General features: G+C 43.0%; 10 protein-coding genes across 11 annotated transcripts; 4 read left to right on the top strand and 6 right to left on the bottom strand.

Moving 5' to 3' along the window:
- The first annotated feature begins 12,180 nt into the window (after positions 1-12,180).
- Positions 12,181-13,026, top strand: LOC131264109 (chondroadherin-like). Its single transcript, XM_058266397.1, has one exon. It carries the CDS (start codon positions 12,181-12,183, stop codon positions 13,024-13,026), a length of 846 nt encoding a protein of 281 aa, XP_058122380.1.
- Positions 13,027-21,708: 8,682 nt separating this feature from the next.
- On the bottom strand, positions 21,709-23,318 carry LOC131263237 (uncharacterized). The gene is made up of 3 exons (XM_058265402.1): positions 22,952-23,318; positions 22,072-22,866; positions 21,709-21,998 (listed from the first exon to the last, which is right to left on the bottom strand). The coding sequence occupies exons 1-3, from the start codon at positions 23,109-23,111 to the stop codon at positions 21,826-21,828; spliced, it is 1,128 nt and encodes a 375-aa protein (XP_058121385.1). The 5' UTR covers positions 23,112-23,318; the 3' UTR covers positions 21,709-21,825.
- Positions 23,319-24,109: 791 nt separating this feature from the next.
- Positions 24,110-27,163, bottom strand: LOC131262998 (enolase). Of its 2 annotated transcripts, none has more exons than XM_058265116.1 (3): positions 27,077-27,163; positions 25,328-25,601; positions 24,110-25,263 (listed from the first exon to the last, which is right to left on the bottom strand). In XM_058265116.1, exons 2-3 carry the CDS (start codon positions 25,592-25,594, stop codon positions 24,229-24,231), a joined length of 1,302 nt encoding a protein of 433 aa, XP_058121099.1. In that variant the 5' UTR covers positions 25,595-25,601; positions 27,077-27,163; the 3' UTR covers positions 24,110-24,228. The 2 variants fall into 2 exon arrangements, with proteins under 2 accessions (XP_058121099.1, XP_058121098.1); XM_058265115.1 differs by lacking the exon at positions 27,077-27,163 and adding an exon at positions 25,829-25,845.
- Positions 27,164-28,093: 930 nt separating this feature from the next.
- Positions 28,094-34,871, bottom strand: LOC131263501 (structural maintenance of chromosomes protein 4). The gene is made up of 4 exons (XM_058265706.1): positions 32,845-34,871; positions 31,703-32,780; positions 28,725-29,324; positions 28,094-28,644 (listed from the first exon to the last, which is right to left on the bottom strand). Exons 1-4 carry the CDS (start codon positions 34,869-34,871, stop codon positions 28,225-28,227), a joined length of 4,125 nt encoding a protein of 1,374 aa, XP_058121689.1. The 3' UTR covers positions 28,094-28,224.
- Positions 29,954-30,596, top strand: LOC131263507 (plasminogen receptor (KT)). The gene is made up of 3 exons (XM_058265713.1): positions 29,954-30,037; positions 30,124-30,364; positions 30,463-30,596. The coding sequence occupies exons 1-3, from the start codon at positions 29,954-29,956 to the stop codon at positions 30,594-30,596; spliced, it is 459 nt and encodes a 152-aa protein (XP_058121696.1).
- A 545-nt stretch (positions 34,872-35,416) lies between the features above and the next one.
- On the bottom strand, positions 35,417-38,060 carry LOC131263504 (probable ATP-dependent RNA helicase DDX23). The gene is made up of 2 exons (XM_058265710.1): positions 38,021-38,060; positions 35,417-37,955 (listed from the first exon to the last, which is right to left on the bottom strand). Exon 2 carries the CDS (start codon positions 37,908-37,910, stop codon positions 35,442-35,444), a length of 2,469 nt encoding a protein of 822 aa, XP_058121693.1. The 5' UTR covers positions 37,911-37,955; positions 38,021-38,060; the 3' UTR covers positions 35,417-35,441.
- Positions 38,061-48,388: 10,328 nt separating this feature from the next.
- On the top strand, positions 48,389-49,309 carry LOC131263506 (protein dimmed-like). The gene has a single exon (XM_058265712.1). It carries the CDS (start codon positions 48,389-48,391, stop codon positions 49,307-49,309), a length of 921 nt encoding a protein of 306 aa, XP_058121695.1.
- A 26,002-nt stretch (positions 49,310-75,311) lies between these two features.
- Positions 75,312-82,391, bottom strand: LOC131263502 (meiosis regulator and mRNA stability factor 1). Its single transcript, XM_058265707.1, has 11 exons — positions 81,814-82,391; positions 81,490-81,691; positions 80,727-81,413; positions 79,979-80,654; positions 79,080-79,795; positions 78,573-79,013; positions 78,188-78,341; positions 77,873-77,983; positions 76,874-77,784; positions 76,699-76,782; positions 75,312-76,634 (listed from the first exon to the last, which is right to left on the bottom strand). Exons 2-11 carry the CDS (start codon positions 81,640-81,642, stop codon positions 76,521-76,523), a joined length of 4,047 nt encoding a protein of 1,348 aa, XP_058121690.1. The 5' UTR covers positions 81,643-81,691; positions 81,814-82,391; the 3' UTR covers positions 75,312-76,520.
- Positions 82,392-91,700: 9,309 nt separating this feature from the next.
- On the top strand, positions 91,701-92,594 carry LOC131264108 (transcription factor ATOH1-like). Its single transcript, XM_058266396.1, has one exon. The coding sequence runs from the start codon at positions 91,701-91,703 to the stop codon at positions 92,592-92,594; it is 894 nt and encodes a 297-aa protein (XP_058122379.1).
- A 5,406-nt stretch (positions 92,595-98,000) lies between these two features.
- Positions 98,001-132,682, bottom strand: LOC131263508 (U8-agatoxin-Ao1a-like). Its single transcript, XM_058265714.1, has 3 exons — positions 132,550-132,682; positions 104,514-104,592; positions 98,001-101,088 (listed from the first exon to the last, which is right to left on the bottom strand). Exons 1-3 carry the CDS (start codon positions 132,680-132,682, stop codon positions 100,926-100,928), a joined length of 375 nt encoding a protein of 124 aa, XP_058121697.1. The 3' UTR covers positions 98,001-100,925.
- Between the last annotated feature and the right edge of the window lie 2,086 nt (positions 132,683-134,768).

The following is a 134,768-nucleotide window of genomic DNA, read 5'->3' as shown; positions in this document are numbered from 1 at the left end:
TAGTTCAAGGGTTCCTTGTAGCCTGCTTATGAAGCAAATTGACTTAGATCAAAATCAGATTCAAGTGCTTAATTTAGAGCTCTTTAGTGTATGCTCTCGGTTGCTAATTGCATCATTTAAGAAAAATGTAATCGAACTAGTGGTTGGGCGTTTTACTAGCTCTTCGCTATCGACTTTAATTTTGACAAAAAACTATCTCACTCGTTTAGACTTTTGCCAATGGAAAACACCTTTTCTGACGACTTTGATCACTGATTCAAACAGGTTATCAGATGTACCACGGTGTCTAGAAAATTTATCACAACTTGAAACCCTACAGATGCTTAGAAACCGTTTTACACACTTTCATATACGATCCGTGGCAAAGCTTAAGCATTTGACTGCGTTAAATATCGGACTTAATAATTTATCAAGCCTCAAGTTGAATGACAAAGAATTCCCTCCTAGTTTAGACAGGATATATCTTGCCTACAATCGTCTGGAGACCTTAGATCTCTCTTATGTTCCGGTTTCTTCTTTGGCAGTGTATGTAAAAAATAACCTTATCAAAGAGCTTGATATGGATAAGGTATCACAAAAAGTTGATGTTTTGTCCATGAAAAATAATCCAATTGATTGTACATGGTGGAGTAAAAAGGAAAGAATGTTTGTAAAATGCATTAAGAACCCCAACTTCGATCCAGCGGAAGCTTACAATGGCGATAGCTCAAAAGTGGTCGATAGCGTAACGTGATGGAGCTTCGGGTGACTTAAAGTGAATGTAATAAAACATTTCAAAAGAATCAAAGTCCATTATTCGAAACTAAATGATTTATTATACTCCACTTAACGCTTGAATGTTGTTACGGGTGTAAATTAGTTGCGTAGTTAATAACATCCGTGCCTAACGACTAGAAGCTCATTCTTTCATTTAGTTTCTATCTTTGTATTTGATCTATCTATGTTTTGTAAGTTTTGGCCAGATCGACCCACTGCGAGCCAGTGCCGCCACGACATTTTTGAAATACAAAATGGCTGACTTGGGCTACTGTAGGATTATTTTGACATTTCTGGTGAGCACAGCCGTCGCAGCGCCGTGTAGCCGCATAGTAACGCACTGAAAGGTGTTTCGGCCGACGACCCCTTTGAAACAATACTTTGAGTATTGGCTTCCCTTTAAGTGGCAAAAAAATCGTTGTAAATTTGGTTTCACGAACTGTAAATGTCATTCGAGGAAGAGTACAAAATCACCATTAAATTGTCTAATTTCTATAATAAAGCGATAATCAATATTTATCTGCATCACGCCGACATATTGTGGTGGACAAGCAAAAGGTTTTCCACCGATTTTCGAGACAAGCGAATTAATTGTGCTCATGTAAAAAAATTATGCGAATACAAGGTTAAGCATGGATAGCAGACTTTGTGTTTTTCGTAGATATCACCCAACTCTTTATTATACTTAACATTTCATTTCAAAGAAGTTATAAAATATGATTCAATAAAATGCATGCGAATGACCATTCTAAGTAAAATGAAATATATGGAGCAATTAGTAAGCTGTTTTATGTACTTTTCCTAATCTTTACTTCTTACCCAAAAGCACAATTGTGTTGAATTACAGCGTTTAGCTACGAGTCACGATACAATAGTAATTCTTTTTATTTATACTTTGAATTTCATTCAAACTAACACACTTATCTACATGCTTATTACAATGATGTGTAGTGTTCACTCGCAGTTTGCATGTAGGAGTGCCTTCAATTCAAAACTATTTGGAAAACGATTTCATGTCTTCGATCCGCATCCGTTCTTTTGGCTACCCGTTGTGAATGAATGAGAATATTGTCTTCAATCAATAATAATAATAGTCACAATAATAATAAATGATACAAATCTGAAAGAGAAGATTACATAAGCTGTAAATGTTACATACATTCTTCGAAAAACTTTTCTGAATTATGCAAATTTAATAATACTAACTGTAAATATTTTCTTATTTTTGAGTCTACAAAGATTTCTTAGGCGATATTTTTTACAAATGAGCCATAACTAAGTTCATGAATAAGTAACAATCATTGGAATTATGCATTAAAAGCGTGCAGTGTTCAAGACATAACACCAATCGCAGATGTGTTGGGAAAGAAAAACAATATCAATCATCAGGATCAATAATAATTATTTTATATTATTCATACCCTGAAGAACTATAAAGGAGACAAATTCAAATCAAAATAACATGTTTTAATCCTTCCGAGTTAAATTAAACACATTAACTTATAGAATATAGAATTTTATATAGAATTTTCACACTGTTGTTGCCACCATTTAGCCCGATGCCCACGGTCTTCTGTGTTTACGACGTACGTACTTAATCGGAGGCTGACGAACTATCGTAATGAAACGTATGCATTACAGCTCCTCACTTTGATCATCCAATTTTATATGAAGCTTTAGTTGACTTTAATTCTAGAAAATAAGAGTACGAAACAGGACGAGTTAAGGGATTATTTTATCACCCCGCCAAGGTGGTCTTTTTGATTCGCCCACGTCGTTTAAAGTATCCGTGCTGCGTAACAAGGACAAAGACACTTTTGCGAAAAAGAACCTTTCCTGGCGAAACTCGATGCTGTCTTATGTTTCCAAATCGGTTCAGCCTGGCATGTGTTTCCTGTGGTGGATTGCAAAGGCGTATATAACACTAGGTGAGAATAATTTCCATCCGCAGAAGACAAACATTTGAAAAGAAAGCTGAGGAATAGGTGGTTATGAACAATCATGATATCCCCAGCCAGGACTGGTTTTCTGTGAACCTACAAATAGACAGGTGAGCTATTAACAGATACTACAATGAATGCCCGAATACCTTAATGTTCCTACATGCTTGGCGAACTCAATAGCAGGAATAACAATAATTGTTGTGCAGAATCGGCCGTATGGATATGTATGCAATTGAATTTAAATTCAACCTGTTCGAATAATTTAGCCTTAAATTTTACAGACCCATTAAATTTCCAAAAGTTAATTAAGCGTAAAGAAAATAAAAATAAACGGAAAAAATTTACTGCGAATTTGAATTTGCAATATTTAAACCGAAAACCCCGTTTGCATTTAGCGCCAAAAATTCAATGCTAATTTTGGAATGGAGCGTTGCACGATGCGTCATTTGATGTAGTTGGGGCAATCATATTATAACCATCCTGTAACGGCACGAACGCGTTACCACGGAGTAATGTGTTGTGCGAAACTGTGATAGGTGATTACGACAAAGTACTGGTCAAAATTGTTATTTAATGGAGTAATCATATAGCAGAAACTTCAACGCTAATGAGTCAGTTTTGCTTATTTTATTGGATTAGCTTCGGAATAATGACTACTTCCTCCTGTCGAAGGGTTTCGAAAACTATTCTATGGAGCTTAACGTTTAATTTTGTATAGATATTCGACTCACCATGAACCATTCATTCATGGTCTTACAAAGGTTATATAGAAAAATCATATCATTTAAAGCATGTCCAGTTAAAAATACTTTTTTCATTACAGATGGCTCTCAGTAGTGTCTTACCTTAGCATCATCGTAGCTTTCCGAATGGAGTGTCAAAACGGGTGCGTAATCGAAAACCTGAAGCCTCAAAGGGATGGAATGTCGATGTTTCGACATTTGTCTACTTCTGATAGTTATTGGGTGACATTTGTAAACTTACGAACAACTGTCGTTACTAAAGAGTTCCTGATCGAAATTGGCCAGTTCGTGAACTTCATACGAATAGTAAACTCGCCAGTCGTGCAAAAAATAGTACTCCCCAAACAATGCAACCTGAAAAGTCTGGGAGTCTCGAATTCGCACCTAAGAATCATCGAAATTGAGGAAAATAATTGTTTAAACCAGCTGGGAATATATTCCAGTTTTCTAAAGGAAATACCATCATCATTTCGTTACTTACACGCTGCTACAAAGATCGATATATCCGAGAGTCCGATCGTAACGTTAGACTTGGCTCCGTTCTGTTCAACGCCTTTTCTGAGAATGTTAACGCTAAAGAAAAATAAGATTCGCTACATCATTAATAGTTCAAGGGTTCCTTGTATCCCGCTGATGGAAGGAATTCAGTTAGATGAAAATCAGATTCAAGTGCTTAATTTAGAGCTCTTTAGTGGACCTTCTCGGTTGCTAAATGCATCATTTAAGAAAAATGTAATCGAACTAGTGATTGGGTGTTTTACTAGCTCTTCACTATCGACTTTAATTTTGACAGGAAACTATCTCACTCGTTTAGACTTTTGCCAATGGAAAACACCTTTGCTGACGACTTTAAACATTGATTCTAACAGGTTATCAGATGTACCACGGTGCCTAGAAAATTTATCACAGCTTGAAACCCTACAGATGCAAAGAAACCGTCTTACACACTTTCATATACAATCCGTGGCGAAGCTTACGCATTTGGAAAGGTTAAATATCGGTCTAAATAATTTATCAAGCTTCAACATGAATGACAAAGAATTCCCTCCTAGTTTAAACAGTATATATCTTGGCTACAACCGTCTGGAGACCCTAGATCTCTCTTATGTTCCGGTTTCTTCTTTGGCAGTGTATGTTATCAATAACCTTATCAGTGAGCTTGATATGGATAAGGTATCAGAAAACGTAGAGGGTTTGGTGATGGAGAATAATCCGATTGATTGTACATGGTTTAGTAAAACGGAAAGAATGTTTGCGAAATGCATCAAAGCCACAAACTTCGATCTAGCGGAAGCTTACAACGGCGATGCCTCACAAATTCTCGATACGGTAGCGTAATAAATTAATGTGATTCGGATAACTTAATGTGAATGTAATAAAATATTTCAAAAGGATCAAAGCCAAATATTCGAAACTAAATGACTTACTAAACTCTACCTAACGTTTGAACGTAGTTACGGGTGTAAATTAGTTGCGTAGTTAATAACATCGCTTCCGTACCTAACGACCAGAAGCTCATTCTTTCATTTAGTTTTTATCTTTGTATTTGATCTATCTATGTTTTGTAAGTTTTGGCCAGATCGACCAACACTGCGAGCCAGAGCCGCCACGACATTTTTGAAATACATGATGCCCGACTTGGGCTACTGTATGATTATTTTGACATTTCTGGTGAGCACAAATAGTCGCAGCGCCGTGTAGACGCATAGTAACGCACTGAAAGGTGTTTCGGCCGACGACCCCTTTGAAACAATACTTGGAGTATTGGCTTCCCTTTAAGTGGCAAAAAATTCGTTGTAAATTTGGTTTCACGAACTGTAAATTTCATTCGAGGAAGAGTACTATACCATAAAGGAAAAAAATTTAAATCAAAAGTGCTTGTTTCAATACCTCCTCGTTAAATTAGACACATTAATTTATACAATTTTCATACTGTTTTGCCTCATTTATTGCGATGAGGCTCCCACGGCCTTTAGTGAATCGATCCAACTGCGATTGCCGTTGTATGAATCCATCCTAAGCATTAAGCACATGGTCGACCCTTTTAGGCTGACGGGGTCACGATAAAATCTTTGTATCTATAGAAATGAATGTTTTTTTGTTCGTGATGCTAAAACTCAAAACCGGCTGGAGTAATCTTGATGACGTCTTCGTATGATTTGTTCCTTTTTACCCAAAGAAGGTTTAGGAAAGAATAGGAAAATTCGGAAAAAGCGGCTTTTTTCCATATTAAAAAAAAACCCTCTCTGACGGAAACTAAAAAACGGTTGGACTTATCCCAACGAAGTCTTCTGATGATTTGTTTCTTTTGGCCCAATAAAAACAATGAAAGTTAGAAAATTTCCTAGGAAAAGCCAGAAATCCAAAAAACTCAATGAAGGATTTTTTCCATAAAATAATGAAACTTATAAAGATGAGTGTTTGTTTGTTTTTAACGCTAAAACTCAAAGTCGGCTGAGCCAATCTTGACGTTGTAATCGGATTATTTGTTCGTTTTTATTCATGAAAGGTTTAAAGAAAAGAAAATTTTAAAATTCCCTAAGGAAAAGCCGGAATCAAATATACGATTTATAACTAAAACTAAAAAAACGCCTGGCCAATCTTAACGAAATTGTGGGATGATGTTTTCCTCCTTACGCATAGCAATTAAAATTGTGACAAATCACGAGTTCGAATTCACAGATAATCGAACAATTTCATCTCGATTAATCAACAAGTGATCGCCTAGATCACGTATATTTGGTTCTGATAGGAGTTGAATGTATTTTTTTGGGTGGTAGAAAAGAGCTTTGTTGCTAAACACATATGAATGTTGATTATTTATGTTCAGGGAAATCTATCAAACAATTTTGCAAGTACGTCGCCGGAAGGGACATGCCGGTTTTTGTCATTGGAGGAGATGAGATAAGTATCAAATGAGCCGATACGTTGTTGTGCATTCCACAGTTTTTGTGGAAGAGGTGCGGTTGACGACATTTTTGGGAAATCAGAACCTGAAGATATTAAATCCTCGGCAGAACAACATAACGTACATCATTCGCACGGATTCGTCAGAGTGTCTGCAGTCCCTGCAAGAACTATTGCTCGGCTGGAACAAACTGAAACTTATCGTGTGGGATAAGTTTTCTCCTCTCTGCCAGCTTCAGATCATCGATCTCTCGAACAACGGAATAAAAGTGGTCACTGGTCGGTTCACCAACACCCGAATCTGTGCTATTTTACTCTGGCAAAATCGGCTCCAAACGCTTGACTTGTGCCAGTGGAACGTTCTGCCCTATATCTGGAAAAGCTGCCGAACGTGCAGTCGGTCAACTTTGCCCGCAACAATCTATCGAGCGTTTCGATAGCCAGGTTTTCTTTGCTAGATAATTTATACAGTCTCAATTTCATCGGCAACCCGATCAAATCCTTCACGATTGACGGAAAGGTTCCACCACTATTGGAGAGCGTACATTTTGACAGGTTAGCAAGAACAGGTTAGCTGAAAACCTACGCAACAACAGCTTGCCGGCTGGTACGAATAAATTAATCAAAATTGTGTAACTATATATTGTATTGTGACTATATGTGATATTGTGTGTGGCAGCATTTACTTGTTGGAAATAAAAATCTTATATACAAATTATTCAGTGAGGAGAAACGCATATTAAAATAATAAAATAAAGCAGCAAGAGGAATTTGAATATATTGAAAACAGTACTTTATCATTTCTGAAAATTCCAAAATATTTTGTGCTATTACAATTAGGAAATTGACAGTCGTAAAGGAATAGTAGTAAATGATAACTTAATTAAAAATTCTATTTCTGCAGATCATTTCTACCCTAATGCCTCCTCAATGTGTTAATTTGCGAAGTACCAATTGATAATAAAGACATTGTAGTCTGGAAACCTTCTCATTGAACACATGAAGCGATGTACAAAGAATTCATTATCCTGTAACAGCAGACGTTATCATAACTCAGGGTGTTGAACCCGTTTCAGGGCATCTCCAACTTTTTTATTTTTCTATATTGAACTTAAGATAAGATGCATCATTTGTTTGATAAATATATAAGTTCATATATCCACCTTTTGTGATCTGCACACACAGACCATTAAAGCCTTTACAATGACCGCCATGATAAAGAGCCTGCCTCGGAGTCTTTTTCCCAATATTTTTGTGCAAATCCAAGCAAATGCATTTTGATCATTTTTCGTATGTTGTTTGACATCTTCTTCTTCTTCTTCTTCACTGGTCCGCTCGCAGTTGAGCACGTCGTGCTGACATGGCCTGGTCACCAATCGTTTGCCAGGTTGCTCGGTCCATGGCTGCAGCCCTCCAACCCCGGTCGCATCCAATGTCTCGCAGGTTCTGCTCCACTTGGTCCATCCACCGAGCTCGCTGAGCTCTTCGTCGTCTCGAGCCGGGCGGGTCGCTGGTGAGCACCTTCTTGGTGGGGCATGAGTCCGGCATCCTCATGACATGCCCCAACCAGCGAATCCTGCCGGCCTTCGCCACCGTCAGGATGTCCGGCTCGCCATACAGCTCAGCTAACTCGTGGTTCATCCTTCTCCTCCACACGCCCTGCTCACACACGCCGCCAAAGATAGACCGGAGCACGCGTCGCTCGAGGACTGCGAGGGCGTTGGCATCCTCCGTGCGCAGAGTCCAAGATTCATGCCCATAAAGAACGACCGGTCTAATCAGCGTGCGGTATATGGCACACTTCGTGCGTGGGAGGAGCCATCTGGACCGCAGGAGTTTGTGGAGACCATAGTAGGCACGATTCCCCTGAACAATGCGCCTCCGGATTTCGCAGCTCACGTTATTGTCCGGAGTTACGACAGTGCCGAGGTAGCAAAACTCATCTACTACCTCGAGTTCGTCGCCGTCCATTGATACACTGCTCACCAGCCTGGCTCTGTCACTGTCAGAGCCTCCGACGAGCAGGTACTTTGTTTTCGTCGCATTGATCATCAATCCAATCCTTGCGGCCTCGCTTTTTAGTCGAGTGTACGCTAGTGATGGGTTCTCGGAACCGCACCCACCGTCCGGAACCGCTTCCGAGCATCTATAAACCGGCTCCGATTCCGGCTTAGTAAAACCCACGATTCCGTCCGGAACCGTCCGGAGCAGCTAGTCGGCAGCCGGAGCCGGCTCCGGGCGGCATGTTCGACAGCATGTTCGAAATCCTCACCTTACACTGTACCCCCTCCATTGTGGCCTTGAGGAAATTATACATTAACATAATAAGTTTAGCATAGCTTCATACCATCCAATTCCAATAGCGTAACAACCCCGTCTTCGATCATGCCTGTTCCATTGAGGGCTTACTAAGCTAGTTCCCGTTGTGTACGTGAATAGTCAGTCCTATTATAACCGTCCTGTAACCGGTCGAACACGATACCACGAAGTAATGTAATGTGCGAAGCTGTAATGGGCGATTACGACAAAATACTGGTCAAAATAGGTATTTAATGGCATGGAGCAATCATATAGCAGAAACTTCAACGCTAATTTTATTGGATTAGTTTCGTATTAATGACTACTTGCCCCTGTCAAAGGGACATTTAATTTTGTATAGATATTCGACTCACCATGAACCTTTCATTCATGGTTTTACAAAGGTTCTAAGGAAAACCGCATCATTTAAAGCATGTCCAGTTAAAAATACTTTTTTCATTACAGATGGCTGTCAGTAGTGTCTTACCTTAGCATCATCGTAGCTTTCCGAATGAAGTGTCGAAACGGGTGCGTAATCGAAAACCTGAAGCCTCAAAGGGATGGAATGTTGATGTTTCGACATTTGCCTGCATCTGGTATTAATTGGCTGGCATTTGAAAACTTACGAACAACTGTCGTTACTAAAGAGTTCCTGAGCGAAGTTGGTCAGTTCGCGGAATTCATACGAATAGAAAACTCGCCAGTCGTGCAAAAAATAGTACTCCCCAAACAATGCAACCTGAAAAGTCTGGGAGTCTCGAATTCGCGCCTAAGAATCATCGAAATTGAGGAAAATAATTGTTTAAACCAGCTGGGAATATATTCCAGTTTTCTAAAGGAAATACCATCATCATTTCGCTACTTACACGCTGCTACAAAGATCGATATATCCGAGAGTCCGATCGTAACGTTAGACTTGGCTCCATTCTGTTCAACGCCTTCTCTGGGAATGTTAAGATTAAAGAAAAATAAGATTCGCTACATCATTAATAGTTCAAGGGTTCCTTGTAAACTACTCATGGAGCAAATTCAGTTAGATAAAAATCAGATTCAAGTGCTTAATTTGGAGCTATTTAGTGTATGCTCTCGGTTGCGAGCAGCTTCATTCAGCAAAAATGTAATCGAACTAGTGGTTGGACGTTTTACTAGTTCTTTACTATCGGATTTAGTGCTGACAGGAAACTATCTCACTCGTTTAGACTTTTGCCAATGGAAAACGCCTTTGCTGACGACTTTGGACATTGATTCCAACAGGTTATCAGATGTACCACGGTGTCTAGAAAATGTATCACAACTTGAAATCCTACATATGCAAAGAAACCGTTTTACACACTTTCACATACGGTCCGTGGCGAAGCTTAAGCATTTGGAAGCGTTAAATATCGGTCTTAATAATTTATCCAGCTTCAACATGAATGACAAAGAATTCCCTCCTAGTTTAAACAGTATATATCTTGGTTACAATCGTCTGGAGACCCTAGATCTCTCTTATGTTCCGGTTTCTTCTTTGGCAGTGTATGCAATCAATAACCTCATCAGTGAGCTTGATATGGATAAGGTATCAGAAAACGTAGAGGGTTTGGTGATGGAGAATAATCCGATTGATTGTACATGGTTTAGTAAAACGGAAAGAATGTTTGCGAAATGCCTCAAAACCCCAAACTTCTATCTGGCGGAAGCTTACAACGGCGATGCCTCACAAATTCTCGATACGGTAGCGTAATAAATTAATGTGATTCGGATAACTTAATGTGAATGTAATAAAACATTTCAAAAGGATCAAAGCCAAACATTCAAAGCTAAATAATTAACTAAACTCTACCTAACGTTTGACCGTAGTTATGGGTGTAAATTACTTGCGTAGTTAATAGCATCGCTTTCGTGCGTAATGGATAGAAACTAATTCATTCATTTTATTTTCATTTTGAATATTGGCTTCCCTTTGAGTGTCAAAAAATTCATTGTAAATTTGGTTTCACGAACTGTAAATTTCATTCGAGGATGAGTACTAAATCACCGGTAATTTGATCAATTTCTATGATAAAGTGATATTCATATTGATCTTCATCACGCCGACAGATGGTCGAACGAACGAATCGTGCGAACTACAAGAATAATCATGGATTGCAGATTTTGTGTTTTTCGTAGATATCACCCAACTCTTTATTGTACTAAACATTTCATTTCAAGGAAGTTATAAAGTATGATTTGATAAAATGCATGCGAAAGAGTAAAATTATATGTATGGAGCAATTAGTTAGCTGTTTTGTGTTTCCTAATCTTTACTTCTTACCCAAAAGCACAATTGAGTTGATAATAATTATTTTATTTGTACTTTTAATTTAATTTAAACTAACACACTTATCTACATGCTTACTACCATGATGTGTAGTGTTCACTTGCAGTTTGCATGTAGGAGTGCCTTGCAGATAACTACATATTTAAATCTATTTAATATGATTTCGTTACAATTTGGAAAACGATTTTATGTCTTCGATGAGAATTTCGGGACAGCCGAGAGGTAGCGTCGGTGAGAAAATAGCGTCAGCCCTCCCCTGTACGAGAGGACTGACTATCTGCGTACTCAAAGGGAAAAAGTCTTGTAAGCCCTTCATGGGGCAGGCATGATCAATAAGGTCGTTGCGCAAAGAAGAAGAATTTATAGAATTTTCAACCAGTTTGGCCACTTTTTAGTGCAAAGTTCCCGGCCTACCCGTAACACGTTGTTGTCACATAAGTAAATGAAAATGCAACATAAAAATTATAGTTTTATTTAAAACTATTTTTTTGCGAAGCTAAGTCTTTGCTTAGCCTTAGAATACCGTCGGTTTTATACATTATATAAACAAATTTAATAAAAAAACTGTACTAAAAAAGTTTGCTGAAAACGCTTGGCAGTCAACGTGTTGAAATAAAATTGACCCATGACTACAATCCCCAAAGAACTGCGCCGTTTAGTGTCAATTGTAAGCTATTATCACAGCTGGTCTAAACACATGTTACGCACAATGAGTAACGCACGTTCTTTCATAAGCGTGTTAAAAAAAGATCAGCTAATACGCCAATCGTTTTATTACAAAGTCATTACTATTCGTTGTTCTATTTAGAGTTGAAGAAAGTTTGGTGTAGTTCGAAACTTGCGTGTGAGGAAGGTTCCCTTTTTTGGACGCTAACATGAATACTGAATCAATTCGCCTTGGAAGGTAATTTGTGTTATTTTATTGCCGAGTTTTCCACAAACCATCGTGAGTGCAATCGTAAAAAACCTAATCGTCATTGTTAGTCTTCTCATTTTGCTAGGAATGGCCCAGTGGCCACATTCGTCGATGTGTCCGGTTTTGACATTCGAATTCAACTGCCACGAAGAGAGTTCTCATGTTTGCACGTTGAAAAACTACGATCCCCATGGAGAAGGACGATATGTGTTTCGGCACGTGTCTCCGGCAATCCGCGGCATGCATTTTTTAGGTCTCCAAACGACGGTTTTGGACGACTACTTGCTGACAGCGCTTCCTCCTTCGATAACTGACGTAATGCTTACCGAGTCGGCTGCAATAAAGGCTATAATCGTACCGACAAATTTAGCCGTTGTCAGAATTGAAGTCATAGATTCAGGACTCCACGAGGCCGACTTTGAGGCGAACGGTTACATTGAAACATTGTCGATTGTGGCGAGTGATTTGCACCGTATTCCAGCTTCTGTTGCTAATTTAATGAACTTGGTTCAGTTGAAAATACAGTTTTCTCCTATTAAAGAGGTGCGGTTGACGACATTTTTGGGAAATCAGAACCTGAAGATATTAGATCTTCGGCATAACAACATAACGTACATCATTCGCACGGATTCGTCAGAGTGTCTGCAGTCCCTGCAAGAACTATTGCTCGGCTGGAACAAACTGAAACGTATCGTATGGGATGAGTTTTCTCCTCTCTGCCAGCTTCAGATCATCGATCTCTCGAACAACGGAATAGAAGTGGTCACTGGTCGGTTCACCAACACCCGAATCAGTGCTATTTTACTCTGGCAAAATCGGCTCCAAACGCTTGATTTGTGCCAGTGGAACGTTCTGCCCTATATCGATTCGATTATCTTGCTAGGAAACCAACTGGTGAACGCCCCGGAATGCCTGGAAAAGCTGCCGAACGTGCAGTCGGTTAACTTTGCCCGCAACAACCTATCGAGCGTTTCGATAGCCAGGTTTTCTTTGCTAGATTATTTAGACAGTCTCAATTTCATCGGCAACCCGATCAAATCCTTCACGATTGACGGAAAGGTTCCGCCACTGTTGGAGTCGATACATTTTGACAACAGTGTAGCTGAAAACCTACGCAACAACAGCTTGCCGGTCAGTATATATAAACTAATCAAAATTGTGTAACTGCTCCATTGAGCCTAATTCAATATTGTGTGTGGCAGAATTTACTTGCTGGAAATAAAAATCTTAAATACGAATTCTTTAGCTGGTAAAAATGCATATTAAATAATAAAATAAAGCATCAAGAGGAATTTGAATACATTGAAAATCGTACTTCATCACTTCTGAAAATTCCAGAATATTTTGTAATGATGATGAGTTCGCTTATCGCTCACCCCTACATAGGTTTGAGAGGAACGAAAGTATCTTGCGATATTAAATATACATCATCAAACGAGAGGGGGCATTGGGGCATTACTCTCCAGAACAATCGCATCCAACTCTGTTCCATTCATACAACGGTCGCCATCAATTGCACAAGGAGGTACATCTTAGATTTCCCAACTAGCAAAAGCGGACCACTTTCCGGAGTAGCGCAGGTATTTTCGCACAGTTTTGGTTAACACCGCCAGCTATCAATGATTGATAATGTGGTGAAACCCACCAGTACTACTTACGGGACCTGATCAGTCCCAACTACTATCCTTTCCTCCAAATACGTTGGAACCACGCCTTTCAAAATTTTGTACACAAATACTGCAATTTGGAACACTATCCGCTGCATGACCGACATCCATTGCGACGTCGAGCATAACAACCGAAAGAGTATACCAGCCGCAACACAAAATCATTCGCATGACTCTGTTTTGCAACCTTTGAAGTCTCTGTACCTGTGTTTGATTGCCGAGAAATAAAATTGATGCAAAGAAATCAAAGTGTCGTGATATTAACGATTTGTAGAGCCGAACTTTTCGGAAAAAAATCAGATTGTTGCCCAATCTACTAATCACACCACACTTTTTTGCCACTTTTGAGGTGACATTTTCCCAATTTCCTGATTTCATCTAAACCGACATTCAAAAGTTCCTTGGTCTGTTTTGAATCTTTCCGTAAGACAAACAAGACTGTACCGTCCGCGAAAAGATTGGTTCTACATGACTGTAAAACTTTTTTCATGTCGTTTATATTCATAATAAACAACACTGTACCAAGAACACTTCCTTGTGGAACTCCAAGGGTGTTTTCGATAGGGTTTCATAAAAACTGTTCGTTGCGTTCTTCCACTGAGATAAAATGCGAACCATTTTTTCATGCGAACTCCATCGCTACCGAACCGTTTGATTGTTTCTAATAACAAAGATAAGGTCGCGATATCGTTTCAAACGCCTGTTTCAAATCCAAAAACACTGCAACAATCGTTTGTTTTTGCTCCATTAACTCCACTGTGCTATTACAATTAGGAAATGGACAGTCGTAACAAAAATAGTAGTAAATGATAACTCAATTAAAATTTCTATTTCTGCGGAACATTTCTACCCTTAACTGTGCTAATGCCCCCTCAATGTGTTATTTTGCGAAATACCAATTGATAATTAACAGTCATTGTAGTCTGGAAACCTTCTCATCGAACACATGAAGCGATGTACAAATAATTCATTATACTGTAAAAGTAGACGTTATCGATAACTCAGGATGTTGAACCCGTTCAGGGCATCTAAAACTTTATTATTTTTCTAAATTGAACTTAAAGTAAGATGCATCATTTGTTTGACGAATACATAAGTTCATATATTCATCTTTTGTGATCTGCACACACGGACCATTAAAGCCTGTACAGTGACTTGCATGATAAAATGCCTGCCTCGAAGTTTTTTTCCTCAATATTTTTGTGCAAATCCAAGCAAATGCATTTTGATCATTTTTCGTATGTTTTTTAGCATATCTTTTGTAAGAATCACTTGTGACACAAACACACAGTTTCACATGATGATGCAAATAGGCATTGAAAAAATAGTGACGAGATAAAGTACTCACTTAAAAATATTGAGTTTGTACACTGTTTTCACTGAAAAGTCTCCTCATTATTTGTGTTTTGATAACAATCTTCTGGACCAATTGGGTATTCATAGTAGTGATATTGTTTGACTTATGATATGTTGAAACACTTTTTAGCATTAGGTATCTCATTACATACAAATGTTTTTTAATGTTCTGCCCCTGCAAAGGTAGAAAGCGCAAAACCTTTGCATGAATGGACACCAAGTCCATTACCAAAATAAAAATAAACGCGTAATTAACCATGGAGGTGCAAGATAGGTAGTGTTGACTGGGCAAAACGGCATCTGGGACAATCAAGGATATTTTGAAAACGCTTAAATTTCGTCATACGAACTTCAAGAATCACGAATGGTGAACTTTATGCATTTCATTATTATTAATACGGTTCTGTAGGTTTCAAACAATCAGTCACAACCGCATTCAGATGATCTCATTGCTTAACAGCCATCAATTATCAATTATTCCTGCGCGTGAACGCGATACCACGAAGTAATGTGTTGTGGGAAACTTTTAAGACAAAGTACTGGTCTAAATTCTTATTTAATGGAATGGAGTAATCATATAGCCGAAACTCCACCGCTAATGAGTCAGGGTTGCTAATTTTATTAGATTAGGAATAATGACTGCTTCCTCTAGCCAAAGGGTCGCGAAAACTATTCTACGGAGCTTAACGTTTAATTTTGTATAGATATTCGACTCACCATGAACCATTCAATCATGGTTCTACTAAGGTTCTGAAGAAAAAACCGCATCATTTGAAGCATGTCCAGTTAAAACTCTTCTTTTATTACAGATGGCTCCCGGTTGTGTCATATCTTAGCATCATCGTAGCTTTCCGAATGGAGTGTCGAAACACGTGCGTAGTCGAAAACCTGAAGCCTCAACGGGATGGAATGTTGATGTTTCGACATTTGTCTACATCGCATAGTTATTGGGTGACATTTGTAAACTTACAAACAACTGTCGTTACTAAAGAGTTTCTGAACGAAATTGGCCAGTTCGTGAAAATCTTAGTAGTAGCAAACTCGTCGGTCGTGCAGAAAATAGTACTCTCCAAACAATGCAATCTGCAAACTTTGGTAATCTCGAATTCACGCCTAAGAATCATCGAAATTGAGGAAAATAATCGTTTGGACAGCTTGCGAATATATTCCAGTCTTCTAAAGGAAATACCTTCATCATTTCGATACTTACACGCTGCTACAGATATCGATATATACGAGAGTCCGATCGTGACGTTGGACTTGGCTCCGTTCTGTTCAACACCGTCTCTGAAAGTGTTAACGCTAAAGAAAAATAAGATTCGCTACATCATAAACAGTTCAAGGGTTCCTTGTAATCCGCTGATGGAACGAATTGATTTGTCTAAAAATCAGATTCAAGTGCTTAATTTGGAGCTCTTTAGTGTGTGCTCTCGGTTGCGAGAGGCTGCATTTAGCAAAAATGTAATCGAACTAGTGGTTGGGCGTTTTACTAGCTCTTCACTATCGTCCTTAATCCTAACAGGAAACTATCTCATTCGTTTAGACTTTTGCCAATGGAAAACGACTTTGCTGAAAACTTTGAACATTGATTCCAACAGGTTATCAGATGTACCACGGTGTCTAGAAAATGTATCACAACTTGAAATCCTACATATGCAAAGAAACCGTTTTACACACTTTCACATACGATCCGTGGCGAAGCTTAAGCATTTGGCAGCGTTTAATATCGGTCTTAATAATTTATCCAGCTTCAACATGAATGACAAAGAATTCCCTCCTAGTTTAGACAGGATATATCTTGGCTACAATCGTCTGGAAACCTTAGATCTCTCCTATGTTCCGGTTTCTTCTTTGGCAGTGTATGTAAACAATAACCTCATCAGTGAGCTTGATATGGATACGGTATCACAAAACGTAGAGGGTTTGGTGATGGAGAATAATCCGATTGATTGTACATGGTGGAGTAAAACGGAAAGAATGTTTGCGAAATGCATCAAAACCCCAAACTTCGATCTAGCGGAAGCTTACAATGGCGATGCCTCACAAATTCCCTATACGGTAGCGTGACGAAGCTTCGGATAACTTAATGTGTGATGTTCCGTGCCTAATGATTAGAAACTAATTCATTCATTTTATTTGTATCTTTGAATATTGGCTTCCCTTTGAGTGTCAAAAAATTCGTTGTAAATTTGGTTTCACGAACTGTAAATTTCATTCGGGGAAGATTACTAAATCACCGATAATTTGATCAATTTCTATGATAAAGTTATTTTCAATATTGATCTTCATCACGCCGACAGATGGTCGAACGAACGAACCGTGCGAACTACAAGATTAATCATGGATAGCAGACTTTGTGTTTTTCGTAGATATATTCGCTTCGTTTTCATTTTCAATACAATTAATCAATTTATATGAGCGCAATGGTCCAGCTGGAGTCATCTTCTTCTCTATCTCTTTCTTTCTCTTTCTCTTTCTCTATATCTATAAAAATGAATGAATGTTTGTATGCTCGTGATGCTAAAACTCAAAATTGGCAGGACCCATCTTGATGACGCCTTCGTATGATTTGTTCCTTTTTACCCAAGGAAGGTTTAGGAATAAAGAGAATTTGAAAATTCCCAAAGAAAAGCTGGAAAATGAGAAAATTCGGCAAAAATGGCTTTTCCTTATCAAAAATAAAATTTACCTTCTCTAACGAAAACGGTTGGACTTATCCCAATAAAGTCTTCTGATGATTTGTTTCTTTTGACCCAATAAAAACAATGCAAGTAATGCTGAATCTGAAAAATCCTTAGGGAAAACCAGAAACCCAGAAAACTCGAAAAATACTTTTTTCCTTAAAAATTGAAACTTATAAAAATGAGTGTTTGTTTGTTTGACGCTAAAACCCAAATCGGCTGAGCCAATCTTGACGATGTAATCAGATTATTTGTTCGTTTTTATTAATGGAAGGTTTAAAGAAAAGACAACTTTAACATTCCCTAAGGAAAAGCCGGAAAATGGAAAGATTTGTAAAAATTGCAATTTATTTTTAACCATTCACCACAAATTAACCATTCTTCAAATAAACTGAACATTGAAATAAAAAACAAAACCTGTGGAATGCACAACAACGTATCGGCTCGTTTGATACTTATCTCACCTCCTTCAATGCCAAAAACCGGCAAATCCTTTCCGGCGACGTACTTGCAAAATTGTTTGATAGATTTCCCTGAACTTAACACTAGAATACATTGCTTTGGAAACTTGCCCGAATGCTTTTTAGGGGTCATTTTGACCCCTATTTTGAAAACGCTATAACTTCACTATTTTTGAAGATTTTTCAAATCCGTAAACTGTTACGTTTTAGTATATTTATTGACTATCTTTTGGCGTTTTTAATTTTTTTATATACCACTTCACCATTTCGCTAGCTCGGTGTATAGCAAAAAAGATCGTTATGAGTCGAATTTTAATCCTTTTCAACTTTTATTCTTTGAAAACGTATCATGTAAATTCCAAAAAAAAGTGTGCGCTATGATGTTGATATATTACGCCACCTTTGAAAAATAACTTCATATTTTTAACTTAACAAATAACGCCACAAATTGATCTTGAAGATGTGGATTTTAACATTTTCCATAGGAAGTTTCCGTTCTGCGCTTTGTTCTGTTATTCCGTACGCGAGCGTTTGGAAGCGTTATGCGCGATGCGTTACTATGGGAATTGGCGTTATTTTTAATCTTTGCGGCCAATTTATGGAGTCATTTGTAATGGCAAAAATACCAATTTATTTTTGAAATGTTGCTCAACATACTAGCTTTCTAGCGCACACTTTTTTTCTAGATTGACATCAAAGATTTTGAATGAATAAAAATTGAAAAAAACGCAATTTCGACCTTTTTTGCTATACACCGAGCTAGCGGAATTATGAAGAAATTCATCGTAAAAACAAAAACGTCAAATGATAGTTAACAAATATACTAAAAAGTACCAGTTTACGGATTTGAAAAATTTTCAAAAATAGTGAAGTTATAGCGTTTTACAAGTAGGGGTCAAAATGACCCCTAAAAAGCATTCTAGGTATAGTCACGTTGGTTCTCGGAACTGGTCGAACAGAAAAATCTGAAATTTTTGTTTTAGATATAACTTTGGATTTTAAGAAAAGCCTTATTTTTTTTGTAAAAATATTCAGCCGTTTTCGAGATATTAAAATCGAAAACCGCGTTGGGGTCAAAATGACCCCAGTTTGGATTCTAGTGTTAAATACTCAACATTCTAGTGATGAGAATAACAACTCTTTTTTTAGATTTGAATCAGAGTGAATAATCATAACGATGATTCGAATCTTTAAGTCACTCTTTTGTGATTTAAAACGTGAAAAATGATTTATTGACCTTCGAGGTGATTTGAAATCTTAACTGGGATTCGAATCCCAAAAGAATGAACGAATAGGTAAAAGAGTCACTAGTCGCCATTGCGATTCGAATCCCAAGTTGTGATTCGAATCCCAAATTTAGTTTAGTGTATGCTCTCGGTTGCGAGCAGCTTCATTCAGCAAAAATGTAATCGAACTAGTGGTTCAGCGTTTTACTAGCTCTTCACTATCGTCCTTAATCCTAACAGGAAACTATCTCATTCGTTTAGACTTTTGCCAATGGAAAACACCTTTGCTGACAACTTTGAACATTGATTCCAACAGGTTATCAGATGTACCACAGTGCCTAGAAAATTTATCACAACTTGAAACCCTACAGATGCAAAGAAACCGTCTTACACACTTTCACATACGATCCGTGGCGAAGCTTAAGCATTTGGAAGCGTTAAATATCGGTCTTAATAATTTATCCAGCTTCAACATGAATGACAAAGAATTCTCTCCTAGTTTAGACAGGATATATCTTGGCTACAATCGTCTGGGAACCTTAGATCTCTCCTATGTTCCGGTTTCTTCTTTGGGAGTGTATGTAAACAATAACCTCATCAGTGAGTTTGATATAGATAAGGTATCAGAAAACGTAGACGGTTTGGTGATGGTGAATAATCCAATTGATTGTACATGGTGGAGTAAAACGGAAAGAATGTTTGCGAAATGCATCAAAACCTCAAACTTCGATCTAGCGGAAGCTTACAATGGCGATGCCTCGAAAATTCCCTATACGGTAGCGTGACGAAGCTTCGGATAACTTAATGTGAATGTAATAAAATATTTCAGTAGTATCAAAATCAATTATTCAAAACTAAATTATTTACTAGACTCCACCTAACGCTTGAACGTAGTCACGGGCAGAAGCGGATCAATCCGTTCGGGGCCCCCAAGCGGTTGGATAAACGGGGCCCTCCAGACATTTCCATTGCTCTAAGTGTTTCTATACTTATGGCCAAAATTGGACTTATTATTTACAACAGTTAGCAATCCTTTATAGATATTTTTAGCAATCCTTTATACACATAAAGGACGCATATTTACTTATTTTATGAAATCAGACATTAGATCTTCATTATCTGAAAATAATCACTCTGAATTAAGCAATCTGAACAAGTTTATCGCAATCGCAATAGGGGTTTTTTAAATCGCTCTCAAATTATCAAATCTTTTTATCAATTTTAACAGCGATGACGAAAACATTTTAATTTTTTTTTTTTTGCTGGTAGACCGTAAATTGAGAGCATTTGAAGTCAAACGGACATTATTAGATGAGAAAGAAGATTCATGAAAACATATTCTGGCAAAGTTTTAGGTGAAAATTAACAATGGATAAGCAATATTAAAATACATCTGTACTAACTTTGATCAAAGTATGTGTACCGCTGAGAGAATAAATAAAATTGGTTGTTACTTTTGCGGTCTGGGGTTTTCATCACGGGGCCCCCTTAAGCTCGGGGCCCCCCGCGGCCGCTCAGTCCGCTCATAGGTAGATCCGCCTCTGGTCACGGGTGTAAATTTGTTGCGCAATTAACAACATCGCTTCCATGATCATCGCTAATGACCAGAAACTAATCCATTCATTTCGTTTTTTATTTTATTGTCAGAGTTGTGTGACTGACTGAAAAGACTCTCAAACTAAAAGAGATTCTTAAAACGAATTACTGGATTCTGACTCAACTTGGGTGGTGCCCATTTCGAAGCGGTAGCACGAGGGAACACGTGGCGTGGTGTTGGGATCGAATCTCGAGTTTGGCACAGTACGGTACAACGAACGGCTAACAACCCATCTATAATATTACGGTATTTCGATCATAGTAACTATCTTCGGAGAGAGGCCTTGCCGCACTAGGGTATGTCGTGCCACATAAAAAAATAACCATGAGGAACATATAATAATTTTAGTTTAAAAAAATCGTATTTTACTGTTATCACATTTTTGTAAAGTACAAGAAAGTAAACAATTGAAAAATAATGTTATCCCGGTATTTACTCCAAAGTGGCCATTGTGCATTGTGCAGTGGCAGCACCGGTGGTATTGTTGATGTTCGAAGTACTGCAACCCAAGTCAATCGGCAAACTCAATGCTGGCCTTTCCATGGTATATACAACCCCCAGCTAATGTTCACAACATGTGGATAAATAGGTCTTTCTAATGGTAGGTGCATAACCCATTGATGGAAACATCGGGTGCTTCACAGTTCCTTTGCTCGTTGGGCAGTGGATAACAGCCCTTGCAGAGTTAAGAAGCGCAAACCCGAGAACGCAAAATTAACCATCAAGGATATCTTGAAAACACTAACATTTCGGCTTACTAACTTCAAGAATCACGAATGGTGAACTTTTTGCGTTTCAATATTATTGATACGGTTCTGTAGGTTTCAAACAATCAGTCACAACCGCATTCAGATGATCTCATTGCTTAACAGCCATCATTTATTTATTATTCCTGCGCTTGAATTGCAAGCCACAAGCCTTAAGTACTATAACCGCATAAAACAGAAAAATCTAGCTAAATCATCTGGCTAAGTGTCACATCGGCAAACGGTTATATTTCGGCTGGCAGGTGCAGTGCTTGCGCATGAATTTGTAAAGGCCAAATGCAAGACACAGCCCTACCGTGATTACAAACGCAACCAAGTACGAGATCAGTTGATAGAATCGCCGTGTCGTCCACAACACAGTATACTTGAGCGTGGTACCATCTGTTGGCAGAGGAACGAAAATACGTTAGTACTATTATCCGGCTAGCTGGGACATGTTTAAGTAAATAAATACCAATAACCGCGTAACCATAGCCAATGTCCGGAACGCTCATTCGATAGGAACAGGTCGGAACGATGATTTCCAGCAGCTCCTGCGTGTCCTGATGGTAGCTCAGATCGAAAGAATGCACCTTGTAGGCCGTCCGCTTGTCCTGGCTCAGCGGCCGGTAGTTGACCATTTTCACCCGGCTCCGGTGTATGCGAGCGTACTGCGACACGTGCAAATGTGCCGAGAAGATTACGTTCGGTTTCAGGTTGCGAATGGCCGTAGATGTGAACGTCGAGGGTGTGTCGAGTACCGGCATGTGGCTAACGAAGATACGTAAGTATCGATCGGAAACGTCCGCACCCGTGCTGTCCACCATCCGTGGGTCCTTGAGCGTCATTTCCAGCGTGATACGGTTGATATTGTATATCGTCAGATTGTCATTGACGACCCACGCCGGGCGTTCGGAAAAGTATTGCCGAAAGCGACGCTTGGCCGACGGATTAAGCGGTTGCCTACCGTCCCCACCGATATCGTTGTCGCCGGGGATGTAGATCGTCCTTGCCGTAGGGTGCGTGGGAAAAATCGCCCCGAAGCGCGTGTAATATTCCTCGAAGTGCAACTCCGTCGAGTCGGTTCCTTCGTCCATTAGATCGCCAAGAAAAATGATTACGTCCGGTTGGACGTGCTCGACCGCCTGCTCGTAGTACCAAGCCAGGTAGCGATCGGAATCGTAGTTTGCAAGGCCGGCGTAGAATTGCCTGTTGTTCGTTTTACCGAGGATTTGTGGATCAGCTACGAGTAGTATTCGTACACAGCCAGCTGCAGAGATAGACACAATCGTACATGAAACGAAAGCGGTGAGAAAATAATTTGTGATCCTCACAACACAGCACCCCGTACTTACATTCTTTGCAGTAGATATTTGACCACTTGAACTTTTGCAACACATAAATCAACACCTCATTGTACAGCACCAGGAGCACGAGTAAAATTACGTACACACGCCACGCCGGATGAAGCCGAAGGAACTTTTTCTTCATCCGAGCAAGCCAATTTTTAGCCATCTTTCATCCGGGAGAACGGATTCCGAGAAACCGAAAGGTGTTGCGGACGTGCCGGTTTAATTCTTCGGTCTAAGTTGCTAATTACTTAACGTCAGCGGCAACATTGTTCCGTGGCAAAAACCGTACGATTGGTGCTAGGCAAATTTACAAAAAAAAAGTTTACGGGGTTACACTGCATAAATAAAATAGCTTGTCTTTACTTGCGGTTTACTGATATACCTTTTTGTGTACAAACAGACCGAGGACTACCATGCGCTGCCATCGTTCCTTTTCGCTCACACGTCAGCTGTGCCGGTGACAGTTATCGTTTTTTGAGCCTCGTCGAGGTCGCGTGGAGTACAATTCAGTTGACATTGCATTCAGCAACATAACGGCTGAGCACCAAGCAAATTTAAGAAAACCATTTTAAATTACTAAACCCGAGATCCTCCCCTTGTATGCGAGAGTTGACTTCCCCTTGTATGGCAGATTTTCTAGCCGGCATTACCACACACCAGACGGGAATCTCCTAAGCACTTTCAAAGCACGTAGAGGGAATCATTCTAGTAACCACAAAATCGATGAGCATCTCGCAAAGTAGTCTTATCAATTTTTCACAAGAAATCGGATATTGTTTTTCACCCAGCGACGAGCTTATTATTACTACCATTGTGTTGTGTATTGTATTATCGAATGATCATGTACTTTCAGTAATGCATTGACAAACATGGATGTCACACTTTCATTTAACAATTATAACATTCAATAAGTTTAAGCCTTATAATTTATACTTCTTTCAGTAGCGCATTGTGACGATAATTACCACGAGAGGTTAGGTTGGCTAAAGTGGGTGGTGGTTGGGAGTTGTTGAAGATTTCTTGTGCTGCCTTCCAGTCCACCTGCTCCTTATGGAGAGGGGGTAGAACAGCGAGCGCAACCCGGAGAGCGCCCGGTGGTCCGGTGATGAATTACTGCAAGTAAAACCGCACCTAACGAGAGCAGGACTTTTTGAGACTAGAATCGTCCCCTTCCCGTAGCGGCGTGGCTTTGATGTTCCGCTCGCTCGACGCTTCCTCCCATTGAGAGTTCCCATTTATCGCCAGCGAATGAAGGACGAGTCACCTCGAACCACCCCATCTTACTGCGGGTGGCGGAAGCTCTTGCCAGCGTACTTAGCGCCAGCGCCGAGCTCCTCCTCGATGCGCAGAATCTGGTTGTACTTGGCCAAACGCTCCGACCGGCACGGGGCTCCCGTCTTGATCTGGCCAGTGCTCAGACCGACGACGAGATCGGCGATGAACGTATCCTCCGTTTCGCCGGAACGATGCGACACCATGGTACCCCAGCCGTTCTTCTTCGCCAGCAGATGCGCATTGATCGATTCGGTAACCGAGCCAATCTGGTTGACCTTCAGCAGCAGGCAGTTGCAGGCCTTCTTCTCGACCGCAGTCGCGATGCGCTTCGGGTTGGTCACCGTCAGATCATCGCCGACGATCTGGATGGTCGTGTTGGCGGTGATCTTGCTCCACGCGTCCCAGTGGTCCTGGTCGAACGGATCCTCAATGCTCACGATCGGGAAGTCCTTGATGAAGCCCTGGTACAGCTGCTCGAGCGCGTCCGGGGTCAACCAGGCGCTCGCGTCTGACTTCGGGTTCTTGAAGTCCAGATCGTACTTGCCGTCCTTGTGGAACTCCGAAGCGGCGACGTCCATACCGATCTCAACCTTGCCGGTGTAGCCAGCCTTTGCGATGGCATCCTGGATCAGGTTCAGGGCCTCCTTGTTCTCCAGAATGTTCGGGGCGAAACCACCCTCATCACCGACGGCCGTCGCGTCCAGTCCGAACTTGGCCTTGATCACGTTCTTGAGATGATGGTACACCTCGCTGCCAATCTTCATCGCCTCGGTGAACGAGGTAGCACCGGTCGGCAGGATCATGAACTCCTGCATGGCCAGCTTGTTGCCGGCATGGCTACCACCGTTGATGACGTTGAAGGCCGGCACCGGCAGGATGATGTTGCTGTTTCCAGCCAGATCGGCAATGTGCTTGTACAGCGGCACTCCCTTCTTGGCTGCGCCAGCCTTGCAGATGGCCAGCGACACACCCAAAATGGCGTTAGCTCCAAGCTTCGACTTGTTCTCGGTTCCGTCAAGCTTCAGCATCAGTTCATCAAGCTGTCGTGTGCGAAAAAAACAAGCGTTACTAAAAAGCATTGCCACAATTTGTTCTCTCTCTTACCTCCTTCTGCTGGGTAACGCAGAGACCCGAAGCAAGAACGGCCGGTGCAATGGTCTTGTTGATGTTCTCAACCGCCTTCAGGACACCCTTGCCATGCCAGTTGGCCTTCTCGTTGTCGCGCAGCTCCAGCGCCTCGTGGACGCCAGTGGACGCACCGGACGGGACGGCGGCACGGAACAGGCCAAGATCGGTGACCAGATCGACCTCAACGGTTGGGTTACCGCGGGAGTCGAAAATTTGACGGGCCTTGATGCTCTGGAACGGCATTTTGCTTCTGAAAAAGATAAAATAAATAAACAATAACTATTTAATCTTTGGCTAATAGAAGGAATAACAGTAGTTTTTACGATTGATAATTTTTTTCTTACGGAATCTAAATTTCAAAACATTGTTCAAACCGCCTTAGTTATATGTCAGAGACTGCGCGAATTAGGCTCCTAATCAAGGGATCATAAAGACAGATACAGTATTCCGTCACCAAGGAGGCCCTGGCTGGCTTACATAATTCCTCGAATCATGCTGGCGTTGCTCTCGACGACGCTGGCACGATGATGGGATGGCGTGTTGGATGGGTGCCCGAAAAGGGAATAGTAGTTGTTGATATTTACGTGGTTGCAAACGCGCAAGGTTATCAATAGACACGACAAGGAAATGTTGATATGGGCTACTAAATATTAAAAAACGACCACTGACGGCGTGCTGCTTCGTAACGGTGAGGAACGAAAATAAAGCGTGCTATGATTATACATTAAAATCGATTTGCGCAAGCCCTTCAGGCCATTGATAGCTGAAGGTGAAAGTGAAGTGCACACGAGTTCATTTGTGTGCAAACGCAGGAATGTTTGCATTATCTTGTAACATTTATCAAATAAGACCTAGAAGGCTTTTAAATTTCATCATGTTTGTTCGTTTCCTTTGCAGAGCAATTAAATCGATGGAATTTTTAATTGTTTAACAATTGGATCAACAATGAGTAAGAATTTATAAAAATTAACATCACTTTGCATCATATTTTTGTACCAGCTTCACACGAATGGAAGAACGGTATGAGCAGTAGAAAGGGGAAAAGGAATTTAAGGTTGACCTCTAAAGTGGTTTAGAGGACATTCGCTCGCCGGTAAAATCGCAACAAAACTTTATCCTTTTTGTCGACTCGCTGTGTTACGAATTGATTTTGAAATTGTCTTTGCAACTGATCGGAAAATTACATATTTTTGTGAACCAAAGAGGATATATGAAATCTGGCCCTCCCGCCTTTCTGCTAATTTTTTTTTCAAATGGTTGCTTTGATCCATTAATTTTTCACAGAATTGTGACGAAAAGAATTTTATGAAGATGACCTTCTGATAAGGTCAACATGAGCTGCCACTGCCGGTGTTAAATATACAAAATCCAAGTCGGAGGCACAGTCATCCATTTTGCCGGATGCATCAATTAAAAGTTATCGCACAAGCACTCGCGATATTCTGTGCAATTGTTGTGCAATCGTACGACTTCACTTTTACCACATCCACGAGAAGGCGCGGGACGCTGGGGAAAAAAATGCTGGGCGGACAGCGGAAATGAAGTTGCAAAGATTGAAAACCTTACGCCACCGCGAAAAACTAGTAGTATTGTAATTATGCTACAAATCCTGCCTAGCATCAAGCTCTGATTTAGAGAAATTCACTTCATCTAACACACTGGAGTGGATGTTACTAATTTTTAGCCGGTCGGATGCGGCAACACTTGAAATAATTGAGAACTTACTTTGTCGCTTTTGCTTCTTCTTTGCAAAGACAGAAAAGACGGTATACGAGAGGATCTGGCTTGGGAAGTACGTTTACGCGGCACAAGTTCGTTGAACGGACTAAATCAAGCAGATTTTTCACCACTTCGGGATCTCGAAATCGGCGAATCGGATGACATCGACGACCTTGCGAAAGGTGAACTCACGGTGCATGTATGACTAGGTGGATTTCTTTCGTTCTATTTGTCCGCCATGTCATTGGAATACATGTGTCAAGATTCGGCCAAATAATTGATGGCTGCCCGGTTGACAAAAATTCAAATTTTTTGCAGCTGTCATGTAGTACCAGCAAGTTTTTCCATGGCAGATTGCTGGGACTCTTGCTGGAACTACATAGTACCAGCAACAATGTCAATTTCTGTCAACCGGGTGGTTAACAAAGGATACTGGAAAGTTTACTGGATAGTTGAGGCTATTACGATTGGAAGGACCCCTTCGTTTCGGCCCTTCAAATCATGATAACCTCAAATATTTGAGGATATCGCGGTTTTTCGACGTACCTGTCAGTTTTCTCGTCTTTCTGTCACATACAAAAGGTAAAAAACACTTTGGAAAAAATTGCCAGCCGCGTCGTTTTGTTTCCGCTATCGTCTCGACGCGTAAGCGACGTCGTTTTGGATCGTCGAGAAGATCTCGACATGGCCAGCCAATTTTTCGTTTTTTTTTTCAATGTGTTGTTTACCTTTAGCATGGGGCAGTGTCGAGAAAACTGACAGGTACCGTCGAGAAATCGCGATACCCTCAATTATGTTGCGGGTGATGTTCGCTAAAGATAGAAAAGCGTGAAAATGTCAACTGCCGCGTGCCAAGCCACTTCTTTGCTCACGACAAAAAGATCGGTTGGCAGGGGTCAAGGGTCGCCATGGATGTCTCGAAGAATGTCTCTGCAAAGGGGATGGCTTTTTCAAATAGCCATTTCAACAGCGGTTCAACAATTTTCTTCATCGAAAGGAACAAAGGTAAATGCCGTGTTTGGTGTTTCGTTCCATGTAAAACGATATTTTCTCATCTTATATATATTTCTTGACAAAATTCAATGTAAAATGGGATGGTCAGGTAGAAATACATAGTCAACTGGGACTCACAATCGCGCCTGCAAAGGCACAAACTACTGCACTCCTTCGTCAACCTCCATCGGTTCTGCCTGTCTAACATCGGGCGAACTCTCTTGCACGGCTGATTCTACGGTGTCATCGGAATTATTTCCAGCAACGGCTTCTTTTTCCACGTCCCCATTTAAAACAGATGGTGATTGGGCTCCTTCGGATGCTGCCGTGCTTTTCTCGGTATCCTCTACTGAAGCGGCCACGGATTCCTCATGAAGGTTTATGCTCTGGTCGTTGTAGCCAAATTGTTGCGTTGGCTGCTGTGATGCGCCGATGTGCGACTCAAATTTCGGAGGATCATTCCCGATCGTGACGGAATTGGTGCAATCGCTCACCTTATAAATGCCGACCAGATAGTCCGACAATTCGAACATATTCGAGCGCAGGGAGATAATGATAAATTGGGCATTTTTCGTACGTTCCTGACAGAGGCAAAAAAGAATAAAATAGTTAGAACATATTATGCTTTGGGTATTGGGAGGCACGGGACACAATTACCTACCTTTATATAATGTGCCACGATAGAGACATTCTTAAAATCGAGCGCCGCATCGATCTCGTCCATCACATACAGTGGCGAGGGTTTGTAGTAATGCAGGGCAAACACCAGTGCCAACGAGGACAACGTTTTCTCACCACCGGAAAGGTTCGAAATCATCTTCCATGACTTCTTCGGTGGGCGTACGCTAAACACGATGCCCTCGTTGAACGGATCCATCGAGTCCACCAGCTCAAGCTCGGCATCACCCCCGAGCGTAATCATCTGGTACATCTCCTTCAGCTTCTTGGTGATGATGTGGAATCCGAGCATGAACTCGTTGAACCGCTTCTTGCGCACGTCGTCGTGCAGCTGGCGCATCTCGTTACGTTTGGCCGTTATCTCCTCCAGCACCTTAACGCGGCTTAGGTACGCTTCCTGCTTCTTGAGGAACTCGTCGATCACGGACAGGTTCGGTTTGTTCGAGTTGAGCTTCTCCTCGAGGATGGATATTTGGTATTGTAGGTCGGGCAGTTTGTAGCTGCTTAACTCCTCCTCGCTGTACTCTTTCAATGGTTCTGGTGCAGATTCGCCCGGAATTTCATGTAATTTAAGTGGTTTCAGCTGAAAGAATTGAGAATGTTAGGCGTGATGATTTAAATTGACTGTATTGAAGATTTTTTAAAATATTTTGTTCCTTATTTTGTTCTGCACACCTTAACTGGGCTTGTTGAATCGTTGAAGTAGATGGATGAGTAAGAGTCGTGGCAATATTTAAATTCGATTTTAAACCAATTTCGAGTTAGACAGTTCGAAATCGCATTTAATCTCGTTGAAAAAAGGAACAAAATCATTACATTATTTTCCGGCCTTTGTGGAAATTCCCGAAGGTTTTGATTAACTTGCTTAAAGGCATCGATAAAGACAATTTGATTAAACATGAATATTCGAAAATTCTTTCAAACATTTCATTTTCCCCTCTTGCACACGTGGGCATCGCTCTACGAATGGGGCTTCATTCCGCATGCGCCGGGCCAGATCGAGGCCAATGTTCTTGACCGGAAGAAAAAGGGAAACATACTTGTCAATAGTTCTTCTGTTTACCTAATCGTAAGTTTGGTCGGTGCTGGAATCGTACAACATATTATCTTTAAAACAAATTAGTGCCCGAAGAAAAACTGCTCAAAAACGAAGGTTTCCGTTTCAGGTGTTCTATTTATTCTCTTTGACGAGGAATCTTTGCCATTTCAAGGATGGGAAGTTTCTTTTCGCATCCTTCCGGTGTGGAAGTGATTAAAAAGAACCAGGAATACATTTCCGAGATGAACAAAATAAAGGTACTACGGGAAGTCATTCACCGGTTATTGCATCTTTCACGTACCATTTTGTGTCTTTTTATTGATCAACTCTCACCCAACACAAGATGGAGCGCTGGATTCAAATGCACTATCAGATGAAGGAACGCGAAACAGCGATGGAAATATCGAAGGCACGCGAAATGTTCTACTGGCTGGCTTCGTTCTACGTTGTGTCGACCGTCGGGATGGTTGGGCGCTTTCGCACGACGAAGCGTCCGGGAACGCTGGCACCAATTGTTCCGCTTTCGTTTGTCGTCGCATACTACGCCGATCTGGCGTACGGTACTAAAATTCACCGAATACAAGGTACGGTAACGGGAAGCCTCTTTTAACGGACGCCGGAAGTGAAGGGCTTTTTTGTAATGAACATCAAACTGATTTGCATTCAACTCCTTCTCTCCCAGCGGAAGCCGAAATGATTATGCACAACGAACCGGAGCTGCTCGAGTGGCCGAGCGGGCTTCCGACGGTATCGGAAATCGATTCCGCAAGGTTGGAAATTGACGATAAAATACGACTACATCCTCACCAGCTGTAAGGACGAAAACGGGAGCCGATCGGCACAGGATTTCGACTTAGTCCTTGGTAACCGCCCACGAGATGGTCGAACAGATATCAGGTGCTGAGCAATCGTTAGCAGTATTACATACGGTTACAGTGAGACCAAAAATGTCAGTTAACACGTAAAGAAAATCCCATCCTGGCACATTATGCAATGTGCCTTTAGGGCGATAATGTAAATGGTATGTTATAGCACCATGGTTGTATTGGACGGCCACAACGTGCTTTACACAACCATTTTCCTATTTGCGCTAGTGTTGATACAGGCAACTGTGATTCCCTGCCATTCCTCGCAAGAAAGATAAGCACGTTCTCAGCCTCAAAAGCAATATCAAAGCACCCGAAGAGTCTCCATATCAACGACAAATTGGAAAAAGGTTCAAACAACTTTCTGCGAGCGCTAAATCTCTACAATTGAACGATTAATCCGGCCTTTTCAGTGTTTAAAAAAGTTCGGGGTTTCCTCCACTTGCATCTAGCTAACTTTATCACGAATGCTATTATTCCGAATTGTTCCCACTTGTTCGATATTCCTACCAATTCATACCCTTACCGTTACACACACTCTATCGAATCAAATCATAAATATAACCTACAAGTAGCCAAACAGTTTCAAATGAACGATGCAATAACAATAATAATATAATCATGTAATGATCTAAAATTCCTACCGGTTCCCATTCGCGGGAACAGACACATTTTTCATCGATAACGGCAACAATAATCGATAAGTGCATTTCATATTGTTGCAAAGGGAAACGATTTTCTGCAAGAGTGCATGTATGATAATAATATTACTTCTAATTATAAAAAACAAGTAATACAGATAGCCGTGGATTTGCCAGATAACATTTGCCTTTGAACATCGAATATATAACAAGAAGAAAACATTTTAAAACTTTTCGCGTTTACCCTTACCCTTTCCTTCCCTACAGAGAGTTTCATGGTGAGATCGCAAATGATCATGCGATAGAATACGATATTCACGCACGATGATGCTAGTGCACGAGTGGTTTTGATATATTACAATAAAAAAGCATTGAACGAAATAAATTATAGTAGTGATTTTAACCCTCAACTTACCTTATCCCGCCAATGGGGCAACGTGTCTTTAGTTTCTTGCAGTTTCGCTTCGATCGTTTGCAGAATCTGTTCGAACTCGAGCCGCTTCATTTTGCCCTCCGCTTCGCGCTTCTGCAACGCCACGATTTCCTTCTTGATGCTAGACGAGCCCTCGTGAGCTTTCTCGATCGCAACCTTTACCTCCTCCAGATCCACCTTCAGTTGGTTCGCTTCCTCTTCCAGCTGTGATCGTTCGTCGTTTCCCTCGCGGATCGATTGCTTGGCAGCCTCGACCTCTTCCTCCATGCTTTTGATCTTATCCTCCGACTTTTTGACGTTACGCTCGGACGTTTTGATTTCGACGGTGAGCTTCGAGATGTTGGCCGCCAGCTTATCGATCTGCTTCCCGAAGTTGGCGATCTTCGTCTGCAGCACTTTCACCTTGCTGTTGGTGATCTCGTTAATCTGTTCCGTGTACCGGTCGACTTCGGCCTGCAATTTGTCCGCCTTGGCACTTGAGCTCTTGTGGGCCTTGGTGCACTCTGCTACCTTCGCCTCCAGCGCACGGACCTTCTCCGGATCGGAGTGGGTCCGGGCGACGCGCTCCTCCTGATAGTCGAGCTGCTCCTTCAGCCGCGGCATCTGCTCCTGCAGGCTCTTGACGTCCATGCGCATACGCTTCAGCTCCATCTCGAGCCCCTTCACCTTGGCCGTTAGCTGCTGGATGTTGGTTTCCAGCTCGCCCTGTTGCTCCTGTAGGTAGTTGATCTGCGATTGGATGTCTTGGGCGCGGATTTGCAGCTGCTCGATTTCGCGGCTGGAAACACCGGCCGGCTCGCTGGCAGAAGTTTTTGTCTGCACCTGGGTGCCCATGCGACCACGCTGCTGCGAGCGGCCACCGCCCGACATCGTACCGGATGTTTCAATCACGTCACCACCGACTGTGACGACGCGGAACCGCTGTCGGCCGTAGGCGATCCGCTGGCCCTGGTCGAGATTTTCGGCCACCAGTGTATCGCGAAGGGCAAAGTAGAATGCCGGCAGGACTCGTTCATCTTCCACGCGGATCAAATCGAACAGCCTGGGAACGTTTTCGGGCCTGGAATAAAATAAACCGAAATGAACTAAAAAATGTGTGACATGCGATCAGGCGCCATACGTACGTCTGTATCGTGTTGCGACAGTACTGTCGATATTGTTGAATTTTTTCCAACGCAATAAAAGACGCCCGACCGATATCGTGCTGCTTCAGGAAGTCGATGCAAGCCTGCGCCGTGTTGACCGTCTCAACGACGATGTGGTCCAGGTAGCCGCAGCACGTTGAAATGGCAACGTCGTAGCGCGCATCGATACCGCCGAGATTGCCCAGCCTTCCGAGAATGCCGGGAATGCGCCCTTCGTTCTTCTGGCGCATCAACGCGTCCAACACTTTTCCGTGCGAGCGCGTCGACTGCATGACGCTGGTTGCTTCTTGCAGCTTTCCCTGCACCACTCGTAGCTGTTGGCGTAGTTCCTTCTCCTCATTGCCATTTTCGACCAGCTTCTGTTGGGCCGCCTCCAACTCTGCCTTGCCGATAGGTAGTGCTTCTTCGAGGGTTTGCAAGCGTGCCCGTTTCTCTTCCAGCGTTTTCTGCGAGTCCTCGAACGAATAGCGGAGACTTTGGAGCTTGCGCTGCTCCGACACCTCGCTCGATTGGCAAATTTTTAGCTCCGACTCGGCCAACGCCAGGGCCGACTTACTTTCGTCCACGGCGCGCGTTAGCTCGATCAGCTCGGTTTGTAGCTTTTCCTTTTCCTCAAGTAACACCTTCGTTTCGTCCTTAAGTGTTTCCAGGTTGGCCGTTAGTGTGGCCTCCACTTCCGTCTTCTGTTTCGTGAGAGATTCGATCTTTTTCTCCGACTCTTCGATCTCATTCTGGTTTTTCACCGGAACCGTCAGCAGATCCTTCAGCTTTTCCTTTTCCTTCTCGATCTGTACGAGCGTTTTCTTACGTCGTTCGTTCGTGTTTCGCATGTTTGCCTGCACCTTGGCGTACTTGTCGAGCGAGTTCTTCAGTGCCATCTCTTTCGCTTCTTTTGAGGCCACCAATGCGTCATACTGTTTGATTTCCTCCCTCACTAGCTTCTCCTTTTCCACCCGCTCCGTCTTGATGGCATCATACGTTTCGTCGTGCTTGGCGAGAAGGCCCGCCGCTTGGTCTCGCTCCACCTCGAACTCGCCAATCTTGCGCTTCTGCTCACTGATGTACTTTTGGATCTGCTGGTTTTTCGTGCGCGTCAGTGTGTTCTCTTGCCGAAGGAATTCGACCGCTTCTTCCATCGGTTTCTCGAGGTCCTTCATTTCGCGCTCGGCTAGCTTGCAGCGGTTGTGCTTCTCTGTGCGCTCCTCGTTCAATGCCTCAACGCGTTCGTTGATCTTCAGCAGCGGTTGTTTATAGCGCGTCGTACCGACAATGTCCTCCAGGTACTCGAGCAGCCCGCATTCATTCTCCGTTTGTGCCTTGGATTTCATCATCGCAATCGATTCTACCTCACCCTGAAGGATGAGAAACCGGTTATGGTCCAGGTCGATGCCGTGGTGTTTCAGCAGCTTCGACACCTCCTTAAAGTGTACCCGCTTGTTGTCGATCGTGTAGTACGAGGAATTGTCGCGGAAAGCCGTCCGTGCGACGACGAATCCACTGTTCGGCACCTCATCGAACGTGCCATCCTCTTTGTCAATAATCTGCTTGAAGTGCACCCCAACGGTGCAGCTGTTCGTGTTGGGATGTTTCGAGGAATTATGCAGCAGCACCGAGAGTTTCTTCGAGCGGATCTTCTGTGCCCGGTAGCCGAAGACGAACAGCATCGAATCGATCACGTTACTTTTGCCGCTGCCATTGGGACCGATGATCGCGGAGAACCGTTGATGGAATGGGCCAAGCATAACGTGGCCGGCGTAGCTTTTGAAATTGTAATTCGAAATACATTCTATGATCAGCCGCGGTCCTTTGCATTCGGTCGAGCAGTACGGAGGAACTGGAGGAGGAATGTATATACCCCCGATGCGAGTGCCTCCTTCCTCGTCTTCCGACAGGCATGCATCGTCGTCAACATCGGCGTCCATCGGTTGTTGTTGTTGTTCTTGATGTGGTGCTTTTTTCGGAACACCACCAGGACGCCCAGGGCGTGCTTTTTTGGCACTGTTCATTCTGGAAAGCGTTCTATCACTGCAGTTTCGTCCACAAAAGGAAACACCGGATCGTTTCTAGCGTAATGCGCACAATTTACGGCGTCACCGAAAACAACTACCGATATGTTGTGTTTGAGCGGCTATTTTTTGACGGTTGCGGATTTTGACGTTTTACGTTTGACAGCATTTTTAAAAGTGACATGATCTCGTTGTTTACAGCGTTATTGAACTGACAGCAATGTTTGAAATGCTGTAAGTAGCGATTACTTAACCGTTTCTTTGAAAGACATGAAATTCCAAGGAATAAAGAATATTTTGTATGGCCATAAAAAAACATTTTCGGGGCAATTTATCAAACTTTTTTCCGAATCTAATCTCTTTAATGAGTATAGTGGAGTTAAATTCTGTTATGGTTTACTTTAGAAAACGAATGAGGTAAAGGTAAGAAATCTCGATGCGGGGTAACAAACTCGCTGCAATAGCTTCACGGTTTTGTCAACATTCGTGTTTAATGCTAAATAAAACTAGGTTGAGATTTATTGGACAATTTTATTATGATAGAATTGAATGTCGGTCTCGCACGCACATTTAAGCAAATATTTTTTCTTCTCGCCGCTTTTTGGTGACGACGGTGCCCGGTTTGTGCTGTGCATCGGGGTGGTTCATCAGCTCCGGTGGACACACCGAAACCGGGCTAGACATGAGCATCTGCTTCAGATCGTAGAACAGATGGCTGTCGTCCTTGGTGCAGAAGGAAATCGCACAACCAGTCTTGCCAGCACGACCCGTACGACCAATACGATGCGTGTAGTCCTCGATCGTCTTCGCCATGTCGTAGTTGATGACGAGCGAAACGTCCTTGATGTCGATACCACGACCGGCCACGTCGGTGGCAACCAGAATGTCTTTCGAGCCGTTCTTGAGCGAGGCAAGCGCGTACTCACGCTGCTCCTGTCCCTTGCCACCGTGCAAAGTGCAAGCGTTGTAGCCAAGCTTTTCCAGGCCCTTTGCCAGTACGTCCGCGCCCTTCTTCTGGTTGACGAAAATGATGCACGGTGGTTCGACACCGCGTGAAAGAATCTCCATCAGCTTCTTACGCTTGTCGTTTTCACCCATAATGTGGATGATCTGTTCTGTGCGCTCCGTCGGCTTGCCGATCGAACCGATGTACACCGTGGCCGGCCGGCGCAGGTATGTTCGTGCGAGGCGCTCCACAGCCGGAGGCATCGTCGCGGTAAACATCACCGTTTGGCGGTATTTTTTCTTCGTGTTGAAATTTTCCATCAACTTCGAGGCGTCCTCCGCTTCCTCCGTGTCCGGCTTAAGGTTCGTAACCGGCATATACTCGAGAATCTTTTGCACGTCCGGTTCGAAGCCCATGTCAATCATACGATCCGCCTCGTCCATAACGATGTACGTGCACTGGTTCAGCACCAGGTAGCGGTTCTCCAGCACGTCGATCAACCGACCCGGGGTGGCAATGACGATTTCACAGCCCAATCGTAGCCGGAAGCCCTGCTCCTCACGAGACAACCCACCGACCACGACCACTGTTCGGATGCCCAGCGGGGTACCGAACTTTTGCGTTTCCTCTTCGATCTGCTGTGCCAACTCACGCGTCGGCGCCAGAATGATTGCGTACGGGCCTTGGTCTGCCGTTTCCTGTCGTTCAATCTTAGGCAATGATTGAATCCATGTGAGCAACGGAATGAGGAAGGCCAGCGTCTTACCGGAACCTGTCTCGGCAATACCGATGATATCTCGGTTTTGCAAGCCTATAGGAATGGCCTGCCGCTGGATCGGAGTCGGATCCTTGTATCCCACCTTATCGATAATTTCAAGGATTTCCTTCGGGAAGCCGGATTCTGTCCAGTTTCGTATAGGATTCGGTATCTTGCCACCCTTGATCGTGATATTATAGTCCTCTCGGAAGATACGCCAATCACGCTCCGTCATCTCATCCACATCCTTCTCCGACCAGTGTCGATCATCCCATTTTTGCTTTTCTTCCTTTTTCTTCACCTTTTTCAGACGGACTTTTTCCTGCTCCTTCTCCGCCTCCGTGCGACGCTTCTCCAGTAAATCGCCGTAAAATTTACTCTGTTTACGCTTTTGCTCTTTAATATCGATACCAGCGACATGACCCCGACCGTAGAACTGCACGTGATGGCGCTCCTTGTACAGATTGTTGTAGTCTAGCGACGTGTCCTCGCCGGCGTCCCAATCAAAGACAAATTTGCGATCGTTTAGACGCCGCACGCGTCGCTTTTTCTTCACAATACCCAAGTACCGCTCCCGGATAGCTTCCTGTTCCTTTTCCTTGTCCTTAACCACTGGTTCAGTTTCCACACCACCACCACCACCGCCACCACCAGCAGCTGCTCCTCCGCGTCGCTTGTCGTTATCTTTATCCTTCTCCCGGTCTTCGATGGCTTTCCGCTCGCGATCCCTGCGATCATACTTATCGAGCGGATCGCGTTTCTCGCGGTTCAGCAGCGTGGTCACAGGAACATCACCAAACTTTGGCACGTTTGCAAAGGCAGCAGCTTTAATGGCGGCCACTTCTTCCTGTCGACGCTTCAGCGCTTCGGCTGCACGCTGTTCTTTTGTTATGAAGACTGGCTTGCTCCGAGCTGCTTCTTCTGCCTTTTTCTTTGACAGCAGCTCCTCCAGCGAGAGCGGTTCCTTCTTTGCCTCCGGTTTTCCTGGTTTTCCTTCCCCCTTCTTAAGCTCTTCCTCTTGCTCCTCTTCCAGTTTGTCTTTCTTTGGCTTATCCTTGTCATCCGTCCTGTCCCGATCCCGCTCACGGTCTCGTTCCCGCTCACGGTCTCGCTCGTTGCGATCGCGGTCCCCCAACCGCTCCCGCATCGGGACGTGGCGGTCCCGTTCACGTTCTCGCCGTCGGTCCCAGTCACGGTCCCGCTCCCGGTCTCGGTCTCGCTCGCGTTCGCGTTCGCGATCTCTTTCCCGGTCACGTTCCCGGTCACGATCCCGGTCTCGATCTTGGCGAGTGTCCCGTTCACGGGACCGAGACCTTCGGCTTTTCTCGTTCACCATGGCTGGCGTTTGTTGGGAGAGGTGATGTTCAAATCTTTCGCCACACTGAATGAAAGTAAGCACACGAAATGTATTTAACTTGTAGTTAGAAGTAAAATGAGAATTGGTACCTTTTCCTTCGTAAATAAACAAATCTTTACACAATGAGCAGAAATCGTTGGCCGGTACTGCAAAACAAAGCCGAAACTGACAGCGCTGTTTGTCAACAAGACCAAAACATTGAACCAAAAGGCCTAAACTATCTAGTTCTTGAATAACTTTTTACTTCCTTAGCCGATTTTAACATGACTCCTCAACTGATAAGTATTTTTAAGATAAATAATTTTGGACGTGAGACGGTTTTCCATATTTTAATGCTTTTGATAAAAATATTTGTAAGGGGAAGAAGTACAGAAACCTTGGTTGAAATTCAACGTTTAAAAATTTGACGAAAGGTTTGACAAAGAACTGCACGAAAAACACAATTTTCGAGCACTGTGCTCGAAGAATTGAAATTTTAAAGTCCCATTCACCGAAATCCGTTATTTGTTGGTTGGTTTGCAACACAGAAAAAATGGGTTTTGTCTCATATCTGTTACTATCGTGGGGTCCATCGTTATTATTTTAAGACGTTGTTTTACCCGGCTCTAGTAGAATCAATTAAAATATAGTAAATGTAGAAATTTTTTTAATATCCCAAACAAACGCGGGTCTGTAATTCCTAGTCAAAAAAATACCCGAATGAGTGTGTGGTGAATTTATCTATCGAACCACGCTAGTACGATCGGGCGTCAACATGTTAACAAAAATTCGTGTCGTGAGAATCAAACACTAACTTTAAGCTTTCATGTAATATTAGCAAAGTAAAAAAAAACAAATAAAATGTGCGCTGGTTCATCCTAGCACTGAAACATTCAATCCAGCTAACATTGAAACTAACCAGCGGTAAGGTAGGAAAAGAAAATGTTGCAAGTAAATTACACAAAATAATATCTGCATTTTTAATTGTATGTTGAATGTGTTGACTCAAAACTGTTGTTTTATCACTCGATTGTGGTCGATAAAACAATATGAAACTGAGAAAATTGATCGCTCTTTTTATTAAATGGCAGTCCTAACGTACGGCGCGATACGATAATGTATCAGTGTTGGCTAATGTTTCGTTCCGGCTACTTAGTCAGGAAGGTTCAAATTTCCGGCTAATGACATAATTGCGCACCGTTAGAATAAATCGGAGTGGTTGAGCGCCAGTAATAAAAGGCATCACAAAACCCATAACCACATACCAATCTCAACGCACACCGCATTCGGTCAATCGACAGGGCGCGGTAGTAGCCATCCGCTCACTTTGGCGTTCAGCTTCCGACCCCACAATACGGAACCTCGTGGGGGCTGCACCGCCCTCGGAACAACCTTTTGACGAGATTAATCCATCAACCATTAATCGGCATCGGATGGTGTGGTGGTCGTGTCGATGGCTGTTGAACCGCGAAACAGCCCGAAAGCGAATCGACTCGATGGTTTGTTCCGAATTCCATCAGAGAAAAGAGAATTGATCCGGCAAGATCGGCGATGTTTGCGGGTACACTCACCCGACATCACTTCCCGCCACACCTTCCGCTGACGTTCTTTCCGAGCCGGCCGCAACGGGAGGGCAAGGGTAAGCTTCGGGAAATTCTTGCCATCATCACCGGCACCTGAGGGTCAGAGTCCGAGCCTCAAAACAATAGCCTACGGGGGAAAAACTCCTCTGGATGGGTGTATGGATGGATGCCGGAAACAAAGTGAACCAAACCCCCGTTCAGGGGCAGCATTTCCGAAAATCGCTCTCGTCCGCCATGCCTCCGCCTCCCAGTGACCATCGGCAGTATCTCCGGCTTGCGGCTTCAATTAGAACGGAGTGTGGAAGAAAATGACCGGGTGTAAAAGCAGACGGGTCAGGGCACACCCGGCCGGGCGGATGAAGTGCTAAAGCAACCAACGGCCAGCAGGCCGAAGAAAGTGCGGTCGCTCTCCGGTGGAGATGCGGTGGTAATGCGCATCGGCCGGTGCGTCGACGAGAAAGACCTCCGGCATCGACCCTAGAACGAGCGATACTCACTTTGCACGATGAGGTGAAAAAGATTGCGGATAGATTATGTCCGGGCGCCGATTGATTCGTTAACCCTGGGCATCTATGGCAAGAAATGTTCATGTATTGATACGTGTCGATCTGATTGTTAGCTTTTATATACAATGTTTTCACAACCACGTTTATCAATTGAGAAAATAATAAGTATTCAAATACTTTACAAATCAACAAAAAAAAGAAAAAAGAAAAATACATATGATAACAAAAGAATGCCAAATAAAAAATTGAAAATAACATAATCTCGAAAAAAATCATAAAACTATTAGAGAAACATATCAAACTTTTGTATAATTTTTAAATAAGTGAGTTTCCAGGAAAAGTTTGTCTCAAAATTATTTTCTACATGATGATTGTATCGGTAAATTTTAAATTGTTCATGTTGTAAACTAGAACTTTGATAAATTTTTATTCCATTGTATTGAATGGTGACAGGAATTATTTTTATGGGGCCTCGTTGGTTGTCGGCATGCGTACACCACATTGAGGGTTAATGGGTGGAAGTTACAACGATTTACGGGTGAGTTCGCTGCGGCCGGAACGGTATCTGGTGAAGTGGAAAGACCAGAACAAAAGTGCGGCAGCTCCCGCAGTAGTCCGCTCTCACATCGGATAATCATTCGGAAGACTATAATCATCTCGCACCATCAACCCCGCGTGCGGACCCAGGGTGAGGCGTTTCGGACGTTGTAAGATGATCTTCAACCGTGGCCCGACGAAGCTGGGGCCGTTGGTGGCAAGCCGCTTCTTCCGGAAGGATTTTTTTTTTAGGCACTCCTCAATTTTACTTTTTGCTGTAGCGAACGTGGTTCGGAGTCCCGGTAGTTCCCTTAATTTTCCTTTTGTGGAATTTTTCGACCAAGTTGGAGCAGGAAGTTGATAGGGTCTAAGCTGTTGTGATTTCCGCACACATTTATTAACCGTTTTCCGATAGTTCGCTCGTTCGGGTGGGGCTGTGATTTGTTCGGCGTGTTTCGGGGAGTTGTGGACCCAACGTGAAGTTGAAAAATGACCGCTCACGAGGTTGCGACATAATGATTATTTGTGAGCAGCTTGGTTATCTCTGGTTCCGCTGGCTAGGCTACTGAAATGGCCGTGTCTTTATTTCGGGGTCTTTGAGACCAAAATGGCTAATTTGTGAGAAGACAAGGACCAAGAGCGATCTTTTAGCCCATCTTGAATTCGCTCGACCGGTCCGTCAGTCGGTCTGCAAGTTGATGAAAAATCGAACAGAAAAAAAAATAAACCGACTGCCCAAAACACAATTAGTTCCAGACAGTGTGGCTTTTGTTTTACCCGGCGCCATCGGATCTGGCATTGTTTCGCCGCCGAAGGCCGTGCCGTACGCATCCCATCTGTAGATGCCCGAACCGATCGAGTCCGATCTGTCAAACGATCTGTCAATCAAACGGACCGAGCCGGTCTGGTTGTGTGAACTGCCGCATCATTAGCATGGGACGGCCCACGTTGGCAAAACTGGATGCAATAATGATAGAGCTCGACCGGACTGCCGTGCTCACTAGTGGGACTAGTTATAAATTGGGAGCATTTTTCTCATCCCGAACTAACCGCCCTCGAACCAGCCCCGAGCCCCGAGAAGAAAGTTGCAAGCAAAACAAAGCAATGAATAATTGAATCGGAACAAGGATCAAAGGCAAAAGGTGCTAATAGTGGGCCGAACCCAACCGTCCCGGGTGGAAATTGTTGCCACGCCGGCTTTAGGAAATCAAATACCATTTAGCAGGCAGCAGCATACTGAAAAGAGCCCGGGAAAGACGGTGACGTTGCGTGGGATTATGGCATGGCTTTCCACGTGACAGATCGGTGTCGGCATTTTGGCCTTTTTTGTCTTTGGTTTTTGGCTATTTTTTGACTACTTTACAAGCGATTGCGCCATCCGGTGGAGAAGCGCCCCTCTCCATCGGCCGAGCTAATCGGTTGGTTTGGGTTCGGCCCGTTGACGCCCACCGCTTTCCCGCTCGCTTTGCCTTGGCCGAACCAAACGAACGGATCCGTTTACGCCCTGTAATTTGGGCCGGGTTTAGCGCCACCTTTGTTTTGCGGCCGTGCCGATATCGATACTTTTGCTAGTGCCCAAAAACTGGCAGACAGAATGCCGTCTATTGTTCTAGCGTGTTTCGAAGCGGTGTGCTGGCAGAGCCGGCCAGCAAAGGGGTCCTTCCGAGAGGTCCCGGGAAATTAAATTCCAAGCATTAGATTCGTTCCGGGCCAGTTAGAAAACGTTGACCGGTTGTCCCACGCCACGTTCAGCAGACGGTTGATAGTGATTCCACTTATTCGGTTTTGATGGACGGTGAGATGGGGAAACCTTTACTTACGGGGTTTAACGGGAAAACTAACCTCGTGGAGAGGATGAACGAATCCTGTTGGAGCCTTCGAAAAAGGCATGTGGGCTTTCGTTAGCAATTCAAAATTCGTTCAGTTAGTTCCCAAGTTGGAGATGGTTTTATCGAAGGTGTGCAAAAGCTCGTTATTCAATTTAACATTAAAGTTGGCAACGATTGAAAACGAACATGGATTGACACTTATCCCAGAAGATCAGATTCTCTCGTACTTATCAGAAACACATTCTGCGAAAGGAAGGAATTTATGAAGCTGGTTATTTTTATTTATCAGTGGAAGCATCAAGTAGGAGCTACAAAAATACGCCTTTATAAACTGTAAGAATTGTTACTGTAGTATATGATTTTCAGAAAATGAATAGTCTTTGAAGAAAATATTCTTTTACCTATTTTCACAAGCATGCAAAACAAAACGGTGGTAATACGTTTTTAATAGTTTTTCAATTTATTTTATAAGATTTTAGAAGGCGTTTTTTAATCGATTTCTTAGAGAACTGTTGATATTTGTTTTGAAAATTTTTTGCAAATATGTTGGGAAGGCAATCAACGTCGGGTTTCTCTTTTAAAATAAGTTAATAATTAAACAATTAATAAATTTACTCTGTCAAAACTATTTTTTATGTGTTGCATGTTTGTGCGCAACTGTCTTGAGGTCTTGAGGTGTTTTTGCCTTCAAATCTGTTCCGTATATCACTGCGTACTGCAAATATTATAAGTACAAATAATTGTGTAATCAGATTACGTCTGATTGAGTGTCGGTAAATGTGTTAACTGCCCTTTTTGATGGAGCGCCGTAATCTGGAAAGCGATGAAAGAGTATACATATTTTGAACCCTTGGAATCGAGTACGGATTCCCGGAGTCGTTCGACGTAAATACACAACTGCCAGCGCGATGCCCGATAACTAAACAATTCACTGCACAAATCGGGATCGGGTGCGCATAGGCAAAATGCACCCCCGTTCGTGTGCAGAAGTGCAGAATTTCCCAGTGGCAATAATAACAATGATTAATCCGTCGTTCCCGTCTTGCTGCCATGATTTGCCGCATTTGCCCGAGAAAGCATAACGAAAGCTGGAAGTGTCTCATTTTCGATCCTTGTTTGGCTTCAGGGAAAGTTTCGCAGCCGAGTGCCGGGTGCATTACCATCATCGTGCGACGGAATGCGCTCCTAGCTGATGCTACTTGAGACAAGATCGGTGTTCGCTAGTAGCTTATCAGATTTTCGCCTGTTTGCCCGAGGCTTCGGTTTGCGATGAGGAGGTGAACAATACCGTCAGGAAATGGTGCGAAAAAACGACCAAACGACTGCTTCTGTTCGCGTAGGAAGCGTCCTGTCTGCGTTGAAGATAGTATAATGATGTTTGCCACAGTAGGATTTTTTTCCATCTCCGTTGATGGTGGGAGCGTAAAAACCATTAAGAATGCGAAAAAACATATGTTTCACTATGAAAAACAGGTCTACTGTTTTTCTTTAATGCGATGCAAAACAGGTTTTTATTGAAGAGTGTAGAATACGACCGGAGTGATCAGAGCCACCGAGATCACTGGACTAAGCGCATTTGATATTCTAATTTAATCAAAGTTTAATTTGTTTTACAAAAAATAGGCCATTTATCTGCCATGTTTTTGGCCTCTGACAGTGCGCAAACCTGAGATTACTAGCTCTTTTGAAAAAATCAATGTTTATTTTCTGTCTGCAACTCGAAAAGCCATCATTTAAAGGGTTCGAGTTAAACTACGAAGCTGTTAATGGCACATTGATAAGGGACGGTGATTTCTGCAAACTTTTAATTCGATGGATCACACGAGTGCCGTTTTACGAGTGGTAAGGGCATAACATTTTACGAATCACAGTTCGTGGGGAAGAAATGTCTGTTTTATATACTTGCCTTAGACGAGCGCTTTTGGGTTTAACGATCTACCCTTATTTACGGTTGCGGTGTGGGTATGAAACTACATGCGATTGTCGCTTGTTAGATGAACTATAGCACAAATTTCCTTTTTTAGTACACGTGGCGTGTCATGGTCTGAGAGCTCATCAACCAGACTAAATAATGTAAAATGAAGGTGTTCTATCGAAGACCGTTTTACAAACACACTACCTAAATTAAAATGTTCTCTGCGGTTGTGCTGATTCTATTTTAAAATCATTGGCATAAGCTTCCCCGATTGCGCCTTGTGCCTTGCTTGTGGCGGATGTTCTTTTATTTGTCGCGAAATTTGCTGACTCACTCCGTCGGGACTCTCAAGACTGTGTGGCGCTTCCAGTCGATCGACTCCCGTCGTGTCCTTTCAACACGACGCCATTGCTGGGATGAAAACTAAGCAGAAAAGCATCACCGGGAGAGCAAAAACCAGACGAAGAAACATGGGAAAAATATTGCACCAAAAGGGAACCCCCGCACGGATCATCGAGCGTGGTAATTTGCAACAAAGCATGCTTCATTTCATGGCGCGTTAAGCGTTTAGCCGAGTAATGCCGACCACCTCCCGGGCCGGAAAAGGAGGTCCTGCCAGGATGTGTTGCGGTCTCGGCAATGGCGGATCAATGGACAGTGGGATTAAAACATGCAGCCCTGGGGAAGCGACCGGCCACCTACCGTGTCCGTGCGCGTGTGTGTGTGTGTGTGTATGTCCGTGGCTTCTGCGACGGACAACTTTCACCCGGGACCAAGTTTTTCACGCTTAGCGGGTGGGTTTCTTTGCCTATTTGTTCCACCTTTGCGCACGCCAGCAGGGATTGCTGCTGTGAAATTAGTGCGATTGTTCGCAAACAAATAGCGCAGGAAGGATGCACTTGATGGGTTTGGCGCTTCCTGATGCCAGAACAGCAGAATTAATTAAGAGATGCCGTGGTGTCTGTGGTGTTATTATAAGAAAAGGTTTATAAGGAGCATTACTCGTGATTTTCACATTTTTTTAGCTTGATCATTAGGATTTGATTTGTTTTTCAAAACGTTAGATGAATAACAATAAGTTTTCCAACGATATAAACATAAATAAAATCTTATTTTTTATATGTTGTAAGACGTGTTTTGGATAAAAGTGTCGCTAAATAATGTGAAGTACGCTTCCAGCTGTTGAAGAACTTCTTCATGTTTCCTCATGAGAGTTGAGGAAGTGCCAATAGTTCATGAGAAATAGTTACCAGAAAATTAAATGCGCTCAGGAATGTATTCCTTAAAAAATAACTAGCTAAACACAGTTTTAATGATATTCGAATGGGATGCAACTGTTCCTTGCAAAGTAGATGATAATATTTCCCTCCCGAAAGGCTTTGGCACGGAGCTATCTGGACGCTGATGAAAATATCTAATACAACCGATAATAGCGCACTGCTCTCTGATTGTTTCCATCTGGTGGTCTGGGCTTTGATAATCTTCTATTAATTGTGAAGCACTCGAGCCTAATTCAATCAATGTTCGAATCGCGTTCGTCGCCGGCACCGCAGACACTTTTAAATCAATTTCATGTTCAGCGTTAATGGGTAAAACTGGGAAGGGCGCGGTGGGCCGATGTTGTTTGGCGCCGGCTCGTACAGTTGCTGTCCGGTGAACGGAGCAAATGGACGCTGGGAACGCTAATCTGGAGCCACCGATGGATTCAATTGTTTTTATTTACCTCACAACGGCGCGCGGTAATTTGAATGTCGATAAATGGTGCAGCCGGTGGAGTTCGGATGATTGCCCTTGATGAAAACTGGACCACGGGCAATGGCCTTGAGAGCCGGTGCGTCCTGGAAAATGGTTCAATGTGGTTGATTTGCCATCGCACACAGTTTAACATATCTCTGGACGGTTGGGGAAAATTATGTGCCATCTGGTGGTGTTAAAAATAAAACAATCTTCAACAGCGAAAAGCAATGAACAACGCTTATAATCGCCATGAGAATTGAATTATTGACTGGTTGGAATTAGGTGTGATGTTGGACGCTTTTGGTCAAATAAGAAAAGTACATTGCAGTGCAAAGAGGAATGAGGTGTTCAATCGTAGAAATTGATTTGGAATATGTAACATAAACCTTTGAGTTTATATTTACGATTGGTTCTCCTGTCATTAGTATGTGGTACTGATAAATATGAGTAAAATGCTGTTTTACTGCGAATAATTGTCAGAACATTACTTGCATGCTTAATTGTTCTGGAATTGTACGAATGAACCTACCTTCAACTATTTTAAGTTGTTTGAATATTTTAAAATATATTATTTATCTCGAAAGTCCTTCATGAAGCTCATTTAATTTTACGATCGTAAATTTAATTAAAAGGTAGTAGATTCTTTTGATGATAATAATCTAAATTAAATGTTTCTTGATAAAGGATTCTAGAGAAAACGATGTAATTCAAGTACGATCCGATTACCGGTAGCGCCGGATTACATTTTGATTTCCGTAGGGATCTATGTCTTCGTAGGATGAAAGGATTACCGGCCGAACAAAATCAATCGAACGCCTATCGTTACGCTCCTTTTAGGTTCCGGTATCAAATAGTTTCGATCGGATCCATTTCAAAACTTCAAATGTCCTTAAAATTTAAAATTTCAAACCTCTGGCCTGGAAGATGGTGTGTGGTGGTGACGGTGAAGATCCCGAGCGGTCCCTTTTTTGCACCGATGCGAAACGCATTTTGTGGTCGATTGGACGATGCCCGAGGGCCGGTTTTAGGAGATATCTTCTTATGCGTCAAGGGGCTGAGGGTTTTTTGTGACCATGAGGTGGATAGTTGTTTTTTTCCACCCTACAACCTGACCATTTTACCCTTCCTGCTTGTATTATGTCGTAAGCCGACAAAAACCGATCTTAGACTGATCGTTTCGGTTCTGTAGTGCGAAAAAAATCTTATAAAAAAAAACAACATAAATACAATTTACAACTGAAGATTCCCTTCGAGCTAGCTTCAAGATCACGCAAGTTTTTGTTTTCACGTTTTGGTTCTTACGATGCACCACATCCGACCTGCCACCGACCTCTTCGAAAAACGGTATTCGCTTAAGGGCGGAGCTAAGAAAGTCCGTGGCACCATGCGTTTGATATGCGACGCGGAAAAACGGAACAAAAAAGAGCTGAACGATGGCACAAGAGAGAAACGACCAACCTGACGGGCCCGTACCTTCGCGCACCCTCGCGATCTTCTGCGCCATGCGTTCCGGTGCGGGCAAAATAGGACGGGTGTTATGGGCCATTCCCGTCTCTCTCAGGCGTTTAGGCTCGTCCATCCCGACGCACATCCCGCTGGGTTCGGCCGACCGACCGTTCGACACGATCGTCGGCTTGCACGCAGGCTGGCGTTTTCTTTTGTTTTGCTACGGATGATCCTTCATACACGGCGATCATGAGCCACGCGAGATTCACCTGACGCTGGCACCTTCGGTTCCCGATCTTCCCGATCTTCGCGCCGTCCCAGGCCGAACCTTCGATCGGAATTCCCAAATCACGCCCGACACGATCGATCCGGCCCCGGACGGCCCGATACAGATGCTGTGCATCAGTCGATCAGTCGATTACGAATCTTCAAAGGCTACGGACGAACGCGTTCTGTGCGCACCGAGAATAAAAAGTACACCGTTCAAAATAAACTCCAGTGCTTTCCGTTGATGTTGGAGAAGAAGCCGACGAGACGTTCACGAGCAGTAGACCGGGCTGTCACCGTCAGCCGCCGAACGTTTAATGACAGCTAATTACCCGATTACGTTCGAGTAGCGGCTGAATGGAACGAGAAATTACTTGCCGCGTTGGTTAATCAAACCTTTCGGCATCTCAGAAGTGTACTATGTGTGCCGACAGTATCGAAGCGAAAATCTATAATCGGTGCTAAAGTGGATACCATCACGATCACGGTCGTCGAAATCGTGGATGTAGTGCGGAGATATAGTTTGGAATGTACTAATTGATCATACGGTGGACGAGTCAAAAAAGATCGATTGTGTACGAAGTTGTTCACGTCAGAATTAGTGTGACTGTGGAGTAGTATCGGTTGGGGCCAGAATACCCGCCGGCAAGACGTGAAAATGAGTTCGGCTTACGTGCAGCAGCAGTACAACCATTCGGCCATGTACGGAGGTGGCAGTGTGATGGGTGTTGGTGGTGGTGGGATGCTGGAGAACTCCGTTTACAACCAGTACAATCCCATGAACTCTATGAACAGCAATGGTCACTGCTACGGCTATGGCACGGACAGTGGTGCCTCGGAGGGCTACCATAGTCCTGGGCCGGTGTCGAGTCCAGAATCGTACTTCAACAACACTAGTCCGGCCGAGTATAGCCCAGCTAGTCCTTACACCAACTACGGATACTGCAGCGCTGGATCCAACGTGGGTGTGCATGGAAGTGTGTCTACGGTGCCGAACGGTGCCAACAATGGATCTTGTGATCCTTACTACGGCTACACCTCGAACAGCTTCAAAACGGCCTGTCCAACGGTTCCCCAATACCGCACTCCTATGACCGAGCCTAGTGCTAACTCCTACGAAAGGCCATCGATGAGTGACTTCCCAAAACGGGAACTAACCACCGTCAGTCAAGAATCCCAGAACACAGTTCAACCCACGATCGTCGTCACTGCCGGTAAACGACCACCTGCTACGGCTCCACTAGCACATTCTGCAGGTCCATACTATAACCCTTACGCGTTACCAGTCGCCCGGATCGGATGTAGTCCAACGCACAGCTCAGGCAGCTCCGTCTCACCGACTCCCTCGCAGTGTAGCGGTCAGTCTGTCGGCATCGTTCAGCCGGAGGTCGTGAAGAAACGCCGCCTGGCAGCAAACGCTCGCGAGCGGCGAAGAATGAACAGCCTCAATGACGCATTCGACCGTCTGCGGGATGTGGTTCCTTCGCTCGGGAACGATCGGAAGCTGTCCAAGTTTGAAACGCTCCAGATGGCACAGACATACATTGCGGCACTGAACGAACTACTCTCGAGAGACTAAGCTCCTTTGTCAGGTATCCAGGGAGATGTTTGTACGATAGGTGTAAAGTAGGCTAAGAAAACGTTCCCAAGGAGACCTACTATGGGTATTAATCTGATAAGAGGGCGTCAAATTCCGCATGCTATTAGATTGATACCCTTGTAAATATACATATTCCTATATGTAAGATTTGCACAGTTCACGAGAGGAAAGCTAACATACCAAGAAGTAAACCTAGTTTGTAATATAATGGTCAGTAATGGTCAGTATAGACACATTCCCGCTTGGCCGAGTGGAGTGCTGTATCGCAGGTGCGCTGCGTGAGAAAATGTTCCTGAACTACAATTCCCAACAACCGATCCTCCTTGGTAGGTGGGAGAAGATAAGGGACTTTATATCTGCCAGTAGGCATCAACATGCCAACAATTTCCCAGCCCACGCTAGGCCAATGGTCAGGGCTGCACAAGGGATGCTGGATAAGAGAGCAGAAGACTAAATATGTATATTAAGACGTTTAATTTGTGTCTTTGGCGCAATAGTAGGTCATTCTTCACACTTCTCCCGATTCCGGGACGCTCGAGAAAGGGTGAAAGGTGTGTAAATAGAGTAGTTGCTCGAAGCGCAAGGATCCATAGGGGGTGTGTGGAGGAGAAAAAAAACCGTACCGTCATGGCAGAGAAATATTTCGGTAATGGGTGTGCAATTGCTCGAAATTAAGGTGTGAAATCGAAAACGGAACGAACGATAACAGGGCGAAATCGGTTGGGATGAGTGGAGAGAGAAATCAAATAAAGAAACATACAAACGAAACTACGAAAGCTTCGATAACTAATCGCCGTCGTTGGTAAAATTGTCTCGGGACGCGAGATGCGGGAAAGAAATGAACCTGTTCGAAACGTGCTGTCCTTCGAAGAGTCCTCCGTGTCGTCGTCTTTTCTTGACGTACTCTCTGTAAACAAAATCCTCCAACGCCGGGACGCGATTACTTGCGATTATATCGTAATCAATCCTGAGTTAGTGAATGTGTATTTCTTTAGCTATATGTTTTAGTTTTTTCTATAAGTAATAGAGATAGATCTTCTTATTCGTTTAAAGTGGACTTTAATATTCGTATTATTCTCGTCATAAATTTTCTAGCAAAGCAAAGAGCAAAGTCTCGCTGCGATACTATTTTATTCCTATTTAATTTTGTTCAAGTCTACTTCGAATAAGATTACTAATGTTTTTCCCGTCGAAACTTACGTTACTCATGAAACGGTTTCCTGTTGATAAAGCATTGCAGTTTCTCACCATTAATATTCCGGTAACCTTATTTTATTTTTTCGTTAAAAAACTTCTGCAAAAATGGTGAGGAATATACCACTTGATTTATTCTATAATAAAAAAAAAGAACATGAAAAACAATGATTCGTACTGCTACCTTAACCGGTTTCGTAATCGCGTATAGAATTGATAACGTATTTAAATTTAATTAGCATTACTCATACTAATGTATAGCAAATAAAGAGGTTTCAATACTTCATGGCCCCCAAATAACCTTACAAGCTAGTTTGAATTCCTTTCCAACGATCAATATATTTAGGGCGCTTATTTCTACGTCCACCGGTGTAAATGTATCCAGAGGCCTCGTCTATCCGCTTTTTAGCACATTACTGCAGTGCCGGTAGATCCCGCCCGATTAGCCATCGTCTTTGGAAGCTAAAGCGTCTTTGGCTGAACGGGACGGTGTTATTATCCATCTTTTTCTAGCTAGTCGAGCAGTACAAGCCTCGGATCGTCGCCTGATTACAATGATTTTCGAATTTGAACAACACTCCACCTTCATGCGGCTTTCGTCGTGGTTCTGGGGGCGTTCGTCGCACCTCCCGAGCCGGAAGGGTTTGGGAAGCTCAGTCGGTATCGATCGATTAGATCGATTCTGGCAATCGAAGCCATGGAGAAATTGGACGCTCCATAGCTTCTGTTGATGATGGTTGTCGTGGTCGTAGTGGAAAGCGTTGAGTGGTAGGAATTGATCAATTTGTGAAGTACCTTGATTGCTGACCATTAAGTTTACGCCTTGAGTCCACCGTATCTTTGATTCCGAACTGATCCGGTGCGATCGACGTCACGGAACAGAGTGAACTTCCGCACTGAAAACATTGAAACTATACTGTATGCTAGAACGCTTAGGGTAGTGATTTGCCTCTTCTTGTAAATACTCCAATTAGAAACTGTGAATCGATTTTTTTACAGGATTTTATCAGTGTCAAACAGTTAGGGAATTTGTTCGATCTTTGTTTTGGTAATCCAATCCTCCAATCTGTTGTTTCCTATTTCACGGTTCATTATAAACAGTGATAAGATAGTAGCAGCTACCATCGACGTATTCTCCCAACCTGATGTTTGCTGTTTATTCTGTTCCAACAATTTATGAGGTGTCGGCCAGACCAAACAGAGGAGGTTTGACATCGTAAATTGTATCGAACGGCGCCTCAGACAATGGTCAATTGGGAGGAATTTCTTTGGAAAAAATAAATTGCACAAGCAATACGCCCGAGAGGACAACATGAAGCCATCAAAAAGAAGTTGAAAGACGCACCGATAGAGCATTCCGTTGAGACGCTTCCGTGCGACCTTGTGTATGAGTTGAGTGTCGGGAGTTGGTCAAATTGCACGAACCAGTAGACGTGAAACCTGATAAGATTTCGTCTGCCGGCTACAGTCCGTCAGTCCCACGGTCCCATACCTTATGGATCCCAGCTTCACAGATCCACTGCAATCGACACATTGTTGTGCTAAAACGGACACAGTCCCGGGATGCCTCACTGCGCCAGGTAAATTACGACGGTAAACAGCCGTAACTTACCACCTTCCCCGGGCCGACCTGATAACCCACCGATAACCGGAAGATAACGGACGTTTAAGGTGCACTATCGGCATCCTTCGCCAGTGCAAGTGCTGACCACGACCACGGGTCACCGGGCAAACGATGAATGACGGATAGCTGACGGAGAGACGGACGACCAAGAAGGTAACGCCCGCCGCTCCAGGGGCACATTTATGACAGTCGTAAATTGTTCACCTAATTTGACAGGCTTCCACCGACACACGCCTTTTGAACCCGGGCCTTTCGGATGCACCTAGAGAAATTGAATTGTTGCATTGGCGCAAAGAAGGAAAAACCACGCAAGGGCAAACCATGGATATCGATTATGATCGGAGCAGCGATGGAAGTGCTGCCGGGAGTTGTTTTCCTGGAAAACAAAACAGAAACACGTGTACCCGCTTGAAACGGGATATGTCTTTATTGGATTCTTTGGTGGCGCCATCGATGAAGCGGATGTTTGTGTGACTTGTGGCAAATTTATGGATTTCTTCAGGATTGGGTTTTGGTCCATTAATGTGCATTATTTTATTGTGTTTATGTATATGAATTGGAATTGGATTCACATGGTTGAATGATAAATAAAAGGTATTTGATAAAAAAAAAGTATTATTTTCATTAGTTTACTGGGTACTTATCTGGTGGGTTAAATATTGAAATATTAATAATCTCCTAAACTTACGTTGCATTAACTCACTTCTTGCAGCAAGCGATACAATGTTTGAAATGATTATAATAATAATAACTTTTCCTTATCATGCCGACCGAGAAGTTTCCGCTTTCCGCCGCAGCATCCTACAGTTATGGTTCATTGAAATGCGCTCAATTTGGAGCGCGGGGTCGAAAGCAACGCCCGTACGGTTGCGCCAAAAACCATCCTCGCCAACAGTTCAACGACTTTTCCTCCCCGTCACACAATGCGCAACACAACGCCCATAGTGCGCCAGGAAGGAAGCCGCAGCTCGGAAGCCCCAACTCGCCTTTTTTTTTCGAGCAGAAGGTGAACAAACTGGGCGACCATTACGATACCAGCGGAAGATTATTCAAATTATCCCGGATAGTTCTTAAGGGGCACGCATGCCGCATTCTCCCGCATTTCGGATCCCCACGGTTGGTAAGTGTTCCGGTCTTCCGGGCTCGGTTTCCAGGCGCTTCCCGCGTATGCCACGTACCGCGCCGGATGGAAGTGGTCAATGGGTGGTGGGCAGTGGCTCGGCAGTGGAGTGGTAGGCTCGAAAAAATTGCATAATTTCCTACCGCAACCTATGCACCCTTTCTGAGGCGTAATGTTTTGCCTCCGCTCTTTGGACGTTGCTTTCCCGAATGCTGTCAAGATTCAGATTCCGGAGGTTTTTTGGGAGCGATTTGCGTGGCAAAGACGCAATATCTGCATCGTTAGTGTAAGCGAATTCACGCAGAAAATAAAGAAAACAGATAATGTAAGTAAAATTAATTTGTAGAAATGTTTTTTAATGTACAGTTAATGTGAATAACAACATCTCATTATTTACATTTTGTTTAAATGAGCTTCTCAGTGCTTTGACGTAGTGTTTGTTATGCTTTTGCTCACTTGTATTTGCATTTTATTTATCTTACAATCGTACAATTTTCACAATTGCTCTATTGACCAGAGCCAGTAACAACGCTTTAGGTTGACTTTAGTGAATAATTTAGTTTTAACCGATTTTTTCAATTCTCCAAATTACTTCCACGCACTTAGCTGAAGTTACGTTACACACTTTCGAACACTTTTGAGCTATCGCCATTGTACGCTTCCGCTGGGTCAAAGTTAGGGTTCTTAATACATTTTCCAAATTTTTTTGTCGGTTGTATGATCCATGAGCAATTCAGAGGATTATTATCCATGAACAAACCTACAACGTTTTGTGATACCTTATCTGTGTCAAGCTCACTGATGAGGTTATTATTTACATACACTACCAAACAAGCAACCGGAACATAGGAGAGATCTAATGTCTTCAGACAATTAAAGCCAAGACTTATACTGTTTAAACTAGGCGGGAATTCTTTGTCATTCATGTTGAAGCTTGACAGATTATTGAGAGCGATACTTAACTCTTCCAAATGCTTAAGCTTCGCCACGGATCGAATGTGAAAGTGTGTAAAACGGTTTCTTTGCATATATAGGGTTTCAAGTTGTGATAAATTTTCTAGACACCGTGGTACATCTGATAACGTGTTGGAATCAATGAACAAAACCCGCAGCAAAGGTGTTTTCCATTGGCAAAAGTCTAAACGAGTGAGAAGGTTTCCTGTTAGTACTAAAGACGATAACGAAGAGCTAGTAAAACGCCCAACCACTAGTTCGATTACATTTCTCCTAAATGTAGTCAATCGCAACCGAGAGCACACACTAAAGAGCTCCAAGTTAAGTACTTGAATCTGATTTTCATCTAACTCAATATGATCCATCAGCGGATTACAAGGAACCCTTGAACTATTTATGATGTATCGAATCTTATTTTTCTTTAGCCTTAACATATTCAGAGAAGGCGTTGAACAGAATGGAGCCAAGTCTAACGTTACGATCGGGCTCTCGGATAAATCGATCACTGTAGCAGCGTGTAAGTAGCGAAATGTTGAAGGTATTTCCTTTAGAAAACTGGACAATATTTCCAAGCTGTTTAAACGATTGTTTTCCTCAATTTCGATGATTCTTAGGCGTGATTTCGAGACTCCCAGATGTAGCAGGTTACATTGTTTGGGGAGTACTATTTCCTGCACGACTGGCGAGTTTTCTATTTGTATGCTTCTCACGAACTGACCAATTTCGCTCAGGAACTCTTTAGTAACAACAGTTGATCGTAAGTTTACAAATTTCGCCACGTCATTACCAGATGTAGACAAATGTAGAAACATCAACGTTCCATCCTTTTGAGGCACCAGGTTCTCGATTACGCACGTGTTTTGACACTCCATTCGAAAAGCTTGGGCCATGCTAAAGTAAGACACTAATTGGAGCCATCTGTAATAAAACAAGTGTTTTAACCGAGCGTGCTTGAGCCAATTCGTGTTTTCAATGAAACCTATATAAAAAGATGGATGAAGGGTTCATTGTGAGTCGAATGTGTAAGCAAAACTGAATGAGTTTGTACACCTTGCGGGTAGAATTACCTCTTTTTTGTGGTATCGCGGTGGACAGTAGGGTATGGTCATTAATTGGAAAATAATGTTTTTAATAGCTTTAGCTCTAACAAGTAGTGTATGCACAGGGTGGTTTAAGTTCTCATGGCGCGTACTGACAATACCTTATCATTCTCCAATCAAATCGAATTAAAAAGCATTTTACATTCACCACAGTGAATCTAAAAATATAAAACGACCAAACTGTCCAATGGTTGGCAACCAACGATTGTTTTCTGTCACGGAGAAGTTTTTTCTTTTATTTTTGTAGAAATGGAAAGAATAATTCTCATCTCGTTTTTGCTTGCTTAAAGTGATAGGAAATGAGAAGGTTTTGGTATCATAGTTCTTTGCGTAGTATTTTTAAAGTATCTGGTAGGTTCAACAAAGGAAGAAAACTCTATTGCCTACAAGCTAACACGTTATAGCCTTGACATCCAAAACTGCGCTATTTATACTCCACATGGGGTTTAATGGATAAGTTGGTTTGGTAGAAACACGGCAAACACAATTATAACAATAAAATACAATAAGTTGCCCCTTGTTGTGTTCCTATGCTCTTGCCAAATTTGTCGCAGTACGTTTATTGATGCTCGTTTTTTATTTGAAGCTTATTTTTACTTTTTCCATTTTCGTTCTTGCTTTTGACTTACCAAATCATTTACCGTGCCTAAGCATATATGCATTAATAACGCTAATTATATTACCTTCTAGAACTGCGGCACTGTTACAGCTCGCTGGGGTACGATAAAGTATGTTATAACATACAATCGCTCGATAAAAAAATTATTTAATTTATATGAAACCGAAACTTTGTTAATTGCGTTAAATACAAATTAGTGAAATAATGAGCATTGAATAGTTCAACTTGCTATGTTTAACACATTTTGTTAATTTTACTTTGTGTCCAGACAGTTATCAAGTTCTGACTAGGCGCCGTCAAGTTTCTCGTTGGAACACTTTTGAACTATTGCCATTGTAAGCTTCCACTGGGTCAAAGTTTGGGGTTTTAATGCATTTCGCAAACATCCTTTCTTGCTGATTCGTCCATGAGCAATCAAGGGGATTATTATCCATGAACAAACCTACAACGTTTTGTGATACCTTACCTACATCAAGCTTGCTAATCAGGTTATTACTAACATGCACCTTCAAAAAAGGAACCGGAACATACGAGAGATCTAATGTCTTCAGACGATTGTAGGAAAGACTTATCCTGTTTAAACTAGGCGGGAATTCTTTATCATTCATGTTGAAGGTTGACAGATTATTTAGAGCGAGATGTAAAAAATCTAGATGCATAAGCTTCGCCACGGATCGAATGTGAAAGTGTGTAAAACGGTTTCTAAGCATAATTAGGGTTTCAAGTTGTGATAACCTCTCTAGACACCGTGGCACATCTGATAACCTGTTGGAATCAATTAACAAAACCCGCAGCAAAGGTGTTTTCCATTGGCAAAAGTCTAAACGAGTGAGAAGGTTTCCGGTTAGTCTTAAAGACGATAACGAAGAGCTAGTAAAACGCCCAACCACTAGTTCTACTACATTTTTGCTAAATGAAGCCAATCGCAGCCGAGAACACACACTAAATAGCTCCAAATTAAGTACTTGAATCTGATTTTCATCTAACTCAATATGCTCCATCTGCGGATAACAAGGAACCCTTGAACTATTGATGATGTAGCGAATCTTATTTTTCTTTAGCCTTAACATTCTCAGAGAAGGCATTGGACAGAACGGAGCCAAGTCCAACGTCACGATCGGACTCTCGGATATATCAATGACCCTAGCAGCGTGCAAGTAGCGAAATGTTGAAGGTATTTCCTTTAGAAAACTGGACAATATTTCCAGGCATATTAAACGATTATTTTCGTCAATTTCGATGATTCTTAGGCGTGAATTCGAGATATGTAGATGTAGCAGGTTGCATTGTTTGGGGAGTACTATTTCCTGCACGACTGATGAGTTTTCTATTTGTATGCTTCCCACGAACTGGCCAATTTCGCTCAGGAACTCTTTAGTAACAACAGTTGATCGTAAGTTTACGAATTTCACCACGTCATTGGCAGATGTAGGCAAATGTCGAAACATCCACGTTCCATCCTTTTGAGGCGTCAGGTTTTCGATTACGCACACCCTTTGACACTCCATTCGAAAGGCTTGGGCCATGCTAAAGTAAGACACTAATTGGAGCCATCTGTAATAAAACAAGTGTTTTAAATGAACGTGCTTGAGCCAATTCGTGTTTTCATTGAAACCTATATAAAAAGATGGATGAAGGGTTCATTGTGAGTCGAATGTGTAAGCAAAACTGAATGAGTTTGTACACCTTGTGGGTAGAATTACCTCTTTTTTGTGGTATCGCGGTGGACAGTAGGGTATGGTCATTAATCGGAAAGTAATTTTTTTAAATAAGCTAAGATAACTCATTTTTGAGCTATATGTGCACTCTAACTAGTAGTGTATGCACAGGGTGGTTTAAGTTCTCATGACATGTACTAGCAACACCTTATCATTTTCTAATCAAATCGAATTAAAAATCAAATTACGTTCCCCGTGGCGAAGCAAAAATTATAACACGACCAACCTGTCCAATGGTTGTCAACAAACGATTGCTTATTATTACGGATAGGGTTTCTATTATTTTGATAGAAATGGAAGGTATAATTCCTTTCTCGTTTTTGTTCGTTTAAAGTGATACGAAATGAGAAGGTTTGGACACCATAGTTCTTCGCATAGCACTTATTAAGCAACTGGCAGGTTAAACAAAGGAAAAAAAAACTTTATTGGGAACAGGCTAGCACGTTATATCCTTACTATCCAAAATTATCCAGACATCTGTAACCAGAAAATAAAAGGTAAAGATTCGATTTCGAAAGACGGCCGAGCGGTAGCGCCGGTTAGAAAATCAACCCATTAGCGCCGGGGCTCACCACCTCGACGGCGTGGGTTCGAATCCCAATCGAGACCGGGACCCTCCCCGATACGAGAGAATTGACTATCCGAGTACACAAAGGGGAAAGGTCTAGTAAGCCCTTAACGGGCAGGCATGACCATGACCAAGATGGTCGTTACACCAAGAAGAAGATTCATATTGGTAAATCTTACCATAAGAAGCAACTTCTTCTTCTTCTTCTTGGCGTAACGACCTCTTGGTCATGCCAGCCCGTAAAAGGCTTACGAGACTTGAACGAGAAGAAGCAACATTAGCCCTTAATTTTCCTTTTCCTCTTTCCATGTTGTATTCCTATACTCTTGCCAAATTTGTGGCAGCGTGTTTATTATTTGGAAACCCGTTCTTCATTTCAAGCTTAGTTCTTATTTTCATTTCTCATTTCTTTTTTCTTGCTTTTGCTTGAGATCTTTTTTTTTGCTTTTAACTTGTCAAATCATTTACCGTGCCTAACTTTCCAGTATGCGTTACACATGTTACGATGAACATGCTAGTTGTGTTAACTGCTAGAACTTCGGCACTGTTCCAGCTCGCTGGAGTACGATAAAGTATGTTATAACATACAATCGCTTGATCATTCAAGTTATATGAAACCGAAACTTTGTCAAATACGTTAGAAACAAATGAGTGAACTAGTTAGCATTGAGTAAATCAACTTGCTATGTTTAAAACATTTTATTAGTTTTACTTTCTGATCAGACAGTTATCAAAATCTGACTAGGCACCATCAAGTTTCTCGTTCGAACACTTTTGAACTATCGCCATTGTAAGCTTTCACTGGGTCAAAGTTTGGGGTTTTAATGCATTTCGCAAACATTCTTTCGTGCTGATCTGACCACGAGCAATCAAGGGGATTATTATCCATGTATAAAGCAACAACATTTTGTGATACCTTACCTACATCAAGCGTGCTAATCAGGTTATTATTAACATACACTTCCAAACAACGAACCGGAACATACGAGAGATCTAGGGTCTCCAGACGATTGTAACCAAGATATATACTGTCTAAACTAGGAGGGAATTCTTTGTCATTCATGTTGAAGCTGGATAAATTATTAAGACCGATATTAAACGCTGCCAAATGCTTAAGCTTCGCCACGGATCGTATGTGAAAGTGTGTAAAACGGTTTCTATGCATAATTATGTTTTCAAGTTGTGATAGCTTCTGTAGACACCGTGGCACATCGGATAACCTGTTGGAATTAATGAACAAACTTCTCAGCAAAGGTGTTTTCCATTGGCAAAAGTCTAAACGAGTGAGATAGTTTCCTGTCAGAACTAAAGTCGATAACGAAGAGCTAGTAAAACGTCCAACCACTAGTTCGATTACATTTTTGCGGAATGAAGCAGTTAGCAATCGAGAACACATACTAAAGAGCTCCAAATTAAGCACCTGAATCTGATTTTTAGCCAAATCAATATGCTCCATCAGTGGTTTACAAGGAACCTTTGAACTATTAATGATGTAGCGAATCTTATTTTTCTTTAGCCTTAACATACTCAGCGAAGGCGTTGAACAGAACGGAGCCAAGTCCAACGTCACGATCGGACTCTCGGATATATCGATCACTGTAGCAACGTGCAAATAGCGAAATGTAGAAGGTATTTCTTTTAGAAAGCTGGAAACTATAATCAGACTGATTAAACGATTATTTTCGTCAATTTCGATCATTCTTAGGCGAGAATTCGAGACTTGTAGATGTAACAGGTTACATGGTTTGGGGAGCCTTATTTCCTGCACGACTGGCGAGTTTTCTATTTTTATTTCTTTCACGAACTGGCCAGTTTTGTTTAGAAACACTTTAGTAACAACAGTTGATCGTAAGTTTACGAATTTCACCACGTCACTGGCAGATGTAGACAAATGTCGAAACATCCACGTTCCATCCTTTTGAGGCGTCAGGTTTTCGATTACGCACGTGTTTTGACACTCCATTCGAAAGGCTTGGGCCATGCTAAAGTAAGACACTAATTGGAGCCATCTGTAATGAAATAGGTGTTTTAACTGGACATCCTTGAATGGGCACATTTTTTTCACAACCTGTGTAAAAATATGAATGAACGGTTCATTGTGAGTCGAATTGCTAAGCAAAATTTCGACTGCTTGGGAGCTTCTATTGTTGGATGATTACTGCTCGCGAGACATTAAGTAATAATTTGGTACAATGTCTCTCGTAATGTTCCTGTGGAAATGGTACCACAGCTATCATCCCATTTTTCACATTAAAATTCTATATTTCAACGACTTTAACACTAGAACTACCGGACCAATCAATTTGACTGGCACGGTACTTTATCAATCACATTTATTTCTTAAGGGTAAACGATTCTACCAAATGTAACTGCATGACTTTCACACATCCAATGGAATGGTTATTTTTATGTATTAAAAAATATATATTTTTTTAAATTGAACATAAATCATGGTAAAGTTTCAAGAGTGAAAATTGCGGTAGTTCTAGTATTAAAGTGCTTCTAACTTTTAGCAGTTACAACAGTTTTAATGCGAATACTGGAATGGAATTTTTAATACGGTAAATTCGCTCAACAACCGGTTCGCTCCCGTTTTGTTAAAGAACATCGTGGTGAATTCTTGTCATAACTGATTTAATATTTTTAAATATTTCTTTAATTGCACTATTTTTAAAGTTCAAACATTCAAATTATCATACAGTTGTGATCTCAAGTGATTTCGCGTCACCTTGATTTTTAAATTTTAAGTTAGACGTAGATAGAACCAAGCATATTATATGGTTTATTCTTGTATCCGCAAGCATATTATATGGTTTATTCTTGTATCTTGTAAACGCTGAAACGAATTTTGTTTTTCCTCAATCGCAATGAATTGATCGGCCATGTTGAGCAGTACGGAAATTGTACGGTAGAAAAAGCTGCGAGTTGCGCTATGTTGCAAGGTTTTACGAAATTTTACCTGTATTTCAGCTCAGAATATTTAAACGAATTATTGTTCAGCCTAACGCGATGATGTTATGATGCTGATGATGATGATGTAAAAGCGTAATTTAAACCTTTGGAAACTAACCTACATTTGGCAAACATATCGCTGATATATAGTTTTTTTTATGTAGCCAATATTTGTATTTTTTATCTCGTCACACAGCTCTAGGAGAAAAGGAAAATATAGTTTCAAAGCACCGGAATACGTCACGGGAGGTTGAATTCTGAAATCGGACCGTGGAATTGCGGCGAGTTTGAAGAATTGTTTGGCATGCCCTAGGATGCCCAAGTGAAGTGGTTATATCCGTACCACGGTGCAGTTTCCGATCTCGCTTTCGATGAAGGGAATTGTAGGTTTTTAAATCTGCAAACTTTTCGCGCCACAGCAGCTCTGAAATAGAGATTGTGCCCAGCCATTTTTTTTTATTTGGGTTAAAATTTTGCCAACCATGCGAAGTAGTTCAGCTCTCGATGAAGGTGTGAGAAATGGTGCAATTTAATTAAATTATACACCTGCAGGCCCTCGTACGGTTCTCGAAGCCTCTTTTGCGGAGGCAACAAACCGCAGAAGGAAGCCACCGTCCGCGGTGATCCCACGATCGTTCCCACGACCCAAGGTTGCGCCTACAATTTATCATAAACATCCCCTCTCCGGCTCATTCGTTCAGAGGTCAGTGGCAGTCTTGGGCGCTAGCGGGATTAAGTCTCGTAATTCTCGCGTGGCCTAAGGGATAAGCGCCAGAGTTCCAGTCGATTCGGCACAAAAACAAATGCCTGCTTTTGGAGGAGGGATAACAGAAACGCCGTGCTGGTGAAGGCGGTGGAGTGTTCCGGTGCGTTACCACTCCTAATCGGGTTGCCGCAGGAATAATTAGTGAGGTGAGAACAGGACAGGTTGGTGGGCACCGAGGTCGCCTCGGACATTAGAGCCCTCCGGAGGGATCTCGCTAATCGTTCTGAATCGTTCCGGAGCGCTTCCAAACGGTAGCAAAATCGTGTCGAGAAAGTCGACAAAGAAGGTACCGGCGATGTTGGCCGCTAAATCGGGGATCGCGATCATTGGACCCACAAAGGGACCGCGCTAGCTTGTCCACTGTGCCCGACCGAAATTCATAATGGTCCAACCTACTGAACCTGCCGCGATCGCGGGTTCATCTACATGCCGTTGGCTGCGGGATTGTTTACGCTTATTAATTAAATTCAAATTATGATCATTTTTTGGCCGGTACATTCTCAAGCATAAACGGTTCCGTCGCTGGCGTCGAGTCGAGGCTTCCCGTTCGTTCCTTCACCACAGGCCGGTAGCTTGCGGGACTTTGCGGGTACCTGCGCTACGGTTCATTCGCTACGGGCCGCGGCATGAGACGGCTTTCTGGATGGGCTTTCCGTTCCCTTTTGCTTGGTTCTGCTCATCGTTCGTCTTCTCCGCTGATGGGACCTTAAAGGCGCCGTTTAAGAACAAAGCCGTAACGAAGGAGGAAGAAGGAATTTCGAAACGCAAGTTTCTTGCAATATTATAAAGGTAGCTCGTGGTGCAATGCAGGTTTTTGTCCGGAAGAAACCATCCCTAGCACACGGGAATGTTCGACACGTGAACTTGGTTTATGTCGTCCAGATTATCGTTCGGAGATCATGATTTTCTCGCTACCGGATAGAACTGCAAGAAAAGTCAAAAAGAATTTTGCATAACATAATGTGTCATGTGGAACACGTGGGTTTTTCGAGCAAAAGTGAAGAAAAGTTATTGCTTTGATAGTGTTATGAGTCAATTAGCTCATAACACATTAGCGGTAAGTGCATTATGAAAAGACTGGAGAAACGATCTGCTATGCTCTGAAGATAATGTGGAAGTAACATGTAGCCACAAACATTCGTGCTTGCAATGTTTTAAAAGATAATTTTTCAATTTGAAGTTATAAACGTCATACCCTGGGTTGGGTAACATGCATCAAATAACACTTAATAGTTATAAAAGTTGCATTGGGATACGAATTCACAGGAATCGACTGAAATACTTGCGCTTTTGAATAGGATTTTCATGACATAATTAATACCTCTTAGGACAAGTTTCTGAAGCCCAAGCATCACAAAATCTCGTTAGCAAAACTCGTAAATAGATAGCTCTTGTTATACATAGGTATTCTTGATAGAATATGTTATAAATTTACATCATTCTTCGTACTTTTGATAAAGTTTCGTTTTAATTAGAAGGAGTTTTTCTTCAGCTATACATTATTCCAGTAAGCTGTTTCGATGTTTGTACAAAAGTTTATCCAATGCTTTTTTTTCTGACCCTTTGGAGTAAGTTTGCTTTAACTTTTCTTTTCCTCCCGGCGAAACATCATGTTCCAATTATTCTGAAATGTCCAAGCGAAACCTTCCAATTGTTTTTGTGCCTTCCATTTTTTGAAGCCAAAAACCTTAACCGACCATATAAGAAGATGCACGTGTCCACAACAGCTTGCGGTCAAACGTGTCGCGTGCGAAAATTGCAACCGCCTCCGGAAATCCGTGCTGCATTTCGACACGTTCGCTGGGCCGCTTGCCTTCGAGGTGTTAAGCTGCAAATGACACTTAACGTGCCCTCCGCCTGTTCGTCGTCTTATTTCGGCATTGGATTTCGAACATCCTGTCATCGAGTGGGGCATAATTTAAACAACAATCAACGGGGTGCGCCGTGGGCGAAAAAAGATTTCCGCTAAATAGTTTGTCCGAAAGCCGAGCCGATCATTGGAAAAGTGCTCCGTCATTTGCGGGCCGGCACACGTCGCTCGCCTTCGGCGCTCACCTCGATGGGAAAAGTGGCTCCACGCGTGTGGTAAATTAATGTCATTAGGGCGCGTAATGGCCGGTGCTTGCAAGTGGCTCTCGTTAGCGCAAAGGGAAACGCATGGTTCTAGGCTTTTCGCAAATTCTGAACTCAACAATGTTTGCCGGATGTTTGAGGATTTGTACATCTTAATAAATATGTTGGGATCGGGTTGATTAGAAACGTTCGAAACTTCATGCCATGGACGCAGGATATATTCCTAGCTCATGATTGTCCAAATCGAATCCGGTTTCGAATGCTCAAAAATGAATACAAGTTGACCCACGGTCATCGATCGAGCCGACGATCGGCAATTATCGGCGATTACTAAGGAAGGCGCAGATCATTTAATAACACTTTTGCTGGAGTTCGCGGTTTCGCTTTCACGGCCTCTCTCTTACGCTCTGCGGGGTCACTCCAACCGAACGCCGAGGAGGTTCAAAGCCAGTGCGGCTCGGTTCAATCGGAAACAGGTTACATTGCTCGCATTCTGTCGAGCGGTTGAGGAGATTTCTGCCCGCGATAAACACCACCAGAAACGAATCGAGAACTTCCCGGGAACGTCCTTGCCGGTTCACCTTAATTGTGCCGGATGAAGCCGGTGAATGGAGCCCGACGGAACTGTTCCTCGACGGTTGGAGTAGTTCCACCCGGCAACCAGGCCGACCCTATCGATCCCGATCGCCAGTCGTTCTAGGGAGGTCTAACAATTTAATAACCAATAATGACATTTCTGTGTCTCATTGATTTTGCTGCCGGGAGTACGCTTTACCGTGGCGTTCCACTACATAGATTGTGGCATACCCTGCCCGGCTCGGCACCAATCCATACCTTTGGCTAGTTTTGTCTGTGATTTTTCCCCTCCACTAGCCTTATTCTTCCCCGTGCGGAATACTTACGCAACTCCCGGGTAAGGGAAGGCCTGGTTGCGGCTAGTGGTAATCGGTAATAATTGAGACTGAAAAATTGTAAAATAAACGGAACCGAAGACGGGCGGGCAGCATTTTATTAATTATCTCTCCTCTCCAGTGCGGAACAACGGCTTTCGCAGCCGTTCTGAATTGCCGCCCTGGAGTACTTTTAACGCCGGTCGCATCAAATGGCACCGGTCGGAATGGTTTACTCGGAATGAATCAAAGAAGGACGGAAGGAAGCAATGTTTCGTTGAGCCGTGGTTGCTCCCGGGACCTGTGAACAATATTTTCAACTGATGCTGGAAACAAACTTGTAAGTCGCCGTAGCAATGAACTCTTTCACCATGATAGTTGTTCTTGTTAAATGACATTTTGAACTGAATAAAAAACCTTTTTTTTTTTTTAAAAGATGCCTAAGTTTGCAATTTAAATGGTTTTGATCAACAACAGTCACTGTTAAAATATTGTGACTTTGTTAAAAGACAAAAATAGTCTCAGCAGGACATAATATGTTTGAATATTTGAATATGTTTTAATGACCTTTTTTAATAAAATAAATTAATAAATGAAATTGAAATTAACTGCTTTAATATATGAAAGATGCGTGGAAAGAAGGAAAAATATTGCTTAGTTATTTCATTAAAATAATACTTCAAAACAAGGGAGACGCGATGGTGTAACTAACTTTGTTTGATTAATTTCATAGCATTTAATTGTTCATACACTTTTTCGATTTTTGAAATTCCTCTGAATTGGCTCGGAGCCTTGGCTTTATTTGCATTCTAAAGTTGGGATTAAAGTTACATTTATTTTATGAATTACATATCAAAAATTCAAACCTAATTGAGAAACGCATGTTTTTGTTGAAAGTTAATATCTGCACAACCTTGATATCATTTTCAGGATTGAAAACTTCTAAAAGAGCAACTGAACAAATTTTACACTTTGCCGGTTAAGAACAATTGCTTTACAGCCATGAATTATGTGTTGCTTGTTCTTAAGAGGTTATGTCAATACGTTTGACATGAACAAAAGTTTTGATTCGATGCTTTAATATTAGTAAATAAGCTTTTGATGACTATAAAAAATTATGAAGAATATTGGTTAAAGTTTGTTAGGTTTGGGGCTGTATATTGAGTATTAGTATTGCAATTTTCCAACGCTTCAGGTGGCATATTTTAAATTTCATTATTCACCACTTCCGGTATGCGCCGTATCGAGAACCACATCTTCCGCCGGTTCCTTACAATCCACCCCGATGGTTCCCAGTGTCCGGCCCGCTTCACGCTAGAACGTCCCGATCGCGATCGCCTTAACCCGATGAGAACGAGATCACTTCCGGAGATCGCGCGGTAGTGAGCGCGATTTTTTCCCTCTCGTCGATAATCGTTTTTTCTTCACCAGTCACCGGGATCTGGCGATTCCGCTGATCATCGTGGGACAACTTTCCGGGTTTCGACCCACGGAAGCCGTAATGGGCTGCCGCCAGTGGACCAGGGACTTTTTCCCATCGACCGTCGCGCAGGCGCTCGCGCGAACTAAATTGACCGACAAATTTTCCGTAAAAGATCATCCCCCGTGGAATATTGGGCAGAGCCACCGTCGGCGGCGGGACGGGTTCGGGCGGCAGATAATTAATTTCTCAAGCTCCGGCGGCTCATCATCGTCACTGGCGGTGTCCAGCAAAGCACCGGGAAGAGAGGGAGGGTTCGTTTTTTTTGGGCCCCGTTGGGCGAAGAGTGTGCGGTAGGTGCAGCGTTTTGGTTTCTCATAACATGTCAAAAAGTATCTTAAAGACGGCGATGATTCATCGGTGCGATCAACAAGATCATTAACATCAATGTTGAAATGACGTACCCATTTCGGAATACATTTTATAATCTAACTCTAACCGTGTGACAATTCATACTCAGACTTACACAAAAAAAATTGTTTGTTGATTCACAAAAAATAAAAACAACCATAACCATCACAATAATCATAGAAGAAAGTCCATAGCAAATGTAAAATTAAAACTAGGATAGAAATAACATAAGGTATTTAAACATACACGACAAAATCAATAGTCTCAGCGAAGTTTTGTATTTGGGTGATTTGGGTTGAAGTGTGGAAAGCTAGTTAAACCATGGAAACATGTAAGAAATTGGTAAACAAATAAACTCAATTCATGTTGAAAAATATTTTACATCAGGTTCCTTTCCGTGTAGTATACTTTCAACTTTTTGAAGTTCCCAACGACTTGCTGTGAAAACTCCCTTGAGTATATGTGGGGAATCGTGATTGTCATTGAAGGTCAGGTATCGTAAATGCTGAAAGTCGTACCAGTAATACCTCCCCATGAGACCAATGAGAATAAACCGCCAGCCGATATTTAATCGCTACAAGACTTAATGAATGGTCCCTGTGTTTGATGTACATTCGCGTTAATTACTTTGGTGGACTTTGGTTAACGCTGGACAGGAGAACATTCCATCCAGTACCAATTGACTTTAGTCAGTCTTCGAACTTGGCTTACGGATACGCGATCATGCTCTGTTGGATTGTGCCGTTCATCGTATTGCTTCCGTTTGGTTTGACCGATGGTACAAATGTACTCTTGCAAAAGGAAGAGCCCGACGTCCGGTTAACTCTCGTGGTGAATCTGCTCGACCGCATCCTGCTAGAGGCCCGTGCGACATCGATCGAAACATACAGCTTCGTCGGAACGAATGAATCCTTCTTCCGGAATGTTGTGGATCGTCTGGCGCCGCGATGTGAGAAGCTCATGGTACCCACCTTCAGCAATGTAGTAGGAAGGCATGCACAGTCTCGGCAGCTGGTTATGGTCGGTGGAGATAGCATTGACAGCATCATGGTAAGAGTTTTATCGACAGCTTAACACAAATGTACGCCAAATAAACATATGCTTCTTTTTCGTTCCAAAAGGGTTCACTAGTGAAGGCCTTTCCGCGACAGACGATTAGATATTTCGGCACCAGCAGTAGGAACATCTACGTGATCCTGGTGCTTTCCGACATGCGGTTTGTTGAATCGAACAAGTTTCACCTATTGAATGTGTTCTTTTGCACGTTTAACTTCATCATCGTTTCGCCTCCTCCGACGCAGTACCAACCGCTTATTGTGATGGCCCATGACTACCGCGATCGGTTGTTGCTGTTGCCTCCTGACGCACCAATGTCTAGTCTGTTTGCAGATCGGTTCCACAGTCAAGACGTACCCCGAGTGAATGTACTAGCATCAGGATCGACGGGACATCTTCGACAGAACGCCCAGGGGGATGTGGTTGGACCGGATTGGAAAGTGTTCCGCACGATTCTGGAACATCTGGGACTGCGCTGGAACCTGACCATGCACCACTACACGCCCAGCCTGAAGGTGAACAAATGGGTGAACGATCTGCTGGAGCGGGAAGTCGTGCAGATCTACATCGACCGGGGCTTTTTGCCGACCGATCGATCCGTGGTGCACTATCTACCGGAGATGAACGGGTTCTGTATGGTGTTACCGAAGGCCAAGAAGTACGAGGTCTTACGACATCTGGTACATCCGCTCCAACCAATGTGCTGGATCGTGTTGGGATTAGCACTGTTCATTGGCTCACTGTTGACTGAGCGGTATTGCAAGCACAGCCTTCTCGCGACCCTTCTTTTTGGCACATCGCTCAACTCCTCGGACGTTTCCAGGACTGAACGAATGATGCTCTTCTGCAGTTTGGTACTGTTTTTCATCATTTCCGAGGCGTACCAGGCAAAGCTCATATCACTGATGAGCTCCCAGCGATATCCACCCGATCCGCGCACGGTGGCCGACTTCCTACGAACCGAACTGATGCTCGAGATGGGTGAAACGACGGCCACGGTTTTGTCCATTCGGAAGGAGTTCGCCGGACGGATTGTAAACCACACCAAGTACGACTTCTCATTCGACGCACAGCTGGAACACGGTGTACTGATGCTCTGTCCATCGGCCTGGGTGCATCTAATCGAGTGGACCCGGAACCACTATACCCGAGGACGACGTAATATCCGCCCTCGGGTACACATTGTCAGCGAGAAACTTCTCTCGACGGTGGCCTCGTACTCATTCTCGGGTTCGTTCACGCTCTATCCCCGATTCCGTGGGTACCTCGATCGGTTGTTCGAATGCGGACTGGTCACGCACTGGCAGAGGGAAACGGGGGACCAGCAGCAGTACGAGCGGCGATTCGAATATTTGGACAGCACCATTATTTCGTTTAGTGATTTGACGATGATTTGGATCGCAATTACGATCGGTTATGCCATGGCAACGGTAACGTTCCTCATCGAAGTGTTCGCTGGCATGCTATACGGGGTAATTTGTAACTGGATGCAAAGGGTTCTTGTCCAATATACTACGAAAAAGAATCAAGACGGTAGGAAACAATAGTCTTACGTAAAAAAGTTTTCAATTACAAATTCTGATCAACTTGCACAGTACACATTGCTTAAGATTCATTATTGGTTGAACATTGGAAAAAGTGGACAAAACCAAAAAAAACTCAAAAACATGGAAGACGAACACAGAAATCTTATCTAGCACATTTATGTGATAAAAAGTGACGCTTGACAAAGAATTCAAATAACAGGTAACACAATTTACGAGGCCGGAATACGATAAAATGTTCCGAGAATACATTAATCGTATCCACTGAAGGACATCCAGAAATCTTGCCTATCAGCGGGGAGTCATCCCACCGTATCGCAAAATATATGGTTGAGCACATACCACAAAGTATATAAATATGTACTCAATATTGTCTAAAGTATCAGCTATTTTGGAAATATAGAGACGTCGAGAACTCTTGAACACGGCTGACAGTACTTCCAAACCTCTGCTTTCCTTATAAATTTATAGATAACAATAATTTTATTATAGATAATTTGTAAATGAAAACTAAAATGTCTGTGTGATAAACTTGTGCAAACAGCATCCGAGCACGAATAAAAGAAGTATTTCCTACAAGAATCGTGATAGTTCAGATAACAATAACATCACTTTACGCCCCATCCCAGGTACGCTTGATGATAACGCAAATTAATGAAAGCTTAGTTGAGTCGGTTTTTGCAGGAGATGAACTAAGAAATTATCGCGCAAGTTGCTAATGTCGTCCCGCCGTGCACACGTGCCGCCATTTGCAGCGTGGTTAATTGAGTCGTAAAGTCGTCCGGATCATAACCCGGGGTGGACGGTAAAGCTGCCGGCCAGATGGCAAAAAGCAGCAGGAGGTCCAACACCGCCAGTCCAAATATTGCGCTTTGTTTTAGCTCGACGTTTCGGTACGTCTCCCTGCTGTTCCTTTCTATCGTCTGTTGGTTTCTTCCCCGTTTCACGCGTGTGGTGTCATAAGAGCAGTAATTAAAGTGACCTCGAAGGCAACGAAGCATCCGAAGCCGCATCGGGGATACTTTGTGTTCGAGACGAAGCCCGTTGAATTGTCGTGGTATCTAAATTACTTTTCATCGTCGACCCAACAGGTCCCTCCAGTGGGTTCCCGTACAGCACCCACCCTGGTGTCGAAAGCCAGCAGAATAACTGAAGAAACTCTATGAGCCCTGCTTTATCTTCGCACCTGATCGATATCTCAATTGCTCACCGTGTAACCGGGGGCTAATTTACGAGTTTAAAGTATGTTACCGTTTTATCCGCGTCGCTGACGGGTATGTTTTAGCTTTGTTTCGTTCTCGTTGTACTTTATCGGCTGTTTAGCGCCTCTCGTCACTTCTGCCTACCGAAAGTCAGCTTCTGAACATGTGATGAGCGTGTAAAGGGAGCTACGGAAAAGACGAATCGAAACGAACCGAACCAGTTTGACAGGGATGGCCAACGAAGAGGGATGCGAAGGGTCAGACAGACGGACGAAAGAAAGACACGGCTCGGGCAGTCAGGTCAGTGTCAGTCTGTCATCATAAGGGTGATTTCTGTCGATCACCAATCTTGGCAGGACATTCCAGTTCTACTCACTGTGAAGAAGCAATCAGTGAGCCTCAGATTTGAGCTTCCGATAAATACGCGGTCCTACGCTCCAACAAGGATGCCGTTCCTCATTACATAATTATGGCGGTGTAGCGCCTCGGTTTGAAGTGTTACGTCGGTTCTTGGAAGACTCCTTCCGAGACAGGCTGCGCCCAGATAACCCAGTCCCAATCCACCTTTACCATCCGGACATCATCGGCGTGACGCTATCGATATCGTTACGTTGCAATGTCAGCAGCACGAAATTAACGGGGCCACACTTCGGAACAAGGCCAAGACAAGGGAAGAATGGAATGATAAATTAATTTTAATCCCTCCAAAACTCCTGTCGCCCGTATCGCGGTACGCGAAACGCTCCGGGAACGGGAAGATACCTTTCTTTGCGTTTCCCTTGTGAAGGTCGTGTGCGCTGGCATTAATGTTCTTCAAACGTTCGGTGCGAACGATTTTTCGGGCCGTAAAGAAAGTTATAACTCAGCCGGATGCACGAAAACATCCCGAGCGGATTTGGCGAGGGATTAAATCGGCTAATTAATTAACTCAAACCGTTTAGAGCTGATTAGCAACCTGATGCGCTACCTTGAAACTGGAACTGGTAGACAGGATTGAGGTGAAAATTAAGTTGATCCAATTTCAAAACCTTGTCTGCCCACGAAAACGTATAGGTTTTCCAATAACCTACCAAAAAACGGAATGTTTTTCATTCCTAAATAAGACATTACTAAGCATGATCATGATGAAAGTTCGTTTTATCGTCGGATAGAGAACAAGCTGATTTTCCCACTGACCGACGTAGGACGAGTTCACATAAATAGTTAACAGATCATTCCGAGAACAGAATAAATAACTTCCAATCGGACCTAACTGTCTCCGAAGTGAAGGATGTAAGCAAGTGCACTGTCCAGGAGGTGCATCGTCCGAACCACATTCGGTTTCAAACTAAACCGACCGAACGCTGCAATGCTGCTTTGCATAACAGACATGAGAGTGAAATGGAAAAAAAAGGTTTAAGGCACAAAAGAAAACCAACAAAAAACCACACCGCAATGGGTGAAATATTTTCCAATAAAACCATCAAAACCCCACCGGGTTGCCCGAGGCGGTTATGCAAATGGAATAAATTTTGTGTCGGTCGGCGAAGGAATGTTGGAGTGTGCAATATTGGAATCTGTGCCGTGATAATTCCGTTCGGTTCTGGGAGAGAGAGAGAGAGAACGAGTGAGGGATTGATTTAGAGCAGAAACATGCAGAAGCAGACGAGCCGAAGGATTAGAGCTGGCAAACGAACGGAACTCCGAACACGGTGGGCCACAATCGGTGTCCGAGGTGTTCGATATCGGCCTGGAGGATCTGCATCTCTGATAAATCACATAAACTCATCAATCCGAGCTCGGGCGGCAAGGAGTGGGTCAAAAAAAAAAGTGAAAAAAGGGAAAAGGACCTGTGCTGCTTGAGTTGGGCCGAAGGGTGAGTGGAGTGGTTCGATGTGTAGATGGATATATGTTTTCGGCTGCCGGTTATTGGAATCTGCCTCGGTTGATGACGGATGAGTGTAACGGTCCTTGCGGGAAACGGTTCTAAAAAAAAGGAACAAATCCAACGGACTCAAACTTTCCGGGTGGGGGACCTGGTTAAAATGTCGAGGCTGCCGGTGGGATGAAGTCCTAACGGAATCGAATGGTGCAGACGAGCCGGAGAAAAATACCAGGAATGCCCGCAGGTGTATGCAGAGCATGTTTAAATTAGTTATGCTTCGATCTTCTGGGTACAACATGTTGGGTTGATAGAAAGTGCGCTGGTGCGATATGAGACACGACTTCCTCGCTCCCGACAACGACCAATTTGTTTATTGATTCCCAAGAAATCAGGTATGTAATGCTGTGCACTGTTTTTAATCGACATTTGTCGTTTTCCCATACAAATCTGTTTTTTCCCAGAAAGTAATAAAATGCGTCAATTAAAATCTTTTATTCCTGGAAACATACTTCATGCGAATGCATACTAATCAGCCAGATTGGAACGGATGAAGCATTTGCCGGTGGAAGGAAATTGCGTTATCCGTGTTGGAAACTCTTTTAAATCGAACAAATATTGACGCATGGACGGCATACCGCTTGAACAGCCGGGGCAGGATTTTCTTTACTCTTTCACTTTGCATTGCAACTAACCGAATGCACACTTGCACTGACGTTCACAGTGAGTTGGGGACGCATTTATCATTGAATATGGTTCACTAATCGATGTTTGCAAAGGAAGGATTACAAAATGAATAAAAATGATCCTGTGGTATTTTCTAAAAAAAAACAAATGTGAAGCAGCACTTGGAATTACATTCAAAGTTAAATTATATCTAATGTGTTGAAGATTTGTCCAACACATTATAAGTTTTTCATTTAAAATGCTTATGAAAATTAAATTTATTATCGGGACGGTATTTGAGCAAATATTTTAGAGTATTTATTTTTATTTTTCAAAATTTATTTTATGTGACCTCATACGTCCAATCTCAAATACATCCATAATAACTGTATTCAAGTCAAATAGTTAAATTGTTATTTGAACAGAATTTGAAGATTCATTGGAACCATTTGGTCTTATTAAAAAAACTCCTAACATTAATTAATGAAATAAAAATTAGTAAGGCTGATAAATTTAACAAACTGTTCAGTTTGCTTTTATTTTGTATTAAAAAAAGTCTTATTTTATTATACATTCCAAACCAATATTTGTTAAGGATTTGTATGCAAACCCTTACCAACAGTCTAAAGTGTTTGCGGCTAAGAAAATTAATTTTCATAATAGTTTAAGTAGGTCTAAATATACTTTAATACGTTTGTTGAGATTAAAATGTTGGTGTGAACATGTTAAATTTGAATGCAATTGAAAAGAATTATCACGGTTTGCATATACGCATGAATGCATGGTCGAAAGTATTGAAAAGTGCAATAAGTTCGAAAGTTTTTTTGACATAAATCTTGTATACAATTTTTATATTATGCTTAGTAATTGAAGGGAAAAAACCATAATGCACAATACTTCTTGGAGTGATTTTTTATCAACCATTCACTCGTTTGCATTAGAGATGGAGATTCCAACGAAAAGAACAACGTATGCCCGGTACGAAGGAAGTTAATAAATTCATAACGGCAAACGGTAACGCGTCCTACCTGCGTCGTGCGTGCCAATGATGATTTCCCGTCGACGGAGGGTCCGAAATTGGTCGAAAAAACAAGCCACAAAGTTTTATGATAACGTGCCATCGAAAGGTGCATAAAAGACGCATGGGTGCAGTCATAGCGAGCCCGAAGACGTCTTTGAGTGAACAAATCAAAAAATGTCCGAAAACATTCGGCTCGATCGTGACCATAACGTCGAGCTTCCCAGGCCTGATGCGAGATCGTTCGATGCAAGTCGATTAACAGACCAACGGACAAGACAAACAACACGGAACGGGCAGAAGAAAGGATTGAAAAGGGGAAAGGCGAAACAGAAAACCAAACGCCGCGTTCTTTGTCGTCCCGGTCGTCCACCAGCAAAACGGTAATGGTCCCGAAGGATGCGCACCAAACACGGAAAAGGAATGAAATTAATAACTCATAAGTCCGCAATTTAAATAATTTTGATTTTTAATTAACCCACGGGACAGTCTCACCCAACGCTCGGGCCACTGCTCGGCGGTCCTTCTAGGGCGCGAAAGAATTCGTGGTTCCGTTGGGCGTCTGAGGAGCCGTACCCCGAGCGGACGACCAGGAGCCCATTTAATTTTGATTTCCTGCGTGTCCCTTCGCATTGTCTTTTGCCGCTGCGAATGGCAAATCCCCGTTGGAGGGTGCACGGTTTTTGGCTTTCTGACTAGAAGGGAAGATACACTTTCCACATCAGAACAACGTCCCGACCTCCCCGGGGGGAACGAATTCCGCGCCCAGCGGATTGCGCGTGCTACGAATTGAGAAGTTCAATCGGATATCGACATCTCAAGCTTCAACTCAATTTCGGGGACGACACGTTCGGTTTTTTTGTGATCAGAAACTTTAGGACCTTTCTTGCACTGTGAAGGTGTAGCAGATAATTTATGGTCTACGTCAGTTCACGAGGTTGTCTTCACAAGAATAACGCAATATACAAGCTTAACTCATTAGTAAAAAATATATGAACTTCAATAAAGAGCGCTTCAAACGAAATATTTTTTTCTCGTAACTTGAATAAATTCAAAACATAACATTATAGAAACTTTTAAAAATAGTGTTTCGCATCAATTTTAACTTTTTCCAATACATGTTTCATAACCAAGCATCCTTGCATCTTGAAAAAAATTCAATGTCTCTTTAGCCTATTCACCATCACAATAAAATTATTTCCATGTTCGATTTAAAATCATACTCTACTTCTTCAAATACAGCATTTATTTAACTTAACAATTACATAAGGTTTATTTTTCCGTTAAACAATATAATAATCCTTTAAATTAGGGTTAGGTGATCTGCTTCGCATCATAATTTTGTATCTTAAGGCTAGAAAGGACAACTTGTTTTCTTATGGTGCACGAGTGCGGCGGTAATACTAAACCTACAATACTACTACCATGCATGCAATCAGTACAGTACGAATAGAAATGGGTACAACTATGTGATGCCTAACGCAGAGCAGGTTTGTTTGAAAATCACACATTCTACCTATCGGGACAACGGCCCGCGATTTATGTGGGGGCCCCCACGCGCGGTCTGCACATTGCACACTTACACTCGATAACAACGATAGACGCAACTATACGAGACGACGTTTTAAAATAGAGAGAAAACAAGTCACCCACGAACGATACAGCGGTACGCGCGGAAAATAAATAATTATTAACAATAAGTAAACCAGTTAGGTGTAAAATGTAAAAGTTCTCCTTCACCCTCGCTTAGCCCTTTGGGCAACATGATCGCCAAGGGGAGGGAGGACGAACACACGGACTGTGACGGACGGGGGCTTCACAGGTTCATCCCTGCACTCTCCAGGAAAACGGGTTCGCTTTTAACCAGAAAAGCGTCCGGGGATCGAGGGAATGGTTCGCTTTCGAGTCTAGAAAAAACGCCGTCCGCTCTCGGGAGCACCGTATAGTATTTCAATTTCCTCCCGTTACAGTGGTCGTGGATGTGTTCGCTCTCCCTTTTCCTTCTGCTTTAGATAAATATTACCGAATTATCTGTTCACGCTAACTATTAAGCAGAAACAATGATCAATTTAAACCTAACATAAATCGAACCCTTGAAGGGGTGAAAGGTACCTTTTGGGTTGTGACAGACTGTTCCATCACAGGAAGAATGTTTACTGTGGCTGATGCTAGGAGAATACCACCCCGGGCCTATAGGGAGCTTTTCTACAGGCAGTTCGTTTACGTTCTCCGTGGTGTGTCCTTATGAGCCGTATTATGGCTATCCGCTCATCGGATCGATTCGGGTAACGATGTCCTTACTTGAGATTATTCCTTTAGCTTACAAGTTGATTAAATGGCTTTAAGGACCGATCGCGGTAATATGCACTTCTAGTCTTTTGATGCGATACAGTGGAGGGAACAAAACTGTTCAACTGGTTGCCCTCCTTACCTTTTACTTATCTTGGTCGAATGTAAAACAAGATAGTTTCTCCGACAGCAGAATATGCGGCGTATCGAGTGGAGGTAGATTGCTGCACGTTTTCAACTCAGGAATCGGAATGTTGAGCTGTGAAAAGTTAGATACACCGTTAGGGAACGATTGTTTGGTGTAATTTATCGGTGTAACTTACAGTCACTTCCGAATCGGAATACAGCGAACGACCTATGAGTGATTCTGTGTCGTTCCAGGTAGGATCCAGCCAGCATGGAAGATTCTGATGGAAGTGGAATATGGGTAATGGTTTTTTGTATCAAACTAGGAATTTTGAAACGCAAATAAAAAAGTTTTGCAATTCAATAGCTTACCATTCCTGGTGGGGTATCCGGCTTCGGTGGCTCGCTGTACTTTGACAGCAGGGTCAGTATCGGATCCGCTGTGCTGGAGTGGCTCATCAGACTGTTTGTACTCTTCCAGGACTGCAACAAGGCGCTCCGATTCCCGGACATCTGCTGACTACCCGTTTCTTGCCCTTGAGCCTGCGGCGGCATCGATGGCTGCTGCGGTGTGTCTCCGGTTCCGATAGATCGCAGTGTGCACTGGGTTTGGAATGCATTTGCCATTTGTTCCGCGGCCATTTTCGATCTGTAGTTCGATTGTGCTCCGCTCGAGCCGTTCGCCGGTGGATAGATGTTCTCCTTGCCCCGATTAAACTCCGCCATCGAGCTGCTCATTTCCATCGACGGAGCTGCTCCGAGTAGACTGGACAGCATAGAAGAGTTTCCCAGCATCGCTGCGGTGTTACTTACATTGCCATTACCCCCGTATCCGTTGGAATAGGAGGCGTTAAGCGGTCGATTAGTGTTGTTGGGGAAGTACGGATTCATCGGAGGTTGGCTAAGGTGGTTAAGCTGCTGCGATGGCTGAAGTGGCAGCATCGGTTGAAAACCCGGATGGGTTTGGCGTTGCATCTGAAGAGGAACCTGTTGCTGCTGTTGGTGTTGCTGCTGGGGCTGCTGTAGGGGCTGTGGCTGCATTTGTTTAAAGGGAAGGTTGAATCCGTGCGTTGGTGTTGGTCCTTGCTGGGAAAGGCACAAGTTGCCCGAGGAACGTGCAGTCGGTTTTTTGTCGGCCAGCCCAGAACTGGCAAAAGCAGTCGGTGGACGGCAGCGTGAAGCGTCCAGGGGAGAATACTTGACGATTGGTGCAGCGTTAGAAGATCCCAGCGTTGAACAACCCAACGAAGAACGTTCTTCACTGGTGAAACATACCTTCGGTACTGTGTCGAAAACCAAAAACCAGGAAAACTCATAAACCAATAGAGTCACACCCCGTGAATGAAGGTGATTCAGTAACATAAAACTTACAAATGCAGTCACGGTTCAGTTCGATGTCACTTCGTTCGTGAATGAAAGACGAGTTGGTTGATACGAAAACATCCGCAAAGTAGTTAAGCACGGAGGATACGCTTGGAAAACCTGGAATTTTTGTTTGTTATACATAGAAGGTAAAAAGTGAACAAAGGATCAAGATAGTAATCAAGAATTGCATTTGCAGATTACGGTACCCAAAGCATTCCCATGCACAAAAGCTTCTAATTTATGACACGCTTGATTTTGAAGCCAACAAAACTCCGCTCTCAAACGGTACGATATGCAGTGCTTTCCGTATGATCAACTTACCAAATTCGAAGCACGTTCCCACCGACACGTTCAAAGCCAGCTTCAGGTCGTGCACGTTGATCGGCGTGCGATGTTTGACCACTTGCACCATGCGCACGACAAACTTCATCAACGGCGTCAATGTCACCGTCTGTAAACCCTTATCCATCTCCATCTGCAAAAGACGCAAACAAAAGCAAATGTCCGAGTGCGTGATAAGTTGTGACATAAAATGCATTAATCGATGCACTAAACGATGCGTCGATCGAAAATAAGTTGACGTCCGAAGCGGCCTGAGAGCTCCCGACAGTATGCTGCTCAACGAATGTTAATTTAAGAAAACGGTTGCAGACAGAAGGAAATATCGCGCGTGGCGCAGGAATGAGGGATTTTACCCGTAACCTACCAGTAATGCGTGCTTCATGTTGAAAATATGTGTCTCAGTCAGAAAGTCCTTGAAACGTAGCTCGTATGCACGCACCAGCTCTACCACGCTTAGATGGTCCTTTTGCGACTCGATCAGGATAGCACAGGCCGCGTACGTCTGCATGCGGAAAATTGGATCTTCTAGGTGCGAAACCACCATGTACTCGCCGTTGGATTCAAGCACCTCCGTGAACGGTAGTGCCTTAATGGCGTCATACATGTTGCTGCAGCCGAAACAGCTCGGTTGCAGTTGATAGCCGAACTTGTTCTTGTGGAAATTCAGGATCTCACTTAGCCGCATGATCGTCTTCGGGCTGCCCGTGCAGTGCTTGATAATCTCCTGCACTTGCTCGGCGAAGATGCGCAATGCGACTTGGTAGTTGAGATAGATCTTGCGATCCTCGTCGTTACTTTGCTCTGTCTGGAAAGGTATATTTTGAGTGGATTAAATATAGCACATATGCACTTGACGGACCTGCGAACGTACCTCAACGATTCCAGTTATAGCCTCCAGCAGATCAGCAAGCTTCAGCAACCCGTAATCGCTCAACCGACACTGATACCCGAAGTGGTAGTGGTACGAGCGGACAAACTTCTTGAACAGAATCGAAAACTGTGGTGACTTGCGGAACAGCTCCACCACTTCGCCGGCGAACGTGCACGTCTTTTCCAGCTCGAGCGTGGTCTGCTTGCGCTTTACGATCGAGATCAGTACGTCGTTCTCGTTGTACACCTTCGTCGTGATGGAGTTGCTGTACACGAGCCCATCGACAATGTCGAAGATGTCGCAAACGCCATAGTCCGTCACGTCGAATAGCCGATTCTGTGCCTGGGAGAACACCATCGGCAGCTGGGACAGCAGGATCGACTTGTTTGCCCGGCTGCGCAGGATCTTCAGCAGGTCGTTCGTGAAACGACGAATCTGGGTACGATGCGTCAGGGTGATATGACGATTCTCACCGTCGCCCATCACCTGAACGACCGGCGCTAGCGCCTCGAACAGCTCGATCAGCCTGGTGTAGCCATAGTCGGCAACTCGGCACTGCTTGCCAAAGTGATTGTGGTACGCCGGAATGAAACGGGTGAACTTCATCGTCGACTTGGGCGACATCTTGATCAGCTCGACGACTTCACGCGAGATTTGCTGTAGGAATTCGTTCGAGGGGCTCTTGGGCATGTATCGAAGGTTAACTGCCCAAGCATCTGTAAACGACAGAAAAATAAATAAATGAATTACATTTTAGTAAAGCATATAACATTTATATTTCAATAATTGAATTTAAACTGTCAAGAAAAATTTGTTTTGGCGATTTAAAACAACATACACTTTGGTTCAAAATATATTTATCCATCTCGAACGCCTAAGCACATTCTTTTTCCTCTTACCATCGTTATCCTTAGTGGAATTCTGCTCGTGGTCCATCCACGATAGGACTTTTATGCCATAACTGTTATTCGCAATCTGCACACCCCGAATGCAGCACAGCAGATGCTCCAGTGGCACCCCATTATCATTTGGGATTATTTTTATTTGAAGCTCGTGCTCGATGCAGTACAGCACGCTCGCGACCGGGATGTCATTCTTGTGCGATTTCAACAGCGAATAGACTAGCGACTGAAGCTGATTAATGCTCATCATCACGCTTGGCAGTGGTTCTATTTCCTGCTCCGCCCAACCCTTTTCCTTTTCCTGCTGAAAGTGATACATACAGTATGGGACGCTGTGCTGAGACGTCTCGACCAATGAACTGTTCTTGAGCGTATCAATTAGGTCCGGCTGGAGTGCGATGTACTTCTCGTCATTTTTATCGAGCGTGATTGTACAGACGTCCTGCATGCGATACAGATCCAGCACGCTTATGGAGGACTTGAAGCGCGACTGAAAAAGCTCCCGGAACCGGTTAATCGGCAGGCTGTAGAAGGGAACGTCCTTTAGCAACCCTGCCACCTGGCAGCGCAGTGCGGACGATTCAGCCGACGATGGATCCTTGATGTACGAGACGACCATGCGCTTGTGGCCCACTTTCTTGCGATGCAGATTGGCCACAACTTGTTTTGCGCACTAAGTGAAACGAAAGGGAAAAAATATATCGATAAACCAAACATGACCAAACTGGGTGTGTTTGAAACTCACCTGTGCCGATGGTACCTTTACCTTCGCCAGCGAAGGACTCTCGATGGTCAGGGATATAACCGGTGTGATCGGTTTCAGCTGGCACAGCAGAAACTGATGCATCTTGTGCTCATCGATGGATGCATCGAGATTGCTGATCTGCAGCACCACCATCTCCTTCTGCTCGGGCTCAGCCGATCCAGCCGTTCCTGGCTGGGACTGCGTCGGACCCTGTGACTGACTGGCCGGTGCTGGCATGTTTGGTGACACCGAAGCACTCGAACTGGATCCGGAACCGGCCGTTCCGCTGATGTTCGCGATTCCCCCAAGTGCACCGGTGCTCGCCGTGCCCGCACTGTCAGTGGAGTAGCTGCTGTGGTGTGGGCTGCTGCAGCCACTGTTGTTGCTGCTGTAGAACGTCGAGTTTCGACCGGAATCGGAATAGTTGCTACTGTTAAGCGAAGAGTTCAACGACTTGTTCGTAGCCTGCTGACAGTAGCTGCTCGTGTTTGCGCTGGATGGTTGTAAATGCTGCTGCTGCTGCTGTTGTTGCTGCAGCGGGCAATGGGTGCTTTGATGATTGGAAGTACTAGCGCTGCCGTTGCTAGGACCAACGCCGACGCCGCCATTGTTGCGGTTGGGATACGGCATGTAGCGCTGCTTCGGGTAGCAGTTGCCATACATTTGCGACACATACGGCGTCGTTTGCTGCGGTCCCAAACAACCCAATACGAGAAAATAAAATATTAGTTTTATTTCCTACTCTTGGGTACCAGTGGTTTACCTGATAGTAGTTATAAAACTTCATATTATAACCTCCCTGTCCAGTGTACGACTGTCTGGTGTTGTACATCTTGGTGCTTTCCGCGGCCAAGTTCGTCACAAACTCCGGAAAGGATCGCATGTCGTAGAAGCTGCTGCTGATGCTGTTGTTCATGGTCCTTCAGCTACAGAATCGTTTGGGGCCTAGTGGACGCTAAAGGGGGCTGGCACTGAAAAATGGAGGATGTTCTATCAGAGTGTACCAAACTAGGGTGTCATGGCAACGAAGAACCCGTCGGCGGGAGCACCATTTTGAATTAACCCATCACCCGATGGCGGCACCTACCAGCGCAAGAGAAGCTTGGAAAGGAAGCTGCTCGGAACAACGGCAGCTGCGCGTCAACGCGATCGATCGTTCGGGCAACGGTGATCCGTATCTAAGCAACTACGCTACGAAACGCTTATTTCGTACTACGGAAAGGTTACTCTAGGTTACTGTCGACGTCGAACAATGGTCTCCGTGTTGCGGGGCTCGGGACCGGGGATAAAAAGGCTTATTTTTATCTGATTGATATCAAACACGCACTTAGACCAGTTAAAAAGCCAACTGAACTGCAATTGGCTGGTTTATTTTAAATACTACGCTTAGAGTAATGAGTAATTGGTTGAAAATGCCTTTTCGATTAAAATGAAGCCCTGCAACTAGTATCCCTGCAAGGATTGGCACTACACGACACTGAATCGTCAATTTGGACGAAGGATCCTTCACGACGGCTATCACACAGTCACAGACACACACACATACGCCGATCAGCGAAAAACGGTGCGATACGGAATATGTAGGAATAAATAAGCAAAATAGTTAAAATGTAGGTCTTAAAATAGTTCAACTACTGAACAGTTCCACGCGGTTGCTCCCGTGACTGCCGGCGAAGCAATGATTCGACGATGTCCTTCGGATGATCTGTCTCCGTACGGAATGGAACTCTGAAAGAGAGTGCATGTATTCAAGCGTTTGATGTGGTACGGTTCTCTTGATCTGTTATCATCTCACACGAACGACGATCTTTATCAGTTCATTTTAGTACACCGAAAATTCATCGAAATAATCATCCAAAACGTAGAAATGCAATACCATTGAATATTTATCTGAAATGGTTCGAGCTAGTTTATTTAAACAAACCTTAGTCAACGTATTCATCCAACTGTAAATATGCAGAGACACTGTAATAACTAATCGAGGGACTTGCAATTTGTAAGAAAAAGTTACGAAAGCATTTGGTAAAGGATATCGAACAAATTTAAAAAAGAAAAACATATACTCATGTAGAAATTAACACGTTTCACTGATCTCACCAATTATCATAAAATATTAAACAAAAAGATTGAATGTAAATCGTTTTTTATGTTTGTCAGAAAGAATATAAAACATTGTGAAAAAGTAAAAGCCGAATGGATGCACATTTCGTTTCATGGTGAAGAATTTAGAGGTATACAATACAAATGTGCCATCTTAAACCTAAGGCAAGCAGTAGAAAAGAGTGATTTTTTACAGTTAATGGCCCCAATTGAATAACCCCAATTTAGAGCGCGTGCCCGTATGATTGACAACGTGCCGTTGTCCAGCGAAGGTCAAGATGAGTTTCCCAAACGTGACAAGCCCACCTCAATGAAGCCATCACAACTTCCTCCCTGCGTGGCTCTCGTCCGATGGCAAGTCGGTGCATTGTTTAACTACAACTTTTCCTTGAATAATCTCCGTTTGGACTCGATCAAGGAAAGGAAGCGAGGTATCGCATGGTCAACATCACGAAAAGTTCGAAGCCGTTCCACGTTCCACCGGAGCCCAGAAATGGTGCTCGGACGGCGGGTCCAGCGGGTATCATGTTTCCAATTGTTCACCGGTTCATTAGGAGCGATAATCTGGCGAAACTATCAACAATTTAACGCCACATAAGACGCACCGTGCGCCTTTGATCTCCGGTGCGAAGGCTGTGCCAAAGCCGCCGGTACTCCCCTCAATGGGCCTCCTCAGAGCGGATTGATTGATGCCGATGAAAAGCGCAACCCGTTCCTTCCGGGAGGGCGACGTGAGAAATCGACCGCCGGCGCAAGATCGGAATCGTCGGAATGCCCCGCGCGCCTCCTCCCATCTTGCCCAATCACCATCGGTGGCCAGGTTGGACGTTCAATTCGGAACCCTTTGCGGTGACTTACGGTTTTTCGACCGGTCGGCTTATCGGTTTCGTTTATCTATTGATTTGCTCCCATCTCGGGTGTGTTGGTGCGCACGGTTCGCGGTTTGCTTTGTTGTGGCCCAGTGTCCGTCGGTTCCCTGGTTCCCTCCGTACACCCGTCCCACCATGCACCGGGTGTGAATTAATCAAAATCTATTGGCCAAGCTCAGTAAGATCTTAATCGTCGATGGCGGCGTCGGCGGTGAAGCCGACAATACATACGTAAAGCAGATGAAGACGTTGTTCGGAAGGCTGTCATTCCCGGGGTTCATCTTCCAATATTTGTTTCCCATGCAACCGCATTCCGCCGGCTGAGCATTGCGTGTTGAAACGGGGCGAAGGCAACACGGAGGAAAGGAAAAGTAAAGAAACAATACCAGCCGCCACCTCCGGCGAAGTTGATTTTGATTGTTCGATAATTTGAACTTCTCTTCCCTAATGGCTGCCCACCCGGCGGGAGGCTGCGTAATCATATGATTATGACAAGCAAATCAACACATTCGATTCCGCGCTCTGGTGATGTTTTACAACCGGCAATTTTAATATTTATCCAAATAATTGACCAGTGATTTTGTTTTCTCACATCAAGTTTGTCGTTTTGAATAACAAAAAATACTCAGTGCTTAGAAATTTTTGTTGGAAGGATTTATAGTAATTTTAAAGGCATATTTGGTGCTTCAAAGATTACATGAAAATATATGATATGAAAATTGTCAAACTTTTCTGTTTAAAATTTTTAGTTTTTAAATGTTTAGTTTCAGTTTTTAATTAATATGTCTCTTCTTACTGTAAAGAACCTCCTGTATATACATACAATATTAGATATGAAACTGATAAAAAGATAAAAATCTCGTGAAGAAAGTTTTTTCATGTATACTTTTTTAGTAGTATTCGAAAAAGGACAGTAGCTAAGAGCGTGTATAATTTAAACAATACCAAACGATCAAACTCAGTTAAACATCAATATTTGTGTGTTTATATACATTTTCTTTATAATCCAGGAAATCTTGGAATGAAGAAAAATCTACGCGTCCTTTTTGCCACTTCTGTACATGTGTATAGAAATGTATACATTTCTTGCTTTCGAATACCGTAATTTACTTCCATTCAGTTGTGGACTCCACTACGTGTTTTTCTACTCCGTTGATCAGTCGGTAAACACACGTGCCAAACTGACCCTAACCGAACGGTGGCACGCGAGCGTACGAGGAAGGCTTCCTCCTGGAGGGGTTGGCTCGAGCTGGATCCTCAATTCCCCCTTCCGTTCCAGACGGATGGTTCCAAAACCGGATGGGGTGGAGAAGTGCGATCGGGCAGCGGATCAAGCGTCGTTCCCGGCCGGTGACTTGACCCCGTTGCACCGTGTCCTCACGATTTGAAAGGATAAAACGGGCAGCCCCTTGTTTATCGTGCAATTCGATCTGGTTAATTTACTGCTTCGGTCGGCAATAAAACAAAGTTTCGTTCCATGTATTTGTCTCGAACGTTTGTAGTTCAATTTTTATCTTATTTAAGTTCAAATCTCGATAGCAAAACGGTGTATATCTTTTTGTAAATATTGGATAATTTTTTATTCCTCAACATTTTAGTTTCTTTATTTTCCTGTGGTATAGTTTCCATTTCAGAAGTATGATAATTATAAGAAAACTCACATAATTCTGAAAATTTACAGTTACGAAGTGCTCATCAACTATTTATTTGTACAGGGGCACATTTTCCTTTACTTATCCGCTTTCCAGATTCCATTCCCAATCGAACCGCTGTTGCGTTTCGTTCAAGTAGGATTAGGCAAATGTACAACATTCCCATTCCTTTAAAGATGCTCAACATTGAACATTGTAACATTGAAGGTTACGCTTCGACGGGTTGAATATTCTCGCTGATTCAATCACACCCGCCGTCCTTCGCGTGTAATCGTGGCGAATGTTACAAGTTCAATTATTCATGAATTTCGGTTCGAACCAACATCGGCAGCCCCCAAAAGGACGCGTCCCGGGATATACGGCGAAATCGCGTGTGGGCAGATGGTTGATGGTTTATCACATTTAATTTTCACTTTTCCCCGAAAAATCGCACTTGACAGTGACAACGAGTTTGATTTTTGTTTAAATTGATCGTTTATGGTAAACTTGGAAGCAGCGGCCGACGACCGATACAATCGAACGGGAATCGAATTTACATTGTCTTGCTGTCGAAGTGCATACATTTGATCGGATTTGACTCCTTCATATATTGCTGTTGAGCTACAAAGTCTGTGGTAAACCGGATATTTCTTCTTTACGGATTTCCTTTACTCAGACATCAAATTGAAACATTTCTTATTTACCATTTCTCTTGCGTGTTGGAGAATGTGGTTTTACCGATCTATGTCTACATTACTTCTAAACTAGTACAGAGTCTATGCACAATATACTGACATTAATTCATAATGCAAAATAAAGGCGTTGATGTATTCAGTCAGAATTAAATACTTATGTTTTAAACAATTCCAACAAAATTGGAAAAATTGTTTTAAAATTTTTGCTGCATGATTTCCTATTTGCGTAAAATACAAATTGTGCATCTAACTTTATTCAACACCCTAATACATCCCAAAGTAAATATCGATTGTTTTCAAAATATGTCTGTTCCATAAACCGTTGAAATACCAGTGAAGAATCATATTGTACATTTACCGGGAAAGTTTACTGGACCTTGTCTGAACACTCCACTGCAGCTATGAATATTCAACTGTCCAAATATTGCACACCGGGTAAGACACAGTCGCAGCTGGCGTCTTTAGACATTTTTCTTAATTGAAGCCCCATTTGGACTTCACATTCGCCTTGAACTAATTCGTCCGCTTTCCGGGGGCTTACCTTCGAGCCTTAGAAGCATTGAATAAAAGTAAGATCGTCCCTCGTGCCCGACTAACGACAATCCAACGCGGCGAACGGGGAAAAAAGGATCCTCCCCGTTCGAGGGTGCATCCCGCTCGAGCCGATCGCGATCGTTATGGTTGATGGTGCAGTATGCGGCATCGCATATCCTCATCACTGGAGCGGAACGAAATGCCATCCGAGAGTAGGAGTGCAGTCGAGGGCCACATCCATCGAGGGCGCAAAAGGACGAAGGAATAAAAGTGCTTTAATTACGACCTAGGGACGACGAGGATGCTCCTCCAGTCGGGTCGTGATGCGCAGGGATATATATGGACAACAGTTGGTCAACGCTTGGTTTGCCGACTTTCAAACACTCGAGCGCGTGATCGTGGCAGGGTGCTGCCAGTTGTTGTGCGGAAAAGTCAGGTCAGGGAATCCCAAAAATCATAGGGTTCACTAACGGTAAGGTAAGTTTACTGGCCGTTTTCCCCCTGTTTCGAGTGCCATGGCACGCGTTCGCAAGGGAGAAAGCTCGAGAAGCGGTCCATTCGGGCACCCTATTAAAACAGGGTTCGGTGCTTCCGAACCGGCTGTTTGATACGGTTCATTACCTGTCATCAAACTGCGATCCGAAAACAACCCGGATGATGACCAGCACCAGGGCTGGCGATCCTCCTCCCAAGCAGGTATTGATTGATTGTAAAACTGTCGTCGATAATTGAATTTGCTGTCATAAAAATTGAAAATTTATGATCCAGCACGTCGATGCGCCAGGACCAGGAACTTGTGCTCACAGATGGCGATGGAAGCACGAATTCCGTCAGTCAGTTAACCAATCCCGAGTCGAAGCCTTTCCTGCGCATCCTCACGCCAGCGATGCCACTCGAATCACCGTGGCGAATGTAAACAAGCCAATAACACTCGTAATAACATGGTTAATCCTTGGCCTCTGGTCGAAATCGATCGGTCGCGGGACGCGTCCATCGACGGGGAATGTCAACAGTGAAACAGTCAAGGGGATGAAAGTTGGCACCCTTTTTTGTGCTCTTGTTCGAGCGATCCTCCTGCGAACCGCCACTTCAATGGGAGCGGTAAGCAGGTTCAGTGCGTGGATTAACCATACCGTCGATGGGCTGAGTGGGAAATCCGCCAGTCATTGTTGATCAATCAGCTTTTAATGGGACACTGAGCACACGGAATGAAATGCGATAGGCCCTGTAGAGCATTATCCATTTTATTCTCTTACCGAGGGTATCCCTTTTTGGTGGAGGATTTCTAGCCAAAAAGGTCAACTGAATAATCGAAAATCCTTTTAAAAAAATGGCACACGATTCAGAATAAAAGTAAAAGAACGTTAATTTAATTTTAATTCAATAACATTTCAATCAAATTAGTTGTGCAAAGTCAAAGAAATACCAATGGAACCGAGAAATGTTTCAAATTTAAGAAAAAATAAGTAAGAAAAGTAACAAAAATATAACTTTTCAACTGGACAGTCTAAAGGACAACGGTATTATAGAAGAAATACACTGAAATAATATTGTTTTTCAATATTCACATGACATTTGAGGTGTTGTTAGAAACAATTCTTACGTTCTAAGTTTATAAGTTTATCAGTTTGAAAGAATGAAAAAAAGCAACTGTGTGAGTTATTCTTACTCCGAGCATCAAGAATCACAAACGAAATTCGCTCTTTTGTACAAAAGGTTTGGTGACTACCAAAAAGGGGATATTATAAATTCTACCAAGTCTACAATAATTATTACCTTTATCAAACGTTGTTTATGTTTTAACCCCCGTTTGTATATTTGTGACGTGAACCGGCTATTTAAAACGTTCTTTTATTTCATGACATCAACGATAACTTTTTATAAAGATATAAGGGCCGGGAAAACGCAACAAAACAAATAAATAACTTTGTAAGAAACATCTGAACCGAACACAAAGAGAAAACTTCTCCATTAACTCGTTAACTGAGAGCGAAAACGACAAGCCAGATCCTTGCCGGTCAGTGCAAATTTATTCGATCGCACGATCAATTGAACCGGCAATCCTGGCAGGGAAAAGCTTCGCCTTTTCTCTTTCGTTTTTCTGACCCTCGGTCTCCGCAGGTTCCACGTTAACACCTACGACCCCCAACGGCACACTCCGGCACGTGGCGCACGGGCCCAACGATTTGAAAACTTTCTACACTCTTTTCACCCCAAGCGCGTGCTACATTCGGCTCGTTTTTCTTTTCTTACTCCCGCGATACAAATTGTAAGAAAACTAACCCCCTTGCCAGGGGTGCATTGGGAAAGCAAAAGAAAATAAAAACACAACAGAAAGTAACGACGACAGATGTTTCGGTTCCGAAGGAATTCCTACGAGCAAGGCGCGAAGTTTTGTGGTGCTTCCTTGACCCTCACCAAGGAGTCCTTACCAACCCGGAAGCGCTTGGTTGACCACGCGGACGTGGACAGAAGAAAAGGCACTCGGACGCAAAAAAGCTTCGGTAAAGAGGACGAAAGACGCGTGAAAGATCTCGTGCACTTGGATCCGTTCCGTTGTTTGCCGGGGCGAAACACTTCCGTACTCGCTTTCACGTTGCTCCTTGCGAGTCTTAGGGATTCCGTGTTTTTCTTTGATCGTTTTGAGTGATTGGAAGCGTTGAAGAGAAGCGACGGAGAACAGGAAAAAAAGGTGAAAAGAGCCCTCTAACGCTGGTTCGTTTGTTGGACGAATCGTTCGTTGATTCCTTCGAGGTGGAGGTTCATTAATATTATTATGAATTTATTATGTATGAGCTACCGGACCCGCTCGTACGAGGAAGTGTTTAATGCAACAATTTTTGCCTCCCAATGCACACACTTTCGTCCTATCCTTTTATCATCAAAACTCGCCACTACGCAGGTCGTTTCCTTGTACTACCTCGGAATGCATTAAATTAGCAAAGCAATGATTAAGTCCAGTATGACTTGGATAAATCACGGAAGGAAACATAAATAAGTACCATTCGTCCTGTCATGGCATGATAATATTTTCATCAGCATCAAGGAGATCCCAATCAAAATGAATGATTCAGTTTAGCGATGCCATGGGAAAGTGCGATAGAGTTTTTTCGCTGTAATATAATATATTAAGTTTGGTTGTTTAAGGTCCACGAGAAAGAGCTGGTCAATTTTTATTTGAGTGAATAATCTGTTCTTTTACACATTTTATTATAACATTACCATGCGTAAATATTTTTCTTAGCCATTTTAAACTTTAAATAAATATTACATACTTAACATACTTAAAGTATTGCAAACTTAAGGACTTAAGAAACCACGAGCATTATCAAAAGATAGTTTTAAAATACAATAAACATTGGTATTTCTTCCCTGTACTACGCATCATAGATTTTCCACTTGAGTTAAAAATTTTCAGCATCCTCAGGGTGCAAACACGCCGCCCAGCGAAGCCGTTCCTACTTCATGTTAACTCGATGTCAACAACCGACCTATCGGAAATCACCACCAACGCCCGGATTAAACATTTGTCCTTTGTTTGCTTTGCCTCCAGCTGTTCTCTACTACTCTAAAGGAAACTTGTCCATTTGATTCGCCTCAGAAAACAGAAAATGATTCCACCGAAGCGCGTTTCCCCTCCAAATGTTGTCTTTACTTCTTATGAGGAAGGAAAAGGAACGGTTGTCCTGAAGTGACGGTAAACGTAGTGCGAACATCTATCAAACATTTCTGTTGGTGTCTTGTCTTGAGTCGTCCTTCACTTCTGACTGCCAGTGACGCGTTATCATTTCTCATTGAAACGATGACCGACTGTGGAAATGTTGGCAAAATAGAGACAAGAATTAGTGCTTTGGTTCATTGATGGCAGGGTTTTTTTTAACTTATCAGACTTCTAAAGTTTGTTTGTGAATTGAAATGTTCTTCTATGAGACGTCCAGGACATACTTTTCTCAGAATAAATATTTGTGCCTGGGACTTTTGAACTCACGTTGAAACGTATTGTGAAGATCGAGAATCTATACTAAACTAAACTAAACTAAAACTAAAACAAATTAAACAAATGAAGAAAAAGTGGATTAAATAACACAGATTAGACTTTTATGTTGATAAAAAGATTCATTCAAAGTTTCATAAACTATTCAGACTAAGAAAAAAAATTAATAAGTACAGATAGTTGTTGCTTATAATCTTCCATATTTCTTCACTTTCATTGGCTGTAGTGATTTGCAGAAATCATGCAAACCAATCATACCAAGTTTTGGTTTTAACATTTTTTTGCTATTTATTTTATATTTTACTTCCAAATTTCATTCTAAATATTTGTTATGAATTACGACATGAAATTTATTTTGAATTTGTACTTATTATAGTTTATAACGATTAAATAATTTTAAAGATTGTTTCGAATAATGTCCAAACGGACTGAGTTGTTTATTTTGCTCACTTGTCCATATAAAGCCATATCAAAATTACACACAATATACAAAAGATGCAACAGAACGAAATAACAAATGCACGGCTGTGGTCAAATAAAAGTAAACAAATATCTACCATCTGGATTGCCGTTATTTAAAGTTCTAGTATTCAGATTTAGCACCCCGTTACGCCGTTCAAGTGGAACCTAAGAAAGAAGCTCCTTTCGTAGCGTTCGAAGTGTTTCGCTACTTCGCTGCGGGAGTCTTTGAACTTGAACCAATTGGAGCAGCATTAATTTTTTTATTGACCTTTTCGTCCCTCTTTCAAGCCATCGGCTTTGTTCCCCCTCGAGTGAGGGCACGTGCGAGGGCAACGGTGTATCGTTGCGCCCCTTTTCGGGGGTTGCTTGTTCGTACACGAGCAGGGTTGTGTGCTAGGGGTTGAGGCAGTTACCCGCGAGCGATGTTCAGGATCGGGAAATGCCCTCCACTAGCGGAAGGAAGGGTCCACCAACGATCCCGACGATCCTTGGCTTCAGGGGAGAGAGAAAGGAGCGAAACAGGAGCAAACGGCGCACGATAGGTCAACATACCGTCGCAGTACGCGCAGGACGCTCGATCGGTGCAGATCAAATAAACAGAAGCCTTCTGCGGAGTGGAGTGTTGCGAGTTGGGACAGTGAAGCTTGAGAAATCCGGAAGAAGATCGCGAACCGGCGGCGCGACGTGCAATGGAGCAGTTCACCATGATGGGCATCGATCGGCTGAGTTCGTACGCACCGATGGGAGTACCGATGGGTGGTGTCGGGTACGGTTCTCACTACCCAACGCCCGACACTTCCCTCTGCCGGAGCAGCTACACCGCCTCGTCCGCGGGCACGAGCCCTTCCTTTTCCGGTCCGGAGCTTAACCACAGCTACCACACACTTGGATACCCGGATGTCCTGTTCGATGGGACGGAATCGTTCGTACCGCTCGAGTCCACCGAAACCAGTCTAGCGCTGTATCACGCAACTACTCCACCGGATCCGGTGACATCTGGTCCGCAAAAGGCGACTCAGTCAACTCCGACGATCGTGCGAGAGTCCGAATCCGCCAATGGAACGTCCACCAATCGGAGGATGATGGCGAAATCGCGCCGATCCTCGTCGTCCCTGCACAAGGGGCGCAAAAGGGAGTCAAGTGTGTGCAACACCTCCACCAACGGCTCCACCACCCCGCCCAGCCCGACTGTGTTGAAAAAGCGCCGCCTAGCGGCGAACGCGCGCGAACGGAAACGGATGAACAGCCTCAACGTGGCGTTCGACCGGTTGCGTGAAATCGTGCCCTCGCTCGGTCCCGACCATCGGCTGTCCAAGTTCGAGACGCTGCAGATGGCGCAGACGTACATCAGTGCGCTAAGTGACCTGCTGGAACGGGGCGCCGACGCTACCACCTACAGCCTGTTCGACAGCCTCACCGAGTCACCGTCGGGCGGCTCCAACGACACCAACAACAACACCAGCACCAACAGCAGCAACGGCCATACGACGGCGACCGACGGTTCGTCCTGCGGTCAGCTGTTGCTCCTGCGAGACGGCGACGACTCACTGGATGGACGATTCCTCGATCTAGCCTACGTTTGAGCTCTTCGCCCGAGGAAAGAAAACAGACAAATTGAACAGTGATAAAGCGTGAGTGAAAAGATTCTTCTGTCGTGACACCGTGACTACGGTCTTATCAAACTGATTGCGACCGCATGATTCGAGGAATAAGCTAGTCGTAAGTGTTTGTGTATTTTTAATTTCTTCTACCGTTTCTCCAAAGTGAACCGCAAAATAGTCAGTAAGATGAAACGAACTCTAAGTGCCCAACATAGTGAATTTTAACGATACTTGTAAAGATCCTAGCAATAAATAAAGACGTGGACTATAAAACCCTAAGCGTTCGCAATGTTTCATAAACAGCATGATGATAACAAGTTTACCAAGTTTATAATTTTTTTTGAAACACCAAAATCTTTTTTTTTTGCAATATTAATATTATAGTAACGATAAACCATAGATTGTTTTAAATCCATATGGTATTGCTCAGAATAAAAATCTAATTTAAAAAATTCTGTTGAATATTTTGCTTACATTTCTAACCTCCTTGAGAAAAATTAAAACGGAAATTAGCACTCATAAAGACCATTATTGACTATTTCTATACATATTTAACAACACATTTACACGGCTAAACAAGAAAGTTACAAGAATTTGGGTATATGCTATCAAAAGCTTCAACCACATGAATGATCCATTTTATAGATATTTGTCACATTATTGATCGAAAACCTTTCACAAATTGGGACTCATACCGTTAGTGTGCGCAAGCAGCACATTTATCATTTCGCTGTTTCACGGCACCGTGTCCGAAAGATGGCAAATATAGATCAACCCCGGGCCCACCAAAGATCAATACACTAGCTGTAATTGAAAAACCGTTCCCACTTCCGTTCACGGGGCGATGTTCCCATTCGTCAGCCAAGCTCGATCGTACCGCTTCCGGACGCGATAAGCAACAAATCTCACACCCTTCGGAACGCTCGGACTCGGTCCTGGGAGTCGATCAAACCCAACGGCGCTACACTTCCGGCTCCCCGGATATTGCTTCCGAGCCCGTACCACATCGGTTCTGACTTGCTGTGGACGTTAGTTTATGTTTTCGGGGATTCCTCCCGCGGGGTATCTCTGGCGACCGGGGATGGTGGCGACCCCCGCAAAGGGAATTCCCCATGGGAATGGAATTTTTCGGAAGTGTGTCTGGTTGCGGAAGTGAGATTGGCTGCCGTTGCCTTGTTGTTCCACGGTGCTTCGTAGTACGTACCGTGATGCTCTTTTCCACGCGAACTGCAGCGTCACGCGCCGGCACGACGTCGGTGGAAATTTGAAGAATTTCCAATAACACTTCGGCGTACCGAAGGGTTGTTTGAACTTTACCGCACGAGTTTGTAGAGTAGCCGGTGGGTCGGTTTCTGCACTCGGTGAGATCATTTCCCTGTAGTCACCGGTCCGAGGAATCCGATAAGTTTTCGTGAATACTTTCGGAAAGAATTCACAACTGAACAATTGTTACCAGTGTTTGGGTTTGGAAACATTCAATTGGTTGGAAAACTTCGTCGCGAGTGTTTTTCATGAGAGCAAAATTAAAGAACTTAGAGAAAATGATGTACACTTCTATTTCTTCAACCAGTAGTGGGATAAACCACTTCAACAGAAGTACCTATTTTGTTTCTCAAAGTATTAGGCAACTAAATTTTGTTTAGGACAGCAACAACTTTATCAATCCAGTTCTAGTTTTTGGTTAATTCTTTGAAGAATCCAGTTCCAGTTTTTGGTTAATTCTTTAGGCCCATAAGAGCTGCTACTAAATTCATGTTGTTAGAATCTTTCACGTATATGTATTTTTATTCATACATTTAATCTATTGTTAGGGATAATATTACTTAAATTAACAATTAGACTATTTATTGCCATCATATTATAATGTCATTATTATACAAGAGCTACAAACTTCTTTATTCGTAACAAACGTTCCAGGTAAATTTAATTCCGTTTGCAACACTTGGCAGGAAAATCTCTGTGGGAAAACACCTTCAGTAACGTACAATGAGCAATAGGCATGGAACCGCTACAATTGACGCACGGCAAGCGTACAATTTATCTTACGATACCTTTGCGCCACAATCCGAATGGAAGTTGTGGCCATGGCGAGCTTCCTATGCTCCGCAGTTCCAGTGGATTCCTCGCGAACTCTCAAGCACCGGCAACGTGCTGCGATGTAAATCGAGTCAATATTTCCCGTTCAGCTTTCACTGACTTCGCCTCCACAAACAAGCGGACTACTCGCGGCCAAACACATCTGCGTTCGGAAGAGAGGTTTTCTTTTCGCATCCTCTCGCATCGATTCCTTATCGTACACAGAGGAAACATCATTCAGGACATCGACTTTCCGCCGCCGGCTTCGTCACGCAGTCACTGGCGATTTGTTTGCGTTGCTCTTCATTCCATCTGGTGCTTCCCTGTTCGGGGCCCGTTGCCAAGGTGCCGTTCGTGTTCCCACGCGTCCATCTCCCCCTCCCCCTCGGGTCGTGATTTGTGCGTCGATAGCTTGTGATTGTGCAATATCTCATGCAAATACATCCAGCACATCGGCGGCTGCGGTCTCACGTGCGCGGGTGTTACATGCGTTACACCACGCTGAAGCATACCGGACGACATGTTTCGAAACCCACGCCTGCTGCTGCTCGATGCAAAACAGAAGCCCGAAAGCCGAGCGAGCGATGCAAAGCAGCGCAAACTAAACAGGAAAAATCACACCCCAATGCTCCCACAAAAAACAAACACACATCCAACGCGACCGCATCCAGTGGAAAACAATTCAATTTCCGCCGGGTGGCGTTGTTCGATAGGTGAAGCAGGCATCCATTGTATAGACACCGAACCGCCCCGTTCGAATGTCTTGTTTATCCACGCGCGCCCATAATTGGATATAAAGTTTAAACCGTTCCGTCAGCCGTCAAGTGACAAGTTTGGTACACTCCCATTTGTCGTTTAGAGTTGCTTATTTTTAGCATTCCCGTGCCGCAGATTCTTTAGGAAAGGAATATGTTTCACCGCAGTACAGATTAGTACTCCTTTTTTGTTCTGTTGGGTGTATGATGATATCATTTAGCAATTTGTTGGTTAAATATCGAAAGAATCATCCATTGACGAAGGGTTATCAAATGAAAGTTTCGGTAGAAACCAGTGAAAACATGAGTTAAATTTTTCCCGAATGTTTCAAATATCGCACGATCACATTTTCAATTATGGGTGATGGTCAATTTCGTGAAATTATTTTTCCTGAATATTTAAAACACCTTTCCGATACAATGAGACTAACAAAAAGATCAAAAATGTAAAGTTTTTTTTGGAAAGGTCGCTGAACTCTGCATCGGCGATAAACAAAACAAAGCGGTACGGCACAACCCAGCATTAGGTTCCCACCAAAAATGATTACCCGCCAGCGAAGCATCAGTTTAGAAGGATGCAGCGAAACTAAGTCCGAAGGGATGTGCAAAGCATGGCCCTAATTGCACTTAATTTGCGCCGCTGTTTCCAGCTCTTCTCTTTTGTGTCGTTACATCGTCTATTGTGTAGCTAGAAGGCAAATTATCCTGCAACCGCATATCGGTATGCCAATATCTTTTTTGCTACCATATTTTATATGAACAAAAGCGCTTTTACTCTGCATCGAACAACAATACCGACCAATTTTGTGGCGTTTCAAAGCCAACGAACGAGGGGCAATGCACTGTGTTATGCAATTCCTTAGAGAAACACATTGTGATTCCGGTATTAAAAAACCTCAATCATCGCACGCTGTGGAAACGTAGGGAACATGTTTTCTGAACATTTTGCCGGCAATTGCAATTAGATCGACCTGCAATCTGCGGCAACTTGCTGCCATTTCCGGAACTGATAATTCTTCCTTCCCACGATCGCATCGATCGATGTCGTCCTGGCGGTTGTATGACTTACCGTGCATTAAATGCGGGTTTATTCCTGGAAGAAAACGGAAAACTTTTGTTGCGGTTTCCACCGTCAGGCAGATGTCCGAACCATATGTACGAAGGAAGGAATAATTTTATAAAGCCATCGCAATTAAAATAGACCATTTATTGATGGTTAATTTTTATACCATTGTATTTGGAACATTGCTTTTTTTCGTAACTTCACCATTCATTTTTAATTTTTCAGCGTGTAATGGTATATATGGTGTTTTATTAAACTAATTTATTGCTAAACATTACCCAGAGGAAAGCTTAGTAATGCCTTGAATTAAAAAGAAGAATATTTACTTTAACAAATTCTAACAATAAGTTCGGATAAGAATAAGAAAAATGAAAAAATAACTAAGATATAAACATTTAATCGTAGAAGGTACCACATACCACGTAGAGGATACCACGATGAATAAAACGTTCAAATAATTCATCCAACTAATTGCTGTTTGTAGCGTTGCTTCTAAATAGGTTGTCGTTCAAACATTTTATTTGTCTTTCATGGAAAGCGCCAAAAACCGCCAGGAACAATCGACATCAATTGCACGTGGAACGTAACTCAAGAGGAATGTAAACAGGCAAACTTGAACACCATCCATCATGAGTTTGGTGCGATGAGGATGTCACTATCTACGATGGAATGGTACAGACGTAATAGAAATCATTCAGACGTTGAAGAGAATCGAATCAATTCCGATCATGATCTAGTTGAAATGGAATTTGTCTGTTAGAAAATTTGTGTTATGTATCTCACAACTGTCAGCAGTGTAATCTAATAAATTGCGACGGACATGCTATGATGATCTTCGTGATGTCGTTTTCGGTAAAGCGATTGCAGTTCAAGTTGGAGCTCAAGATGGATAGGAAAATATTTGATGCATTTGTTCCATTATTAAACTAAGAACATTTAAAGGTATTTTTGCAACTTATCTAATGTTGCCAACTTGTATGTGTCTCTATTTAATATTTTAAATCCAAAAAGGCCAGAAGTCAACAGATAATGGCATTTAAACAAATGTCTTTTAAATAACATCCTAGTACGCAGCCTAGATGTATGCAAAAGTCAGTGCACGTTTGGCTGCGTACGTATCATGTTGGCTGAGGAATTTTTAAAATGAATGATTTATGAAAGCATGATCATTTTTAAATAGTTTTTTATTCTTTGTACGCTTACTTATGTTAAAAATATCAATCAATCAAGAAACGAAGAAATCTTATCTTCTTTCTGGAATATTTCCGCATTCAACAGTCAGTTTATTTGACAGCCGAAAACGCATTAGTCCTAGTCCATTAGTCGAAAGAATACTTACCTTTTGATCAATTCCTAGCCGAAGAATCCCTCATTCTTAATTTTCTTTCTTCCGTTGCATTTTGTAAACATCATGTAAAAGTAACATCATCATCTCATGCCAAATAAAATGAAATTAAAATGCCATTAGAAAAAAGTCAAAAGTGTTAACCAGTTTTATCGTTTTGCAATATCTCTAACAGTGTGATTAACTTTGCAATGGTTTGTTTGTATATTGGTTTATTTTGTTTTCTTCGCCCGCATACCAACACCGTTGGCATTTGCTCTTTTATTAGTTTTTTATTAATTTTTTTTAGTACATTTTATTTTTTTCTCTCCTCGCGCACCTCCATTTCTCCCTAACGATTTTGTTTCCGACCGGCGCGCCTCGCGGCCGCCCGGCGCCGTCACGGTCTGCTGGCCATAAAACGAGCACAAACAGACACACATCATCTTCAGTTTGAGTTTATCTGTGTGTGTGTGTGTATGTTTGCTCAAAGTCCACTATTAGCTTCGATCTCATATATAATACTAATGTACTTGAATTACTTCATCTGTGGTGGTCACAATTACAACGGTTTGGTAGGATTGGACATTAGCCGCTCTCTGACCGGCGATGGCTTTCGGGAGGGGTTAATTACAAAGCTGAGCCAGCTGATTGTGCAGGGCATTGCACCCCGCTGCTGGCGTCTACTGTGGGAGTCAATAGAAAAGGGGTAGAAAGGATCGTTGATCTAGCTCGATCGGAGGAGCTACGGTAGAACGAAAAGATCTCGAAAAGCGATCGGGCTCCTGCTCACTGCGACGCTAGACGTCTTCGGTATCCTTAGCGTTGCCCCCAGCCTTTGGGCAGTACGGTGACGGGGTGATTTTTAATTTTCGTTTGATCGAAAGGCTGGGAAACGGTCCACCACCGGTCAACCGCACACTAGATCTAGGCAGTGCTGCCAATGCTGGCGGGCAAACATCAGCTAACCTCACAAGCTAGCCGCAGTCGAGCGGAAGTTTTCCCCGTAAGACAGTTCCTTCCGGATCTGCTGGAGGAATGGCTTCTGGCACAAACCGTACAGCGGAACCACCGGACACTACCGTATCGCCATTTCGGAGAGCTTTTCGCGGTTTCGAGCAGATGAGCTTCCCGTCCATTCCGTCACGCTCGGCTTACTAAGGTTTAAATCAACTCCGATCCGATCAAGTGCTCCGCGGGGACGCGGTGATCGTCGGTGCTTGGATTGGATGAACCCTCCGCCATTCACGCGAGCCTCTACTTATTGCGCCTGCTAGTGTGTCCTACTGCTTGCTGTAACTGTGTGGCTGGGCACCGCTTAACAATAGGTCACATCAGTGGGGTCATATACAAAGTAGGTGCATATTGATACGTTGTGCATGTATACTAACGCTTCACATATACGTAAATGCAGATGTAGTCATAGTAGTAACCATCGGTTCGACTTATTTTGGCATCAAATGTCGTAAATATACTTCTACTTCCCTGCTTCTACTGCTTGTATCATACATTACCATCCTGGAACAAATGTGTTGAAAGAGCTTTTCCCGTGCTTGATGGCGTTGATGGCCGTCTGCATTACTGTCGACAGCAACAGCTTAACTGATCCTTCAGGGTGCATTGTGGGGTACTGGTTATTCTCTTTTTCGAAAAGGTGTTTATGGAGGTTGCCAAAGTGTAATTGTCTGGGCAACGCCGTTTAGGAGGAATGGAGACAAAAATATGATAAAGTTTATCAAAGATCCGTGACTTATATGTTGAGGTACTAATGAAGTTTCTTCGAGGGTACTAATTAAGTTTCCTGGGTAGAAGTACTATCCATCGAAGAAAATATTAGGTGATTTACTGTAATTTGCAAATATTTCAACAAAACCTTGAACGTTCCATAAGCTTTACACACCTTCAAAGCAAACCAAAATCTGTTCTGGAATGTTGCACATTTTCCGAAGATCGCCATCGCGTTAGTCCACTCGTTTGGTGGTAGGAGGAAGGTTTCTGGTTCATATTACTTTTGTGTTTATTTTCAAACGTACACCGAAAAGCTTACACAGTAGAGTTTAGTTTAGTTGATTAGAGTAGAATATTTAGTATGCCAATTTCGTTCGATCGATTGCCGCCGAAACAGCCGTGTGCTCCACCCCGAGTTTTCGCCCCGCCAGACACCAGCCACCACAACCACCAGCCAGACCACAACCACGTCCACAGTAAACTGTCCGTCGTGTGCATTTTCGAATGTGACAAGTCGGACGAACAACAACGTAAAATTACATCCTACCGGAGCAGGTGGAAAAAGCCGAGCGCACCAGGGTTTGCTTGAACCAGTTGAACATTGACACTTCTTCTTCGGCAGGGGGAGGGGCGTCCCCAAGAACGTCCACACCGGGCACACAGACACATAACACACATGCCAAATGCCGGTGCAGGCGAAGGGATGGATGCCGCCCGCGTAAGGTCGCACCAACCCACGTCCGTTGGGCGGGATGGGTGGACCGGGTCGTTTTGGGTCGGTAATGTACGCTAGATATGCACTATGTATGCAGTATGTATTGTATGTTTATAAATATATGTATTGTAGGTAAGAATCTGTTCTCTTTCCGTCCGTTTGCTAGTGCATCATATAAAACTCTTAAGTCACCACCAGAGCAGCTAGGTCGCATTGTTTTTGTGTGTTCCTTCTTTGCAAACGGTTTGCTTTTACAAAACGCATCGGCTAAAGGTTTAGTAGTTCCGTGTTCCGTTATCAGCCGCAGCCGGAGACCAGTGTTTTCTCCCGTTTTCCTCGGTTGTTGTGGTTTTCCCGTTCATTCCGGTAGCATTATTCGGTCGCATGGTCCTTATTGATCGTGTCGCGGTCTGTTTTCTCAAGAGGATTCGAAAGGAAAGGTCGACAGGTTGCAACGGATTGGACTAACTAGGAGCAACTAACGAAAGTCACACATAATCAAACACATTCCAAACGTTAAATAAAACCGAATAAAATGAACACAAACGACGGAGGAATCATGGATTAAGTTTAACAACTAGTCTACTGGAACAAATCATTCGAAATCGAACAGAGGTGGGTTGTGTTCTTAACGGTTCAGCTCATTCTGTGCTCATCCCCATTTCTGGAACAGACCCATGCGCTGGCAGCGACAGTTGGAGCCCCACAAGTTGCAGCGGCAGGAACTGTTGTGGCAGCAGTCGTTCGACCGATGGTCACAGTTGCCACCCCGCGGAATGCAGCCCCTCCGGTACACCTGGATCAACGAGGATCGTCTGAAAATGGCAAAGAACAAAATCAGTCATAATTTAAATAAGCAATAATTAAATTAACTTCTCAATCCCCTTAGAGATATATAGTTTAGTTTCTAATAAGATTGATTTCTTTCAGAATATACAATTATTGTAAGTGAAAGAAAAAATCAGGCCTTCGATTTGGTGAATTCACAAATGATGAGAATAACAACTCTTTTCAGGAATTTGAACCAAACTTAACGTTTGGGGATTTTGAACATTCGAATAGGGAAAAACATCATTGGAACACTTTGTCTCACGTTTACTTACTCTTTCAATTAGTCTTATGGGATTCGAGACCCTGTGTGAGATTTGAATCTCTGAGCAAAATTCGAATCCCTGATTAAGATTAAAATCTCTAAAATCTCAGTGGGGATTAGCAACTCTTTTAATCGCTCATTTACTCACTCACACATCACTAGAATTTATACAATACTGGTTTTTAATGTCACCAAATATGAATGTGTTTAGTTTGGGGGGGTCCGCGACAGCCGAGCGGTAGCGCCGGTTAGAAAATCGGCCCATGAGCGCCGAGGCTCACCACCTCGACGGCGTGGGTTCGAATCCCAACCGAGACCGGACCCTCCCCTGTACGAGAGGACTGACTATCCACGTACGTACAACAGGGAAACAAGTCTCGTAAGCCCTTAACGGGCAGGCATGACCAAGAGGTCGTTTACGCCAAGAAGAAGAAATATGAATGATTCATTCATTTAAATTTATGTTAAAAGTTCAAAAATAGTAGCAAAAAGTAAGCGTTTATGAAAAACTTTTGAAATAGGAAAAATGCGAACTTGTTTACCTTATTAATTAGATGGAAAATTTTGGATTCATTTGAATGGAAAATAGCGTTAATTGATTTAAAAATAATTTTTATAAGAGAATTCATAAAAATGATTTTTTTTAATGCATTGATTCGGCTTCAGTCAATAAAATATGGCACGAAACTAGCAGGAAAGCTACTGAAAGTTACAGATTAAGGATTTCTTTGCCTTAAACACTCGCCAATATCATAAAAAGAAGATTAATAAATCAATAAACCCACGAAAATCGATCATACTGTATGTGTGAACAAGGCAATATTTTTCCTCCTATAAAAAAGCACCAGTCATTAACGAGCAAGATAAGCTGACGCGGCCAGAACAAGTCATAACGCCGATTTCATCTTTGCAAATCACACCCAAAACACCCACATCAATGACAAGCGACCGTCATAAGCGCCAAGGTCCCATCAAAGAACCAACCGAACCGAGGCTATCAATCAACCGACAGCTTTTATTTTAACACGACCGAGCAAAGCCACCGCGTCACTGGAGCGGTAAAACAAAGCCTAAAAAACCGAAACTCACTGTTCATTAGCCTTGTCAACATGGGAAGAAAAAAAAAATGGGTCAGCGCTTGACTTCCACGGCGAGAAGCATGTTTGACAGGGCGTATTGAGGAACCGATTATCGGTACGCGAACATAAATCGCTTAAACTGAACGTCCTTATCACCAGCTTCCATTGCGCCCCAGAGCGCGTGGGGGATGGGAAAAGCTTTTCGTTAATCCTCCCCCCTCCATCCACACACATGGCACATCACACTAAACGCAAGGCAAACATGCGGCGAGGCTTAGATTGTTGTGATTGCGGAACCGTAATTCGCCAAAATTATGTTAAAGTGCCAACGAGGGAAGCAACAAAAAATGGCATGTATGACGCATTCTGCGATAATAAAAACGTTATCGCAGATCGAAATGAGGCAACAGAAAGAAAGAAAAGAAATTAGGAAAAAAAAATTTCCGAGCAAAAAAAGGGTCGCCTTTGAATGTAGTTTTAATCATACCTAAATTGAATTATTTCGTAAATGTGTATACAATTTAGAATTAAATAAAACGTTGTGACGGGCACACAATAAATATTGCATTTGATCTTTATCTTATAAGATTACATGTGTTACTATCATTAAAATGTCATAGACACCACTTAACAGAATTCCTACCTCCAGAAACCATGTACGAACAAACTGCTGGATATATACGGATACTTAAAAAATAGTAGAAATGTACCCAAGTGTTTTAAAAACATTTTTCTAGGCAATCTAACGATTTATCTCTCACTGAGTTTTATCCTATTTCGTTCAACGTACCATGCCGTCCGTGCCAACGCATAGCTGACATTTGAGGAGGAACGCATAGCTGACGGGCTCCGGGAGGCGTTGATCCGGAAAAATTTCACAACCAATAACGCCCGAGCTCTTCGGAGGGCTGTCGCTAAGAAGAACGTTTCGGACGGTCGACTCGCGTGACGCGGGGAAAACCATTTCTTCGACCCATCTTTTCCGGGCTCGGAGCGTACACGGTCCCTTACGATACACGATCAGCTTTTCCCTAGGAGTGCATTCGCTAACGGTTGGACGCAGGAAAGTGGAATCAACTGTCCTTGTGTCTGTGTGTGTGGGTGTGATTTCACATGCCTCTCGTGTTATTTTTCGCTTTTGAAATTTGCTTTTATTTTCCTCTCGATAAGTTCTGTTTCCATCGTACGACATGCGACTTGCTTTTTATCAGCTTTGTGGCTACTGTTTTGTTTTCACGTCGCATTTTCCACACGCTTTCGAACATCCTCTTAAAGCTTCTCCAACTTGGAAAAACTCCTTGGTTAGCTCTTGGTTTTTTTTTTTTTGTTCTTTTAATGCTTTCCACTCCAAACTCGTGTTCGCATGGAGCATCAGCTTGTTGACAAATGGAATTTTCATCACGTCTCAAATTGGTGGTAATATTTATTTTGTTTTATTCCCTTGCTTACACCGATGTCGGCTTCCATGCTTCGAATCGATCATCTGGTCTATATTTATCAAACCTATCGGGAAGATGTTCTTCATGTCACGGAATGGTTTCATGTTCTATTATTGGATAATGGTGTTAGCCAGTATGAATTTTATGCTTCTTTTTTACTGCATTTTATACGGTCGCATCCGTGTAGAATTGAATATGTATTACCAACTAGTACTAGTTATTGTTATCAATGCAGAGAAATGCTAATTAAAATGGTTTTGGTAACAAAAATTTGTATAACTGATAAACTTCTTGTTTCTCGTGATTATTTAAATTTATGAAGTGCTTTTCTGTCTTGCTCATATTTGGATGCAAAAATTTCGTGTATGGAAATGGAACATGTTCTGTAAGTTGGTTCATTAGTCTGAATTGAATTAAATGAAGAAACGATCCTCAAAGAGAGGGTTTTTATATTACACACAAATAACTTCATAGTTCTTTGATTTATACTAGATTAAAATTATTTAATCTATAGAGTTCATGCTTTATTTCCGTATTGCATGAAGTTAAATCACCACAACTCTCAAATTAAATACTTCCTAATTTAAATGATTAAGAGAACGCCACATTCTCCACATTGAAAAACTTACTTTGAGGCTCCAGATTGTAGGTAGTTATCCAGCAGGCCATCGTCCGTTAGACTCGCCCGGTCGGTGTCTTCCACATCGTCTGCAAGTACAAGAGTCATTTATATCATCAGTACACCGGAAACTATTCAACGACGCATTCAATTCAACTATTTCAGTACGAGAGCACTCAAGAAATTATACTCAATTCCGCGCGGCGTACACGTTCGGGGAGGGAAGGAAGAGGAAAAAAGCTATCAATTGCCCCTTCCACTGGACGTCCAAGGACGCTCTACTCCGGATAGATTAATCTCTCGGCCATGCGACGGGCAAAAATGGAAATCAGCCATCGGCCGATCGGCCACTTGATTGACCGTCGCTGATGAAGTGATCAATCTTTCTGCTGCCGGAAAATGTGTACCCACACACTGATGTGAGACCCGCAAAACGCAAGGTTTCGAATCCCAAAAATGGCACGCATACGTTCGGCATCCAAGCCGCCCCCCCTGGCGGGTAACCTTGGTGTCCCATTACTGACCAGCGTTATCCTTCAATTATCTCTCCCGTCGAACATTCGACCCCCCCCCCCCCCCCCCCCCCCTCCTTGGCTTCGAGAGGGTGGCCCACGCTGCGATGGGTTTTCCATTAATTTTCCCGCCACTCGAAAACAACAAAATGACGCAGGGGAAGAAAAAAGAAAAACGACATGGAGTGGAGCCATAAACCGGAAATTATCACCACCGCGCGTTATCAGCCTATCGCCCCTGAGGGACGCTGGTGATGGATGAATCGGTGACGAGACGGCCAGTTGAACTAAACAAGAACTGAAGCGCTATGTGCATAGGGTCATACGGAAATTTACACATAAAACGTACCCAGTTGTAACAATATGTCGTTGATGTGGAAGCGACACTGGAATAAACTTAAAGCCGGAAATAACTAAATTCCGAGAGTTCACAATAAGAATACTTACAATGCAAAGTTGAGAGATTTTAGATAAGCGAATTTATTTTACTATTCAAATTTAGTATTTACTCTAACCGAGCAGAAACGAAAATTATAGAAACAATAGATTCTATCTAACCAACAATCGTATTTTAAATTCAATTAAAGCACAAAGATTTGTCTTGGATCGATTTAAGTAGAGTTCATTAAAATTTAATTTACCAAACTTTACACAAATACAGCATTGCACGCTTAGTAATGTTGTAACAATCAATGCACAAACGATTTGTGGTTTGATAATTTAAAATTTAAATTTCTACTAAGAACAATATTGAAACAAAAACTTAAAGTTAGACGATTAACTAAACCAAGCGTTCTTGAAAAGAATAAAAGACATGTTAAGTAGAGTATACAGCGAAGTATACAAATGCACCATGTAAAACCTGGCAAGTTGACTGCAAAATGCAGAAAAAAAGAAAACAAAGTAAAGCTTTTGGGACGTGGTGGAAAAATCGGTTGAACTAATCACAAAACAGACATGCCTGTAGAATGGAAAATGCGTCCATTGATCGTTAGTGCTCAGCCGATTTTTTACCCACATGTGACCGTTCGCCGCGGCCACAGCGGTCGATGGTATTTATCGGAAATCGTTTAACGGTACATGAGCTGGTTTTTTCTCATCCTTCCAATCACCAGCACGCGGGCATGTACGTGCCCACCATGCACACATACGCCGGTATAGGAACGAAGTGCGATGTAATTGAGCATAAAGTTGACTTAGTAGCACGAGCCGACGAGGGGGGAAAACCGTACCGGGGAAACGGGGGAAGCCGCTATAAAGGACAAATCGCAGGCCAAACCGACACACGCCACTCCGATGACGTCGGAGGGCGGTGGAATAAAAATTGGCTCCGGGCTGGTTTATGGCTAGTTTATCGGTTGGCTGACGATGGGTGGAGAGGGAGGGGTGGAGGTCCGGGTTTGAAGGGTGATGTAGACATGAGTGGGTGATGTACTAATATGCTACACGGCCAAACATCCGAAGCGTTCGAAGTCCGAACGCTTGGTTGGTGAATGAGGAACGGAAAGGTAAGTCAAGGTGAATGATAAGCGGGAAGGGGATGGAGTGTGGGGTAGGTGGCTTTTTATTTGAAATCGATCGGAAAGTTGATTGATAAGTTGCACGAAAGGACTAAGTCAACAGAGAAAAAAGATCATCAACAGAACACAAACAACAGTTTATTGAATGTGTGTGACGTTAAAAAAGGAGCATCGGATTACACAACAAAACAGGATTGCAAAACTTTTTCCGCTTAATGTTAAACAAGAAAAATTTTCAAATAGTAAAATCTCGTCAAATACCTCTTTTCATTCAACAAAATCGTTCATTTAAAGGATGTAAACGCGTACTCTTCAACACGAATCTTTATATCCTTTAGAAACCAATTTATTAACTTCTTCTGTAAGAAAAGGAAAGAAAACGGCTTTCAGCACTAACGTACCCGGATATCCGGTACTCCCAGTTTTTTTTTTCCGAAGCTCGAGCCCAGCTTTGGCCCTGCTCCGTGAACCCTATCCATCCCTATTGCAACAGGTTTCCGATTTGCCGAAAACCCCATCAAACCGCAAAGGAAATCCTGAGCCTCACAAGCCATGAGCTTCACGAGCCGTGAGCTTTGTTGGTTTCGAATAATGGGAATTGCATATCAATTCCCTGATTTGACTACCGGTTGAAGCATGTGGGAAGCTCCGTGGTTGTCTCCCCGCTGAAAAGACGTCTCTTTTGAGGAGTGAATTTTGTCGGTGGTCTAAGAAAATGTTTCATTGTGTCTTGTCCTTTCAAAATCCAAAAGAGATACTCATGTACTCTAAACGACGTGCCTCTATTGTGATGATGAATATGGCCAAGAAAAGGACGGCTCAACGAGGTACAAAGATGCCAAAAAGTAATTGTGTGTAAGAAATACATGGCGACGGCTAATTTTTAAGGCAAATGTTTGAATTAAAAGAAGAAGGTTGCTTCTCAGAAACTGTGGTTTTTAAAGATATTAACATGATAAAAATTATAAAGCTGTTCCATTTTGTCCCGAACTACGAAGCCACAGGCACGACAATATAATTTTAATACAAAGTATAAATTATAAAACAACGCTCCTACACGACAACGAATAAAAGAACGCAATTCTTGCAAACATAAGTTCAAATTGTGTGGGCGTGTGATATTTTTCTCTCTCTTTCGGCCTCCTTTTCCTGCGAGGCCACTAAATCTCGGCCCTAGACAAATTCCTTAACTTCATGGTCCTCACTTTTAGGGTTTCTTTTCTAGCGTTGCACACTCAAGCCGCCTCTTTGCTACCCCCTCGCGGTCGGGCCACCCATTAGTTGAAAAAGTAACACTCTCATCATATTTTACCACATTTTTCCCGCATCCCATTTGACATACTCAGCCCCGTACACACCTACATACATGAGACACGTCAAGGATTGCCACCAGATTCCGTCTCATCGGCATGAGGCACAAAATGCCTCGAAATCCCAAGCCACCGCCCGGAAAGGAGCGGCAGCCCGAGGGCAGGCATACACTTGGACGGCATGAAAGTTGGCCTGCTTTTGGCACGATGGAACGTGTTAACTTTTTTGTTTCTTTTTTCTGCTGAAATGGCACGAAAACTTTGCTTCAGCTAACCCGCTTGGCCAACCGAGCAGGGTGTTGAAAAGCTTGAGACAAAGAGGGAGAGAGAAAGAGAGAAACCCGGAGCAAGTGACGCTACAGATTAAACACACTATTAAAGTGGCAGGATCGGATCGTGAAAGTCAAGTGCTGGAAAAGCGGCATTAAATTGCCTGATAAAGCAACGCCACAGTATAGTTTCGCTTGTCCAGATTTGGGAGCGGGAAAAGCCTCCGTGATTAAGCCGGATGACCATATGGTAGGGTAAAGGATAGGTTTTCACTATTCCTGCGATGGAAAACGAACCGCAGCCTCCGGAAGAAACTTGGTGTCGAAGTCATCAAAGTAACGCTGTTGATTTACCGAATGCTGGCAGTACGGAACCACATCTAGCTTGTCACTTCATCCTACCCAAAAGCAAAAGCCTTTCAGCAGAAGCAGGCGCTGCGTTTTTTTCTCACGTTATCCACCGTGGATTTTCCTAGCCCTCAGGCTGACATTTATGTCAACAGGCGCACGAAAGGAAACACAACAACGACCACGACAAAGTCGTATCACTGCTGAGACTGAAATCGTGGTGCTTTTTTCGTGCGTTAGCTTTTTTATTCGCAATGCCTTTTTCGTGCATTTGGGCCAGGAAATAGATTGGACACAGCGATGATGATCCGTTTTTTTATATTTTTATAACCTCAATTTTGCCGCACACCCCGCACACACACGCACATAAGCGTGTACTTGGAAAAGACGCGTTGTAGTGGAAGAAAAACATACCATGCAAGTACATTCTCACTAAGGCATCGAAGTACTCGAGGGAAGGAACCGTGTGGCATGCGAAAAGAAAACCATCAACTCGTGAGATATCCTTTTCGGGGGAATGTCGTGGGAGGGTTTTTGGAAAAAATAATACGCAAAACCGAATGGAAGAAGCGAAATAATCACACTTTTAATGTAACTCAATTTGGCACCGGCGGCGTCGATGTTTACTTGAAGTGCGGTAGGATTTTTTTTTCGCACTGTAGGGGAAAGCGTTTCAATATGTACCCCGGTAGGTTATAATTTTAATATAACCAACCGAATGTTATAATTAAAATTGGCATAGTCTGTATTTCATCAAACATTTAAGAAATCTGTTCTGAATATCACAATTTCTAATGCCTTTTCTATTTTTTCGTGTATGTTGAAACCCGATATCGTACTCAGAAAAATATTAGATAGACGAGAAAAAACAGGTGAGGCCTGGAACCTTTGAAAACCTGCAACCGAATTTCATATACCTTTGAGAAAGAAGAGATATTAATTTTAAAGCACATTTTAATTACGAAATGAGGATTAAGCCATCAACAAAATATAAAACTGTACTTATCACCAACAAAACACATAAATAGGGCGTATAACATTGGGCCTTGAAAACTTTAGTAAATTCTATCGCAAAGTGAACGAGAAGAAAATTCATTTAACTACCAAAAGCAGTGTTTGCCACAATTTTCATCAGCTCCATTTAAGGATACGAAATAATCGAACAAATTCTGGAAATATTATCTTCACCTTTAGGGTGCATATTAGAATACCCTTCTCTATTCGTTTTTATCTCCTTCAAAAACTACGATATTATAAAATAAATTTAATGACGAAAAGCATCGAACAGAAACCTCGGATGCTAGGTTGGCTTCATCATACTTAATCAAGAGTGGCGATGAAAAGTAATTCGCACCGATGCATGTTTTCCTTTTCTTGATATACAAAAATAAATATACGTATAACTGATTCGTCACCTCAAGAAGAAGGTGAACTTTTTCGATTAATTTGGCTTCTTTGCTAATGGAAAATGGGAGTATATGATGGGTGGACGGTATCGTGTTCATAACGTTGATTGGCGATACGTACTCGTTACCGTTTTCCAATTTCTTGACAATAATGCACCGATGGTTCACTGTTTTCTTTCATAACTTAGGAATACACTTTTCCGCGTACCGCCGAGAGCAGTGCGAACCAAGCACAAGCAACAGCGCACCTTAAGAAACTCTTCAAGCGAAACCAACGACACTTTTCCACCCTGTTGTGGCAGTTCCGTTCAAGGCGAACAGTTTAATCCCCACTGTGCCGCATTTCCCTGGTGCAGCTGGTGGAAGTGATTGCATTTGGCTCACGCTAGGGTTTTCCTCCGCGCAGTATATTTTCCCTCTTAGAGAGAGTTATTTTTGTTCTCTTGTGCATACAACAACAAAGCTCAAACCAACCAACAAATGGAGTTACCATCGTCCCAAGGTGGCTCGGGGTTGGGTTTAAGTGCAATTTCAATTTCCTGCCACTTCCGGTGGCGAAGGTGGCGAGCCATCCTTGCTCGTGCCGGTGCAAGTGCACCGGGTAAGGAACCCTAAAGCCGCTTCGGCCAGGCCAAAGTACCTTACAGGTCACCCTAAACCGTAGCATAAAAGAACGCAAACCCCGGTTGCCCATTAATTAAGACGACGACTCGCAAGCACTCGACCTTTTTCTGGCATCCTTTAGTGGGACTATTTAAGTAGAGAAGAAAAGGTGATTATGCGATCCAATCTTGCTTTTAAAAGTTCCCTCTCAAATGCAAGGATAATCTCAGTTTCTGCTGCAAGCTGGTGTCATTGTGGGGGTTCATGGACAGAAAAAACTGTTTAATTAACAAACATTGGAATGATTAACGTTTCTTAAATTGCTGTTAAGCTATGCATTTGGCAAGCTTTTTAAAATGAAAATAATGTTTGGATGGTTTCCTATCTAAAGAATTTGAACTAGAAAAAGTTCAGACGCGGATTAAGCATTCTAGAGGCCTCAAGCAGCAATAAGTTGGAGGCTAGAAAAACATGCAATACTTTCACCATTCAATTCTATTTTTCAAAATTTATAAAATTTCAATTTAGATTAAACCACACATGTTTGAATGAAGAATCGAATTTAAATTAAAGTAAAATTTTTTTTAATGATATTTGATTGACAAAATTTCATTCCCAAAAACCTGATTTGCAAAGCAAATTTGATGCGAAAACATCATTAACTTTTCAAGAGAATCTTTTTCCACGAATATCATTTCTACGAAACAAATTGACAAGTAATTTATTTTTATTGTTTTCAAATGAATTTGTTTTTGCGATTTAAAATTGGCAATTGGTTTGAAATGCTTAAATGTGCAGCACATTATTGTTGCTAATCCATGTCAATTGTCCTTAAGCTTTTGTAGGTATTGTGAGCACCTGTTTTGCATCAAAACATAATTCCGATAAGTTGGATCAATCTGACATTTTCATATTCCTGATTTACTTCCATTCAAAAGTAAATTCATGCCAATGCTCACCTGCCCTTTGCACTTACATAGTAATGGAGTTCTTGCGTGATAACACGTTGACTGTCACGCTGTTTTGGTACATTTTATTTAGTTCAATCGTTTTGTTTAAAATTTGATTACAAAATTTATTAAACCACCCCCACCATGGGGAACGTGGAGTTCAATATATTAAAAACGCACTTCATATGGCAATGTCAATGCATGGACTTTGCCTTTAAGAAGGGGGCCAGATACCTTTCAGTTTTATGCAAAATGAACAATTTGCATTTCAAAACGAACATATTATCAATTTGTAAACATATAAAAACGGTATCGTCTTCATGTAACATCTCTTCCATATCTATTCATTCTTCATTTATTTAAAACCCCAACAAATGGTCTTCTACTACGTCATAGCATAACGAAGCTGCCACTAGAACGTTAATCTTAACTTCTCGTACATCCAGTCGAGTTTCGGAGTGAGAGATTAGATACGGGATCTTTACGGGTTATTTGGCCATTTGCATAGACCTTTGTTTGCCATTTATTTCCGCCGGCTTCCGTGCCGTTTCCAAGCGGGCTGCACTGTGACAGTACGTTATCACAAAAGCCGACCGAAGCGGACGTCTCGAAACCCCGCATGACAGCGACAAGGGCCGACGACAGCATGTATCGTCCGTTGCGGCACGAACCATTGCTTAGCCACGCACGGATGCCTGCCTGCCTTCGTCTGCCCGCACCCGATATCCTCGTCTATTATTCACGCTTTGCTGGTGGATCATCGTTTTGGCCTCCCCTGCGTAGGAGTGCGGAGTGTGTAAGGGATGGATTTTCCGGGCGAGAAGAGCTACCCGGGGCTTGCCTTCGTCCTCCGAACCCGGTTGGCGGTCTGCGGTCGACCCGTGATTTGTGGGGTTTCGTCTTCAATTGAAAGGATGTGCCTTGCTTTTTATTGTATCCGGTCCTAGGCAGGATGGGGTGAGGATGTTTGATGAAAAATCTTTACACTGGGCCTGCCATGGGGAAGGGGAAATTATATGGAAATTACACAAAAGGATAATGTCATATCCGTCGAACAGATATTCGGTATGAAATTAATGAAACCTTACAAAAGGACGCTTCTGGTGGAAGACTTTCAAAACCCTCCGCAATCAATCAAGATAAGCCGGACGGTTTGGTCTCAGTGTAAACCGGTCTAATTATATAAAAAAGCTGTATTTGTGTTTATAGGTCTCGTTCGAGAAAATACAGTATATAAATAATATAAAGTCTTTCAAACCAGCTTGAAACGATGCAAGTCACAAGAGCACTAAATGCACAATTATGCATCCATAACAAAAAAGGACTCAGCCATGTAAAATATACTACGCATTGTGTAAAACTTTTTCATAAGAGTGATGGTGTCTTGTTAAGTAATCTCATAAGTGGAAATGGAAACGAGTCAACAAGTCCATTTTCCGAAAGCCTCCCGAAACTTCTAGTGTCCTCACGCACAAACAAAAGCACGCTCTAAAAGCTGGGTAAACAGTCCAGCGTTAGCTAGTTGAGATCAAGTTACTGTAGGTAAAGTTCTTGTGAAGCCAAATCTACCCAAGGCTCGCTCAAGGAACGCACCTTTTCCGAAGTAACGTCACTGATTGACCATGGTTCTTCAGCCCATGAAGGACTTCACCGAGGAAAGACAAATCCCTCAAGACATGGTCAGTTCATTGCCACCAAACCGAGCGCTGTGTGTGTGTGTTTGACAGGGTGTGACGTACGGTCAATCCAATTCCTGCCTTCTTTCCCTTTTGCAGGATACGGTAATCGATTTTCCAGTCACGCCAACCCACGCGTTCCACTCCCGGGACGAGGTGGATCGGCTAACTCAATCAGTTGCTCCTAAGAGATGAGCCCAAACTCTATTGTCGTGCGGGGAAATTGTTAATGTGCACCCTCCGGAACCCAAGAACTGGCTCTTCTCGCCCTAAAGAAAAGGCTCCAAGAAGAGGTCTTCAAGCGCTCCGATAATGTGCCATAAATTGTCAACCGGAGCGCGGGCTCGGAATCTTGTGCATCGTTTTCCACAGGCAACGGTAAACAAACCCTTTTCAGGCGAGGCTAATCGAGTTACCGTCGGCACACGATCGCATGCATACGTAATTTATGCCTCACCAACCGAGGCCTTATCATAAACCGAACCGAGGAGAAATAGATCGTGCTAACTTTCCCTCTATAATTATCCCCCCCTGGCCAGTAACTTACCCTCCCAGGAGGAGGAGGAAAAACTTCCATTTTCTTTCCATATGGAGCTTTCTTGCTGAAGCAGTCAGGCCCTTGTACGCTTTTCTCCTGCTCGGATGGGAAAGGTTGCCGCTTGGAGCGTGTAATATAACGTCATCAGCCCGGCCACGCTTGGTGTAGAGTTTCATTACAATTTATGCATGCATTTCTCACACCCAGTGGGTGGTTGTGCAGGGTACATGCCGTGTCCCCAGTAGGCGGCATCTTGTGTTTACACAATGCGCCCAGCTGAGTGCAATTCAGGAGATTACCTGCATTTCCTATTTCAAAATTACCATATTATCTCCCATTTCCGATTTTTTTTTCTTGTCGTCTAAACTTAACCTTCTCCTGCTCTCTTTTTGTGTGAATAGTTTCTTCACAAAACTTTTATTATTTCTTAGCCAATGAAACATAACCTAATGTACTCTATTGCACATTGCTCAAACGCGTCGTTCACAATATTACTCAGTGTAAACCATCTGTGGCTACAACCCTTTGCACTATTTCCACCTTGGTAAAACTCTATTAAGGAAGGATTTATTACTTTACACGAAGGTGGTAATGCATTTGCACCCGGGCACAAAAGGTGGGATGCATGAAAAAAGTAGCTTGTAACAAACGAGCTACGGATAGCGGAAAACGTGCAATAGGAAAAAGCATTTCTTACACAAATTTACGAAAAGAGGATTAGCGCATGTCATAATAAAACTTTATACGAAAGCAGCAATTGTTATAATTAATATTTCTAAGAAAATTATTTAGTAAGATGGTTGAAAAACAAGGGTTTTCGTGAGAATATCTGCGAGGGTTTTCACCAGAAGATTGCTTGTATATTTGAATTGGAAAAGGGATAAAAAAAGACAAGCCAGTTATGGGTATTGGCACATCCATTGTGGAAAAAAGCTCGCTTGTTCGCTTTGAATAAAATTTGGCGTGAGCGTTTTTATGAAATCCACTTTTTTTTTATTTCCATACTTTTCAGTTTTATCGTTGGCTTCTATTCTTTCACTTTCCAACACCAAAACAGCATGTATTTCAATTTCCTAATGTACATGGTATATGGCATCAGAAAATCATCCTAATTTGTTTGAAGACAGAGTTTACTGTTTGCTCGTCACTTTTACGAAATGCATTTCCTATTTCATTTATACCGCAATCACACAGAAACCAACTTGACCAAACATACCAAAGTGCTGCACTATGTATGCACTGGACAAAAACAATCACCAACAAAAGGTCTACTCTCATCATCAAAACGTGCACCTGAAATACAACGTAACGAGAGAAAGCATGTGGAAAGGAAGAGATCTAATTTAAGCACAACACTTCAACGCCAACATCAATCGGCCATTAAGCCACGTGAAAACCATTTTTAATGCCGATTTATTTATGGAAATCCCGGCATAGCCTTTGCGACAGCCAATCGAAGTGCATAATTTATTCATCACAAAACTGCGCTTGACTGGAGACCGGAACTCGGCGGGGGTTTACCGGGGAATTCATGATAATCGAATCCGGGTTATTTTTGGCCAATCAATATCAATGCTTCATTGGATGAACAAAAGTTCAAACTCGCAAACTGACGAAATAGCACTTTTATTATATTACCTGCGAAGGAAAAACTTTTGCTCGGGGAAAAAGTTTAAATTATGTTTTCCTCGCCAGTTAGTGCACTGAAGCGGAGCTTTTGCCTCGATTGTATGTCGACCAGCAGAGCGCAAATCTCAAAACAAATTATTGTGATAGAAACAAATGATAAGCCCACACCCTGGAACACAAATTGCGTCGGGGAAATAGGTTAACGGAGAACTTTTGCTACCTTTACTTTACCCATCCCCAATGCAACAGGTGCTCCAATGGAGTATCCATTGGATATTATCGTTTTACTTTTATTTATATTTGCAAAACAATGCTGCACCACTGGTTTGCATTCCACTCAGGGACCGGCGTTTGACGTCAAAGACGGGTTCACAATGTAACGGAAATTGTAAAAGTTCCCATCCAGCATGATCCACCTGGTTCAGTGTTTTCCTTTTTTCCAACTGTGCAGTTTGTTTGTACAAACAATTTATCAATGCCAAATGATCCGATCGTGTTTATTTGTTTTTCCCAGCAGGAACTTCGCCCATCTGACGCCCAACCTTGTGCATGGGACTTTTTTTTTCGCTTTAAATCAATACATTTTGCAATCCATTTAAATTTCCCATCGTCCGAATGTATTAATATTCAGGCCCAAAACGCACGCATAGAAAAACACACTGGTTGGCCGTTGATGTAACTCAATTACCAGCCAGCTAGGTCAACTTTAACTGCAGCTGAGCACGCGCTTCGAGCAAAGTTGGTTGGCTCGCCAGCATTCCCGGGCAGTAACGCAAGAAAATGGCGACTGCAATTCCCGTGCCCTGGCAAACAGGATGGCCAATGTGAGTTGCTCTAGTTTATTATCATCCTGAAATTCCCCAACCAGGCGGAGATGACGGGTGGAAACACTGCACATACCTATGCTCCGGCACAGGAAGTGCGTTGCAGTGCAAAAAAAGTTCCAAAAGCAAAAGCGAAGTAAAGAGGAACGGACATGACTTGGCCTCTCGACGCCGACGACGGCGATGGGGCAGGACTGTGTGTGTTTTCTCGCGATGTGAAAAACAAGAAGTGAAACTTTAATTGACACAGACCAAAAACCCTTCGTTGTCAACGTTGGTAACGCTGGATAAACAACGGACGCACAATGGGAATGCGTTACCTTAACTGATGTCTAAAATGTATTAGCTTGTTGAATGCATAGCATCTCCATTTTACTAGTGTTGATTATGCTGTTTTTGTATCGATTTTGTTTCTTTCGATTTAAGTACATTACTTCATAGGTAATAAAAATTAGTCAGTGTGATAGTAAAGCTAAAACGTTAATTTTTAGAAAACCTAACTTTTAGAAGAACAATATGACCGGTTGAACATCGAATCGAATATGTCATCGAATATGAACAAATTGAATTATATGAAATTCCATGCTAAGGAATAAGAAACCATGCTTGATAGATCTGAATATGTAATAATAATCTAAAAATGTACATACCACAAAATAAAAATCGGTTAACAATTGACAATATGTTGAGTTTTTCAAAATCTCTTATTTTTGTTTCTTTAAGTTCAAATTTTTTTTGCTATAAATATTTTAATTGTTTTATTGTACTATGAAGAATGATTGAATTTTGATAATTAATGATAATAGTATGATTGATTGTATTACTAAATCATTAAAAATAGATAAGCGAAATTATTATTCAAGTGTTTAATTCATACTGTTACTCCGCCCAAGTTGGTAAAACCTATTCTCAACTCACCGTTTTTATGTTGCAACTAGATCACAAACTCAACATGAAGATACTTTTTACAATTATACTATACATACAATTGGCTAGAACTATAAATTGAGTTGTGAACACTTTTGACAAACAGGGGAGCCCATAGTGTACAGAGACGTCGTCCAGAAAGCGTACGCAACAATGCAGCCCGGAAGTATGGAAGGATAATGTTTTATCCTACTCGACTCCCCCGACCGACCAATCCCCCTCGACGACTGGCTCGCTCGGAACTAGTTATCGCTGTCCCAGATAAGTGGCTTCTTTAGCAGTCCAAGACATCGGATGAACTTTTCCCTCGAGTTGCCACTATCACTATCGTCCGCTGCCGGCTCCAGTGAGTCGCGGACCGGAGGGAATGAGGCATCATTAGAGCACATCGTGTCACTGCAGCCGTACAGCCCTTTGTGAAGTCAAACAGGCCAAGTGCGTCAGACCCCGAGAGCCGTGCGTCCGGGCGTCCGGGCGTCGGCGAAAGTGGTGGGAAATGTGCAAATTTGCTCCCCTTTTTTTGTCCATCCACCAGGTCGACCGCGGGCGGCGTATCAAAGGTTGGGCCCCCGGTTTTGCTGGCGTGAGAAAAGGCATCGTCAGGTGTTAAACTCATTACGCTGCCGTTAACCGGGAGCGTGCCCTGGCACGTGCTTGCTTTTAAGCGTTTCGCGTCTCTCGGCTCGAACCGATGGAAAAAAAGTCGTCCATCATCCCACACGCCAAACCGGCACAGATGGCGGTGGCTTATGGCGTATGCAATCGAGCAAGTGTGTAACGAGCACCGGGTGAGATGGGAAAAATTGTTGCTTCGCCGCATGAAGCTGACTTGCATTTACAATACACGAAAATGTGACATGAATCTTTCAACTAACTCTAGTCGTCGTTTGATGTATCGGAATTGTCATTCTGAGAAGGGATCACGCCACAACACGGAGGCACAAGTAATAGCAAATACCAGGACGACATTCAACGGCAATTTAATTTAAACGTGAAGGGTCCTGGTTACGCAACTGATCTAAAATTATCATGACGATTACCCAGTCATCCGAACAGTTCGCAATAATAAGCTAACGCGATTTAAATTTAGACCTTTTTCCTATTGGGACGTGTTTTACACTTCGCTATTTATGCGCCATATTGTAGACTATGAAATCTTAAAATGATAAATGTAAACTAAGCAGGGCTAGGTTTCTTTCGGGAGCTTAAAAATATTCAATTAAAAAGGCCTGACTTAAAGGTTTTAAGACAGCCTAAAACGTAATACTACACCTTGTGCATGTTTTAAGCATGTACATTTTCCGCAAAAGATAAACAAGGATCAAGCGAACGAGTACAACCTCGCCACGATGTCAGGAGTGATTAGTAGGCAACCCCTCTTTGCTGAACGTATCCGGTCCAATTTTTGCCCTAAGCATACGAAATTATGCACAGCATAGAACGACGTATCAACCACACGAATGGCTACAACTTGAAGAAAGTATACGAAGTAGGATTTTACAGACTTTAGCGATTAGTCCTGGGAGAGAGTCAAGCTTTTAAGAAGCCCTAGCATTGGCTTAGCAAGATAGGAGGTGTTCATTCGTCAAATTTGTATGCAAAGTCGTGTCGCAACATGCATCACACGCAAACTCCATTTTTTGCGATTTTCCAGCTAAACCTCTTATCTTCTACAGAGAATTTAAAACATTCATTCTTCACACATTACTATTAGCAGCAACTTAGAAAATGGTTTACACATATGATTTGCGGTTTATTTTCGTTTCCATTGCCGTTGTTGAAGTACTATTTACTAACATCCCTACGGTGTGTTTTTCTTTATGTATTGTTACGACCTTTATTTCAAGAATAAAATAGAGTTCATTTAGTGAAGATGAACTTTAGAAAAATTTGTAGTTTAGAAGACGATTTATTTGGTGCAATTATTTTGTTAATTCGAATTTTTGTTTTAAATTGATCTGTAGGTAAACACTAATAACAAGTGTTATGCTCAAAATAAATAATTATTCGTTAGTATTCGACTATTGCGGCTTGTGGACTTAATTTACATTTAAACTGTCATCCATTTATTCAAAGGTTTACGTCCTAAGGCTAGGATTTATATGAACTGCCATATTTGTCATTAATTTTTTGTGCCATTTAAAAAAACAAACTATCACCAATCCGTTTTGGATCGGTCAATAAGTACAATAATAAGGAAGGGAAATTTATTTGAAATGCATGAAAAGTATATCCAATTTGAATAATAATATTTAAATGAGACCATTAAAATGTTACCAAGAAAAGGTGGGACGCTTCATTTTGGTGCCGTTCAAAGGGCTTCCTCTGCAAGCCGTCCGCTGGTAGAGGGAAATCGTCTTTTTGAGATGCAATAGCAGTCCACAACTTGCTGTACATTGTCGCAAAGCATAGAGAAGGAAAATGCGAAAAACAGCAGTCCAGTAAGGGGATTGCAAAGTGGCGTTTCGAGGTAATCTATTTTTTCGATTTTCCAGCTTCGTTTGAAGAAATTTCTTTCCGCCCACAGCAACCCAAATCTCCGTCATTACTTAAGCTTTCCCCGATCGATAGAGAGATCGCAAGACAGAGAAGGGGAGAAAGGGACGATTCCACATTGGCTGGCTGGTCAATAAATTCATCATTACGTCCAACAGGCGTTCCATCGTCTGGTCCGATAAGGGCGTTACACGGTAGGGCAATAGTCATTTTTCAAATTGACCTCCCCCGATTCCTGTTCCCTATCTGGTGCTTTCCACCACCGCCACCCCATGGGGACGCCCGGGCGCGTATTCATTTACACATTATTCGTTTTACGTCCCGCTGCGTTTGGTACGCTACGCCCGGTTCGTTCGCTTCCCCGTTTTTCACGCGGATACAAACAAAAACTTTGAATTGGAGAGGATGAAGGAGAGTGAGATAGGGACGAGAAGAAGCAGTAAAAATTCATTGCCAGCGAGTGGAAATTGATTTATTGGAAGAAACCCGTCATCCACCGGTGGAATACTAATGAGTGTTTGTTTGCGCGCCTTCTTTATTATTTTTGTCAAGGAAATTCGTTAGGAGTTTGCTTCCTTTCGTCAGACGAGCTTCATTTCGCCCTTTCATCTGTCCTTCCTGTTGCTGCGTGGTGGAAAACTTTTCATCTTTCGTCAACCAGGCGCCTTGTTTGTTGCTTTGCACGGAAATTGTTTCAAAGTCAGTCATTTCTACCGATTATGGGAACGATCTGCTTTTTTGCTATGTTTCTCTCATCTTTCCCATCAAAGGCTGCCAAAATGTCAAAAGGGGCTCTCAACGTGACCCTTTCAACGGGGAAGACTCAACAGTGCAGTTCCGGAAGAATAAGAAACGTGCAGTGGCGCAACCGCGCGGCTGGAAAACCGGGGGACAATTAGTTCATCGCACAACGTGAGAAAACGTGACACCACTTAAGTATTGGATGTGTAGCAATCAACGGAAGTCGGCTCTTTCTGCTCTTATTTGTGTGATTTAATTGGACAAGCAGGAAAAATGAACCCAAAAATATGTCATTCGAATGCAAAGTAATTAACTTCTTAAGTTAACGGTTACCGAAATATTTAATAAATAATATGAATGATTGTACAAAACCGATAACGTTAGACGGTATTTCACCAAACTTGTAGCATAAACAAACTATAGCTTTTCCACAATTATACCCTCGAGAAAAAAAATTAGAACGCCTTTGATTTTCTTCTTCTAACATCTACAATACAGGTTTGCACAGGAAAAATGAAAAGAAATCTCTATTCGATACTATCGATTTATCAAAGCATTGTCCGTAACCCGTTATCGATGTTTTATCAAAAATATTATCACTTAGTGTACCTCGAGAAGAACTAGTCAAATATGTTATTTGAAAGGTTACGGCTGTATCTTCCTTTAAATATCTTAAAGCAAAAACAACGTGGGTTCAATATAAATAAAATATCGTCATGTTTATAATTATGTTCCCAAGCGAATCGATGGCATACACGCATGAATGAGGTTAAACTTCTCCTATTAATTCAAGTGAAGATGTCCGCTCATGCAAGCTGGAACGTGACCAACCGCCTGATTAGTTTGATGGAAGCAATTTACGGGAAGCGTGATAAAATCTCCAGCAATAAACTTTGCCAAGCGTACACTTAATGACGATACACAATTGCCAACGACGGACAATCCGGTGTTTATGTTGATGTCTTTTTTTCAATACCAAGAAAATAGACCGTTGTTTATCCATATGTTTCTATCTAATCGAATGGATGCACTTATCTTAGCCATCAGTTAAGAGTACGTTGCTGGGCAGTGAAATGATTCCAATGGTTTTAGATAGATGATCTGTAAAGGGTTGGATCCGACGCCTCCTGAAGGCTACTATAGGCTCTCCTCCCCAACTCCTACTCAATACGTCCGCGACGTACAGAACGGTAACTTGTCGCCTAAATATCCAAGCTTGGGTACACGGGGAAACCCACCCCCTTGGGCGGATGGGCGGCAAGGCTGAATTGAGAGGGGGAATGGACTGCTACTTGCTAGTAGTCCATCCCCGAGCGTCTGTTCTCCATGTTAGGAGCGGCTCGAACCAGCGTCTGTTCCCCATGTTAGGGGCGGCTGTACACCCTGTCCTGGCATCCTACGGGACGTAAAACAGCTAGGATGCGTTGTTCCACCGACGAGATAGGAGGCGGGGGGAGAGGCCTTGCAAGCCACCCCCTGTATAACCGCAACGAAAAGTCACTACGAAGAAAAACCGATTTGGACCAATCATGCCCGACCCTCGCAACGGAAAAAGGACTATGATTGGAAGCTCGGTACATGGAACTGCAGGTCTCTTACATCACCCGGGAGTACCAGAATACTCACAGAGGAAGTGAGAGCCCGCGGCTTCGAGATAGTAGCACTTCAGGAGGTTCGCTGGAAAGGAGTCTCGGAGCGCCCCTACCGTAGCGATTGCATGATCTACCAGAGTGGTGGAGATAAGCACGAGCTCGGTACGGCGTTCCTTGTTATATTCCTTGGTGCTATGAGGAAGCGTGTGATCGGATGGTGGCCGATCAACGACAGGATGTGCAGGTTGAGGATACGTGGACGCTTCTTAAACCTGAGCATTATAAATGTGCACAGCCCGCACCTTGGGAGCAGCGATGACGACAAAGACGCGTTCTATACGCAGCTGGAAAGGGAGTACGACCGCTGCCCACAACATGATGTGAAGATAGTCATCGGAGATCTAAATGCTCAGGTCGGGCGAGAGGAGGCCTATAAACCTACGATTGGTAGCTTTAGCGTCCACCAGCTAACCAACGACAACGGCCTCCGGCTCATCAACTTCGCATCCTCGAGGCACATGAACATCCGTAGCACCTTCTTCCAGCACAAACCTCGTTTCAGCTACACCTGGAGATCACCACAACAGACATACTCCCAAATAGACCACGTTCTTATAGACGGAAGGCACTTCTCGGACATCATCGACGTACGTACGTACAGGGGCGCAAACGTCGACTCGGACCACTTCCTGGTTATGGTGAAGCTACGGCAGAAGCTCTGCGCTGTCAACACACTGCGTCACCGGCCTACCCCACGCCTAAACACGGATCGGCTGCGAACACCTGCTGTTGCCGAGGGCTACGCGACAGCGCTTGGGGAAGCGCTACCGGACAACATCGCGACCGCCACAATGTCCCTCGATGACCACTGGCGTATGGTGGAGCGAGTCATCAGCAGCACAGCCGAGCAGACACTGGGCCATAAGCCACGTAACCAGAGGAAAGAGTGGTTCGATGACGAGTGCAGGCGGGCACTATCCGAGAAGAACGCAGCGCGCGCCCGAATGCTGCAGCGCGAAACCCGTCAGAACGTGGAACACTACAAACGACTGAGGACACAGCAAACCCGACTCTTCGAGAGCAAGAAGCGCCGCTTCGAGGAGTCGGATGAACAACTGATTCAGCAGCTAACTCAGTCGGGGGAAACTCGCCAGTTCTACAGGATGTTGAAGAAGACACGAGGCGGCTACACGCCAAACGTCGCAATGTGTCGTGACGAGGAGGGCAACATTCTTACGGACGAGCGAGAGGTGATCGAAAGGTGGAAGTGCTACTTCAACGGACACCTGAACGGAGCGGAATTAGGGGAGTCCAGCAGCGGCGCAGGCAGAATTGAGCAGCACATTAGCCAGGAGGTAGATGACGATGTGCTCCCACCATCCTTGGACGAAGTCACTAGTGCCATCAAGCAGCTGAAACAGAACAAAGCAGCTGGCAGCGATGGGCTGGTGGCAGAACTATTCAAGATGGGTTCGGTAGAGCTTGCCGTCAGTATGCACCAGCTAATTGTGAAAATCTGGGAGCAGGAAAGGATACCGGATGACTGGAAGCTGGGTGTCATCCACCCAGTGTACAAGAAGGGTGACAGAATGGACTGTGCCAACTTTCGAGCCATCACAGTCCTCAATGCCGCCTACAAAATCCTATCCCAGATACTCTTCTGCAGACTCGCGCCCCTTGCTACAGATTTCGTCGGAAGCTACCAAGCTGGGTTTGTTGGAGGCAAATCCACCACCGACCAGATCTTCACTCTACGGCAGATCCTCCAGAAGTGCCGGGAGCACCAGATCCCGACGCACCACCTCTTCATCGACTTCAAGGCGGCCTACGATACCATAGATAGGAAGGAGCTATGGAAGACCATGCGGCAGTACAGCTTCCCCGAGAAGTTGGTTCGACTGCTAGAGGCCACAATGGAGGGGGTGCAGTGTAAGGTGAGGATTTCGAACATGCTGTCGGATCCGTTCGAATCTCACCGGGGTCTGAGGCAAGGTGATGGACTCTCCTGCCTTCTATTCAACATCGCTCTGGAAGGTGTCATGAGGAGCGCGGGCTTCGACATCCGTGGCACGATTTTCACCCGCTCTCTCCAATTCCTCGGCTTCGCGGATGACATCGACATCATCGGGCGGAACACAAGGACGGTGTGCGAGGCGTACACCCGACTGAAACGCGAGGCCGCAAGGATTGGATTGATGATCAATGCGACGAAAACAAAGTACCTGCTCGTCGGAGGCTCTGACAGTGACAGAGCCAGGCTGGGGAGCAGTGTATCAGTAGACGGCGACGAACTCGAGGTAGTAGAGGAGTTTTGCTACCTTGGCACTGTCGTAACTCCGGACAACAACGTAAGCTGCGAAATCCGGAGGCGCATTGTTCAGGGGAATCGTGCCTACTATGGGCTCCACAAACTCCTGAGGTCCAGATGGCTTCTCCCACGCACTAAGTGTGCCATATACCGCACGCTGATTAGACCGGTCGTCCTTTATGGGCATGAATCTTGGACTCTGCTCACGGAGGACGCTAACGCTCTCGCAGTCTTCGAGCGGCGCGTGCTTCGGTCTATCTTTGGCGGCGTGTATGAGCAGGGCGTGTGGAGGAGAAGGATGAACCACGAGCTAGCTGAGCTGTATGGCGAGCCGGACATCCTGACGGTGGCGAAGGCCGGCAGGATTCGTTGGTTGGGGCATGTCATGAGGATGCCGGACTCATGCCCCACCAAGAAGGTGCTCACCAGCGACCCGCCCGGCACGAGACGACGAGGAGCTCAGCGAGCTCGGTGGATGGACCAAGTGGAGCAGAACCTGCGGGACATCGGATGCGACCGGGGTTGGAGGGCTGCAGCCATGGACCGAGCGACCTGGAAAGCGATTGGTGACCAGGCCATGTCAGCACGACGTGCTCAACTGAGAGCGGGCCAGTGAAGAAGAAGAAGAAGGTTTTAGATACACATTTTAATGTGGTGAAATACTCATCGAAATAGTATAAACTGTTTTCATAAACATTTACAATTCAATCCAATCCAATTTCAATTTCGACCGGAATGAACCCCTATAGCAACGTGTGTCCACTCCACTATCGGTTCGTCTATAAATAAATTTAGATTTTTCTATAATCCTCCGTCCCTAAAAGCACAGCAATATTTGTCGAAATTTGTCAGAACCTTAACCCACACGTATCACTCACACCGTGGCTTACAGTGGGACGACAATCAAGGAACGCAAAACCCACTCCGGAACGTGGCAAACGAGCGCGGCCGGGGCTGAAACTGCCCTCCGGAACTGTGTCGATCAATTTCGCCCCGCCCGCCCGCCCTTGATGGGGCAGATTTACGTCAACTTACTGTCACCTGGTCAGCAGGGAGGATGATGGGTTCGGGATGATGCAGGAGGGCAATCAAAAATGCTTGGAAAAAAGCTCGGAAAGTATTTATGCTCGGAAGAGATTTTAAAACCGTTCCCAATTTGAATTAAATTGACCCGTCCTGTATTGCGTTACTTGAAAGATTGTGTAGCATAGCAAAAGCTGTTTTGAAAGTTTTTTTCCGCTTGAAAGTGCTTTAAGTCACCTCAACAAAGTCGTTGAAAACGTATTTCGATGTTTAATTTGCTTAGATTAAGAGTAAGGAGATATCTCCGTTTAAAACGCAGTTCTCTTTCTTCATTCCGAAGTTGGTTCCCGTTGGCATTCGGCAGTTGAGCTGACGAAATCCTGGCAGGATTTTCCGGGAAAAACGAACGACTATAACGAGCTGTTCCATGCCTTTCCCAACTCTACCACATTAACTTCCCCAATCCATCCTAAGCCGAATAAACGTTTCCGGAACACGAAACCGGCAGGAAACCGGAGCCCTCTCGTTGGCCAGCTGGTGTTTTAGCAGCGACTAATAAATTCCATTCCCTTCAATTCAATCACGGGTTTTGGCAGGTTCGTCGGGTTCGTCTTTAAATATTGTGGCAAAACAGTTTATTTATTTTTTACCCAATCTTGATAGGTCTAAAATTGTTTATGTCAGTATTGTGCCAGAAATCGTTGCCCACGCAAAATCGTCCGTTCAAAATTCCTTTCGCCAACCATCCGCCAGTGTGGGACTCCCGAAAGTGGTTTATCTTTTTGATCGATTCTCGGTGATGGTTGTAGGATTTTTTTCTTCCTTCACCTAAATTGCTGTCCTAGTAACTGTCGCCGGTCAGCAACTCACGTGTTCGCGTCCAATGAGAAATGTGATGACACCGCCACGATTCAGCAACGTCTCAAAATCGCTCCGTCAGGTTCTTCATTGTGGCAAAGTACGGCCACCAAAGAAAACCAGCACGAAACAACTTCTTTCCGCAGCTGCTTTGCCTAAGGTATCCTATTCATCCACCCACACACACACAAACACATTGCGTTTGAATTGCGACAGCTTTTGAATTCGATATCGCTCAGTTGAAGAGGGAAGCCATTTCCGGTCCGGCGCACGCTTTTTCGACTTCGGAAACCATTATTGTGTCCGTTCGGTTCACGAACGTCAAGAACCGCTTCCGTGCGACCGGAACGAGACGAAAACAAAGGCGAAAGTCGTCAGCCAGTCGGCCGAAGTGGAAAGTGAAAATAAATGCCACTGCGAAGATGATTCATAATCGTTCAATTCCGAAGCATTTTGGGAACCGAAAAGCAACCACCCACCCTTCGGAGAACGTGTAACTGCGGCCCGAAGGTGGCCAACACTTGGGGCAATAAATAATAAGTGAATGCTTGCTGCAGCATATCGGTAAGGCACATGCTAGAAAAGGATAAACATGTGAAAATCCAGAGAGACTTTGGAAACAAGATGAGCCAATCGTTCAACGTCGGTGCAAAATATTCGCTGCAGCAAGTGGCCGTGAAGGATCCTAGCGGATGATGATACAAGAGGCAACACACTGGAAAACTAATAAGCTTTTCCTGAAACAGATGATCTTCGTTTTGTCAAGAGGTTCGAACCAATCATACCCTTATAGAAGAATGGAAAACAATGTTGAAACAAGCTGGTACGAAAGATGACTCATTGTCGAACATTTGCTACAACATTAACCTATTTTCTCATTCCTTTGTTTTCTGCTCTATTTTTCCCGGTGAGTGGTGGGAAGAGCACTCATAGCAGCTTATCTAAAAAAAAGTATCTGTAAAAGACAATTTTGAGCAATTTTTCAACAAGACTTTTTAAATTTGTATAACTATATACGGAATATTTCTGAGGCTACAAAGAATTGAATTGGATCATACCCACGCAACCGAAATTTTTCCCGTAAATCGGTAAATTGGAAAATTTCACCCACGTTCCCAATTTGATTTTCATTTTGCCCGAAAGGTTTCCCTGGTTAGCTCGCCAAACTATCCGATCTATCGAAAATTATTTCCAGATATTGGGCAACTTGAAACCCTCCATCATCATCAACCTTTTTTCCTATTTGGGCTCAAGTCGTTAAAGCACTGAATGTTATCACTAAGGGTAGAAATCCCCCACAATGGCACTTTTCGTGGTTTAATTGAGCTGTTCAAAACTCTTCCTCAAACTTTTGACGAAGGTGCACTAGACTCAGAATTAATTCGTTTGTTTTTTTTCATCCCTTCTCATGTGGCTGAAAAAGGAAAAAAACATAGATAATGTACGATCCCTGACAAACATTAATTAAACAGCGTGGTCAGGTCAGCGGCCAGCTGCTTGCTTCGAAATGTTTCTTGGAAAAACTCAATTAGAAGCGATGATGATCTCATGGCGGTGGATGATTTCGATAAAAAAGGAAACAAGAGAACTCCCATCACGCACTTTTCTGATAAAATTATTTTTATCGTTACAGTAGGAGTTCTATTTTAGTATGTTTTTTTTTTAATGTAGTTAAGGTAATTGCTACATCGATAAAACATAAAGTTTATCGTTGTACTGTTGTATGGCATGAACTTGTACAATCTCATGTTGTGTGCAAGAATCCTATGCAACCCATAGGATTAAGAAACATGCATCTCAACCAATAGCTTAGCAACATCAGAACAATAGCGTCTTCATGGTCGATCAGGATGCGTTTTGTTCTCTCTTTTGCAAGCGCTAATTTTCCGCGCTTGATTGGCACTTTCACTTCTCCAAAGATCCACAAAGATCAAACACCGATAAAATTCCTTTTTTTTTGCAGATAACTCCATATTTCTTGATTTAATATAAGCTCTCCTGCTTCTACCATTCTAGTATATAGTAACTTTATAACTTATGTTAACGGTAGAATTTATTTTTGATGAAAAAGAAAAATCCTATTCCTATTAATCAAATCATGTATTTGTATTTCTTATGTAAGTAATAAATGCTTGTTTTATGGTGTTTTTATTCAAAAGCTTCAGGTATTTTTATTCAAATTTTACGGATATAGACAAAAACTTGAAAGTGCCAGACCACTAACCACACTTCGAAAACAACAAACTGTGATCTAATTAAGCTCTGCAAATGCACAACTTACCCCTCGTTGATGGGCTTTAAATAATACATAACTCCTTTCAATTGACACACAAACTTGAAACTGCACTGAACAATGCATTTCCTTCATCGCAGGCGGGTCCTCCACCTTCTTTCCTCGAGGGCTTCTTCTGATACCATAAAGTCTTAACAAACACTGCGACGTTCGGTGGAAACTTTGTCCTCCCTTTGTTTCGAATTCTGTTTACAACGCTCAAGGATATTTGGCACCACGAAGTTGACGAGCTGCTGATTGTCACATCTTTCCCCAGCCTGCTGCTCACTTACTTCGCTAGGCAATGGGAAATGGGTGCTAGCGTGGATGTGTGCGTGTGTCTATGTGTGTGTGAGTTTGTAAACATCCTTTTGGAAATGAAGTAATTTGTTCGCATTAGTTCCTCCTCGTTCGTCCGTTTCTGCTGACAAGTCAAACATTGACAGTGACATTATCCGATTGTTTTTCCATCGTTTCTATGTGATTCGGTTCGTCTGTCTGTCAGGCCCTTGCCCATCTTATGTTTGCCGAATCCTACGGCTCACTCCCTTCTCTCATCGATTGTTACTTTCAACAATGTCTATCCGTGTATTTTCTTGCATTTCGAACAAAATAAATCCTTTCCTTTTTTTATGGGACAGCTAAACGAAACGATCGAAATGAAACGCGAGAAAAGGCTAAGTTTACCTCTCTTCACTGTCCTACTGCAAAGATTCACAATGCTAAATGTGGGTTTGGGTTAATAATATCGATTGAATAATTTCGACAATCGGATTAAAACCACTCGCCGACTAGTAACGAATGAGTCTGAAATGCACTCTTTGCAAATAACTAAGACACAGCTTGGAAGGAACCGCATGATTTCTTTTCTACCACGGTCTCGTCAGGGTTAGTGGCCAATAAACCCACGCCAAACTTCCCAAGCCTTTCCCACTCACCCCGTTTTGGGATTGAGAAGATTAAAATGCAAACCTCCTATCATCGGTGACAGTTAAGCTGCAACCGCATTGTAACATCGACCTCATTCTGTAGATTCGTTGGGGAAATCTTGGACAAATCTGGCGATGAACATCCTCTGGGGGTGTTTTCCGATTTGGTTGAAAAAGTTTACTAATTTAAGCGAACGATTTAGAATAAAAAAGCGATTACCGAGATTCAGTAGCGTAGCATCATTCATTTCTGATGTCTGCTTAATGGAAAAAAGATGTGTTCGGTTTTGTTAAAATTCAAATTTAGAACTGAGCTGCTTTTATTAATCCATCTTCATCGAATGTATATTTTGCATTCTTCAGATCATTTAAATTTCAAGTAAAAAGAGATGCGAGAATGTAACCAAGTAATATAAAACCTAAAAATAATAATACAATAACAATTAGTCAACAGACTACAGGTTTTACCAGAACATATTTATAAAGTTGTCTTGAACCTCACAAAAACAATAACCTAAATCAAACATTTCAAACCCATGTTTAACGTTATGGTAAATTTGTTCGCAATACTTCCACCGTCCAATTCGGCCAGCATTTCAACGGGCCATACACTAAGCCGTTTGTAATCTTCACTCGCACCTTTTGCTTCAGCCTCTCTACCTCATGTAAACCTTTTTGTACCGAAACGGCAAACACCGAACCAACCCGGTTCAAGACTTGTCTTTTCGTCGAAGTCACTCGAATCGATGCAAACCGGAAAGCCTTTCCTCGCCCAAGAAATGAAACTCGAAATAAATGGTCACGCTTTCACCATCAGCCAACAGAACGAGTTCAGAGTGGAGTAAATATTTGTGCGGGATTATGTGCCTCTTTGCGAAACGTGGTTTGCAAGCACTTTGTTTTTGCACGGCTTGCGAACAGTTACAACCCCTTAAGCTTCCCTTTAACGTTTTCCTTTCACGACGGTTTATTCAATTTGGTAAGATTTGAGCAGGAACATGCACGAATGCAACTTTAGAAAGCATCTCGAATAAAGCTGTTTGTTAAAAGATATTTGCATAATAAACAGATAAAGAGCGGTTCTTAATACACAACCTTTCACCTACTGCTTCACACCGAACACACGTCCGAATGCTAGTGAAAGTGTGCGTCATGCCTTGACATGACCTGCATGCGATGTATGGTTCAACGTATGCAGACTCTGGAGCAACACATCACCAAGAGAACTGTAGCAACAAAACACATCGAACTCACGCACGTCTTTTGAAACATCGCTCGCTTTTGTACTGCTAATCGTTTCGCCTCGTTTCGGTTCGTTTTGCATCAGCATGATGTGCGCCCGTCGTTGGAAGGATAAATATTTAGCAAATGTGAGACCCTTCCTGCCCGTAATGAAGGGAATGCTGATGGAAACTTATCTCGTATCACGTTGGTAAACGGAGCGAGGCCGCATTCCTCCCGTTCAAGTCTGGCATTTTCTACGCCCTGCTGGAACTCTGCTGCGTTCCGTTGAGTTGCTTCTACACAATTCGTTTCAGCTAAAAGCACTTCTTTTAACGTGTGTAGCAAAAGGCTAAAGTGCCGACCGACGGGCAACTTTAATAGCTTACGGGCCACCAGGCGCCTCCATCGAAGAATCCTAACTCTGGTCCGTGTACGTTGCACACATGGCGATGGACTTTAACGTTCGAAAACCATAAAACTATTGCCATAAAACACTTTCTGACCAAAGTGTGTAAACAGTTGGAACATTATTTGTCACACAAACCTGGCGAGGTAATTACCATTATGCGTTAAATTGGCCTCGTTCATGGAAACATTAGGTTAAAAGCTACGCACGATCCGAAATTAACAAAAAACTTGTCTTATGCCAAGAGTTTAATAAGTCTCTTAAACTATATTAAATATCACACCAAATTAAGTCGTTTTCTAAGGAAAAGCACTGTATGTATTATGCGGATAATTTTTTGACGTATAAAGCTTTTATTAAGCGCCAAACGGCATATTCAGCCATTGTCGTGCACAGCCGTTTAAAAACATACAACAACATTATCACCGCTTCTTGACCTCCCGATTTTGATCAAGAAAGGATAGTTTATTTATGAAACTGGCGAATGAATAACACACTTCTTATCGATCGATTGAAGTGTTTTTATCTTGTTTGGAAAAACTATCGTACACTTAAATCTAGATCATATCTATCGAGGTATGAAAGCAGACCAAGAATTTCAAAGTCCATGTATAAAAGACTTTTCAATTCTGCCTAGGTTCGGTATGTTTTAAAGCTTTTAAAGGATTGAGATAGTCAATAAATCGTTCGATCCAGAGAAGGACGACTCATTTCATTGCCAAGTAGATATTCATACAATAGTGATTACACTGGCTTTAATACAATAGTGGTTTCACTTGATAGGAATACATAAGTCTTAAGCAATGGTATTAGATATTAAGATTCTTAGTGCAGAACTCGTTTTTAATCATTGCATTATGCAAAAACGTTCAATCTACGTAAGAAATACTGTTTTTTTAATAGTTTGGAACATTCCAGTCAATCCTACAAACAATTCAGTTTCAGTTCATGGCTTCTTTAAGTTGAACAGTGAACAGTGAATAGTGAAGCAGACAAGGCAATCGATAACCGTTTCCCTAGAATATCAGAAAACAAAAAAGAAAAACGAAACAAAATACATCCCGGAAATTATTGCCCTCTCCTGGCGCCTACCTCTTGCCCTGCCGTCTACTCCTTTCGACGTTCCCGAATGCCCGAAGGACATTCAACAGTTTGTCAGCCTTCCGCTCCACAAAAAAAGGAATAGAAAAGAAACGAAAATACATAGAACTCCCCTCCCCCCCCCCCCTCCTCCTCCTCCTCCTCCAAACAGGCCGTTGGAAGCCTAACTCGACGCAAGCGAAACTAACACGCGTTCCTCGTTAAATGTCACCGGGTTGGGGTGCCGAGAGGAAGCCCAGAAGGAGCGTTTATGTATCGCCCCAGCCCCGATCCCCCACAACCGGTGACGCCATACCACACCTCACTTGCGTTACCAGTGGGTTCGTTCTTCCCATCACGTACGCCACCATATGGTGGCATCGGAGGGCCGCTAAACGGTTCGCGAACTGGGCGCGAACCACCGTAACAGGTGGGTTTGGGTTAATTTGTTTCGGTGCTGTTGTTTTTTTTTTCGGGGAAGTGGCAACAGTTCGTGAAGATTAATGAGTTCCGGTTTCACCGAAACCGAGTCTTGTGTCTCTCGTGCTGACTGCAAAGGCCGCCTGAGCCGTGAGGGAGTGTGGGAAATGGGACTACACACTTACCTTCGAGCAGGTTACCCGACGGCACCGGATAGCGCTCCTCGGAGTCGTACACGTAGCTGCTGGCACCGTGCGCTCCGGCCACGAGTGCGATCAGCAAGCAGATCAACAGTCTTCCCACCGTGCACTTATGCATCTTGGTGCATCCACTCGAGTCGATTGGGCGGTGAGTTTCCGGTCCTCACAAAAGCGGCTTGCTGGGATGTTATTTTTCGTGTCACACTCTCTTTCACACACCACAAGTTTTAATAAACAAACGTTGCTTCACGATAGTCACCAGCGTTTGCTTTGTTCCACAAACAACCAATTCTTCGTAAACACAGACAGTCCAAGGGAGAAAGCGTCACTCGATGGAGCTAAACGACACTGGATTGGAGATGATTTCGGAGGGCAAACAAGATGCTGCTAGCGTTTTTTTTTATGTTAGGACCCACCGGAAACTGAACGTTGCAGCTCCAAACTCCGGAAAGGGGAAACGCGACCGTCCGCACGCACGCACGCACGCACGTTCGTTCGTTCGTTCGCACGATGCCGAATGTTATGATGCTCGGCTGCTTCCGAGTGCCACCGTAGCCGAGAGCGAAATGATGGAGCACCGACACCGTGACGGCGTTCTTATATATGCCCGCCATTGCTGGCCAAACCGAATACGAACGATAAAGCACTCCTCGCCCGTCGTCAGTAACCACCGCCCACGAACTCCTCCGGACGTGTCTCTCCCTCTCATGAAGACCAAACGGGTGTGTGTTTATGTCCCGTTCTTGCTCGACACATAGCCAACTCCTACATCCGGATCGCTAACCGATCGTCGTCATCATGACCATCATCGCTTCGCGTCAGCATCATCATCACTACACGAGACCGAACACGAACGGCCACCGACACGATGCCGAAGCTGCACGAAATGCTGTGGTGCGCGTGCCTCCTCCAACCTGACCCTTTCCATCGTCTGTCTGTTGGGTCGAATATCATCTGGTTTTATTTTCCACCGAACGATAGTTTCGGACAAACCAACATCCCGTCTTCTTTTCCAGTACGCCTAGCGCAAGACACTCTATCGGGGACAAGCGAAACGCTTCCATACGGTGCCTCCTTTGCGTGTTTTATATTTTTTCAACTCACTTTAAGGCTTGAGCAATACGTGACAAATTTAGTTCACTGGGGTATTAGTAAAACTATTTGTTTGAAAATTATACCAAGTTTGTTTTGTGACTTAGAACAAATGCTGTACACCTTTTGAAAAGTGAGACTAATTTTATGGAAATACAAATTTTGAGATAGGATGAACAAAATATTCGTTGTTTTTTTAAATAATTCACTATTGATATGTAATCTTTACATCGACTTACAAAAATAGGAGATAGCATTTTAAGGAGATAGCATTTTTTTACCGTTCAAAACGTACATTAAAAATTCACAATTGTTGTTTGAGCACGTTATATTTTTAAATATAGTAATCTAATCTAATCTAATGCTTTTAATTTTTTTAATTTTGTTGAACAATAGTTTTGGTGCAAAAGTAGAATTTTCTATTCGTTTTAATTCACCATTCATAAAGTTTAAAGTAAGGTTTAAAGTAAAGCTTTTATTCAATTTTACTTATACCTAAACGAAGAAACTTTTAATTTAGAAGAAACTACATTGCGTTATTTAGAAGTTGCTACACATTGAGAATATTTACAGCAGCAAATATTTAAATTCTCCGTATGCAACAATATAATTAACGATATCGATGGCTTCAAGAAAATAACGTATTAAACCCATCATTCACTACAACCTTTCTATTTCATAAAATGTTACTTTGTTGTGTAATTTAATGTTTCTTTATCTTCATAAGAAAGAATCTGTATCCTATTAGGCCCTTTTAAAGCAACGGTTTTACTTAGTTCCAATTCTAGTCATTCTTTATTTTAAGCGTATGAATGAAACGGGCTACATTAAGTTTTGTTAAAATTGAACCCGCCAAGGAATTATAATTACATAGAACAGCATTAATTTACCGTTTATTTCACCATGTTTCATATACCAATGAGCAAACAAAGTATTCGAAAATGGAGCAACATAAATTAACATTCAAACGTCGTTGAAAACATTTACTTAAAAAATAATCTAACAGCTAATTTGTAACAAATGTACAATTCACTAGCAACTAGAGGAACTGGCGATCTGTTTACCAACGTCGACGTCGGTGTGTTCCATTTCAACGCGCTTTTCTTCCAACC

This window comes from Anopheles coustani, chromosome 2 (assembly GCF_943734705.1).
Source record: "Anopheles coustani chromosome 2, idAnoCousDA_361_x.2, whole genome shotgun sequence".
Classification (NCBI taxonomy): Eukaryota; Metazoa; Arthropoda; class Insecta; order Diptera; family Culicidae; genus Anopheles; species Anopheles coustani.
This window is presented reverse-complemented; position numbering and strand designations above follow the sequence as displayed.

Coding starts and splice junctions, on each gene's coding strand:
- LOC131262998 (XM_058265115.1), bottom strand. Junction 25,264..25,327: donor GCGTTACCCAGCAGAAGGAG/GTAAGAGAGAGA, acceptor CGCACACGACAG/CTTGATGAACTGATGCTGAA.
- LOC131263502 (XM_058265707.1), bottom strand. CDS start 81,642: ATGAACAACAGCATCAGCAGCAGCTTCTACGACATGCGATCCTTTCCG. Junction 81,414..81,489: donor AGTTTTATAACTACTATCAG/GTAAACCACTGG, acceptor TTGGGACCGCAG/CAAACGACGCCGTATGTGTC. Junction 80,655..80,726: donor TAAAGGTACCATCGGCACAG/GTGAGTTTCAAA, acceptor CGTTTCACTTAG/TGCGCAAAACAAGTTGTGGC.
- LOC131263507 (XM_058265713.1), top strand. CDS start 29,954: ATGGGAAGTTTCTTTTCGCATCCTTCCGGTGTGGAAGTGATTAAAAAG. Junction 30,038..30,123: donor CCGAGATGAACAAAATAAAG/GTACTACGGGAA, acceptor ACCCAACACAAG/ATGGAGCGCTGGATTCAAAT. Junction 30,365..30,462: donor TAAAATTCACCGAATACAAG/GTACGGTAACGG, acceptor CTTCTCTCCCAG/CGGAAGCCGAAATGATTATG.
- LOC131263504 (XM_058265710.1), bottom strand. CDS start 37,910: ATGGTGAACGAGAAAAGCCGAAGGTCTCGGTCCCGTGAACGGGACACT.
- LOC131263501 (XM_058265706.1), bottom strand. CDS start 34,871: ATGAACAGTGCCAAAAAAGCACGCCCTGGGCGTCCTGGTGGTGTTCCG. Junction 32,781..32,844: donor TGTCGCAACACGATACAGAC/GTACGTATGGCG, acceptor ATTTTATTCCAG/GCCCGAAAACGTTCCCAGGC. Junction 29,325..31,702: donor TGCCCCATTGGCGGGATAAG/GTAAGTTGAGGG, acceptor CAATTCTTTCAG/CTGAAACCACTTAAATTACA.
- LOC131264108 (XM_058266396.1), top strand. CDS start 91,701: ATGGAGCAGTTCACCATGATGGGCATCGATCGGCTGAGTTCGTACGCA.
- LOC131263508 (XM_058265714.1), bottom strand. CDS start 132,682: ATGCATAAGTGCACGGTGGGAAGACTGTTGATCTGCTTGCTGATCGCA. Junction 104,593..132,549: donor GTCGGGTAACCTGCTCGAAG/GTAAGTGTGTAG, acceptor TTGTACTTGCAG/ACGATGTGGAAGACACCGAC. Junction 101,089..104,513: donor CTACAATCTGGAGCCTCAAA/GTAAGTTTTTCA, acceptor TGCCATTTTCAG/ACGATCCTCGTTGATCCAGG.
- LOC131263506 (XM_058265712.1), top strand. CDS start 48,389: ATGAGTTCGGCTTACGTGCAGCAGCAGTACAACCATTCGGCCATGTAC.
- LOC131263237 (XM_058265402.1), bottom strand. CDS start 23,111: ATGGCTAAAAATTGGCTTGCTCGGATGAAGAAAAAGTTCCTTCGGCTT. Junction 22,867..22,951: donor AAATATCTACTGCAAAGAAT/GTAAGTACGGGG, acceptor CTATCTCTGCAG/CTGGCTGTGTACGAATACTA. Junction 21,999..22,071: donor CTATGGTTACGCGGTTATTG/GTATTTATTTAC, acceptor CTCTGCCAACAG/ATGGTACCACGCTCAAGTAT.
- LOC131264109 (XM_058266397.1), top strand. CDS start 12,181: ATGCTTACCGAGTCGGCTGCAATAAAGGCTATAATCGTACCGACAAAT.